This window comes from Lissotriton helveticus, chromosome 12 (assembly GCF_964261635.1).
Source record: "Lissotriton helveticus chromosome 12, aLisHel1.1, whole genome shotgun sequence".
Lineage (NCBI taxonomy): Eukaryota > Metazoa > Chordata > Amphibia > Caudata > Salamandridae > Lissotriton > Lissotriton helveticus.
This window is the reverse complement of record NC_136073.1, coordinates 170063348-170207526: the sequence shown is the minus strand read 5'-3', so window position 1 is coordinate 170207526 and position 144179 is coordinate 170063348. Positions and strand designations below refer to the sequence as shown.

At 46.5% G+C, this 144179-nt stretch overlaps 1 protein-coding gene across 1 annotated transcript; it reads left to right on the top strand.

Annotated features, from left to right (window-relative positions):
• The first annotated feature begins 53601 nt into the window (after window positions 1-53601).
• On the top strand, window positions 53602-128422 carry LOC144797798 (uncharacterized). The gene is made up of 12 exons (XM_078668581.1): window positions 53602-58696; window positions 64838-64966; window positions 65684-65799; window positions 95442-95506; window positions 98929-99062; window positions 101327-101386; window positions 104313-104481; window positions 115321-115488; window positions 123717-123814; window positions 124685-124776; window positions 126049-127455; window positions 127753-128422. Exons 1-11 carry the CDS (start codon window positions 53641-53643, stop codon window positions 126082-126084), a joined length of 6123 nt encoding a protein of 2040 aa, XP_078524707.1. The 5' UTR covers window positions 53602-53640; the 3' UTR covers window positions 126085-127455; window positions 127753-128422.
• The last annotated feature ends 15757 nt before the right edge of the window (window positions 128423-144179 follow it).

Sequence of the window (144179 nt, the reverse complement as noted above, 5' to 3'; positions counted from 1 at the left end):
TAAGTATGTGTTAGTATATGTTTCAAAAATGTAAGGTGTTCTGTGTTTAACTGTATAGATGAGAAAATGGAAGTGTGATTGATTCTTTTCAGGACTGACTAGGTGTGTGAGTAACTCCATGGATGAGTGGCAGAGTGTGAGTGTCTGTATAGGTGTATGAGTGCATATGATAGTGTTGTAAAGATGAGTGATTGTATGTATCAATGATTGTATGAGTGAATGTGTGTGTAGACATAGGAATCAGTGAGTGCGTATGTAGTAACTAGTATTGGTGTGTCAATGGTTTCAAAAATTATACTCTCTATTTAACACTGGGTGTAATAGAGGTTATATTAGAGTGTGAGGAGATGCATTGTATTATCACATGAATGATATCATCAGTGATGTGATCATTGATGTCAAGTGAGATATCATCAGTGATGTCATTTGAGATGTCATCAGTGATGTCATCAGTGATGTCACTGACCATGTCATGAATGATGTAATATGTGACATCATCAGCAGTGGATTGCGGGTGCGCGATATATAGTTAGTGCAACTAACTATATATGGAATTTCAATGGTTTTGTGTGAGTAAAATAAGGTTTTGTAAATGCTAATTCCTAACTATATATGGTCTATAACCTATGTTTTTTTCAGTGAATTTTCAAGGTTTTGTAAATGCTAATTCCTAACTATATATGGTCTATAACCTATGGTTTTTTCAGTGAATTTTCAAGGTTTTGTAAATGCTAATTCCTAACTATATATGGTCTATAACCTATGGTTTTTTCAGTGAATTTCAATGGTTTTTTAATAGCAAATATCATAAGCTGTCGAATGTCAAGTACGTGGTAAGTAAAAACATTTTCGTGTTTATGCACACTGATCTGCTTTGATTGCTGCCCCCCACCCCTCATTTCTATTAGGAGTACTCTCTCTTTGCAGATAGTGAAGGGTAGTTAACGCAGCCCTTTGCCCCCTTTGTAATCCGTCGTGCCTGCTTCTCTCTCCATTTGATTGATTGTTCTCTTTGGTTCATTCTCTATTTACAAACAAGCACAGAGTCGCAATACTCTGTTTAGTCTTTGCAGATAGCGAAAAATCGTGTAAAAAAACAAAAGGAATCGAGCAAAATCAGTAGGCCACTAATGGGATCTCTTTTGACCTCGCTAAAATAGAAACATTAGGAACAACCTGTTGAAAATAGCAATGCGTATGTATATAAGCGGCGTTCATTTGTGTTCACAGTACCCCTTGTTGATTGTTTCAATCGAGCATTGAATTGTTCGAAGTTAATTCTCTTAAGGATCTTCTCTACCTGCAAACGAGGAAGAATAGGAATATTCTATCTCCCTTTGCAGATAGTGAAGGGTAGGTAACGCAAGCCTTTAACACGTCGTACCTATTTCATTCCTCATTGATTGATTGATTGTCCGAACATTGACTGTTTGGGAATTAGTTCTTTTTGGAGGTATTCCCTGTTTGCAAATAAACGTAGGAAAATCTTTGCAAGTAGTGAAAGGGTACGTAATGCGGACCATTCTCCCCCGTTGTAATCTGTCATGCCTATCTACTCCCCACTGATTGATGCACCTTTTTCACCCGGACCATTTACTAGAGATACGTCATCTGGCCCGACCAGAGAGCACCCCTAGTGAAAAGGACATATGCAATAATAACGAAGTGATCACTGTATCCTGTTAACAGAAACTTTACCATGAAACAACCTGGAAAGAAAAAAATAGGAAAACGAAAATCAGTAGGCCACTGATGAACATGAACTTTTATTAAACAACGAACAAAGAAAAGATAACATAACGTAATGATAAAACCTATTAATGTCCTAGAAACAAGAAAACGTTAAAATATGCCAGTGGTGAGAGACCAGAAAAACAGTAAGAGAAACCAAATCACCCCTCGCTGTCCCACCGCCTGCCACGCCAAAAAAATCGATAGACTAGGGAAAATGCAAGTCAGTAGAACATCCACCCCCACTCTGGAAACTTCCAAGGTGGGGCAGGGTTCCGGCTACGCCCAGCCGGGAGCAGCCCATATAAGGCAGGTCCTGCTGCCACGCCTCGGCCAGGAGATCCTAACGTAGGGTGTAGCCGAAGGAGAGGCCGAGGCCAGCGGGACCCGGCCAGGGGATTGCCTTTACAACGCTGAACAGTTGCAGGGGGGGGAATGTCTCCTCGACCCTCCCCTCTCTCTCCCAGTCCGGCCGCGGTGGCCCTTGAGAGTTGCAGGTAGTCCCGCCACATGCTCTTCCGGTCCGACCACCAACGGTCGGGGGGCCGAGGCCGACGGGATCCGGCTGCAGCCGATAAACCAAGAAACCCGTTCATGGGGCCAGAGCCAGGGGCGTCCGGCCGACATCCACCGGAAGCCCGGCCCGAAGACGGACGGGACACTTCTTTCTTTTATAATGGCTGCGACAACACTGGGGGGGGATGTCTTGCACATGCCTCCGACCCCCCCCTCGTCCTCATCGCCTGGTCCGGCCATAACAAATCTCAAGCGAGACGCCGTGGGGTGCACTGGGAGGGAGAGACGGTGCGAACAGGCCTCTCCCGCCTCCCCAGGTGGAGACTTCCCAGCTGCACCCTCAGCGCTCCAGGCGCCCGGAAAACGGTTCTTCCACTGTGGCCATGCTGCAACGTCTCGCCCGGCAGGGTGGAGCCCGTCCGCTCATGTGACCCCGCGATCGCCGGTAGCTGCCGAACTCTCAAAATGGCGGTCGACCTGGCAAGAGCGGGCCCAGCATAAAGAAATGGCCCGGTCACTGGTTGACTCCACCACCGTAGTCCTCCACGACCTTGAAGATTCTAGAGGAGCCGCGGGAGTCTCCGACCCCCGATGGGGAATGACTGCCATGATCGCCCGTGGAGTGACGAAACTGTATCCGCGGGACGTCGGCGCTCCCATGCTGGCGCCAGCCTCACTTTGAATTACTAGCATCCTGCAGACCTCACTTCCGGTGAAAGCACAGTGTGACCCGGTAGGAAAAATTATTGCACCCCCTCCCCTTTTTGACTGATAGTTCAAACCACCGATCCTTTCCTTTGCCCTTTTAACGGAACTTTGGACTGCCTCCCCCTCTTTTACATTTTCTAGAGAAAACAAAACATTAACCACTACATTAGCATAGCAGTTGACACCAGAACTGTTTTCAAATTGAAAACCAACAACATCTTCAACAGAATCCTTTTTGTTTCTGCTGTGACCCTGCTACAGCACAGGCATTGTCCCCAGCAGTAATTCTGCAATGCCGGTAAGAATAGCTGTGGTGCCTACTGGACTCACTCACCCCCGCGGCGCCCCACGCCGTTTTTTGCTGGGCGGCAACTTACTAGACATCACTTTCGTGCCATCTAGATTTCAGCGCGTTCTGCTGCCTTGGAACTATTCGCACAACAGACCGCTACTGACAAGAATATTTCATTATTGGTGCTGTCAATTTCAATAAATCTATTGGATAATTAAAAAGAAATTGCCACGGTCTCTTCGTTGTTTAAATGTTTTTACTGTTTTTGTTTTGTTGTATATATTTATATGTTATTAAAGTTTTATATTCCTACTACTTTGTTGGAGTGCTATATATTTTTAATGTGACACATAATTGTAAAAACTTTGATGTACAAAGAGTCATTCCTGGAATCTTCCGCTTCAGGCTCGGTCCCCTCCCCAATCACAATACAGGCTGGTTTTCAGATAGTAGGAACACGTGTGGTGTGACGGATCTCATCGGGTGTGGGCCTTGATCTACTATAACTCCTTTGAAGAGGGGTGATTCTTTACAGCTGGGGCCATAAACTACATCTGCAGGGCTAGCTGATAGCCTGGACAATCGGACACAGAGAAAGAGGAGTGTCAGAGGGTGCGGTAGTGAATAGGGCGAAAGGGAGGTGTCGGGCGGGCACAGGGTGTGATTCTCAGGGAAGAGCAGCGCAGATGGGGGGAGGTTTATTACCCATGCATAAGACAGAGAGCGGGGGTGACCACTGCCTGGGGGAGATGCTTGCGAGGGTGGGGAGCCATGCTAAGGATCGACAGCGTGCACAGAGTGGGTCTGGTCAAGGCATCTAAAATGGCTGCCGTGCACGACAAAAGTGTGGCATTTGAAAAAAGACAAGATGGCGCAGACAATGTTTTTCAACACTTCCTGATTTCCTTCGAATCGAACGTTAACAGACATTGGGGCATATTACCAAAGTTAAGCGATATTTATCCCTAACGATGCTTAGCAACGATTTTTTTACCGTCAGAAATTATCGCAGATAAACCTTGCTATTATCAAGGTTTATCGGAAATACGATAAAAAACTACCGCAATGCATTAATATCGCTGAAAACTCAGCGATATTCATGCATTACCGAGCTAATGCTCTTAGCCATGTTATCCACCTCCCATTGGATAACATGGCTAAGAACTGCTCAGGGCAGGTGGTAGCTTTTGGAGATATTCGCGCTTATCTCGAATATTTCCAAAAGTTGATAATAGGAGATAGCGATGTTAGCGACTGTTTCCAGTCGCTAACATCTTGGCATGCCCACTTTGCATGTCATTAGTGATAAATATCACTCACATGCAAAGTGGGGCCCAAGATGGTCGCTATCTTCTACTAGCCGTCGCTAACTGGTGTTAGCAACAGCTAGGTAATACACATATAATTTTATCTCCGCGAAGCGGAGCGCTGTTACAGATATATATCTTGTTTCTGAACGTTAATTTCTCAAAATGCACTGAAGCACATATATTGAGACCTAGCAAAGGCACATCGGGCTACCAGTCCCTACAATTTTGCCAAGTTTCGTGCAAATCCATTCAGCTGTTCGATCCTACCGAGAGACAAGATGGCGGCCGCTACGGACTGTTTGGAATGTTTACAGACACCGGAGAGCCAATCAGCTTCGCTTCGCAAAGCTCCGTAACGCGAAAAGTACGCGAAGCGGTGCGCTGTTACAGATATATATCTTTTTTTGAACGTTAATTTCTCAAAATCCACTGGAGCACATATATTGAGATCTAGCAAAGGCACATCGGGCTACCAGTCCCTACAATTTTGCCAAGTTTCGTGCAAATCCATTCAGCTGTTCGATTATTATTATTTTTATTTTTTTTTGCCCCGCGGGGCCCTTTTAAAACCTCCACATCAAACCTAGGGGGTGAGCGACAATGTACTATGCCCCCTTATGGTCATTTGCCCCTTCGCTTTGGCCTCCTCTTGTCTCTCGATCCTACCGAGAGACAAGATGGCGGCCGCTACGGACTGTTTGGAATGTTGACAGACGCCGGAGAACCAATCAGCTTCGCTTCACAAAGCTCCGTTGCGCGAAAAGTACGCGTCCTGGGGCGCTGCCCGGTCCGCTGTTACAGATATATATCTTTTTTTAAACGTTAATTTCTCAAAATCCACTGGAGCACATATATTGAGACCTACAAAAGGCACATCGGGCTACCAGTCCCTACAATATTGCCAAGTTTCGTGCAAATCCATTCAGCCGTTCGGGCTAAAAGTGAGGCCAACCGCCCTATGGAAATTAACATGGGAAAAACGTGTTTTGGGACCCCCCTTTTTTCTCTGCCCCCCCTTGACGAACCCCCCCAAAATTTTCAGGGGCTGCTCAGAATCAAAATGTGCCATTTTCCTGAAAATTTCAGCCAATTCCGTCCACAAACGCCAAAGTTATTAGACATAGAATTTTCAAAAATCCCATAGGGAAAAAATCCTAACTATATATACCTACTGGCGACCGCCAGTAGGTAATATATATGTATATATATATATATACATATACACTAGCAGCCCGTCCCGACGTTGTCCGGGAGCAACAGGCTTCCCCGACCCCCGCCCGCCCCGACATTGTCCAGCAGCCCGGCCCCCGCCAGCCCCGACCCCCGCCTGCCCCGACCCCCGCCTGCCCTGACATGGGTCCCCTCTGCACCGACATGGGTCCCCTTACCTCAGCCGCCGCTCCTCCCGCTGTCCGCTGCTCGCACCGCCGCTGGCCTGTCCGCTGCTCCTCACGTCAGCGCTCCTCCGGCGCGCCATGTCCACCGCTCCCTTACCTCAGCCGCCGCTCCTCCAGCCTGTCCGCTGCTCGCACCGCCGCTGGCCTGTCCGCTGCTCCTCACGTCACCGCTCCCCCCGTGCCATGTCCGTTGCTCCTCGTCGCGCTCCTGGATGCAGCTCCTCCCCGCGCTCCTGACGTGAGCACGCACGTCACGGCCGGCGCTACTTCGGAGGGACTACTTTTTTTTGACTGTAAATTTTTTTAATAACGTTTTTTTTTTTATTTATATAGCCTATAATCATCTACACACCCTGACGACTCCAACGGTGTATCGGGTGTGTGGATTGGCGCTGTGGTTCCCGAGTTTACCCACCTCAAAGGCTGAAAGTTCTTCCTTTATTATAGTAGTGTAGATAAATAACGGTAAAAATTGTGGGTCCGAACAACGTTGTTAGGTGGTATTAGCGTTGTAATGAAATAATGTCCTTTTAAATATCCCTAGTTCTGTTTGTGAGCCTGGGTAAGTGTGGTTATATTTTCCACATAGCAAAGCAGCATCAAGTAGCGTAAAGCGCCGTCAATTACTATAGATCATGGTTATTTTTGTAATGTCAATGAGGCTTATTGAATTCCTCCTGTTTTTGTGTTCCTGTCCGCCCCCGTGTCAACGTGTAATGTACTGCGTCTCTTTTTTGAAGTGTAAGGAGTGTTATTTAAATGTACCTTTTTTTTTTTGAGTGCCAGCCCCAACCATGATTTTTGTGAAATAGGCGTCAATTAGTGTACATCATGGCTGTTTTCTGAATGTAAATGAGGCTTATTGAATTCCTCCTGTTTTTGTTTTCCTGTCCGTCCCCTGTGGTAATGTGTAATGTAGTGTGCCAGTTTGTTGAAGTTTAATGAGTGCTATTTAAATGTGCATGTTTTTTCTTTGAGTGCCTGCCGCCTTGTTGAACCTGTGATGTTTTGTAGATATTTGAAATCTGTCAGCTTTTTGTTGAAAATTACAGCGAGGGGTCAGAGCAGGGCTTTTTGTTTTCCGCTGCCACAACGTTGGACGTGTGGAAAGCGCTATGGGGCAGTTTGTTTTGCAATTACTGTGAGTGCTGCGACCCCAGCTTTTTCCTGCCCCCTGCAACCGCGTTAGACTTGTGTAAAGCGTCATCAATTCTCGTACATCATGCCTCCTTCTGTAAGGTAAATGAGGCTTGTTGAATTTGCCTTTTTATTTTCCCTGGCTGCCCCTGTGCAGGCCCTTGCAACAACGTTAGACGGCCTCGTTGTGGAATGTAAAAGAGGTTTGTGGAATTCGGCGTCTTTATTTTTCCCTGCCCTCTGACAATGTGTTTGTGAAAGTAGTGCTCAGTGCTTTTCCTGCGTTCGTGGCCCCGACAGTGTGATGACCAGGACAGATGACGGTAGGTGGACACTAGGACCCTGTGGGTCACAGGGTGGTGACCAGGTCACCGGACACCACTTCCTGTCGGGGGACAGGAAAGGGCAGAGTACCGCAGGACGAGGACGAGGACGGACGTGCCAAGACAAGACTAATGATAACGCTAAATAAAGAAGTATCGGTGCACATACCCAAGTTGTGTCCGGAGTGATTACTGACCGTCGAACACGACATCTGGCGACGAGGGTGGGATCCGGTCCCTGCGTGCAGGAATACAGAAATAGCGATTTAAAACCAGGAGCCCACCCTGGATCGCGTTGCGGCCAAGAAGAAGAGGGAGGAGTGAAGCGCCGTCCAGCCATCAGCAGCGACGTGGGAGCCCACCCCGACCGCCGCAAAAGACAAGAACAGGAAAGCCGGTAAGCGCTAGCGCGAAGAGCGCGAAGTTTGAAGAGCCGAAGCCAGCGCGAGCTCTCGCGAGAGTCTCGGCGGCCATATTGGGGCCAGGCGTGGGAGCCAATCAAAAAGAAGAATAAGCGCGGCGGCCATCTTGAAGTCAGGCAGCGCCCGGATTGGCCAGGAAGTCTCGCGAGACTCGGCGGCCATCTTAAAGTCAGGCGCGAGGGCCAATAAGGAAGCAGGAAAGTTGGGCGGCCATCTTGAAGTCAGGAAAAGATCGAAAAACGAGGGAAAAGCGCCGATTTAAAAGGAAAAAGGAACGGAAAGCGCAGACAAAGACAAAGTACAGAAAATAAAGAGCAAAGAAAGAAGGAAAATAAAAGAAAGACTGTAAGAAATCCAAAAAAAACAAAAAGTAATAAAAACAAAAAGGAGGGGACAAAAGTGTCACCACACAAAGGAGAAAAATAAAGACGGAATACAGGAGGTATCAAAGGAATACCAAGAAACAAAAGAGTCTAAAAGAACATGCCAGACACAAAATCGCAGAGTGGACTATTCCGCAGACCAGTGCCTTTCGTCGTATCGGAGCCACAAGTGGGCATCCGGTGGGAAAAGTGGATCATTAAATTTGAACGATACCTGAAGGCGACTGACGTTGTAAATGAGAAGAAGTTGGACTTACTGTTAAACTTAGTGGGGGATGAGGTGGAAGACCTCCTCATAACACTACCACCGAGTGAATTAGAAACCTATGACAAACTAAAAAAGTGTCTGACGGCCAAGTTTGACCCGCTAAGAAACGTTGATTTTGAGAGATATTCTTTCCACATAGCGTACCAACAGCCAGAAGAGTCAATGGATGACTTCGCAACGAGGCTGAGAAAGCTAGTAGCATATTGCGAATTTGAAAAGTACAACAACGACCAGGCACTTCGTCTCAAACTGATAGAAGGCTGCCGAGACACGGAATTTCGCACGAGACTACTAAAAGAACCGATCACCTTGGAGAAAATTCTCGACCTTGCGAGGGCAGAAGCAAGAGCGATGACACAAGCGAAGCAGATGGATCGAAAGGGAGAACAAATACATAGAATGACAGACACCGGCAGGAAAGGAAACTGGAAAGGAGGACACAAGGAACAAGCGGCAAAGAAACAAAGTTCCCAATGCTACAGATGCGGCCTGGATTTCCCTCACCGAGGTCCATGCCCAGCATTTGGCCAAACGTGCAGAAAATGCAACAGAAGCAACCACTTTGCCACTATGTGCCAAGGTGGACAATTCAAAAGTGAACGTGGCAGGCCAGGAAAACAAAGAACAACAACAACTAAACATGTAAGGCACATGGACGCGACGGAGAGGAGCTCGTCGGGGGAATCAGAAGAAGAAGAGGAAGAAATAACAAGAAAAGTAGAACGACTATATCTCATGACCACGGATGAAGGGCATGAAGAAGAACATATCAGGCTAATAGACAGGAAGTCGATAAAGAAGATAGACTGGGTGACAATCGAAGTAGGGTCACATCAAACAAAATTTGTACTGGACAGCGGAGCCACGTGCAACATCATGTGTGCCACTGAATACGACAAGATGAAGAAGAAGCCGCCACTACAACCATCAAGTGTAAGAGTATTTACATGGGGTGCGCAAACTCCTGTAACTAACATGGGAAAGTTCACGGACACCATGACGCACAACGGCAAAACTGTCGTAGAAGAAATACATGTGTTAAGAGGGGACATTCCAGCACCATGTCTACTAAGCAACGTAACAGCAAAGGTAATGGGACTGCTGAAAATGATGTATCAGGTGTCAGAAAAAGAGAGCATACTACAAGAGTTCCCGAAGCTGACGGAAGGCCTAGGAAAGCTCAAAGGAAAACAAATAACATTACACATAAATGAGGCTATCAGGCCAGTTGCACAGCACCACCGAAGGGTACCAATACATCTACAACCTCAAGTAGAGGAAGAAATAAAGGCGTTACTGGCCCAGGACATCATTGAACCTGCAGAAGGACCAACGCCATGGGTGTCCCCCATAGTGGCTGTACCAAAGAAAGACACTACACAGATAAGGATCTGCGTGGACATGAGAATACCGAACACAGCCATCGAGAGAGAAAGGCACCCAGGGCCACATCTGGATGACATGATAAGTTGCCTGACAGGAATGAGAAAATTTTCCAAATTAGACCTGTGCAAGGGATATCATCAGTTGGAGCTAGACGAACAATCCAGATACATAACGACCTTCTCAACGCACCTTGGACTGTTTCGCTACAAAAGGCTGAGCTTTGGAATATCATCAGCAGCAGAAATATTCCAAGAAACGATCAGGCAGATAATAAGACCGATAACGAACAGTCTAAACTACAGTGATGACATCCTGGTCTTTGGGAAATCAGACGGGGAGCATGACACGGCACTGAGGGAAGTATGCTCACGACTAGTAGAGGTGGGCCTGACAGTAAACGAGAAGAAATGAATGCGAGCTGGGGAGAGAAGAACTAGTGTTTTTTGGACACATATTCTCACGGAAAGGAATGAGGCCGGACAAGAGTAGGATAGATACGCTCGAAAAAGCGAGTGAACCTAAAAACGCCGCCGACGTGGGCTCGTTTCTCGGCCTTGCCAGCTACTGCGCGAGGTACATAAAAGACTTCGCGACAGTGAGCACACCCCTGAGAGAACTGACAAAACAGGGGCAGCCATTTGAATGGACAACAGAGTGCACAAAAGCGTTTGAAGAGATAAGAGCCTCAGTGACAGCAGTCGACCACCTAGCATACTTTGACCCGAACCTATGCACAGAACTAACAGTAGACGCCAGCCCGGTAGGCCTGGGTGCAATACTAGCACAACACAAACCTGGAAAAGACTCACCTCGACAAATAGTAGCCTACGGAAGCAAAAGTCTATCGGATGTTGAGAGAGCCTACTCTCAACCAGAAAAAGAGAGCTTGGCGGTGGTATGGGCATGTGAGCACTACCACATGTTCATATATAGAAAACCGTTCACAATAGTGACAGACCACCAAGCGTTAGTGACCATCTATGGCAACCCAAAGGCGAAAATACCACCGAGAATAGAAAGGTGGGGAATAAGGTTGATGGACTATAACTTCCAGATAATCCACAAACCAGGCAAAGATCAAAATCCAGCCGACTACATGTCGCGACACCCGCTCCCGCACCGGAGTAATAGTACCACTATGGCAGAAGAATACCTCAACTTCATATTGAAACAAAACACTCCAGCGTCAATAACAAGTGAAGAACTGGAACAAGAGACAAAAAGAGATCCGACAATGACGACAATAAGAACGATAGTGAGGCTACAGAGGTGGAGACACATTAATAACAACACCATCACAGAAGAAGGAGTTGACAAAGAAGAACTATTGGCGTTCAAAAAGATAGGCGAAGAACTGTCGGAGACGGAGAACGGAGTTCTGATGAGAGGTTCAAGGATTGTAATACCACTCCGACTACGGAAAAGAACAGTTAAGATAGCACACGAGTCGCATAGAGGAATAGTAGCGACAAAGAAGATGCTGAGAGAAAGAGTGTGGTTCCCAGGACTAGACAGCATGGTAGAGGAAGAAGTGTCACAATGTCACACCTGTCAAGTAACAGGACCATCCAGCAAGCCCACCCCGCTGAGGATGTCGGAACTGCCAGTGGCAGTATGGACTGAACTAGCGGCAGACTTCTATGGGCCACTGGAGACTGGAAAATACCTGTTGGTAGTCATTGACGAGTTTTCAAGGTTTCCAATAGTGAGGGAAGTGGCATCGACATCGGCAAACGCAACGTTACCAGTGCTGGACGACATATTTGCTGCCTGGGGCTCACCACAAACACTGAAAACAGACAATGGCCCTCCATTTTCAGGAGAAGAGTTCCGCAGGTTCATGGACTACCTGGGGATCAAACACAGGAAAATAACGCCACTGTGGCCACAAGCCAACGGAATGGCAGAAAGATTCATGGGGACCATCAAAAGGGCCATCCAGCGAGCAAAATTGACACAGATCTCCATTGGACAAGCGCTGTGTCAAGTACTACGAGACTATAGGAACACCCCGCACTGCACCACGGGCAAATGCCCAGCAGAACTGGTGCTAGGAAGAACAAGCAAGACGAGGTTGCCACAGAGAGAAGCCACCGCAGACGCTAACAGACAAGAAATCGCAGAAAGAGATACCAAAGAGAAAAAGAAAATGAAGGAATATGCTGACAAAAAGAGACATGCAGCTGAACACCAACTAAAAGAAGGAGACCTAGTAATAGTGAAGAAAACACAGCAAAGAAAATCAGACAGCCCTTTTTCAAAAGAGCCGCTCGTAGTAACGGGAGTAAAGGGGTCAATGGTGACCGCGGCCTCAGAGGATAGGAAGATAACAAGAAATAGCTCACATTTCAAGGAGCTCAAAATGGAAGAAGAAGAAAGAGCAATAACAACAGCAGAAGTGGAGGAAAGAGAGCAAGGGACAAACGGAGAAGTGCCAACACGCAAAGAAGAAGGACCAGAGCAGAGCGGAGAACAAAGACCAAGAAGAGAGTGCAAAAAGACAAAGAGACTGCTAGAAGAAATGTAGAGAGTCTCTCTCTCTCTCTCTCTCTCTCTCTCTCTCTCTCTCTCTCTCACGGACGTGCCAAGACAAGACTAATGATAACGCTAAATAAAGAAGTATCGGTGCACATACCCAAGTTGTGTCCGGAGTGATTACTGACCGTCGAACACGACAGACAGCAATAATGGTCAGAGTGCGTATTGAAAGCGCTATGTGGCCGAAATACAGGGAGTGCTCTGAGCACGTTTTTTTCCTTCCCCCTGCAACAACGTTAGACGGTTGTAAAGCGCCGTCAATTATCGTCCATCATGCCTCCTTCTGTAATGTAAATGAGGCTTGTTGAATTGACATTTTTTTTTCCCTGGCCGCCCCCGGTGCAGCCCCTTGGAACAACGTTAGACGTGTTTGAAGTGGGTTTGTTAGTGCGTGAGTGCGGGAATGGGCTTTAAAGACCGTACATCATGCCTCGTTGTGGAATGTAAAAGAGGCTTTTTGAAATCGCCGTGTTTATTTTTCCCTGCCCTCTGACAATGTGTTTCTCAAAGTAGTGGTCAGTTGTTTGGCCGCGTTTGTGTCCCTAACAGCAATAATGCTCATAGTGCGTTTAGAATCATGTGCGTGTTGGACCAATGGCTGAAGGTTTTTGTTATTTTTGTTTTCAATGAATGTGGTACTTTAATGTAATGTTGCGTGATTGGTTCTTTCTGTAATGCGTGTCGCGCCATTGGTTGTTTGCTGGAAGGCGCGGCCAACAGTGTTTGCGTTCATGTTGCGTGATTGGATGCTTGTGCAAGGCTTGCCCAACATTGATCGCCCTGTGTTACCGCGCCCCTTTTCCTCCCGAAGCCGCGCCCCTTTGTTTATGTTGGCTCCGAACCCTGATGAATGTATCGTGGAGTCAGTGAGTACTGAGCCCATTGCACAGTCCGAATTTGCCGACATCTTTAGTTGCACAGATGCGAAAAACGCTGTTTATGTCACCACTATGATCCGTAATGCTCCTGAAGTCGACGTGCATAAAACAGTGTTTATGTGTCCACTTAGAGCTTGCTTGCTGAAGTTGCTGGGTTTTGTGTGTGCTTGTGTGTGTTTGCAGAAGCTGGTGTTTTGTGTGTGCTTGAGTGCTTGAAGGGGCTGTGTTTCCTGTAACCGAGTGAATGGGACATGCCCCTCTGCCAATGTTACCGCCCACATTAGTTTGACACGCCTATGAGAACAACGCCCAGAAGAAACTACTTTCTCCGGAATGTTGCTTGCCCTTCGTAATGTATATGTTGTAGAAACGTATAACCTATGTCCATCTCCTGGACCTCCCCTTTCCAACGCTGTATTGGGTGTTGTGATTGATGGTGTAGTTTTGGAGTTTACCCGCCTCAAAGGTTCCCAGTTCTCGCTTTATAATAGTGGTATAGATATATATATATATATATATGTATATATATATATATATATATATATATATATATATATATATATATATATATATATATATATATATATATATATATATATATACCTATATATATATATATATATCACAAAAACAAAAGAATATTGAAGCCTAACTCAATAAAAAATCCTTGTTTAATGAAAGGTGTCAAAAGTTGCAGCATTTCCTGATACATTTTGGCTCTATTAAACATCCGTCATTTGGCTCACTTGTGAATAAGGCTGCATGGTAACATCCGAAACGTGTCAGGAAATGCTGCCACTTTTGAAAATCTTCATTAAACACGGATGTTTCATTTAGTTCGGCTTCAATATTCTTTGGTTAGTTCAATTGAATTTACGGGAGACTCCATACCCGTTTGTGAAGCCACCCTGCAGGGTCAAAGGCCCCCATTATGGAGACTGTTCTTTGGAGATATATATATATATATATATATATATATATATATATATATATATATATATATATATATATATATATATATATATTCGATACTCCGCAGTTCCGCCCCGCTCCAGAATAGCTAGCCAAGGCACACCAGAGAAACACACGGACACGGACCACAGAAGCCTTTTCTTCAATTTATTTCAGTGCGGTATGTCAAAGACGTTTCGGCTCCACGAGCCCTGTTCACCTGATATATATATATATATATATATGTATATATATATATATATATATATATATATATATATATATATATATATATATATATATATTCACTTAAAAAAGAACAAAGGCTGCAGGGATACTATACTAAGGAAGTAACATTAACATTTTTTTGAATTTAACTGAAAAAAACAAAGGTTACTGAGACGTTATAGTTTGCAAATAATTTTTTTTTAAAACCTTTCAAATACACCGACAAAATAAAAGGTGAGAGGGACGTTATAGTTAGGAAATACAATTAATAATAACCTTAGACATTCACTGAAAAAGATGGTAATTCACTGAAAAAACAAAGGTTACAGGGACGTTATAATTATGAGATTTCACTTGTTAAAAGCACTGAAATTCCGGCAGGTATAGTTACCTTAGCTAACTAAAACTTATTCCCCTGCAATGACATCAAATATTACATCACTCGTGACTTGGTTAGTGAATCACTGATGACATCTCAAATGACATCACAGATGTGAGTGTTTCGCAAATGTTTGTTGAATTTAAAGATAGATTCTAAGCTATTACATAAGTTAATAAAGTATACTTAATTAGTACTAATGAGTAATACTATTTCTAACATATGTTATCTGGTGGCTGTGTGTCTGTATGAGTGGGTGTCTCAGTGGTCATATGAGTGTGTGTGTGTGTGTGTGTGTGTGTGTGTGTGTGTGTGTGTGTGTGTGAGTGGCTTTATGGATCTGTTAGTGGGTGTGTTAGTGACTGTGCTGCTTTCTCAGTGGGTGTGTGAGTTGCTCTACGGGTCTGAATGAGTATGTGAGTGGTTTTCTGGGTAAGTATTTTCTAAGGGTTTATACTTGTTAAACATATTTACTAAACTACTACAAAAGTTAAACTAGTATACTAGGTGTACTACTAATGAGTGATACTATTTCTAACATATATTATGTGAATGACAGTGTGATTGTATGTATCCATGTGTGAGTGGGTGTCTGAGTGACCGTATAGGTTTGTGAGTGTGTGTATGGGTGTATAAGTGTGGCTTTGAGTAGCTGTGTGGATGAGTAAGTGTCTGTGGGAGTTGCTGTATGGGTAAGTGAATAGGTGTGTGAGTGCCCGTATGGGTGAGTGAGGGGGTACCTCAATGTGTGACTGAATGACTGGGAGTGTAAGTGGCTATATGGGTGACTGAGTGGCTGTTTGAGTGGGTGTTTGGTTCAGTGAGTTGGTGTGTGAGTGGATGTATTGGAGAGTGAGTGGGTGAGTGAGCAGATGTTTGAGTGGTTGAATGGATGTGTGAATGGGTATGTATGAGTGAGTGAGTGTGTGTGTGAGTGCTTGTATGGATGAGTAAGTGTCTTTCTTCTGAGAGGTTTTCTGGGTAAGCATTTTCTAAGAGTTTATGATTGTTAAACATATTTACTAAGCTACTACAAAAGTTAAATTAGTATACTAGGTGTGCTACTAATGAGTGATGCTACTTCTGACATATATTGTGTGAGTAGCTGTGTGATTGCACATAGCCATGTCTGAATGGGTATCTGAGTAGCTGTGTGGGTGTGTGAGTGGCTGTATGGGTGTATAAGTGGGTGTGTGAGTAGCTGTGTGGGTGAGTACATGGCTGTGTGAGTGGCTGTATGGGTGAGTGAGAGGGTGTGTGAGTGGTTGTGTGGGTGAGTGAGTGCCTGAAATGCTGTATGAGTGAGTGACTGGGTGTGTAAGTGGCTATATGGGTGAGTTAGTGGCTATTGAGTGGGTGTTTGGTTAAGAGAGTTGGGTGTGCGAGTGGATGTATTGGAGAGTGAGTGTTTGTGTAAATGGTTGTATGGGTGAGTAAGCAGATGTGGGAGTGCTTGAATGGATGTGTGAATGGGTAAGTGCTTGTGTGGGTGTGTGAGTGGGTGAATATGTGAGTAGTTGTATGGATGAGTGAGTGGCTGTGTTGAGAGGCTGTATGGGTGAAGGATTGTGTGTGTGAGTGGCTGTATAGGTGAATAGTTGTGTACGTGAGGAGCTGTATGGGTGAGTGACCAGTTGTTTGAGTAGCTGATTGGGTGAGTGATTGTGTGAGTGGCTGTATGAGTGAGTGAGTGGATGTGTGAGTAGCTCTATGGATGAGTGAGTGGTTGTGTGAGTACTTGTATGGGCCTATGAATGTGTATGTGATTGATAGTGTTGGTGTGTCAGTGGGTGTATGTGATATTGTATAGGGGTGTGAGTGAGTGTATAAGTTTGTCTGTGGATGATTTCATCTGTGATGTCATTTGAGATGTCATCAGTGATGGCACTGATCATATCATGAGTGATGGACTATGGGAGGTCATAAGCAGTGTATTGTGGGGACGTACGTTATAGTTAGCTCAAGTAACTGTAACTGCTGACTTTCAATGGTTTTGTATGAGTGAAACCTGAGCCTAACTATAATCAGGGCTACTGGAATTATGCGATTCTGTGGACGTGGTAATGTTCACATTATTCAGATTTTGCAGTGGGAATTGCATTATCACCTTTTTGCGCTTAATGGGCCATTGAGCATTCAAGTGGTTGCCCTCATGATCCCATGCAAGGCATGTTTACTGCCCATCCTCGTAAATCTGCCAGGAGAACCTTATGGTTTCAACCCTTGCCCTGCTGTAAAAAAATAGACAAGCTTTAAATAATTACTCCACCCACAGCTTCTCTGCTCTCTCCTTATAGAAACATGTTGGCAAATGCCACAGAGTAGGTAAAATATGAAAACCTGTCCATGTTATTTGTACAAAGTTACAGAAGGTTAAACTTTGTAATAATAAAAACAAATGTTCCTAAAAGTCATGCACTCTTTTTTCTATTTGGGTTTTCAGGTGTAAAATGTCAGCATGTGTTCACAAACAGTAGACAGCTGAACACAATGTAGTAGCTCTTAGCTAGGGATAAATTAAAGAAATGTCTGCAGTTCAGCCCAGGCCAGAAAAAAACTGATAATGGAAAATCCTTTCGTCTGCATACCTTTATGACAATAGCCATTCTGACCTAAACATGCAGTTCACATAAAACCCCACCCAGTGTATCTTATGGATTGCAGACATGTCAGTATTTTTTTATCCACTAGCAAAAATTAAAACTCATCTTTTTTTTAAAGATAGCAGTAATGTACACTGTAACTTTGTGCAAAGGATAATGAAATCAGACACTTGGTCTGTAGGTTGTTAATGCAATGTTACTGTGAAAATAAAACACCTAGAGACGTACAGATGCTGTTAAACGGTAATTGATAAAAACAAACAATGAAACTTTGACTTTGGTTATTTTCTTGTGCATAAAAAGCATTGAGTGTAGCTGAAAATGTAATTCATTTTCATTTTGCTCCTTCCTGCTAGAGCCTTTCACTGTTCCCTATATACTTATGCTTATGTTTGCAGCTCTTGCCCTCATATGTGTAAACAGTGTAACAAACTCGGCTGATGAAGATCACAGCTTTAGTGTATACAAACCAATTTACTCTGGTTTCCCATGTTAATAACCATAGGGATTTTGAACATGAATACAGCTCGAATTGCTAGACAGAATGACATCAAGTCTACCAGAAAGGTATCTCATGGTCCAGAAGCCACACCATTTTGTTATTTTGGTGTAAATCCATTCAGTAGTTTTTGAGAAACTAAAGGAAAATCAAATCTGTATATTTAGGGACATGGAGCCTCTGAGGAGCCGACAGTCCCCATGCTTATATCTGATTGGCTGTCAACACTTCAACTAGGAAGTGTTGGCAGTCATCTTAGGACACACCTTCAGCCGAGTCCCACACTAAAAAAAAATTAAAAGAAGAAAAGGCGGCAGGGTAGGAATATCCTGACCACCTAGCCCTGGGGTCCCCCTTCGACAATGTCAGTGCAAAAAAAAAAGAAAAAGAAATACAACTGTGGTCTCCCGTGCTTGTTCACAGGTTCCAGGAATCTGTGGTAAAAAGGAGGGGGGTGCACAGGTCCCCCCTCTTATGGCTCTATTGAGCCCTGGAGACCACCATCTCCCAGGGCTTCACTATTGTATTGGAATGAATTACATTTTCAGCTACACTCAATAATTTTTTTGACCCACCTTTTTCTGTGCTCCCCACTTGACTGATTACCCTGAAATTTTCCATGCACAACAGGAATGCCCAGTACACTTTTTTGGAAAGCTTGGGAAGATTTGTCAACCAGTGTCAAAGATATAAGCAAGTAAACAACAGAGCAAGCACAGGACCATATATCCCTCGACTCTGCTTACGGTCAACCAGCAAAACATGATTGACCATATCAAAAGCTGCCTAAAGATCCAGTAGGACAAGGGCTGCGTTCCCTCCCCTGTCCAGAGTTGCCCTCATTTCCTCTGGTGTCACCAATGTGGATTCAGTACTATGGCCTCGCCGGAATCCAAACTGGGTGTCATCAAGGAGACAGTCCTTGTCAATGAAGGAGACAATTTGCTAGTTTTATGCTGTCCAGCATGTCTTTGTCCCTCCGGTGAAGCAAAACTTGTTCACCATTACTCTTGTATTCTTCCACAAACCCTTGCTTTCTGTAATCAGGCCTTTAAATGTTGTACTTATATTGTCACATTTGCTGTGAGTTTAAAGACATTGGTCGAATGTCAGGCTCTGTCTTCCCAGCAAGCTTTGTGTTTACTATTCTTTCTTTGACTTCCAAGTGAGAGGATTTATGTGACAATCTTGCTGGTACTGGGAAAGAAACAGCTGTGGCTCCTTTATTAGAGCGTAGGGGGGCGAAATTATAACACCAGAGGCCTATTTATCCCAGGTGAGGCCTCCTTTGCTTACAGGTTAGGGTGGAGAAAGCACACTGACTGTTTTGAAATTAACTCCCCACTCTTTGCTTAAACATGCAGATACTGTTTCTTTATTTATGAGAGTTTCCTTGTATCAAGGGAGAGAGGATGTGGTGTACCGCCAAGAGCTGCCTACTTTGGAATTGGGAAATCAGGTTTTAGTCTAGGCATCGGCTTAACACCTTGTGAATCTGGGCAATGCACTTAATCCCCACTGCCTAAAAAAACAACAACAACAAATTAAATGTTTCCATGTGTAATGCTACTGGTGCTCATGTACTCCAGTGCCTTCGGGTCCAGTGGGATCTAGATAAAACGGCGAAATATGAGCCCAGAGGGTTAAAAGACGATTGAGGCTAAAAAAGATGGACTTTAATACACCCACTGCAGCTCCTACTGCTACCCTGTCCATCATTCTTCAAGGGGCAGTAATGTCAGAATGAAGGAAAAAAGAGATTACGAAAATAGGAGATTTTTATGATGATAGCGCCCATCTTTACTCCTTTGAAGAGCTACAGAGATCATTTCATTTGCAAATGTCAGATTTCTTTAAATACCTACAAGTATGAGATTTCTTATTTTAAAGAATTTGAGATTTAAATTCCATGATGAAGATTCCGTTGATAGAGGCTCTGAGACAGAGATATAGATTAGGAGCTATATAAGCAGTGTTAAATCAAATGCAAAATGTTGATGTAAAGGTACAGAATGAGATATGGAATCAAAGACAGGGTTATGAGGGTATGTATCTTCAAGAATCTCTGGCACTAGTCGATAAGATCATCTGAAAACCCAGCATTTTAAGACAGCATTGAACTTATACTACACCTCCGCAAGAATGTCTAAATGGGGTTACTGTGATGGAAAGTGTAGGAGATGTGGCACAGAGCAGGTGGACATGGTGCATAAGTTTTATTCATGCTCAAAAGTAATACCTTTAATACAAGGGCTGGGTGAATTTCTGAGTAGTAATATTAAGGCGCCAATAGTGGTCACTTCATTAACACCTTGGCTGCGGCGCAATTCCGTCGAATTGCTAGACATTCCATTTACGGGCGTGGCTCGGATGCCCTCCCCCCCCCCCGGCCTTCGTGCGCACACGCCCACCATGACTCATGATGGCCGGGGGCCGTCATGAACACGGAAGGGGTTAATGATGATGCCGAGGGTGGTAGAGGACGAAAATGAACTTAAAATTCAACAACACTTAATTTTTATGGCGATGGCTATAGTAAGATTATGCATTGCATCAATCTGGCTGAATCCAGTAGGACCAGATTTTGAGATGTGGAGAGCTAGGCTCCTTGTAGTTTATAATGTGAAGATGTCTTTGTACAAGCTCAAGGGACAGAGGAGGTGTTGGCGGGGGGTGGGGGGGGGGGGGTAATGTGGCCGCCGGTACCAGAATGGATGGAGGGATAGATATACTTTCATTTGGGGATAGATTAAAATAATGCAATGTCCGATATGCAGAGATGGAATCCACACTGTATTTGCACTTTATTAATGATTTGTAAGTATTAATTGAATCTCTATTTAGTTAGTAAATGTAATTAATTAATTAAGTATTTATTATGTAATTTGTACTTTAAATGTACTGTACAATTCTGTCTCAACAAATTATGTATTAAATGATTTACAAAATCAAATACAAAAATATATATATTTTGTAATGAGACTATGGGGCCCATCACAACCAGTCAAGCACGTATGAAAGGCCCAGAGACAATCACTGAGTGTTATTGCCTTCAGAGCCAGGACAGGCTGTTGGACATCTGATGTGTGGTGTGATGGGAGGGTGAATGCTTCCAAGTTAATGATTAACGCCGCTTGCGATGCATCTTGGAACTCCCCTGCCAGTTCCCACTACTCATTGAGGACCCCTGTGAATGTACAGTGCCTGACATGGCCAATGGTTAGCCCAGCTCTCCCCGTGTCACCCCCACCAGGTCCAGCCGCCCTCCAAGGGCCCTGGAGGATGTACAGCGCCTGAAAGAATGAATGGTAAACTCATTAGTCTTATCATCTCCCCTTAACCCCTTCTGCAGCCTGGAGCCCTGGGGATGCACTGTTCCTGACAGGGTATCTCATAGGCAATCATATGAATCAGTCAAAATGTGTTGTTTGCACCTCACCACTTTTTAATGTCACTAGCCGCCACTGGAAGAAAAGTTTTTTTCTAGCACACAACAAAATGTATATGTCTGTAAATGAACTGTGCATATATTTCAGAATATATCAGAATTAGGAAAGCACAAATGAAGCACAGTTTTTTTGTAATTCGGAAGGGTGGTTGAAACAAATATATTAATATGATCAAAATAGCTCAGTATATTCGGTGATGCCCTTTCCACACATTATTGTTTGAGTGCTTTATAGTTTTTTCAGTAAAACTGTATGTGCAAATGCAATGGTCATTTCAATTGAAAATGTATTGTCTGTAATGGCACTGCCCTACCACACCATGCATATTCCACACTACTCTACAACACTCCACTCCACTCTATGCTGCTTCACTCTAGGCCAGACTACAACACTCTACGCCACTCCACTCTACTCCTCTCCACTCTATGCCTCTCCATTCCACTCTATGCCACTCCACTCTAGACCACTTCACTCTACGGCTCTCCACTCCAAGCCACTCCACTCTATGTCACGCCACCCTACGCACACGCCACACTACTCTTCACCAATTTTCTCTATTCTACTCTAAGCCATGCCATTCTGTGCCACGCCACTCACTTTTAGCCATGCTGGTGTACAACAAGGCTAAAACACATTGGCAAAACTAATAGCTCTTGCACCGACTAGACCTATTACTTTTGCCAATGCTTGCTTTCATACATGTAACCTTGACCCAGTGGCATTATAGTGAACAAAACCATTTACTAGTCGAAACATGTCGTAAGCTGTTTTCTGGAATAAACATTTTCGAAATCTCTACATCCTGAGAGCATGTCTTCCTTCCTTGGGATTCGTTTAGTTTATGTATTGGCAGCTCTACCAATCCGATGTGGCAACCCCGCAAGGCTATGTTATCGACTCCAGGCTCTACCCCTTACATGCTACAGAATCGACTCCCGATCAACACATATTCTGTATCTGGCAACTGACCTGGAATCGCCCCTGACACCAGGGCACAAGTCCTAAAAAAAGAAGTGGGGGGACGCAGACATCAAGACAGGAAGTGACGTCATGAAAGGTGGCTTGCACCATCAGACTCATTGCCTCCCCTCGCTCACCCCTTAGATGCCATTGCAACAGAGAAGTCAGTGCGTGAGTCTGAATGAGCTCCGATCTCGCCCCAGAGAAGCCAAAGAGTGAATGTGTGGCTCCATTTGCTCCAGTTATCGAGCTCCCGGTAAAATAAGTGGGGGGATGCCGTCCACCCGCGTGGTACCCCGACTCGAGCCCTGCCTGATACTATCCCTTATGTGATCAAGAATCTGTTCCCGATCTGATCCAGGATATAGCCCTGCTCTACACCAGACCTTACCAGCTCAAGTGTCAAGAGGATAATTCTGCTCTGCTCCGGAGTTGACCACTGTTGTGCTCCAGACCCTAGCTCATACCAGATTCAGGATCCGCCTGAACAACTCCAGAATTTGCTCCTCTGCTACCTTGACCTGCCCCTGGTCTGCACCACCGTCTACTTCCGGCACTCTGCAGAATCGACCATTTTTTCTGTTCCACAAAAATTCAAAGATTTTTATTTGATGTAATTACTTTACTATTTGATAGAAATATTATTTGTTACAATGCATTGTTTAACTTTTCTTGTTGTGATTTATATTTATATTTATCTTTGCCTTCCCTAGCCTGCATGTGCTATTAAATATACTCAAAACATGCTCCAGTATCTACCCGGATCTGCTTCACAATGTAACTCTGACGGGCTTCAGAATTTCCTCCTGGTTTGCTCCACAGGGTGTCTCAATCTTCCCCAACATGCACCCCAATCTCCTCGAGTGTCCATTCCTTTCCCGCCTCCAAGGCTCGTGGTTGGAACGACGTCTATTAAAGTGTTAAATTAGCAAAGTATTGTGAAATGTCGTCAGTCGTGTCTCATTCACACTGCAGAACAATGCGTGCGCCTAGAAAATCTCTGCCCGTTCTCGAGGCACAGGAATGCCACCAGAGCCTGTGAGTCTCCGTGCAATCCAAGAGTGGTCCTCGAAGATGGCGGCCCAGTGACGCGTGCGGCTGGAATGCCTCCCGAGCACCCTCTCCCGGGCTATGAGACAGGGGCTTCTGCTGTGTCACTATACCTGAGAATGCAACACTATAACGCGCGGCCACGCCCGCCCTTAAAATAGAAGTACGTCAGCAGAGGGTGCAAACAGGCAGCGTGCCAGTGATGGATGGCGCGGCGCGAAGGAATCAGGTAGTGGCCGCATCTCTTATCAGCAGGTATGTTTGCTGTGGATGTGTTCACTCCCCCCTTCATAAGGCACCCCGCGGGCAGGGCGCGTCAGAGGCGGAGGAGCTGCGCCAGGGACTGCTCCGGGGATGGAGTCGGACCAGCGAGGTGTGGGCCAGCGGAGGATGAAACGCGCCACCTGGGCTCTGGGTGGCATCGCGGTGCTCTGCCTGACGGTGCCCCTGCTGCTTGTCGGTGAGTGCCATATGTGCATAATCGGTGCTTTAAATGGGCAGGAACTCTCCAGTACTAAGTACCCGCACTTCTTTAATTTGAAATGCAGGGTATCTGCACTTCTCAGCGCCGTTAATACACATTTACTGGGAGAGTGCCAGCACTTTTCAGGAGCAAACAGGTGCTCTGAACGGTGAGTACCAGAATATAATTATTTACATTCAAAGCAATGAATACATACATTTCTGGTGGCCTTCAGAGCGGGGATGTTCCCACCGCTTTTGGCGGGGTGTCTGGCAGCTATCAGCCACCAGGGCACCTAGCGGGTGTTATTAGGGGCTTCTCTCGGGGTGAGTCCCGCCTCACGTGGGTCCTTTGCGTGGCCCACACGGGTGAGGTGCCACGGGTGTCATTGGGTGAATCACACGTATGCTCGCATGCTCGTCTGTTTCAATGTAGCTTTTACTGAGTGAGTTCCTATTTCTGTATAGGCGAGTCCTGTGAATGTGGTTTGTGGTGAGTGAGTTGATTATATATTTTATTTATTAAGAGATTGTATAAAGTGCCACGTGCCACCTTAGCCAGTCCAGAGAGCTAGGTGTAAAACATGCACATTGTTGCTTCTGTAAAGTCCTCTGCCGTCCCTTGATATGGCTAGCGCCTCGTTATACTGCTAAATAAAAGCAGGTTAAGGCACTGGATCCAGACGGATGCAAGAACTGGCCCTGGGCGTGGCATTCTTCTGGGCTCCCACATCAACATCTCGCTCAGTTTTCAAGAGATTTTTGAATTGAGGATGATTCAGATGGGACCTTTGGTAAAAACGTTCCTATTTCTTGAACCTGGAACACCCAAAGATCTGCCTTTCTTTGATGTCAATTGTATGCATGTTTTAATGTGTCTCTTATTGGATGAGTTCCCGTGACTCTGCTCCGGTGAGTCCTGTGTATTTGGCTTTTGGTGGGTGAGTTCTACACCTCTCTTGGGGTATTCAAAAGTAGGCTAGCGTTTAATGTGTGTTAGTGAGTGAGTTCGCCTGACTCTGCTCAAGTAAGTCATATGGACATGGTTTTTGGTGGGTGAGTTCTACGCCTCCTGTGGGTGTGTAAAAGGTATGTGTGCATCCTCACGGCTTTTGATGTGCTATTCTACGGATGTCTCCAGGAAGATGTTGGTGGATCAATCCATGTTTGGATGCTTGGCCGCCATTTTACGCCTGCCCCTGTTTGAATAGATGAGCGCTTACCTTTATGTGGAACTTGTTGAGTGAGTCATTATAGCACTTACTATTGAAGTACTGGTGATTCTTAGCGCTTGATCACCCACGGCTTACAGTAAGACTCCTTCAACTAACTGCATCCTCGCTTGTCCTGCTTAGCGCCGAGAAACTCTGTTGGGTAGCTGTGTGCTTTATAAATCTTCTAAATAAATCAAATAAGAGGGTCCAAGTGTCTTGTGGCCACTGAGCCCTCATGGCTCTTTGAGAGTGAACCCGTGTGGCTCTTTTTGGAGGAGCCCCCGTCTGCATGCATGACTCTGAGGGTGACACACCCTGTCTTTATCTGAGTGAATCACATGTCACACTTTGAGTGAATCCCAGTGCTTCTCTTTGTGCGAATCCCAAGTTGACTTGCCCACTTAGTCTCCCTTCACATGACAAGGCACAGGTTAGTCTATTTGGCTTTCTTTGGGTAGGGTGAATGTTTGCATTCACACATGGTCTTCTAGTGGCTTGTTATGGTATGATCAGGGCCACTGGAATTATGAGGCAAGGGAGGATGTAACAGGGTTTACTAAATTAAGTGGCAAGAAAATGCAAATTATACGGCGTAATGGGACATTTTGTGATGGTATCAGTTCATTTTTGCAAAACACAACTGAAAGGTGAACAGTTAACATTTGGAAAATTGCATTTTTCTGCTCTGGAACACGTGTGGCAACATTTTTAGTAACTTTTGAACTATTTGAGCTAGAAACAAATTTGCTTTTTTGTTAAAATCTGCAAATTATGCCGCAGAAGTTGGATTATGTGGTGAAAGTGCCAAAGTCATAATTATGCAAACAAATGCAGGGGCCTCAGAATAACATAATTCCAGTGCCCTGGGTATAGTTCTTAGGGTTCTCTTTCATTGATTCTCATAGCTCACTTATGTGTGTGTGAGTCCCATGTCTCCCTTTTGGTGAGTCACTGTAGCTCTCTTGGTTGAGTCCCAGTTTCGATTGGTCAAGTGCTGCTTTTTAAGTTGCCCTCATCGGGTGAAATCTCCTAGCTTTCTTAGGTTTGGTTCCCATAGCTCAAGTTGGGTGAGAATCTCTGGTTCTCTTTAGTAGAGTGCATATCTCTCTCTGGCTTAGCTGAGTCTCTAAACTCTCTGTGGACACGTTTCTATGGCTGTCTTTGGGCGAGTCTCTGGCTATTGCTTTATTCTGGGAGTCTCTTTGGATTTCACAGGGTGACTACAGCTGTCTCTTTAAAGGTGCCCCTTTCTGGCTTTTGTTCGGTGATGCCCAATGGCACTCATTGAGTGAATCTCCATGACATTTGGTTAGTTCCCATTGCTCACTTTCTTTGGACGAGGTCCATTGGCTTTCTTTGGGATAATTTCCATGACTCTCATTGGGTGAGACCCTATGGCTCTATTTGGGTGTGTTTCCAAGGTTCTCATTGGGTGAGTTCCTGTGGCTCTCATTGGTTAAGTTCCATGGTTCTTATTGGGTGAGTCTCTATGGCTCTCTATGGATGAGTTCCCATGACTCGCTTTGGGTGAGTTCCCCAAGCTCTCTTTGGATAAATTACAATGGCTCTCTTTGGGTGAGTCTCTATGGCTTTCTTTTAGGTGAATTCCCATGGTTCTCATTGGATGAGTCTCTATGCTTTCTTTGGCTGTTTTTCCATGGTTCTCATTAGATGAGTCTTTGTGGCTCTCATTGGGCGATTTCATTGGTTCTCTTTGAATGAACCTTTGAGCTTTTTTGGATGGGTTCATTTAGTTTAGTTTGGGTGAATTCCTGCGGCTCTTTTTGGGTGAGTCTCCATGGCTCTCTTTGAGTGAGTTCCCATGACTCCCTTTGGGTGAGTTGACCTGGCTTTCTTTGGATGAGTTCCCTTGGCTCTCATTGGGTGAGTCTCCATAGCTTTCTTTTTAGGTGAATTCCCATGGTTCTCATTGGATGAGTCTCCTTGTTTTCTTTGGGTGCGTTTCCATGGTTCTCATTGGATGAGTCTCTATGGCCCTCATTGGGTGAAATCCTTGGATCTCTTTGAATGAGCTTTTGAAGCTTTTTTGGATGAGTTCATTCAGTTCAGTTTTGGTGAATCCTTGTGGCTTTTTCAGTCCTTATTCATACTCAGCTCATTGGTGCATGCACTGGTGTATCTGGGCACCTGACGTAATGGCACTTTATGTAAACTGTGAGTCGTACTGACACTAGAACCTATTGCGTTCAGATGCATGAAGGAAAGATAACCTCTCCCAGGATTCAGTGTCTGAAGCCTTACCCTCTCAGATCACCAGAAGCCATTGGTAAACAACCTTTACAACGCAACTTTTACATCGCAGAGCCTTTACAACGCAACCATTACAACGCAAACTATTACAACGCATTGCTCTGGGGGGCGCTCTAAGATAGGGAATAGGTTAATTTACTATCCAATAACCTTCCCTAGTGTCCACGGGGACTGGAGTTGGAATAGTAAATTAAACTATTCACTATCCAGCACCCCAAAGCACTATGCGTTGTAATGGACTGCGTTGTAATACTTGCGTTGTAAAGGCATGCGATGTAAAAGCATGCGTTGTAATGTCATACATCCGAAGCCATTATATTCTGCCTGTGCTATCCCAGAAGTGGGTGGGGGTGCAGTGCCTGGCCCTACCAGTTGCTGTCTGAGCCCATCCATGGCCTTGATGCCTGTGCAAGGCTGACCTGTGCCTTAACAGCAAGGATGCCAGCCATGTCAAGCCAAAATTCAAACAATCAGAGTGACAAGCTGCTCATATCGTTGCTCTGATGTAATGTTTATTTTGTAGGAGTTTTCTCATCAGTTAAGAAATCCTTATCGCGTATGACACGTCACCGCTTAGGACTTTATTTAAAATGGCACGGCATGGGGGACAGAGGCAACAGCGATTCTTCGAGGAAAGCTTCGACCATGCAGAGCAAATAGCGCCACTGACGCTGATTGAGTGCTATACAAAGGATAAAGCTGTTGAAAACCCACACCCTTGGAATTCACATGTTTCGACCTCTTGTCCAACCCTTGGCCTTCAACAGCCCCATGTTTGCGTCTAATGAGCTTGCTGGAGAGAGCGGGGTGAACGGAAGGGGAGGGAGGCAGTGTTCACTTCCATTTCCTACCGCTCCCTTCTTGACCTGGCGAACAGGGGTAGCAAGGGCAGTAACTGAGTTTCCAAATGGAAAGCCAGAGACATCGGTTGCTACCCCCAAAGGACCTTCATTATAAGGGTGATCTAAAGAACGAGCCCTGGAAGAGAGCATTACCCAACAACATGTCACCAAGAGATGGCCTCCCACAGGATATGCAGTGTGAACTATTACCCAAAACTGTCTCTCAGAGAGGCCACCTCCCAAGAATATGCCCTCTGACGTATTACCCTAGAGAGTTTCACCGAGAGAAGCCCTCTCCCCAGAATATAAATGATGACGTTTTACCCCAAAAAGCGTCACCGACAGCTGGCATCTCCCAACGAAATGAACTCTGACGTAGGGTTTCATATGATACAGTGTCTCTCCAAAGGTCCCTGTCATAAGACAGTACCTCTCTCGCCAGAGCATGTACTGCAGTTTCGCCGATGCAGAGAGCCTCCCTTGAGACCTCCGAGCGTGTCTCCTGGGTCTATGTAATGTTTCTCCAGCATATGCCACGTGACAGTGTCCCCACTCACATAATGCCTTCCCGGGCTCAAAGCTTTTCCACAGCCATCATATTTCATGGATTTTGTTTCCCCACGCAGGGCCTCACACAAGTGTTGTTCCTGGTGTAGTCCCCTTCAACACAGGGTTTTACATACGGTGAGATAGAAATTATGCGGCATGGAGTACCACACGTGGCTGCACTGATTAAATTATGCAGCAAGACCAAGTTATGCAGCATAGTGTGGCATGCTTTAACGCAGTTGTCTCACTTAGCTTTTTGGCCACTTAAGCCACATTTAGACTGTATCAGAAAAGGTTCACCTCCTTAGAAGCAGTTTTACACCTGTGATGCAGCATACAACAACTGACACGTGACCAGCTATTTTGCAAAGGGGGTGCCACCGCGCAGTCCTACCCACTGGCCTTATCTTTATAACGTTTGACCCGTGTGAGATATAAAAATGTATTTGCTGAAATCTGCTAAGCATGCAGCAGAATGTGCATAAGGCAATTGTGGTACTTCTAGAATTATGTGGGAATTGCCAAAGAATCGTATAGTTCCAGTTGCCCTGAGTATAGACGTGCCCCACATTCGGTTGCTTCTCTGCAGAAAGTATCATGACATGACAGCCTCCCAAACCGTGCACCACCTAATAGCGGCGCATCTCTTGTAAAAAGTCTTGCACGACAGTCTATGCCTCCTAGTAATAAGGTATTACGGTCCAAAATTTAGAGAATCCGGGCCTTGTATATTGATGGGAGCGACAAGACAGCACTGCGTATATTTAGACATTTACATGTTTACGATTTCATGAACTTTTCAGATTTTGGAGAAAAAAAACTAGCACTGTTCTCTTCTTTGCTGTGTCTTGGTGGGGTTAAAGGCCATGAAAATGACTTAGTATGTGATATTACAAGCAGCTCACTGTAAAGACGCATATAAGGGGTACTAGTTGTCAATTTAACTTTTCACAGTAACTTGCTCCTGGATCGAGTTTTTAATACGATTTCAAATATAGGGGTTTCTGCCCCCACACCCCCTCCACCCCCCAAAAAAAATACTTATGTCAAGCATCTTTCTGATCACGTGCACATGAGTACAAATTAGAGAAATAGCTTATTATCCCCCTATTTGTGTCAACTCTGCGCCCTTTGAAAAGCGATGCTAGACTCACCATGATGTTTCTTTGTAGAGACGTAAAGACAGCCACACTTGGCCTGCTGGATGCAGTCATAAAAGCTGCCAATTTTTTTCCAAACAGCCCCAGGAAATGTTTCCACATTGGATACTGTGATCTCTTAATTGACATCAAAGACATTGTCGGACAGTGCAGAATTTTTAAATCCACCTTTTCATAGGCAGGCTGTACAATCCAGACAGAGGCCACAGATGGAGGACTTACACACACCTGAGAGTGAAAGGCCCCTCATATGACCAGAAAGGGAAGGGTTTGCTGCTGAAGCTGAGAGCCGGTTTGTTGATGCCCTTTAATGACCAGGGCCAATGAAGTGCTTAATTTGTAAAAAAAAAAAATGCCAGGGCTCTTTTCAGGAGGCAGCTGCAGCTTGCACCACACACTGCTCCTGCAATGCTGTCAGTGATAATAACAAAACAACTACCAACCATCACACCCTTACAAGTGTGACGGTTCGGACTATTTCAGGCCCCCAAAGCTATAAGAGTGGCTTGGGCGGCATGTGATAGTAGTTTTGATTAATAATGAACTGTTGTTGAGGTAATCTCTAAATTAGGCAGACAGCGCCACCTTGTGGTTGACTGCCAAGTTCCGGTGTTGAAAATGAAGTGCCGTTGCCGGGCACCGGAAACTTCCGGCTCAAATTCAGCACTTGATGTGTTTGAAGCAGTGTTGATGTTGTTCGCCGACACAAGAACTTTTAGTTTGGCTGCATCTTTGCCCAAATTCCTCATCAGCTTGTGCTTCTCGTGACACTTTTGTGAAAATAATAGATGATCGTGACTGGTCTGTCTCAAAAGAGAGCTCATAGCACCATCCCATAGCGTCTTTGATGGAGGTCCCATGTAAGATGGAACCTGACTGGCCAGATCGGTCGGTTCCCCGCCTGCAATGTGGCATGTCCGTATCCGTGGGATTGGCCTTGAGCATTGCCATTGGGCCTCCTGAAAATTATGTGTGATGCGATTTCATGGCTGGGCTACCACCTGGAACTGACTTGGGGGTCTCCATGGTGGTGACTGTTTACAAGTAAGGAAAGCCTGAAAGAAACAAGACCAGGAAAGACACACAATGCAGATAGTTCGGTCTACAGCTGTGGTGGGTGACAGCACCATTGTGAGCCTGGAGTCCTACATATCAATAGAGCTACTCTACATTCAAGGTGGAAAGTTAGAGGAAAGCGATGTCCCCTCTGGAATTATTATCTACAGCAAATTGTTATTTCTGAAAAGTAAGAAGTCCAACCTAACAGTTAGAAACTGTTAAAGAAAGTAGAAAAATGGGTCAAAAGTGCCTAGGATGATCCAAATAGATATTTATTTATCATAATCAAAAATATATTGAGGTGGCATGGAAAAAACAGGTGACGCAGCAACCAATGTGCACTAGTGTAAAAAAGTTGAAAATACTAATATTGAAATAGGAAACAAAGACTTACAAAAAAAATAACACTTGTGCCTCTAGTTTTCCCCAAATGATCATTAACAATCAGTAGTCAATGGCCTTTCAACTCCTCATATAGAAATTGGAATGGTCTCTGAATGTGAAACCCCCTCTTGAACATCCAGGTTTTGATCTTGTGAGAGATGAGAGGTGAAAGGTGGGAGAAGGTCCATAAAAGATGACACCCAGGGCAGAGAGCTCTCTATGTTCCCCTGCGCAAAAGACCACATGTGTACCCCGGTAGCTGGTTCGTTGGGTGGGTGTGTACCTGATTCAACCTGAGGATAATATATGGGGTGATTATGCTTCTTTTTGTGTTTTCATTGAGCCGGCTGTTGAAAGCTGAACAAGGAACCCAAGGCCAAGACTTTGTGGTGTTCTGTCAGCTTAGATATGCAGCTAAGTTTCCTCATTGGCAGACGATCAAGCTTTGACCTTCTCTGCTTTGGAGCCTGGAATTTAGTGGAAATGTAGGAAGCTTAGGGATCACTGACATACTATAGAATACAAAAATATAGAAGACAAAAATATCGAAGTAAAAATATAGAAAGCAAAAATATCGAATTCCTATCTTCAAACAGGTAAGTACAAAAATATCGAATTAAAATATAGAGAAAAAAATATATAGTTAGTCAAAATATCGATTTTTTAAACGTCTTAAAAGTAATTTAAAATTAATGATATAATAACTATAATTAACTAAAACATATTTAAAAATACTTAAATAACTTTAAAATTATTAAATAATTAATTTAAGTTAAAAAATAAACATACAATATGATTTTTTAACACATATATATATATATATTAACATAATATTAATTAAAAATATACAATATTTTTATTGTAGGATAGCAGGAGGGTAAAAATTACTATTCCCACTCCAGCAACTGCAACAGTAGGGAAAGCGTTGAATAGCGTAGGGTTAAAAATTACTATACCCACTCCAGTGAGTGCGACAGTAGGGAAAGGGTTGGATAGCGTAGGGGTAAAAATTACTATTCCCACACCAGAGAGTGCAACAGTAGGGAAAACGTTGGATAACGGGAGGGTAAAAATTACTATTCCCACTCCAGAGAGTGCAACAGTAGGGTAAGCGTTGGATAGCGTAGGGGTAAAAATTACTATTCCCACACCAGAGAGTGCAACAGTAGGGAAGGCGTTGGATAACGGGAGGGTAAAAATTACTATTCCCACCTCAGAGAGTGCAACAGTAGGGAAAGCGTTGGATAGCGTAGGGGTAAGAATTACTATTCCCACTCCAGAGGGTGCAACAGTAGGGAAAGCGTTGGATAGTGTAGGGGTAAAAATTACTATTTCCACTCTAGTGAGTTTAACAGTAGGGAAAGTAAACAGTTAATATATTAATACAAATAAATGAAATATCAATACCAATAAAAAAATAATTAAAATAAATTACAAATTTAAAATTATGTAATAATGAATCAATTAAAAATACAAATAAATATTAGTTATTAAAATGAATTTCCTATTAATACAAATTAATTACCAATTAACAATTAATTAACAATAAATTAAAAATCAATACCAATAACTAAATAAAAATGATTAATTTACTTACAATTAAATTACTTCGCACCCTATTCCCCAATAAACACACAACCCGCTACGGAAAATAAATTAATAAAACTAACATAATTATAAATTAATAATTACCAATTAAAAATTAATTAATTACAAATTAATAATTAATTAACAATTCATTAAAAATAAATACCAATAAATAAATTAACATATTTATTTAATTACAATTAAATTACTTCCCACCCTATTCCCCTATAAACCCACAACCAGCTACGGAAAATAAAATTAAGATAACATAATTATCAATTAATCAATTAATAAAAATTAATTACCAATTAAAAATCAATTGCCAATTAAAAATTAAGTATTTACAAATTAATAATAATTAACAATTAATTCAAAATAAATACCTATACATAAATTAACACATTTGATATATTACAATTAAATTACTTCCCACCCTATTCCCCTATATACCCACAACCCGCTACAGAATTAAATTACACAAAAATGAAATATCATAAAAAAACTTTACAAAATTCGATATTATTAAAAATTCGATATATCTTAATTACTATAATATATACTCCAATATTTTAACTTTCTATATTTTAAAAATCGATATTAAATTACTTACCTTCAAAACAATATTTTTCACCACTATATTCTGTCCATTCGATATTTTGTCCATTCTATATTTTTACTTTGATATTTGTGCTATTCTATATTTTTGAATCGATATTATGTCTATATACCCTCTGCTCAGAGATACAAGTCGAGTTATATATCAATGTGGTGACCTGTGAGACCACTGGACCCGGGTAGTATATGGTACAATGAAGAATTGGTCACAGTGACAATCATTTTAACTTCGATATAACAAAAGCAGACTTAAACTTGCATAAGAAAAATAATTGAAATATCACCATAGAAGATCAACAAATGAATGTGGTTTAATTTCATCACAATGTTAAGAATTAATCAAACATTTCTGACAATATATGTACGAAATCAGCCATAAATTGGTGCTCAACATAAGGGCGGTGGGGGGAGTGTTTGGGAGGAGTTGAGTGATGACGTGAAGGAGAGGGAAGGTAATGTGTTTAAATTACATCCAGAATTTATTAAATCTGTCCCGCCAAATTTTTGACCTACACATACATTGTAAATCATAACACAGTAGGTACAGATTCAAAATCTCTGTTGCCTATGTTTGACAGAATATACATAAGACAATCTGTTGACGTTTCGACACCTGAAAGCATAAAGGTGATTTCCGCCTTATTGGGGGATCTTCATCAGGACCATGGGGGACTTGTGAAGTGAGAGGGGAAAGTCCAAGCACCAATGGTGAACAGCACAATGTATCCGGCTGTGTAGTAAAATAGAGGGCCCATAGGCTCCTAGATGTTAGAGAAATGAAGGCCACATTCCTCAATTGAAGGTGGTTAGTGTCAAAAAGTAAACGGATGATTAGCAACCTGACTGCAGCTCTGGTGGAAATCCACGGATTTGGTGATATTTCAATTATTTTTCTGATGCAAGTTTAAGTCTGCTTTTGTTATCTCAAAGTGCAATTGATTGCCACTGTGACCAATTCTTGTTTGTACCATAGATACAAGTAGTTTCAGTGAAGACTAACACATTCTGAGAAGCTTGGTAACATTGCTTGCTGTGTGCTATCCCAGGAGTGCAAATGCAACATTTGGCAGGACAAATTAGAGAAGCATGCAACAAGGACATCAGGATGCCAGCATGAATATATCAAAATAGTACAAACTGGACAACAAAGCAGGAGCGATGTTGACATCTCTGTCTCTTTGTTTAGCATTCCCTGATAATGAGACTCCCTGATAAGTATTCTATCACAGTAACCCCTCGTAGAAATTCTCCATGCTGGAATGAGCTCTTATATTGTATCTCCTAATCAAGGTTCCATGTGATAAGTTGTATACTATCGTGTCCTCTGGACAGAGATCAACCTGAGTAGCGCACCCTCGGATGGTGCGTCCCTAATCCAGGGACCGACTGATGAAGAGCCTCCCTGGCATACCCCTGGTCTGATGAAGAGCCCCCCTGGCATACCCCTGGTCTGATGAAGAGCCCCCCTGGCATTGTCCCTGGTCTGATGAAGAGCCCCCTGGCATTGTCCCTGGTCTGATGAAGAGCCCCCCTGGCATGTCCCTGATCTGATGAAGAGCCCCCCCTGGCATATCCCTGGTCTGATGAAGAGCCTCCTTGGCATATCCCTGGTCTGATGAAGAGACTCCTTGGCACATCCCTGGTCTGATGAAGAGCCCCCCCCCCTGGCATGTCCCTGGTCTGATGAAGAGCCCCCCCTGGCATGTCCCTGGTCTGATGAAGAGCCCCCCCCTGGCATATCCCTGGTCTGATGAAGAGCCCCCCTGGCATGTCCCTGGTCTGATGAAGAGCCCCCCTGGCATATCCCTGGTCTGATGAAGAGCCTCCTTGGCACATCCCTGGTCTGATGAAGAGCCTCCTTGGCACATCCCTGGTCTGATGAAGAGCCTCCCTGGCATGTCCCTGGTCTTATGAAGAGCCTCCCTGGCATGTCCCTGGTCTGATGAAGAGCCCCCTGACATATCCCTGGTCTGATGAAGAGCCCCCCTGGCATTGTCCCTGATAGACAGATCCCTGGTCTGTGCTGGTCTGAGCATGCCTTGTGGAATGAGGGGAGTCCATGGAGACAGAAGGCCCAAAAATCACAAAGCACCTTATGACTGTATGAATTTATAAAAAACTGGTTAATGTATAATGTGCAGGGTGGTTTATTTGCATTGTGAAATAGCAGTCTTTCTCAGCAGGACCACTGCAGGTTTACATCAAAAGCCTCCTTACTGTCAGCATGATGGTGCTGGTGACTAAAGCAGCTAGAATGGGGTAATGTCAGGCAGGGAAGGGCCGAGTCTGAGGCAATCCTGGACAACTCCAACCCATGAAGAACTTGTGCAGTAGTGACTCATGTGTACTCTGCAGGTGCGGGGGTTACAGGAATCCGGGTTGGACAAAATAGCGTTTAGTGCCACGGGGTAGGGGGCAGAGCCTTGCATGACCAAACATTACCCGCTCATTCGGGCCCGCTGCTCTTGAAGCGTCAATTGAGCTTCTGAGCCTCGTAGAAGTGCTGAGCACCCTTCGGCCTTGAATCCAAGGTTTGTTTGCTCGAACCTCTACCCGCGAACTCAGATGGTCTGCATTGAACCCTACCTGGCCAAATGACTTCACCATCACGGGCTCAGACTTTCCTACTATAGCTTCTATGGGGTATGGGGAGGTTGCCCCCAAAATGTAATTTTGAGACTGCGTGTGGACTACTCCTCATAAGGCTTGGTGAAAACTCCTACTCAATTGTATAGTCGGAGTGGGGTCTAACTTCTCACATAATGCCACCTTGAGATAGAGCGTAGGCTTCTCCGATATGGCAATTCACCCCACGTTGGATGAGACATAAGAATGGTGTTATCAAGGGAGGCAGCTCGGTTCAGAAGAGCCATGGTCAGCAGGAAGGGACCGGTCCAGAATGGATGTGTTTACAGTATGAGGCTTTCTCCGGAAGTTGCAATTCCATAGGTCGGGCTTAGAACAGAGGTACCTATAGAAACCTGGGGCCTCATTTATGAAAAGTGACGCATTGCTGCGTGAAACCAGCGATGCGTCACTTTTCACTGCGCCCTCCTGGCGACACCAATGATGCGTCATATTTACAGTATGACGCATCATGGTGCAAGGAGTTACAGATACGTCAGTATTTCTGATGTATCTGTATGGCGCAAAAGTGACGCATTGCTGGAGTGTGTCACAAACGTGACGCCAGTCCAGCAATGTGTACTTTCACATGGGCAAGTCTCATGTTGTTAGTGCCTGCGTCAGTCTTACGCCTGCCATGAAGCAGGTGTAAGATTTTGACGCATTAGCGGCCAAGAAATGGCGCAGTGAAATCTTATAGATTTAACTGCGTCACTTCCATGGCCCTTCCTTGTGTCAAAACGCCCCCCTTGCATACATTATACCTGGCGCATGCATATTGTGGCGCAGGGGTTTACAAAGTGGCGCATCTACCTAGATGCGTCACTTTGTAAATATGGCACAACAAGGCACATTTTTTATGCCACTGGTGCGTCACAAAAAGTGACGCACCAGCTGCGTAAAAGTGACGCACAGCCTCATAAATGAGGCCCCTGGTACTTTTGCTTGGATGTCATTTGATTGACAGCTTTTCCCTGGCACTGACATTGTTCACTTCCTGCTAGGCAGTTCTCAAGGAAGAAATTCGATCAAAAATGAACAATCCCTATTTATTCTTTGGGTGAGGGGGTCTTAGATACCACCCTCTCCAACATGCAGGTGACAAAGTGGTCATGAACATCGACACCATGGGCCTTCAACAGGTATTGGCAAGTGTCATACACTTCTTCTATGGTAGGAAACTGAGGCCAACCCTAGCTAAAAGAAAGGCAATCCACTTGGTTAAAAGAAAAGCAGTCCAATTTGTGACAGGGTAAAAAGAAAACAAATAGTGGGGATTAAATGAAACAGAAATAGAAATAGTTCATAAATGCATTCCTGAAGATTCACATTTGTAGGAAACAGCTGCCTCAAATCTCATATTCATAAGACTACCCCCAAAGTAAAGCAAAATATAAGTTGGATGGCGCACCTCTACGAAAATTTGGTGAACAATTGTCTCATAATGTTTAAAAAGTTTGACCAAAAGATTCCCTCCACAGCACTATAAGGCAGCGAGATCCATACAGGCATCATTAATGGCCTCCGAGAAAGTGCAAATGTGTGGTCAATTCGGGCTACATTATGTGATTGATTACCGGAAACTGACAAATTATCTATTGAAGATAGAGCAAGTCTGAGTGAGGCTGGCTGAACTTCACCTTTGATTGGCAAGTCAGGTGAACTTTAGGATAATGCACCCATGGCCCTCACAATTGGGCTGCCTTCCATCCGCATGAAAACCTGCTATGACGTGCTGGGTATCTCGTGACTGAAGAAGAACATGGCCCTCCAGTTATGATTGGGGAGCAATGGCTGCTGGCGCCTGGGCAGCGGACGGGGACTTGGAATTCAAGGACATGCTCAGGGCAGTAGAGTTGGGTGAGGCATTGGCCCACAGGGAAGAATAAGGGTCCCATTGTGAGTAGGGCAATACAGTGGATCGGGGTAGGGGCGGGTCTGTGATCAGGGCTCTGGGCATCAGTCTTTCTGCAGAGCGGGAAAGGTTTCCTGCATTGGCAAAGGTCCCTCTGAAACATTCCTTACAAGTCTCTAGACTTGCATCTCTGCAGACTCCAGAATATCATCTAAACAACTACCCATGCAGTAAAAAAAATTACATTATTGAGCATGCGACTTAGAAGATGGTAAACATTTTCTTAAAACAAATGCTATTGATTTATTGTCAAGAAGTGCTGTAGATCACAAATGCACTGAGCAGGGCTGCCATTCACTGAACTGAGGAAGGATGTCCAAGGAAAAATGTTTCCTTGTCTGGACAGAAGATGAAAGTGACAGTTCAATAAATTGGTGTTACAAAATGCAAATCACGCGGGCGTATAATAAATATCTGAATTATATAAAATGCTCTCTCTATGGCAATGAATTTCAGTGGTTTAGTACAAATTTATTCGAAAAGCCGAGAGCCAAAAGTACTTGCAAATGGTGCTAGTCAGACCGCTGTAAGATCTGCATCTTCAAAACAGTTTAGTGTTGTACAAACCCTGATGTATTTTATGTTGACTTTTACCTATATGACCAATATGCCTTCGGAAAAGCAACACGACAGAGCCGTCGCTCTATGATCCTCTGTTAATGTGTATGGATGAAACAACGTGTGATACAGATAGGCCTGTATAGTTGTTCTTATTTGCGTTTGCTTACTACACTACTGTAATAAGTAAACAAGCATGGGCAAAGCCAAAAGGTCTACATTTCCACTCATTTGGCTTTGGCAGTGCTTCTTTTGTTTTGCTACATTTTCTTCAGGAAGCTCCTCATCGATCTAAAAAACTTTGGTTAAATAAAAAAAAATTCTTGGGGTCTCAAAATATACATTGTCATAGTAGTCTATGGGACTTAAGGGAACTACTATATTTGTGTGGGTGCCCTCCTTGTGACAGGGTAGAATGCCATCACTCACGGTGAACTCAGCCAGTAGGTGAAATGGGCTGCCCCATGCCACATGCTGTATGCTGTAGTGGGTGGAAGAAAAATGACACAGTAACAGAACAATGGGCAAAGAGGGCTGGCTAAAAGCCCTATAAGTAATTACAGTATACAAATAATTGTAGTATTATCAAAAGGATTTGGCTAACATTAGACATAATGACATGGCTACTTAACTCTTATAAGTTATTACAGGTGAAGTGGTAATTAACAAACCTCTGCAAGAAACAGCAGACAGTGTGAAAGGCAGGTCACCAACCAGAATTACAATCCCCATTATACAAAGAAAGGAGAACTAGCTTTCGAGTTTTTTCTATTGAACTATTTGGCACTGGCAATTCAAGGGAGATAGCTGCTATGGAAAGATTTATGTCAGTTTCAGGGGAACAAGATTCTATCTGCAGGTCATCGCACTTCCAATCAATAGCCTCTTTCGAAAATATCATATTGCACTAGAAAAAAATGCATTCTGCTAAGTATTACAGGTTGCATTATGGTGTTTCTTTCACATAACTGTTGCCACATCAATACTGCATGTTTACAACCTTCTTATATGGTTCATAAGAAGGAGCAAGAGAGCAAATAATGTAAAACAGAACTAGAGGAAGGACGATGGTGTGACCATTTATATAATACACCACTGAATTATATAGGGATATTACAAGTCACCCTGAAGTTATGCGACTTTATACAGGGACTCAGGAATATAAAAGAGGAGCGCAGGCCGTGACATAATGCTGGTTTTTAAATCCCAGCCTAGAGGTGCTTCAAGGTATAGTGAGCTATACGAGCACTTACATCTCAATGCCTCTCAACTCAATTATAGCATTCTGTACTTTCATATAAGGTGCTCTTGGTTTAATTCTAGGTAAATTGTTGGCTGAGAGTGATAAGAAGGATATGATGTTTCTATTGAACACTTCTGAACTGAATTTTATGTTTTTATTGTGCTGAATGTTTCAAAATCACATAGATTGATGGGTTGGGAAAGCTTCACAGACCAGAGCATGTGTGTGCTTTAATTCAAATGCATTTAAGAAATAGATTAAAATCCAAAGGTTAGTAATCTGGGTATAATGTAGTCGGAACTGTTAGTCACCACAATACTCACGGTTACTTGTCATCCTCAGATCTACAGAACCCTTGGATGCGGCAGGAGGAGCCAGTGAGGGCCACAGAGCCAGAAGAGAGGACAGCCAAGTACCAAGTCGGGTTGAGCACCACCGGCCTTTGCACCTCCGAGTGTGGAGAGCACAGGAAGGATGGAGGACCACCCATCCACCCAGCAGACCACGGGCATCAACAGTTGCACCAGACAAAGCAACGCAGGCAGCCAGGAGAGCTCCAGGAGCTCCGGGTAGGGGCCAGCTACAACCAACGACTGGAAGAGGAGACGCAGAAGACCAATCAGGAGGTGGAAGAGCGTAAGATCAGGAACCGGAGAGAGGGAAGTAGCACCAGCGAACTGATAGAAACCTCCTCGAGCAGTGACAAGACACAAGGGAGTCTGACTAGAGCTGATAATCTAGACACCACCCTAGTGAGTATGGGCACACAAGAGATTGCAGCAACACCAGAGAGTAGATCTGAGAGTTCAACAACTCCAGTGAGTACCAGAACACAAGAGTCCATAAGTGCACTGGGGAGTATGAGCACCTCTGAAAGTGTGACAAACCTAGGGAGTCATACCACACCAGAGATTGTACCATCATTAGAAAGTCTGAACACAACCGAGAGATTGACAACATCACTGAGAATAACAGCGCAACAGTCAATAGGCACACAAGACAGTCTGAGCACAAATGACAGAATGTCAACTCCAGAGACTTCGAGAACACCAGAGAGCTTGAGCACACCAGAGAGCCTGAGCACACACAAGAGCATATCAACACCAGAGACTTTGAGCACACCAGAGACTCCGAGCACACCAGAGACCCTAAGCACACACGAGCGTATGTCAACTCCAAAGACTCTGAGCACACCAGAGACTGCAAGCACACCAGAGAGCCTGAGCACACACAAGAGCATGTCAATTCCAGAGACCCTGAGCACACCAGAGAGTCTGAGCACACACAAGCGTATATCAACTCCAGAGACTCTGAGCACACCAGAGACCCTGAGCACACACGAGCGTATGTCAACTCCAGAGACTCTGAGCACACCAGAGACTGCAAGCACACCAGAGAGCCTGAGCACACACAAGAGCATGTCAACTCCAGAGACTCCGAGCACACCAGAGAGTCTGAGCACACACAAGCGTATATCAACTCCAGAGACTCTGAGCACACCAGAGACCCTGAGCACACACGAGCGTATGTCAACTCCAGAGACTCTGAGCACACCAGAGACTGCAAGCACACCAGAGAGCCTGAGCACACACAAGAGCATGTCAACTCCAGAGACGCCGAGCACACCAGAGAGTCTGAGCACACACAACAGCATTTCAACTCCAGAGACACCGAGCACACCGGAGAGCCTGAGGACACATGAGAGCATGTCAACTCCAGAGACTCCGAGTACACCAGAGAGCCTGAGCACACATGCAAACATGTCAACTCCAGAGACTCAGAGCACACGGGAGAGCCTGAGCACACACGAGAGCATGTCAACTCCAGAGACCCCGAGCACACCAGGAAGCCTGAGCACACACGAGAGCATGTCAACACAAGAGTCTCTGAGCACACCAGAGAGCCTGAGCACACACAAGAGCATCTCAACTCCAGAGACACCAAGCACACACGAGAGCCTGAGCACACACAAGAGCATGTCAACTCCAGAGACTCCGAGCACACCAGAGAGCCTGAGCACACACAAAAGCATTTCAACTCCAGAGACACAGAGCACACCGGAGAGCCTGAGCACACACGAAAGCATGTCAACACTAGAGTCTCTGAGCACACCAGAGAGCCTGAGCACACACAAGAGCATATCAACACTAGAGACTTCGAGCACACCAGAGAGCCTGAGCACACACAAGAGTATGTCAACACCAGAGATGCCGAGCACACCAGAGAGCCTGAGCACACATGAGAGCATGTCAACGGCAGAGACTCCGAGCACACCACTGAGTCTGAGCACACACGAGAGCGTGTCAACACCAGAGACTCTGAGCACACCAGAGAGCCGGAGTACACATGAGAGCATGTCAACACCAGAGAGTCCGAGCACGCCAGAGAGCGTGAGCACACCTGAGAGCCTGAGCACTCATGAGAGCCTGTCAACACCAGAGACTCTGAGCACACCAGAGAGCCTGAGCACACATGAGAGCATGTCAACTCCAGAGACTTCAAGCACACCAGAGAGGCTGAGCACACCAGAGAGTCTGAGCACACCAGAGATCATGTCAACTCGAGAGACTCCGAGCACACCACAGAGCCTGAGCACACACAAGAGCATGTCAACACCAGAGACTCCGAGCACACCAGAGAGCCTGAGCACACACAAGAGCATGTCAACTGCAGAGACTCTGAGCACACCAGAGATCCTGAGCACACCCGAGAGCATATCAACTCCAGAGACTCTGAGCACACCAGAGAGCCTGAGCACACATGAGAGCATGTCAACTTCAGAGACTCCGAGCACCCCAGAGAGCCTGAGCACACACGAGAGCATATTAACTCCAGAGACCCTGAGCACACCAGAGAGCCTTAGCACACATGAGAGCATGTCAACTTCAGAGACTCCGAGCACCCCAGAGAGCCTGAGCACACACAAGAGCATATCAACGCCAGAGATTCCGAGCACACCACAGAGCCGGAGCACACATGAGAGCATGTCAACACATGAGTCTCAGAGCACACCAGAGAGTCTGAGCACACACAAGAGCATGTCAACTCCAGAGACTCCAAGCACACCAGAGAGCGTGAGCACACAAGAGAGCATGTCAACTCCAGAGACTCCGAGCACACCACTGAGTCTGAGCACACACGAGAGCGTGTCAACACCAGAGACTCTGAGCACACCAGAGAGCCGGAGCACACATGAGAGCATGTCAACACCAGAGAGTCTGAGCACACCAGAGAGCTTGAGCACACCTGAGAGCCTGAGCACTCATGAGAGCATGTCAACACCAGAGACTCTGAGCACACCAGAGAGCCTGAGCACTCATGAGAGAATGTCAACACCAGAGACTCTGAGCACACCAGAGAGCATATCAACTGCAGAGACTCTGAGCACACCAGAGATCCTGAGCACACCCGAGAGCATATCAACTCCAGAGACTCTGAGCACACCAGAGAGCCTGAGCACTCATGAGAGCATGTCAACACCAGAGATTCTGAGCACACCACAGAGTCTGAGCACACATGAGAGCATGTCAACCCCAGAGCATCCAAGCACACCAGAGAGCCTGAGCACACACAAGAGCATGTCAACACCAGAGATTCTGAGCACACCACAGAGTCTGAGCACACACAAGAGCATGTCAACACCAGAGATTCTGAGCACACCACAGAGTCTGAGCACACACAAGAGCATGTCAACACCAGAGACTCTGAGCACACCAGAGAGCCCGAGCACACACCAGAGCATGTCAACTCGAGAGTCTCCGAGCACACCTGAGAGCCTGAGCACACACAAGAGCATGTCAACACCAGAGACTCTGAGCACACCAGAGAGCCTGAGCACACACGAGCACATGTCAACCCGAGAGGCTCCGAGCACACCAGAGAGCCTGAGCACACATAGGAGCATGTCAACACCAGAGACTCCGAGCACACCAGAGAGCCTGAGCACACACAAGAGCATGTCAACTGCAGAGACTACGAGCACACCAGAGAGCCTGAGCACACCCGAGAGCATATCAACTCCAGAGACTCCGAGCACCCCAGAGAGCCTGAGCACACCAGAGAGCCTGAGCACACATGCGATCATGTCAACACCGGAGACTCTGAGCACACCAGAGGGCTTGAGCACACCTGAGAGCCTGAGCACTCATGAGAGCATGTCAACACCAGAGACTCTGAGCACACCAGAGAGCCTGAGCACACATGAGAGCATGTCAACTCCAGAGACTTCAAACACAACAGAGAGTCTGAGCACACCAGAGAGTCTGAGCACACCAGAGAGCCGGAGCACACATGAGAGCATGTCAACACATGAGTCTCAGAGCACACCAGAGAGCCTAAGCACACATGAGAGCATGTCAACTCCAGAGACTCCAAGCACACCAGAGAGCGTGAGAACACAAGAGAGCATGTCAACTCCAGAGACTCCGAGCACACCACTGAGTCTGAGCACACACGAGAGCGTGTCAACACCAGAGAGTCCGAGCACACCAGAGAGCTTGAGCACACCAGAGAGCCGGAGCACACATGAGAGCATGTCAACACCAGAGAGTCCGAGCACACCAGAGAGCTTGAGCACACCTGAGAGCCTGAGCACTCATGAGAGCATGTCAACACCAGAGACTCTGAGCACACCAGAGAGCCTAAGCACACATGAGAGCATGTCAACTCCAGAGACTTCAAACACACCAGAGAGTCTGAGCACACCAGAGAGTCTGAGCACACCAGAGAGCCTGAGCACACATGCGATCATGTCAACACCGGAGACTCTGAGCACACCAGAGGGCTTGAGCACACCTGAGAGCCTGAGCACTCATGAGAGCATGTCAACACCAGAGACTCTGAGCACACCAGAGAGCCTGAGCACACATGAGAGCATGTCAACTCCAGAGACTTCAAACACAACAGAGAGTCTGAGCACACCAGAGAGTCTGAGCACACCAGAGAGCCTGAGCACACATGAGATCATGTCAACACCAGAGAGTCTGAGCACACCAGAGAGCCTGATCACACCTGAGAGCCTAAGCACTCATGAGAGCATGTCAACACCAGAGACTCTGAGCACACCAGAGAGCCTGAGCACACATGAGAGCATGTCAACTCCAGAGACTTCTAGCACACCAGAGAGTCTGAGCACACCAGAGAGTCTGAGCACACCAGAGAGCCTGAGCACACATAAGAGCATGTCAACTCCAGAGATTTCAAGCACCCCAGAGACTTTGAGCACACCAGCGAGCCTGAGCACACATGAGAGCATGTCAACACCAGAGATTCTGAGCACACCACAGAGTCTGAGCACACATGAGAGCATGTCAACCCCAGAGCATCCAAGCACACCAGAGAGCCTGAGCACACACAAGAGCATGTCAACACCAGAGATTCTGAGCACACCACAGAGTCTGAGCACACACAAGAGCATGTCAACACCAGAGACTCTGAGCACACCAGAGAGCCCGAGCACACACCAGAGCATGTCAACTCGAGAGTCTCCGAGCACACCTGAGAGCCTGAGCACACACAAGAGCATGTCAACACCAGAGACTCTGAGCACACCAGAGAGCCTGAGCACACACGAGCACATGTCAACCCGAGAGGCTCCGAGCACACCAGAGAGCCTGAGCACACATAGGAGCATGTCAACTCCAGAGACTCCGAGCACACCACTGAGTCTGAGCACACACGAGAGCGTGTCAACACCAGAGACTCTGAGCACACCAGAGAGCCGGAGCACACATGAGAGCATGTCAACACCAGAGAGTCTGAGCACACCAGAGAGCTTGAGCACACCTGAGAGCCTGAGCACTCATGAGAGCATGTCAACACCAGAGACTCTGAGCACACCAGAGAGCCTGAGCACTCATGAGAGAATGTCAACACCAGAGACTCTGAGCACACCAGAGAGCCTGAGCACACATGAGAGCATGTCAACTCCAGAGACTTCAAGCACACCAGAGAGGCTGAGCACACCAGAGAGTCTGAGCACAACAGAGAGCCTGAGCACGCATGAGATCATGTCAACTCGAGAGACTCCGAGCACACCAGAGAGCCTGAGCACACATAAGAGCATGTCAACACCAGAGACTCCGAGCACACCAGAGAGCATATCAACTGCAGAGACTCTGAGCACACCAGAGATCCTGAGCACACCCGAGAGCATATCAACTCCAGAGACTCTGAGCACACCAGAGAGCCTGAGCACACATGAGAGCATGTCAACGTCAGAGACTCCGAGCACCCCAGAGAGCCTGAGTACACACAAGAGCATATCAACTCCAGAGACTCTGAGCACACCAGAGAGCCTTAGCACACATGAGAGCATGTCAACTTCAGAGACTCCGAGCACCCCAGAGAGCCTGAGCACACACGAGAGCATATCAACGCCAGAGATTCCGAGCACATCACAGAGCCGGAGCACACATGAGAGCATGTCAACACATGAGTCTCAGAGCACACCAGAGAGCCTAAGCACACACAAGAGCATGTCAACTCCAGAGACTCCAAGCACACCAGAGAGCGTGAGAACACAAGAGAGCATGTCAACTCCAGAGACTCCGAGCACACCACTGAGTCTGAGCACACACGAGAGCGTGTCAACACCAGAGAGTCCGAGCACACCAGAGAGCTTGAGCACACCAGAGAGCCGGAGCACACATGAGAGCATGTCAACACCAGAGAGTCCGAGCACACCAGAGAGCTTGAGCACACCTGAGAGCCTGAGCACTCATGAGAGCATGTCAACACCAGAGACTCTGAGCACACCAGAGAGCCTGAGCACACATGAGAGCATGTCAACTCCAGAGACTTCAAACACACCAGAGAGTCTGAGCACACCAGAGAGTCTGAGCACACCAGAGAGCCTGAGCACACATGCGATCATGTCAACACCGGAGACTCTGAGCACACCAGAGGGCTTGAGCACACCTGAGAGCCTGAGCACTCATGAGAGCATGTCAACACCAGAGACTCTGAGCACACCAGAGAGCCTGAGCACACATGAGAGCATGTCAACTCCAGAGACTTCAAACACAACAGAGAGTCTGAGCACACCAGAGAGTCTGAGCACACCAGAGAGCCTGAGCACACATGAGATCATGTCAACACCAGAGACTCTGAGCACACCAGAGAGCCTGATCACACCTGAGAGCCTGAGCACTCATGAGAGCATGTCAACACCAGAGACTCTGAGCACACCAGAGAGCCTGAGCACACATGAGAGCATGTCAACTCCAGAGACTTCTAGCACACCAGAGAGTCTGAGCACACCAGAGAGTCTGAGCACACCAGAGAGCCTGAGCACACATAAGAGCATGTCAACTCCAGAGATTTCAAGCACCCCAGAGACTTTGAGCACACCAGCGAGCCTGAGCACACATGAGAGCATGTCAACACCAGAGATTCTGAGCACACCACAGAGTCTGAGCACACATGATAGCATGTCAACCCCAGAGCATCCAAGCACACCAGAGAGCCTGAGCACACACAAGAGCATGTCAACACCAGAGATTCTGAGCACACCACAGAGTCTGAGCACACACAAGAGCATGTCAACACCAGAGACTCTGAGCACACCAGAGAGCCCGAGCACACACCAGAGCATGTCAACTCGAGAGTCTCCGAGCACACCTGAGAGCCTGAGCACACACAAGAGCATGTCAACACCAGAGACTCTGAGCACACCAGAGAGCCTGAGCACACACGAGCACATGTCAACCCGAGAGGCTCCGAGCACACCAGAGAGCCTGAGCACACATAGGAGCATGTCAACACCAGAGACTCCGAGCACACCAGAGAGCCTGAGCACACACAAGAGCATGTCAACTGCAGAGACTACGAGCACACCAGAGAGCCTGAGCACACCCGAGAGCATATCAACTCCAGAGACTCCGAGCACCCCAGAGAGCCTGAGCACACCAGAGAGCCTGAGCACACATGCGATCATGTCAACACCGGAGACTCTGAGCACACCAGAGGGCTTGAGCACACCTGAGAGCCTGAGCACTCATGAGAGCATGTCAACACCAGAGACTCTGAGCACACCAGAGAGCCTGAGCACACATGAGAGCATGTCAACTCCAGAGACTTCAAACACAACAGAGAGTCTGAGCACACCAGAGAGTCTGAGCACACCAGAGAGCCGGAGCACACATGAGAGCATGTCAACACATGAGTCTCAGAGCACACCAGAGAGCCTAAGCACACATGAGAGCATGTCAACTCCAGAGACTCCAAGCACACCAGAGAGCGTGAGAACACAAGAGAGCATGTCAACTCCAGAGACTCCGAGCACACCACTGAGTCTGAGCACACACGAGAGCGTGTCAACACCAGAGAGTCCGAGCACACCAGAGAGCTTGAGCACACCAGAGAGCCGGAGCACACATGAGAGCATGTCAACACCAGAGAGTCCGAGCACACCAGAGAGCTTGAGCACACCTGAGAGCCTGAGCACTCATGAGAGCATGTCAACACCAGAGACTCTGAGCACACCAGAGAGCCTAAGCACACATGAGAGCATGTCAACTCCAGAGACTTCAAACACACCAGAGAGTCTGAGCACACCAGAGAGTCTGAGCACACCAGAGAGCCTGAGCACACATGCGATCATGTCAACACCGGAGACTCTGAGCACACCAGAGGGCTTGAGCACACCTGAGAGCCTGAGCACTCATGAGAGCATGTCAACACCAGAGACTCTGAGCACACCAGAGAGCCTGAGCACACATGAGAGCATGTCAACTCCAGAGACTTCAAACACAACAGAGAGTCTGAGCACACCAGAGAGTCTGAGCACACCAGAGAGCCTGAGCACACATGAGATCATGTCAACACCAGAGACTCTGAGCACACCAGAGAGCCTGATCACACCTGAGAGCCTGAGCACTCATGAGAGCATGTCAACACCAGAGACTCTGAGCACACCAGAGAGCCTGAGCACACATGAGAGCATGTCAACTCCAGAGACTTCTAGCACACCAGAGAGTCTGAGCACACCAGAGAGTCTGAGCACACCAGAGAGCCTGAGCACACATAAGAGCATGTCAACTCCAGAGATTTCAAGCACCCCAGAGACTTTGAGCACACCAGCGAGCCTGAGCACACATGAGAGCATGTCAACACCAGAGATTCTGAGCACACCACAGAGTCTGAGCACACATGAGAGCATGTCAACCCCAGAGCATCCAAGCACACCAGAGAGCCTGAGCACACACAAGAGCATGTCAACACCAGAGATTCTGAGCACACCACAGAGTCTGAGCACACACAAGAGCATGTCAACACCAGAGACTCTGAGCACACCAGAGAGCCCGAGCACACACCAGAGCATGTCAACTCGAGAGTCTCCGAGCACACCTGAGAGCCTGAGCACACACAAGAGCATGTCAACACCAGAGACTCTGAGCACACCAGAGAGCCTGAGCACACACGAGCACATGTCAACCCGAGAGGCTCCGAGCACACCAGAGAGCCTGAGCACACATAGGAGCATGTCAACACCAGAGACTCCGAGCACACCAGAGAGCCTGAGCACACACAAGAGCATGTCAACTGCAGAGACTACGAGCACACCAGAGAGCCTGAGCACACCCGAGAGCATATCAACTCCAGAGACTCTGAGCACACCAGAGAGCCTGAGCACACATGAGAGCATGTCAACTTCAGAGACTCCGAGCACCCCAGAGAGCCTGAGCACACAAGAGAGCATGTCAACTCCAGAGACTCTGAGCACACCAGAGAGCCGGAGCACACATGAGAGCATGTCAACACATGAGTCTCAGAGCACACCAGAGAGCCTGAGCACACACAAGAGCATGTCAACTCCAGAGACTCCAAGCACACCAGAGAGCGTGAGCACACAAGAGATCATGTCAACTCCAGAGACTCCGAGCACACCACTGAGTCTGAGCACACAAGAGAGCATGTCAACTCCAGAGACTCCAAGCACACCACAGAGTATGAGCACACACAAGAGCATATCAACACTAGAGACCTTGAGCACACCAGAGAGCCTGAGCACACGCAAGAGCATGTCAACTCCTGAGACTCCGAGCACACCAGAGAGCCTGAGCACGCATGAGAGCATGTCAACACCAGAGAATCTGAGCACTCCAGAGAGCCTGAGCACACATGAGAGCATGTCATCTCCAGAGACTCCGAGCACACCAGAGAGCCTGAGCACACACGAGAGCCTGAGTACACATGAGAGCATGTCAACACCAGAGACTCTGAGCACACCAGAGAACCTGATCACACATGAGAATCTGAGCACATACGAGAGCCTGTCAACACCAGAGTCTCCGAGCACACCAGAGAGCCTGAGCACACACGAGAGCATGTCAACACCAGAGACTCCGAGTACACCAGAGAGCCTGAGCACACACAAGAGCATGTCAACTCCAGAGTCTCCCAGCACACCAGAGAGCGTGAGCACACACAAGAGCATGTCAACTCCTGAGACTCTGAGCACACCAGAGAGCCTGAACACACACGAAAGCATGTCAACTCCAGAGACTCCGAGCACACCAGAGAGCCTGAGCACATATGAGAGCATGTCAACTCCAGAGACTCTGAGCACACCAGAGAGCCTGAGCACACGCGAGAGCATGTCTACACCAGAGACTCTGAGCACACCACAGAGTCTGAGCACACACGAGAGCATGTCAACACCAGAGACACCGAGCACAGCAGAGAGCCTGAACACACACAAGAGCCTGTCAACACCAGAGAATCCAAGCACACCAGAGAGCCTGAGCACACACAAAAGCATGTCAACTCCAGAGACTCTGAGCACACCACAGAGTCTGAGCACACACGAGAGCATGTCAACACCAGAGACTCCGAGCACACCACATAGTCTGAGCACACACAGGAGCATGTCAACACCAGAGGCTCTGAGCACACTAGAGAGCCAGAGTACACACAAGAGCATGTCAACTCCAGAGACTCCAAGCACACCAGAAAGCCTGAGCACACATGAGAGCATGTCAACTCCAGAGACTCCGAGCACACCAGAGAGCCTGAGCACACACAAGAGCATGTCAACACCAGAGACTCCGAGCACACCAGAGAGCCTGAGCACACACAAGAGCATGTCAACACCAGAGACTCCGAGCACACCAGAGAGCCTGAGCACACATGAGAGCATGTCAACACCAGAGACTCTGAGCACACCACAGAGTCTTAGCACATACAAGAGCATGTCAACTCCAGAGACTCCGAGCACACTACAGAGCCCGAGCACACATGAGAGGATGTCAACTCCAGAGACTCCGAGCACACCAGAGAGCCTGAGCACACAAGAGAGCATGTCAACTCCAGAGACTCCGAGCACAATAGAGAGCCTGATCACACACGAGATCATGTCAACTCCAGAGACTCCGAGCACACCAGAGGGTCTGAGCACACATGAGAGCATGCCAACTTCAGAAACTCCGAGCACATCAGAGAGCCTGAGCACACACAAGACCATATCAACACCAGAGACTCCGAGCACACTAGAGAGTCTGAGCACACACAAGAGCATGTCAACTCCAGATACTCCGAGCACTCCAGAGAGCCTGAGCACACATGAGAGCATGTCAACTCCAGAGACTCTGGGCACACCAGAGAGCCTGAGCACACACAACAGCATGTCAACTCCAGAGACTCTGAGCACACATGAGAGCATGTCAACCCCAGAGCATCCAAGCACACCAGAGAGCTTGAGCACACACAAGAGCATGTCAACACCAGAGATTCTGAGCACACCACAGAGTCTGAGCACACACGAGAGCATGTCAACTCCAGAGACTCCAAGCACACCAGAGAGCATGAGCACACAAGAGAGCATGTCAACTCCAGAGACTCCGAGCACACCACTGAGTCTGAGCACACACGAGAGCGTGTCAACACCAGACACTCTGAGCACACCAGAGAGCCGGAGCACACATGAGAGCATGTCAACACCAGAGAGTCCGAGCACACCAGAGAGCTTGAGCACACCTGAGAGCCTGAGCACTCATGAGAGCATGTCAACACCAGAGACTCTGAGCACACCAGAGAGCCTGAGCACACATGAGAGCATGTCAACTCCAGAGACTTCAAACACACCAGAGAGTCTGAGCACACCAGAGAGTCTGAGCACACCAGAGAGCCTGAGCACACATGCGATCATGTCAACAGCGGAGACTCTGAGCACACCAGAGAGCTTGAGCACACCTGAGAGCCTGAGCACTCATGAGAGCATGTCAACACCAGAGACTCGGAGCACACCAGAGAGCCTGAGCCCACATGAGAGCATGTCAACTCCAGAGACTTCAAACACACCAGAGAGTCTGAGCACACCAGAGAGTCTGAGCACACCAGAGAGCCTGAGCACACATGAGATCATGTCAACGCCAGAGACTCTGAGCACACCAGAGAGCCTGATCACACCTGAGAGCCTGAGCACTCATGAGAGCATGTCAACACCAGAGACTCTGAGCACACCAGAGAGCCTGAGCACACATGAGAGCATGTCAACTCCAGAGACTTCTAGCACACCAGAGAGTCTGAGCACACCAGAGAGTCTGAGCACACCAGAGAGCCTGAGCACACATAAGAGCATGTCAACTCCAGAGATTTCAAGCACCCTAGAGACTTTGAGCACACAAGCGAGCCTGAGCACACATGAGAGCATGTCAACACCAGAGATTCTGAGCACACCACAGAGTCTGAGCACACATGAGAGCATGTCAACCCCAGAGCATCCAAGCACACCAGAGAGCCTGAGCACACACAAGAGCATGTCAACACCAGAGATTCTGAGCACACCACAGAGTCTGAGCACACACAAGAGCATGTCAACACCAGAGACTCTGAGCACATCAGAGAGCCTGGGCACACACCAGAGCATGTCAACTCGAGAGTCTCCGAGCACACCTGAGAGCCTGAGCACACACAAGAGCATGTCAACTGCAGAGACTACGAGCACACCAGAGAGCCTGAGCACACCCGAGAGCATATCAACTCCAGAGACTCTGAGCACACCAGAGAGCCTGAGCACACATGAGAGCATGTCAACTTCAGAGACTCCGAGCACCCCAGAGAGCCTGAGCACACAAGAGAGCATGTCAACTCCAGAGACTCTGAGAACACCAGAGAGCCGGAGCACACATGAGAGCATGTCAACACATGAGTCTCAGAGCACACCAGAGAGCCTGAGCACACACAAGAGCATGTCAACTCCAGAGACTCCAAGCACACCAGAGAGCGTGAGCACACAAGAGAGCATGTCAACTCCAGAGACTCCGAGCACACCACTGAGTCTGAGCACACAAGAGAGCATGTCAACTCCAGAGACTCCAAGCACACCACAGAGTATGAGCACACACAAGAGCATATCAACACTAGAGACCTTGAGCACACCAGAGAGCCTGAGCACACGCAAGAGCATGTCAACTCCTGAGACTCCGAGCACACCAGAGAGCCTGAGCACGCATGAGAGCATGTCAACACCAGAGAATCTGAGCACTCCAGAGAGCCTGAGCACACATGAGAGCATGTCATCTCCAGAGACTCCGAGCACACCAGAGAGCCTGAGCACACACGAGAGCCTGAGTACACATGAGAGCATGTCAACACCAGAGTCTCCGAGCACACCAGAGAGCCTGAGCACATACGAGAGCATGTCAACACCAGAGACTCCGAGTACACCAGAGAGCCTGAGCACACACAAGAGCATGTCAACTCCAGAGTCTCCCAGCACACCAGAGAGCGTGAGCACACACAAGAGCATGTCAACTCCTGAGACTCTGAGCACACCAGAGAGCCTGAACACACACGAAAGCATGTCAACTCCAGAGACTCCGAGCACACCAGAGAGCCTGAGCACATATGAGAGCATGTCAACTCCAGAGACTCTGAGCACACCAGAGAGCCTGAGCACACGCGAGAGCATGTCTACACCAGAGACTCTGAGCACACCACAGAGTCTGAGCACACACGAGAGCATGTCAACACCAGAGACACCGAGCACACCAGAGAGCCTGAACACACACAAGAGCCTGTCAACACCAGAGAATCCAAGCACACCAGAGAGCCTGAGCACACACAAGAGCATGTCAACTATAGAGACTCTGAGCACACCACAGAGTCTGAGCACACACAAGAGCATGTCAACACCAGAGACTCCGAGCACACCACATAGTCTGAGCACACACAGGAGCATCTCAACACCAGAGGCTCTGAGCACACTAGAGAGCCAGAGTACACACAAGAGCATGTCAACTCCAGAGACTCCAAGCACACCAGAAAGCCTGAGCACACATGAGAGCATGTCAACTCCAGAGACTCCGAGCACACCAGAGAGCCTGAGCACACACAAGAGCATGTCAACACCAGAGACTCCGAGCACACCAGAGAGCCTGATCACACACAAGAGCATGTCAACACCAGAGACTCCAAGCACACCAGAGAGCCTGAGCACACATGAGAGCATGTCAACACAAGAGACTCTGAGCACACCACAGAGTCTTAGCACATACAAGAGCATGTCAACTCCAGAGACTCCGAGCACACTAGAGAGCCCGAGCACACACAAGAGCATGTCAACTCCAGAGACTCCGAGCACACCAGAGAGCCTGAGCACACAAGAGAGCATGTTAACTCCAGAGACTCCGAGCACAATAGAGAGCCTGATCACACACGAGATCATGTCAACTCCAGAGACTCCGAGCACACCAGAGGGTCTGAGCACACATGAGAGCATGCCAACTTCAGAAACTCTGAGCACATCAGAGAGCCTGAGCACACACAAGACCACATCAACACCAGAGACTCCGAGCACAGTAGAGAGTCTGAGCACACACAAGAGCATGTCAACTCCAGATACTCCGAGCACTCCAGAGAGCCTGAGCACACATGAGAGCATGTCAACTCCAGAGACTCCGGGCACACCAGAGAGCCTGAGCACACACAACAGCATGTCAACTCCAGAGACTCTGAGCACACATGAGAGCATGTCAACCCCAGAGCATCCAAGCACACCAGAGAGCCTGAGCACACACAAGAGCATGTCAACACCAGAGATTCTGAGCACACCACAGAGTCTGAGCACACACGAGAGCATGTCAACACCAGAGACTCTGAGCACACCAGAGAGCCTGAGCACACACCAGAGCATGTCAACTCGAGAGTCTCCGAGCACACCTGAGAGCCTGAGCACACACAAGAGCATGTCAACACCAGAGACTCTGAGCACACCAGAGAGCCTGAGCACACACGAGCACATGTCAACCCGAGAGGCTCCGAGCACACCAGAGAGCCTGAGCACACATAAGAGCATGTCAACACCAGAGACTCCGAGCACACCAGAGAGCCTGAGCACACACAAGAGCATGTCAACTGCAGAGACTACGAGCACACCAGAGAGCCTGAGCACACCCGAGAGCATATCAACTCCAGAGACTCTGAGCACACCAGAGAGCCTGAGCACACATGAGAGCATGTCAACTTCAGAGACTCTGAGCACCCCAGAGAGCCTGAGCACACACAAGAGCATATCAATGCCAGAGATTCAGAGCACACCACAGAGCCGGAGCACACATGAGAGCATGTCAACACATGAGTCTCAGAGCACACCAGAGAGCCTGAGCACACACAAGAGCATGTCAACTCCAGAGACTCCAAGCACACCAGAGAGCGTGAGCACACAAGAGAGCATGTCAACTCCAGAGACTCCGAGCACACCACTGAGTCTGAGCACACAAGAGAGCATGTCAACTCCAGAGACTCCAAGCACACCACAGAGTATGAGCACACACAAGAGCATATCAACACTAGAGACCTTGAGCACACCAGAGAGCCTGAGCACACGCAAGAGCATGTCATCTCCTGAGACTCCGAGCACACCAGAGAGCCTGAGCACGCATGAGAGCATGTCAACACCAGAGAATCTGAGCACTCCAGAGAGCCTGAGCACACATGAGAGCATGTCAACTCCAAAGACTCCGAGCACACCAGAGAGCCTGAGCACACACGAGAGCCTGAGTACACATGAGAGCATGTCAACACCAGAGACTCTGAGCACACCAGAGAGCCTGATCACACATGAGAGTCTGAGCACATACGAGAGCATGTCAACACCAGAGTCTCCGAGCACACCAGAGAGCCTGAGCACACACGAGAGCATGTCAACACCAGAGACTCCGAGTACACCAGAGAGCCTGAGCACACACAAGAGCTTGTCAACTCCAGAGTCTCCCAGCACACCAGAGAGCCTGAGCACACACAAGAGCATGTCAACTCCTGAGACTCTGAGCACACCAGAGAGCCTGAACACACACGAAAGCATGTCAACTCCAGAGACTCCGAGCACACCAGAGAGCCTGAGCACATATGAGAGCATGTCAACTCCAGAGACTCTGAGCACACCAGAGAGCCTGAGCACACGCGAGAGCATGTCTACACCAGAGACTCTGAGCACACCACAGAGTCTGAGCACACACGAGAGCTTGTCAACACCAAAGACACCGAGCACACCAGAGAGCCTGAACACACACGAGAGCCTGTCAACACCAGAGAATCCAAGCACACCAGAGAGCCTGAGCACACACAAGAGCAAGTCAACTCCAGAGACTCTGAGCACACCACAGAGTCTGAGCACACACGAGAGCATGTCAACACCAGAGACTCCGAGCACACCACATAGTCTGAGCACACACAGGAGCATGTCAACACCAGAGGCTCTGAGCACACTAGAGAGCCAGAGTACACACAAGAGCATGTCAACTCCAGAGACTCCAAGCACACCAGAAAGCCTGAGCACACATGAGAGCATGTCAACTCCAGAGACTCCGAGCACACCAGAGAGCCTGAGCACACACAAGAGCATGTCAACACCAGAGACTCCGAGCACACCAGAGAGCCTGAGCACACACAAGGGCATGTCAACACCAGAGACTCCGAGCACACCAGAGAGCCTGAGCACACATGAGAGCATGTCAACACCAGAGACTCTGAGCACACCACAGAGTCTTAGCACATACAAGAGCATGTCAACTCCAGAGACTCCGAGCACACTAGAGAGCCCGAGCACACACGAGAGCATGTCAACTCCAGAGACTCCGAGCACACCAGAGAGCCTGAGCACACAAGAGAGCATGTCAACTCCAGAGACTCCGAGCACAATAGAGAGCCTGATCACACACGAGATCATGTCAACTCCAGAGTCTCCGAGCACACCAGAGGGTCTGAGCACACATGAGAGCATGCCAACTTCAGAAACTCCGAGCACATCAGAGAGCCTGAGCACACACAAGACCATATCAACACCAGAGACTCCGAGCACACTAGAGAGTCTGAGCACACACAAGAGCATGTCAACTCCAGATACTCCGAGCACTCCAGAGAGCCTGAGCACACATGAGAGCATGTCAACTCCAGAGACTCCGGGCACACCAGAGAGCCTGAGCACACACAACAGCATGTCAACTCCAGAGACTCTGAGCACACACGAGAGCATGTCAACTCCAGAGACTCCGAGCACACCGGAGAGCCTGAGCACACACAAGAGCATGTCAACACATGAGACTCCGAGCACACAACAGAGCCTGAGCACACACAAGAGCATGTCAACCCCAGAGACTCCGAGCACCCCAGAGAGCCTGAGCACACACCAGAGCATGTCAACTCTAGAGACTCCGAGCACGCCAGAGAGCATGAGCACACACGAGAGCATGTCAACTCGAGAGACTCCAAGCACACCGGAGAGCTTGAGCACACACGAGAGCATGTCAACTCCAGAGACTCCGAGCACACCAGAGAGCCTGAGCACACATGAGAGCATGTCAACTCCAGAGACTCTGAGCACACCAGAGAGCCTGAGTACACACAAGAGCATGTCAACTCCAGAGACTCCGAGCATACCAGAGATCCTGAGCACACATGAGAGCATGTCAACTCCAGAGACTCCAAGCACACCAGAGAGCCTGAGCACACACCAGAGCATGTCAACTCCAGAGACTCCGAGCACACCAGAGAGCCTGAGCACACACCAGAGCATGTCAACTCCAGAGACTCCGAGCACACCAGAGAGCCTAAACACACACAAGAGCATGTCAACTCCAGAGACTCCGAGCACATCAGAGAGCCTGGGAACAACAGAGAAGTTTAGCACACTAATGAGTATGACCACTCCAGAAATTCTGACAACCTTGTCCACACCAGTGAGTTTTACTCCACCAGAGTCAATAATCACACTACTCAGTGGGAGCACCCAGGAAAGCCTGAAACCCCCAGAGAGCAAATCAACACCTGAGACTCTGAGTACACCAAAGAGTTTAAGTACACCAGAGAGTCTAAGAACAACAGGTAGTGTGAGCACATCAGTGATGGTGACCATGCCAGAGAGTCTTACAACCTCAAAGAGCTTGCTCACAGCAACAACTTTAACACCATCTGAGTCAACAAGCACCCCACACAGTCTGAGCACACATGAGAGTTTGAGAACACCAGAGAGTCTAACTAAGTCAGAGATTCCACCATCATATAGCCTGACAACTAGAGAAAGAGAAAGTCGACAGACAGCAGAGAGTCGTGTTACCACAGGGAGTCAAATGTCCATGGCGAGTACGAGCAAAACAGAGAGCTCGATTAGCACCGGCAGCCACATCACCACAGTGAGTAACATCACTGCGGCGAGTCAAAGCACCTCACAGAAAACCAGCTCCACTGAGAGCCACAGTACTTTGAGATCCAGCAGTATCAGTCTTTCAACGGCTCATCATGCAACCTCTGTCACTACTCGTTCAAGCACCTCGCTGTCACCGACCACCACAAGACCCACAAAAGGTAAGTGAGCTCCACGCTCATGTCAATTTTTAGTAATCAGGCCCATTGTGGTTACCGAAAGGGTTAGGGCCTAATTTAGAGTTTGGTAGACAGGTTACTCCATTATAAATGTGACGGATATCCTGGCCATCTTATTACAAGTGCATTACATTCTATGGCATTTGTAATAAGGTGGGCGACATATCCATCAAGTTGTTTTTAGAGTAACCCTCCAGTAAACTCTTAGGGCCTGATTCACTGCACTCCATGCCACTGCACTCTCCTGTGCACTACTGCTTTCATGCCACTATAATCTATTCTGTATCACTGCACTCTACTGTACTCTACTCCACTGCACTCGATGCCACTCTACTCTATGCCACTGCACTCTATGCGACTCTACTGTATAACATTGCACTCTACGTCACTGCACTATAGGGCACACCACTCTACTCCGCACCACTCTATGCCACACCACACTACGCCCCATCATGCTGCTCTTGCCCACTGTACTCTACTCTGCACCACTCTACTCTACTCTTCACCACTCTACTCTGCACCATTGCCCTCTAGATCACTTCACTCTACGCCAGTGCGCTCTATGCCACTCTGCTCTTTCCTGCACGACTATACAGCACTGTACTCTATGCCACTCTGCTCTTCTCTGCACTACTCTACGCTTGTGCACTCCATGCCACTGCACTCTTCTCTGCACCATACACTATTCTAACCTTCTCTGCATCACTGCACTCTACACTACTTTATTCTGCTATACACCACTGCACTCTATGCCACTCTACTCTACCACACTGCACTCTAAATCATTCCATTGTATGCCAATGCACTCGATGCCACTGCACTCTACACCACCCTACTCTACTCTGCACCACTCTACTCTGCACCATTGCACTCTAGGTCACTGCACTCTACTCTGCACCACTCTACGCCACTGTCCTCTACTCTGCAACATTTTACTCTGTGCCACTGCACTCTACCCCACTACACTCCACACTCCTGCATTCTATGTCAAGCTAATCTTCTCTGCAGCACTCTAATGTACTCTGCATCACTCTACTTTATGCCACTGCACCTCTCTACTTTACTCTGTGCAACTGCACTCTATGCCACTCTACTCTGCACCATTGTACTCCATGCCACTGCACTCTATACCACTGCACCCTACATCACTAACCCTATGCCACTACACTCTACTATACAGCACTCTGTGTCACTCTACTCCACTGCACTCTACAGTATTCTACTCTGCTCCACAGTTTTTTATGCCAGTCTACTTTGTGCCACCGCTCTCCCTACTCTGTACCACTATACTCTATCCCACTGCAAACCACTCTCCCTCCTGCACTCTGCACCACTTTACTCTACACCAGTGCCCTATATGCCACTCTACTCTGCACCAGTGCACTCTAAACCACTGCACTCTCTGTCGCTTCACTCTATGCCACTCTATGCTAATCTATGTCACGCTATGCCCTCTACTTTATCAAAAGGAAAAAATGATGGATGGAATGCTGAACAATGCAAACATTCACCCGCAGTCACAAGGATCTGGGTTTAATCCATTGTTCATTTGCTCACCAAGCCACCGTAGTTTGGACCCAGCCATATGCAAATCAGTCTTAACCCTGCCCCTCCTGAGAACAGTCCAGCCCGAGTTTCCAAGCCAAGTCCTCCCTGGACCAGAAACAATCATTCTGGGACTGGTTTAGTGGCATCACCCCATATCAGCCAGGCTAGCTTGAATCCAATTGTACATTGAGCACGGGACCAACGTCAGGGCATACCCTTCCCACTTAGTGCTCACTGTGCCACTGGATTCAAGCTAGCCTGACTCTATGCCACTCCACTCTACTTAACACCACGTCACTTCAAGCCACTCTATTCCACTCCACTCCACTCCATGCCACTCCACTACTCTATTTCATTCCAGGCTGCTGTAGAACAAGGAGAAAAGACATTAGCAAAGCCAATAGCTTTTATGTAGGTAAAACCTATTGGCTTTGCCAATGCTTTTTTAATATGTCCTCAGTCTGTGACCTATTATATTCTATCAAGTGGACTTTCATTCTCCCAACCCAGTTCTATGAAGACTCTGTTCAGATGCTCCTGAACCCTTTCCCCTTTGCAAGCCTAAAATAATGTCCCATTCCTCCATTTGATGGCCCCTAAGGTTGCTACTGTAGTCATATCCTAGAGTTGTTTAGATGTCTCATGTGTGAGCATCTGTCTTCATGATGCCTATGATGTATTTTGTCTTATGGCATGATGTCATATGATGTTTTATGTTTTATGATGTTTTATGTCTTGTGATGTCTTATGGCTTATGATGTGTTAAGATGCTGACCAAATATTTCTTTAGTCACTTCTCTGGTTTGCCTCTAATAACTTTGTCGTTCAGGCTTCTGAAAAGAGGCTCCAGGCCTTATATGGAGTTTAACAGACAGGATACTCCATCACAAATATAACAGTTGCCCGCCGCCATATTATACATGCATTATAGACTATGGCGCTTGTAATATGGCAGACGAGATATCTGCCGCGTTTCGATGGAGCATTATTTCTACCACCCTTTAAGTAACCCTGACAGTGTTCTACCTAGCTGACGAAAGCCCCTACACTCCAGTGACTACAGTACAATACTGTTTACTTGTCTGGTTACTGTGCACTACTACCCGACAGGGGGTGTTGTCTTACAATATTTACTATTGGGCATACCTATGCAAAAGGACTGGCTGGTGATGCGATTAATGGATAATACTGGTATGTAGGCGTGCTTATTGCTCAGTTCTGGTGTGATGGTTACTGCATTATACTGGCTCAAGGGATAGTTACTTCATTACACTAGGCATTATGGCGATGACTGTACAACACTTGGTAATGTAGTGACTCCTACCCACTTCAAGCGGACGGCAGTCCCCCAGATGTACAAGCTCATTGCCTTCCTGTCTCATCTGTGTTGATTGTCAACATTGCTATAATCAGCACACCCCATCAGTTGTTGGCACCCTTTCCCTTGAGTTGGTGGCCCCTTGTATTATATGGTGTTGGTCGCTTTCCTGTCTATTGTTACTGCTCTTGACCCATGCTCAACTTGGCGCACTGCCCCAGCTGCGATTGGTCCCTCTGGCCATTTGTCGCTGGCTACTCTATCCTATGCCATATGTTGTAATGTATCTCCTGACCCCATACCCTATGGACACACTACTCCTTGTGCAGTTGTTTTCCTGTCCCATGGACCACTGGTTGTCCTTCGCCATGTGCTGTTGGTACCCCAGTCTCAGTGATGTTTTATCCAATGAGCAATTTTTTACATGTGCTGTCATGGCGCAACATTGTTTACAAAATGGTAAAAAAAACATCATCTCATCTCTTTCCACCTACCATACAGAGCACCTTCCAAACAGGTACTTACCTCTGAAACAAATATCAAATATGAAAGGAGCACACAGAGCCTGGGGCAAACCAGAGCCATGTGCTTGGGGGTGTGGTCCACGGAGAGTAGTTCCGGTTTCAGAAAATGCCAATCTTTGACCATTGGAGAGACAGTGCATTCCTGAGTATGCTTGACTGTAAGGATGTTTTTTCTGCAATGGTGGCAAGCTCAAGGTAGATTTGGGTGTGACTGTCACTGCCCGTGAGTGCTCACTGCTTGTGAGCAGGCTGACACTGTGATGGCTACAAGCATATCTGAGTGTGCCTGGTCTGTGTGTGCCTGGCTGTGCGAGTGATTGTGAGTGTGCTCAGCTGTGTATGTGCCTGGCTGGGTGAGTGCTTGTGCTCAGCTGTGTATGTGCCTGGCTGGGTGAGTGATTGTGAGTGTGCTCAGCTGTGGATGTGCCTGGCTGTGAGAGTGATTGTGAGTGTGCTCAGCTGTGGATGTGCCTGGCTGTGAGAGTGATTGTGAGTGTGCTCAGCTGTGTATGTGCCTGGCTGGGTGAGTGCTTGTGCTCAGCTGTGTATGTGCCTGGCTGGGTGAGTGATTGTGAGTGTGCTCAGCTGTGGATGTGCGTGGCTGAGCGAGAGATGGTGAGTGTGCTCAGCTGTGGATGTGCCTGGCTATGAGAGTGATTGTGAGTGTGCTCAGCTGTGTATGTGCCTGGCTGGGTGAGTGCTTGTGCTCAGCTGTGCATGTGCCTGGCTGGGTGAGTGATTGTGAGTATGCTCAGCTGTGGATGTGCCTGGTTGGGCGAGAGATGGTGAGTGAGCTCAGCTGTGGATGTGCCTGGCTGTGAGAGTGATTGTGAGTGTGCTCAGCTGTGTATGTGCCTTGCTGGGTGAGTGCTTGTGCTCAGCTGTGTATGTGCCTGGCTGGGTGGTATGCAACGTTTACAACAAAATATTTACAACGCACTACCATTACAACGCAGGTATTACCACGCATACCATTACAACGCATTGCGCTGGGGGGCGCTCTAGGGTAAGTAATAAGTTTAATTTTCTATCCAACACCTTCCCTTGTGTCCACAGGGACTGGAGTTGGAATAGAAAATTATACTTACCACTATCCAGCACCTCTAAGCGCTATGCGTTCTAACGGTATTCGTTGTAAATACTGCGTTGTAAAGGTATGCGTGGTAAAAGTATGCGTTGTAACATCATACATACTGGCTGGGTGAGTGATTGTGAGTGTGCTCAGCTGTGTATGTGCCTGGCTGGGCGAGAGATGGTGAGTGTGCTCAGCTGTGGATGTGCCAGGCTGTGAGAGTGATTGTGAGTGTGCTCAGATGTGTATGTGCCTGGCTGGGTGAGTGCTTGTGCTCAGCTGTGTATGTGCCTGGCTGGGTGAGTGATTGTGAGTGTGCTCAGCTGTGGATGTGCCTGGCTGGGCGAGTGATTGTGAGTGTGCTCAGATAGGGTGTGTCTGGCTGGGCAAGTGATGGCAAGTGTGCTCAGCAGTGTATGTGCCTGGCTTGGTGAGTGATTGTGAATGTGCTAAGCTATGGATGTGCCTGGCTGAGCGAGTGATGGTGAGTGTGGTCAGCTGTGGATGTGCCTGGCTGGGCGAGAGATGGTGAGTGTGGTCAGCTGTGGATGTGCCTGGCTGGGCGAGAGATGGTGAGTGTGGTCACCTGTGGATGGACCTGGGTGGGCGAGCGATTCTGAGTGTGCTCAGCTGGACTGGATGTGCCTGGCTGGGCGAGTGATTCTGAGTGTGATCAGCTGTGGATGTGAGTGGCTGGGCAAGTGATTCTGAGTGTGCTCAGCTGTGGATGTGCCTGGCTGGGCGAGCGATTCTGAGTGTGATCAGCTGTGGATGTGAGTGGCTGGGCAAGTGATTCTGAGTGTGCTCAGCTGTGGATGTGCCTGGCTGGGCGAGCGATTCTGAGTGTGATCAGCTGTGGATGTGCCTGGCTGGGCGAGCGATTCTGAGTGTGATCAGCTGTGGATGTGCCTGGCTGGGCGAGCGATTCTGAGTGTGATCAGCTGTGGATGTGCCTGGCTGGGCGAGTGATTCTGAGTGTGCTCAGCTGTGGATGTGCCTGGCTGGGCGAGTGATTCTGAGTGTGTTCAGCTGTGCATATGGCAGCCCGGGCAAGTGATTCTGAGTGTGCTTAGCAGTGGATGTGCCTGGCTGTGAATGTGTCTCTCCGAGAATGTTACTAGGTGCGGCTGCGCCTTTCTGTGTGCCTACCTGTAAGGGCACTCAGATGCCAATGTGCCTGGTTGTAAATGTGCCACACTTTGAGGTTGCCTGTTTGCGAGATCACATGTTTGTGTACTTCCCTGAGATTGGTATGAATGAGAATGTGCCAGGCTGTGAAGGTTCCTTACTGGGGTGGACATTTCTATTTGTGTGGCTTTGCGAAAGACTCTAAATGTGCCATTTTGTGAATGTAGCAGTCTATGAATGTGCCAGTTTGTGAATGTACCTGTTTATGAATCTGCCAGGCTGTGAATGTACCAGTTTGTAATTGCGCCAAGATTTGAATGTGCCAGGCTGTGATTGTGCCAGCCTGTGAATGTGACAGCCTTTGAATGTGGCATCCTGTGAACGTGCCAAATTGTGAGTGTTCGTTTCACATTGTGTAACCTGCTATGACTTTGCAAGATTGAGTGCCAGTCAGTGAACATGCCAGGCTGGCAGTGCACTTACCTGTGCTTCACATGTGTAATCTAATTCAAGACTGTCTCTTTTGTTGACAGTAAGCACCACTCCGGTGCCAATCGCCTGCCAGAATGGTGGCACCCCAAACACCGACAACACCTACTGCCTGTGCCCGATCAACTTCAATGGTCCGCTGTGCCAGTTTTCTCAGGACACCATCACCATAGGTAGGGCATTATATTCTTTCTGTCTCTTTGACTGAATGCCAGCATTTGTGAGGAAGGTATGAGGATGCTTAGGGGCAGGGCATGAGCGATTGAGGAGGCCTGGTCTGCTGGCATAGTGGACAGATGCGTGTAGGGGCCTGTGTTTCACCTCAAGGTCACATGTTCAAATTCTGGCTGGTCCACTCAGCCTTTCATCCTTCTGAGGTCGATAAAATAAGTACCATTGAGTTGGGTAACAATAAACAAGTGTTATTCAGCACCAAGATGCCCTTCTGTGTGAATGTGCTCTTTACAAATACACATGTTATGCTATGACATGAGTATGTTTTCGAGTGAGTGCATGATGTGAAGGGGTTGCCAGTGCGTGAGTGCAGCAAAGCAAGGCTGACAACCAAAATCAACCCTGGCAAAAATGCACGACCGAGCCCTACCCTTTAGAAGGCTGCAACAAAGGGGCATGATTGCCTCACAGCAGCCAGTTTAACTTAGAAAGCTGCCCCCTAGTCTACCACCTGCCGTGAAAGTCCCGGAGTGTCATCATGGCCTGTCTACCCTAGGGGGCAGGATGTGAGGGTTTACAAAGGCAGGTTAAGAGGGATTGTGCAGGGAAGGGCATGTGGGTGTGTGGCAAAGCAGGGTAAAGATGTGCAGGGGGTTGATGCCATGTGTGGGAGACATCTTTGACCAGGGCACTAATGCTTTCTTCTCTGCTTCCAGACTACATCAATGCGACCGTGGCTGTGAACGTGACAGTGAATGAAACTTTCAACCCCAGCTTATATGACATGCAATCAGTAACTTATATCCATTTTAAAACAAGATTTGTCAACCAGGTAAGGAAGAGCAATAGCCAGGGAGAGATCCTCCTTTCACTGATTGCCTGGCACCTAACACCTGTCTCCTCCTGCTCCACTGTCCTGCCTCCTACACAATAGAGTACAGCGGGTGTGGGATGCCATATTAAACACAACAGGCCTACAACATTTTGCATAAGCTGAGATATTATTAAGTAATATTAATCTTAAATTTCACTTTCAAACAACTTCTCAAATTAGTAAATGTTTTTATTAAAAATAAATCTCACTGAATGTGCAAGAAACTAATGATTAATTTGATTTTGAGGTATTTATTCCAGATAGTCAAACTTTCATACACACTTGTTTAGAAGATTAGTTTGAAGATTACTGTCCAGCAATAAATGGTAGATAGGTTTCTCCAATGAGTTCAAGATAAGGACAAAGACAAGAATAATTTTATCAGCCTCTGTCTCACATATTCCCCAAAAAAGTAGGAAGCTACTACAGGACTGATTATGACTACGGCGGTCCATTGGACCGCCATAGTCGTGGTGGTGCACCCTCTGCCGCACTGGCTGTCTGACTTCCGTATTACGAGTGCGGCAGTGGGCCCGCCCCAAGACCGCCAACTGTGGGGGATTCGGGATCCTGCGGCGGTGGAGCAGCGGTCAGAGGCTCCAATATGCTGGGGTGGCGCTGCAGCACTGACAAGAATATTATGAGTTACCTCACTGCCCTCTTTTTCATGCCGGTGAGCCCGCCATAAAAAGTGTGGTGATGAGGAAACTCACCCTGTTGCCTCTGTGCATAGGGGTGCATGAAGGGGGGGCACGTGTTGTGCCCTCCTGTATTTTTGCACCCCCTGTTCCTGCACAGGAAGAAATGCACAAAAATGTGCATTTCTTCCCGTGCAGGAACATGCTTTGGAAGTCCCACGGCAGTGCCTTTTTAAGGCTCACATGTGCGCCTTAGAAAGGCACCACCGAAGCAGAGACACCCACCCAGTATTAACGCCTAATCCAATGGGTGGCTTGACTATGGGCATGGCAGTCTTCCAGTGGGGTGTTGGCATGGCGGCCCACTGGAAGACAGCCAAACTCATGATCAGGCCCTTAGTACGTTAAAAAAATTTCAATTGTCCAAATCAAAAAAGCAGAGAATTTATATGTAGAGTGGCAAAAGGAAGTCTGGCAGAGGTTTGTGTACATGCCCACTTTCAAGATTTTAAAGAAAAGTTGAAGAAGGTGTATTTATTTAGAACAGTAATTATTATAATTCCTAAGAAATATGTTATTTCTTAACATTACTTTAAAGGCAAACTGGAATATACTGATGTTTAGCCATAACCACTGTGAATTAAATAAATATATTTTAATGAATTGTTAATTTAATACATATTTAATTTGACAAGTTAATGTGCTGTAATATTTCATTGTTGTTAGAAATGGGAATTACTGGCTGGCTGAGGCTTACGCCAAAGCCAGGCAAAAACCACCACTCTAGTCAGGGCAATGAAGTTTCCCTCCAAGATAACCTCTGCTCACCCCCATAGTAGCTTAGCACGAGCAGTCAGGCTTATCTCAGAGGCGATGTGTAAAGCGCTTGCGCACGCACCCAGCAGCAACACCTAAGGCCCACCACAAAGGAAACTCACCTCAAGGGTATATATAAAAAATTAGTCTTTGTATTATACCACAAACGTTAGATAATAAACATATACTTCACAAGGTGCCATGGGCACGGCCAGAATTTACAGGGGATATATGTACAGGACCGGGCCACATGGACCACTGTCAGGAATAATCACTTTTAGAATTAGCACGTAGAACATAATCATACTGTAGTACCAAAACAGCACATATAGCACACAACCTGTACTCACTGGTAACAGGTAAACACCACCTACGTAATCCTAAAACACCTTAGGTAAATATTACGCAGGGCGCCATGACCTCACTAACATCACTCTTCTAGGGCAAACAACCTCCTAGGCATGAAAACACATATTTAGAGGCATGGGCAAAAGCATTGCATCCATCACATTAGGCAGGAAATCACATCTGCGCAAGACACATAGGGCCAAACATGTACCCCCCGCAAGGGCACAACACAAGAACTGTCCCCCAGACCAACTGGCCTCTCTGGGGCTGAAACGCCCTGTGTCCAGACAGTCTGGGCAGGCTGCGGAGGCAGCCAAAAGAGATTGCGCCGAAGAACCAGGCCTAAACGTAGCAGCTGCCCACTAAGTGCTGGGCAGCTGAATTCGCCATGGGCCAAACACATGTGGACACCTCGTGGGCTTGAAAGAAATAATTGGGTCCTCAGGAGCCTCATGGCTCTGAACAACGAATGCCCCCTCTGAGCCTCGTGGGCTCTCAAAACAATGCTGCCACCGTTGGAGTCCCGCTCGGGGGACTCTAAAACAATATGCCCCCAAGAGCCTCTCAGGGCTCTAAACAAATGCCAACAGGGTCCGTGGAGCCTCGCAGGCTCTAAGTGAACAAATGCAGCTACCACTTTAGCAGGAGGGGGGTGGGCACCGGCAATGTGCCCCGACGCCCCCCTCGTACAATGATGGCCCCCGGAGCCCTCATGGGCTAAGTAAAGAATATTGCCCCAGTGATGCTGGAGCCTCATGGGCTCGAAATTATCAAATGCCCTGTGGAGCGTTGGAGTCCCCCCTCTGGGGACTCCGTGATACCAAATGTCCCCACGTTAGAGTCCCCCTCTGGGGACTCAGAAGAGCAGTGGCCTCTTTTGGAAATAGGCCCCTCCACAGTTGGAGCGGCCCGCGGGGTCTGCTTAGGCAGCAACCGGCAACAGAAGCAGGAGGAGCCCTTACTCACCGGGCTGAAGGACTCCTCGGCTGCGGCGTCTCCCTCCTTCGTGTCCAGCTGCACTTGGGCTCGGCTGCACCCCGGGGCTCTCGCTTGCTCTTGGGAGCCCCGGGGGAGGGACGTCGGCTCTTGGGCTTCTTCGTGGGCAGCGCGGGGCTCTTCTTCCACAACGGAGCCCCGCCTTCACCTTCAGCCGCCTCTCCTTTTCTCGCGCTGCGGCTGTGAGGGCGGGACTTCCGGACTCCTCTTCCGGGGCAGGCTGGGGCACTTCCGGGTCATGCTAGGCAGCGGCCTGGCAATGTTTTCGCCAATCCTGGGCTGCAGCAGTGATTTTCCCCGGCAAACGAGGGGTAGGCTGCCTCTTTACTTTAAATATATCGCGGGGGCACTCACTATCCAAATTATGCCACAAACGGCACTCAATGACGGGGCAATAGGCGGCAGGCAAAGCGGGGTGGGCACCCGCGCCGCAAATTACTTCCCAGAAGGGGGATCCTCACGCCGGAGAATCCCTCAAGGCCGGCAGCTCAGGGCTACCGGGAATGCAGCAGTGCTGGTCCCCTTAGGCTGCTCACAGAGCGCCCCCAAGCGCTATAAAGATAAGGAGTGAGGGCAAAGCGCTCCCCAGTGCTAGGATGCCCCAAAGTGTAGCCAAATAGTCCTTCAGGAGGTGGGAGGCAAAGCTGGGCCTGCCAGGGGCCATCTCACAGGGTCCTCCTAGGCAGGGAGGCAATCCCCAGTGGCGGTCCTCATGGCGCCCAGCAGCAGCCCCCCTCAGGAAAAGGATCCAGGAAGTGAACAACTTGTAAGGGGACACAGCCCCTTTTTATACAGTGAAAACCTTTGTCTGGGTGCAGGGTGGGAGAGAAACCAGTCGCAGCTGGTTTTGGAGCACTCTTGATGTGCTCAGCCACCCTTCCTATTCACTACTTAGGCTAGGGTCATCCATCGCACCACAGGGGGCGGAGCCAGCATTGTGTGGGAAAAGGCCAGCCCTATTCAGGTCCCAGGTGCACCCCTCCCTCACATCAGCATGCTAATCTCTCCACTCACCACCGGGGCAGACCCATCCAGACTCCTGGAGTCAGGCTCACCAGCCAGGTCCAGCCAATCACATGCCGGCACACTCGCTGCACACGCACACCCATGTCTAGAAGTGGCACTTCCACACCAGACACATTCACGCCGCACACATCATTGCACAGAATTCAATCTCACGAGTCCGCGCATACCAAACTCGAGCCTGCACTCCCCACACATCAGGAACTAACATGGTCACATACATTCCCCATGCATTCCTATGGGAGGGCAGGCCAACCTCACTACATGCACGCACTTTACCCTGGGACACAGGGAAAAAGTGCGCCAAGCCAGAAATCACGAATGCCAGGTCACCATCAAAAGCAAAAAGTTCAGGGGTGAACCAGCCAAAAAGGCCCGGGTCCAACACAACCCCCTTCCAGCCAAAACGCAGGGTAGACCGATCACCACCGTGATGGGCTTCCCTGCTTTGGGCGATAGAAAACGGACACGGGCTCGCCACTGCCGGGACACCCTCCTGTTCTACGCCACTGTGAACCCCTGGGATTCCTTCTAAAACCACCATCTTGAGCAACGGGGCTACCCCACTGGTACTCCCTAGCTGTCCGCGGCCAGGACCAGGCCCTAGGCCACCCAGGTACCACTGGTCCTTGCCTACTCACAGAGTGGGGGGTAGTAACCCCTGGCACATAGTAGCCATTCTCCACTCTTCCTGTCTGTAAGACAGGGCTAGACTGCCACTGGTTCTCCAGCCTAGGGTCTGCCCCCTCAGGCGGACCAGGAGTCACAGGGAAGGCTCTCCTTCCCCTACCTCTTCTTCTAGTGTTCCTCCTCCTCTGTGAGGCACCCTGAGAACGCCATTCACCCAACCTAGGGTTTAACCCCTCAGGTTGCACCGGGGTCAGAGGTGGGCTCTCCCACCCTCTGCACCCCCTTCCAGAGTTCTGCACCCTCCCAACTGGAGAGGTACCCCTGGAAGAAGAACTGGCCAGGACTCTGGTTACAGACGTGCCACCCTTCAGGTCAGGCCGATCCTGAACCTGGCCTCCCAACCTTCGGTCTAAAACCCTAGGTGGGATAATTGCCTGGCACTCCAGGACTTCTGGGGACTCACCCACCATCCCCCTGAGGCTAACACATGACTCATGTGATGTGTGACTGTCTGTCTGGCGCAGATCTTCCGTCCCCCGTCCACCTGACAGTGCGGGAAGATCCCCCAGAGTAGAAGTGGTGTCACCATGGTCACTACACGAGAACTTAGCCCAACTGGGTAGTCCCTGACCCACTGGTTCTTCCACTGGGGAACACATCCCCCATTCACTCCTCACTTCGAACTTCTGTGCCCTCCCAACTGGAGTGACACTGCCAGACAATAGAACCACTGGAGCTCTATTTACAGATGCTCCAGGTTCTCTAGACACTAGGAGATCCCCCTCAAGGGGTCTAACAGGACAGCCTAGGTCCCCAACCCGGTGTTCCCTCAAGAAACCATCCAGGTTCTGAGACTGGGTTTCGGGCACCTGGGAACACTCAGGGGCATATTATCAAGGGGGTTATCTCTGCTTTTTTGGCTTTAAAAGCCAAGAAAGCGGAGATAAAATTATCTCCCTATTACCTAGCTGTCGCTAACACCAGTTAGCGACAGCTAGTAGGAGATAGCGACCATCTTGGGCCCCACTTTGCATGTCAGAGAAATGTATCACTAATGACATGCAAAGTGGGCGTGCCAAGATGTTAGCGACTGGAAACAGTCGCTAACATCGCTAAGGGTGTTGGTCACGCTGGGGGTTACCACATAACATGATTCACGCAGAAATCGTTTAAAAGCTGCTTCCTGCTATTTTGCACATTTTAAAAAACGTGTTGTGTTTTTAATGTTTATTGAGGAAACTAACTCTTAATTTGTGCAGGACCTTGAGCATTGTCCCTCGAGCGCTCACAGCGCTTACCTCTGCCTTTTGACGCCGTTTTCTCTCGCCCAGCCGATTTAGGGGCTGGGGCGATAGACGGCCGCCATCTTGGAGGAAGGCAGGGCAGCGCTCTAGTCGCTGGCTGCCTCCTACCCTCCTCAGCCGCCTATAAATGTGCACCAATACCAGACGGCGCAGCGGGCTGGCGCAGCGGGCGCGCCGGATGCGCGCCGAAGTCGCGCCAAAGTCCAGCCCGTCTGCGCCCGTCCGTGCCAGTTTCGTGCCTCCTGCCACACCCCCTGCCCAATCAGCAAGACTGGTCTATGCGCCTTCATCGCTAAGAGCACTTCGTCCTTTACAAAGTAGGTGTTGTCACAATTATGACCCCCATACTCACTGTCATGCCCCCTCTCTCTTGATTTGCCCGCACTGTACTTGTAGGATACCGATTTTCAACTCCAAAATCAACTCATCCATGATTGTGTCCTCCCCCGCTGCTACTTTCCACTTAGCACTTATTAATGCTCGGTCCATGTGTAGACATAGGCAGGAAATCGCAGACTTAATAACAGACTTAGACCTGGACGCATTGTTTATCACGGAAACCTGGACGGATGGGGCATCCGACCCAGATTTGGTCATAGCGGTCCCGAATGGGTACACGATACATAGGCAGGACAGAATAGGCCAGCGGGGAGGTGGGCTTGCCATTATCACCAAAGATAATCTGCCGATCAGGACCTCCCCCATACCATCCACTTCATGTGAAGCGATCATGTTTAGTATTAACTTCACCGCCCTTTTCAACTTTAAAGGGGTGCTAATATATCGTCCACCAGGAGCCCGTGCCCCTTTTCTGCTCAGTTTGGGGTCGATACTAGAATCCATAGCACTTGAAGACTCCTTTTCGGTGCTAGGGGATTTTAACTTCCACCTTGAATCAGGCAGTGACGCTGACACTACATGCCTTATGGCCGACATGGAAACGTTGGGATTGCAACAACTGGTTTCTGCCCCTACGCACGAGGCTGGTCATACCTTGGACGGCATATTCACCAATATTAAGACACTACACATCTCAGCTGTTCTCCCCATGCCATGGACGGATCATCATGCCATTTTAAGTAAGCTAGTCATTCCTGCTAGCCCCAAGACTAGACTCCTCGACCATACCACTAAATCGGTGAAGGCTTGGAACGACATAAATAAGGGAGAATTGAAAACACTGCTGGATAGAACACTGCCTTCCCTGTCAGATGACCCCATTCTTGCGACAAATCAGTTCTACTATTGGCTTAATCAGGCCACACACCAGTTAGTTCCCGTAAAAACAATCTCCCGGAATCGAACCTCCCCTGGTGCACCGTGGTTCTCCGAGGAATTAAAAAAGCAGAAACAACTTAATAAACATAGGGAAAGACATTGGCGAAAGCTGTACGACATTGAGAGCAAAATAATATACAAGGAATCACTCGCCCGATATAAACAGATGATTGCAGAGGCGAAAAGAACTTATTACGCCGAACAAATCAAAAAGGCAAAAAACTCAAGCAAAGAATTATTTAACATCACTAAGCTCCTCTCTGGCAGCGTGCAGGATCTCACACCTCCCCCCTCACAATATCTTTGTGATGCCCTATCTAATTTCTTTTTTACCAAAGTAAATGACATGTACCAGGCTTTTTCTCTGAACACTCAAACTGGTCATCAGTCCTACTCCCTTTCCCCGATGGAGAATACGTTGACACGCTTCACTGACCTCTCTATGGATCAGACAAAGACCATTATTTCTAGCATTAAAACCGGCTCAGCACTGGATCCTTGCCCGCTTAAAGTTCTTGCTCCTGTTATGGACACATTGATTCCGGTTATAACCGCGGTCTGCAACGTTATGTTTAGATCCGGGATTTTTCCCGACTCCCTGAAACACACACTGGTAAAACCTTTATTAAAAAAAGCCAGCCTTAATAAAGACGACCTAAAAAACTACAGGCCAATTGCCAGTCTCCCATTTTTGGCCAAAGTCGTAGAAAAAGCCATGAATCAGCAGCTGTCGGACTTTGTAGAGCAATACCAGCTGCTCGATAACACCCAGTTCGGATTACGCAAATGCCATGGCACGGAAACCGCCCTCTTGAAAGCGGCTGATGACATCAGAGCCATACGGGATCAGGGGGGGACAGCAGTTCTGGTCATGCTGGACCTCTCGGCGGCCTTCGACACGGTCGACCACAAGATCTTGGCCGACCGTGTCGGACGGATGGGGGTACATAAAACGGCGCTGGGTCTACTTGTGTCGTTCCTGGCTAATAGAACGCAGGCAGTATCCCTAGGACCATACCAATCCTCCAAGGTGTCGCTTCCGTGCGGGGTTCCGCAAGGCTCATCCCTAAGTCCGACACTGTTTAATATCTACGTGTCGGACCTTGCTATTATCATCAAAGCATTTGGGATGAGCCTAACCTCTTATGCCGATGACACCCAATTGGTATTGGCCATTAAGGGGGATGGTGATGAGGTAGCCTCCCGCTTTACAAGGGGGATGGTGGCCATAGGTGACTGGATGGCCACCAATTGTCTGAAGCTTAATTCAGGAAAGACCGAAGTGGTCATTTTCGGTCACCTTTCTCCTGGATGGTCATCAGTTTGGTGGCCCACATCCTTCGGAACTCCCCCTTGTCCAGCTCATAAAGTCAGGAATCTTGGCGTCACTTTCGATGTGGGTCTTAACTTCATGGCGCATGCCAACAAAATTGCAGCCACGGCTCACATGAAACTTAAAATGATAAGGAAAATTCTACCTTTCCTACCGGATGCAGTCAGGAAAACCTTGATTAGTTCATTGGTGTTATCTGCCTTGGATTATTGTAACGCCCTCTTCTTACATGCCCAAAATAAAGTGACAAACAAGATGCAGTCAATTCAAAATGCAGCAGCCCGGCTGCTTTCGGGACTCCCCAAATTTGCACCTGTTTCCAACACCATCAGGAAACTTCATTGGCTCCCGATACGCAGTCGAATTAAGTTCAAATCGCTGTGTATTGTCTACAAGGCACTTAACAATCAAGGCCCCCACTTTCTCAAACATAATCTTGTACGTTACATACCAACTCGTGCTCTTCGCTCCACCCATCACAATCATCTTGTAGTACCACGTACTAGAACAGTCACTTGGGGTGACAGACGCTTTCTGGTTGCCGCCCCAAAACTTTGGAATTCCCTACCCTCTTACATCAAGACGAGTCCATCCCTGCTAATATTCCGTAAACAACTCAAGACGTGGTTGTTTGACCAATAGTTAGGAAGCTTCCGTTGGTTCTCCTGGATATTGACCTATGCCCTTAGCCAGCGCCGAGACGCCTACGGGTATTCGCCGCGCTTAAAAAATGACAATAAATAAATAAATAAATCTCCTATTACCAACTTTTGAAGATATTCGCGCTAAGCGCGAATATCTCCAAAAGCTAACACCTGCCCTGAGCAGTTCTTAGCCATGTTATCCAATGGGAGGTGGATAACATGGCTAAGAGCATTAGCTCGGTAATGCCTGAATATCGCTGACTTTTCAGCGATATTCATGCATTGCGGCCGATTTTTATCGCATTTGCGATAAACCTTGGTAATACCAAGGTTTATCTGCGATCAAAATCGCCGCAGGTCGGCGATACATTTTTGTCTCTAACCAAGCAATATCGATAATTATCGCTATTGCTTGGTAATATGCCCCTCAGTCCCCAACTCACTCCTACTCCACTGAGACAAGACGTGAGCCCCTACACCCCTCTCGCTACACTGGGACCTAGCTGGGCTACTCTGAGCCTCTTCCACCACCCTGGGCTGGAAGATACCTGAACCACTACTTTCGAGTTCACTCACCAATGACGTGTCAGAAGCTCTGGCACATTCCCAGCGGTCTGCTTCCTTCGCCATGTCCCAAGGACTAACGTAGTCACCCCTCGATAGGTGTTGGCGCAACTCTGGCACAAAACAATTGAGCAGCTGCTCTCTGATAACCAGGTTGAACAGTCCATCAAAATCAGGTTCCCCTTGAACCTCCAACCAATCAATCAGTGCATCATGACAATCATCCACATAATCCTCCCAATCCTGGTGAGGCAGTCTCCTAATGCCCCTGAACTTCAACGGGTACACGTCCTCTTGGGAACAAGGTACTATTCTTTGGAAACGGGGAATGGCACTTCCCGCACCGAACTCTCTATTGCTGCCACCACAGGATCCAACCCTCCCTGGGGAATCCAGAAAACTATAACTGCGGTCAGGGGATAACCTACCCTCTAGGGCTATCTTCTCCCTGGCCAAGGCCCTCTCAGCCTCTGCAATCCTCTCCTGCACACCCAGCTGCGCTATCTCCTTGGCATGCTCTAACCTGAGCTTCTCCAAAGTCAGCTGGTGCTCCCTCTCTTCCCTCCTATCTACCCACTCCTCTGGGGACAGGCACCGGGAAAGGGATGAGGCGCTGCCTCCTACACTGGACCCAGCAAGGGACTCCCTATCTATGGGGTCCTCACTATCTGCTGGTGCCCATTCACTTTCATCTTCATCCTCCTCTTCAGACTCTTCAGGGCTCCCCTCAGACCCACCACCCTCATGGCGTGTGGCCCGGGCCCTATCTTCCTCACTGCGCTCACGTTCCCATTCACCCTTCTGCCACAAGATCAGGTTGTCCCTTAATTTGGACGGGGTGTCTGACTCATTCACTGCTATATCTCTTTCTACACAAAACTCCATCAACTCTCACGTACTGTATCTCAACGGCCCACAGAAGTTAAAAGCGGACTCCATCTTGGCAGGACGCTCAGGGACACGTGCAACACAGGGGGCTTAACTGAGCTGAAGTAAGAGTACACATTTCAAAGTATTCAGCAAGCTCCCTATCGCAGAGAACTCACACTCATTTGTCCAGGGCAACACACCATTCATCCACACACATCCCCCCATGGACCGGTAAGGCAGTTTTTACCACCCCTGATTTCTCAACCTGACCACATGTGACACAGGTACCAAACTCTGGGAGCAGGGCGGGGAACAAATGTACTGGACATTCTTTGAAAATGACACTCTTAGGAAAAGAAATACTAGAACTTTAAAAAACAATAATCCCCAACATGTAATTATCTTAAAAAAATGCAGAGTTTTGTGGTGCAGCCAGTCGCTGCTGCGGCATGGCGCAAACACAAGTCCTATCCTCACCGCTGGCCAACATTGTTAGAAATGGGAATTTCTGGCTGGCTGAGGCTTGCACCAAAGCCAGGCAAAAATCACCACTCTAGTCAGGGCAAGGAAGTTACCCGCCACGATAACCTCTGCTCACCCCCTTGGTAGCTTGGCACGAGCAGTCAGGCTTATCTCAGAGGCAATGTGTAAAGCGTTTGCGCGCGCACCCAGCAACAACACCCAAGGCCCACCACAAAGGAAACTCCACACAAGGGTATATATAAAAAATAGTCTTTGTAATATACCACAAACGTTAAATAATAAACATATACTTCACAAGGTGCCATGGGCAAGGGCAGAATTTACAGGGGATATATGTACAGGACCAGGCCACATGGTCCACTGTCAGGAATAATCACTTTTAGAATTAGCACGTAGAACATAATCATACTGTAGTACCAGAACAGCACATATAGCACACAACCAATACTCACTGGTAACAGGTAAACACCACCTACGTAATCCTAAAACACCTTAGGTAAATATTACGCAGGGCGCCATGACCTCACTAACATCACTCTTCTAGGGCAAACAACCTCCTAGGCATAAAAACACATATTTAGAGGCATGGGCAAAAGCATTGCATCAATCACATTAGGCGGGAAATCACATCTGCGCAAGACACATAGGGCCAAACATGTACCCCCCGCAAGGGCACAACACAAGAACTGTCCCCCAGGCCAACTGGCCTCTCTGGGGCTGAAACGCCCTGTGTCCAGAACAGTCTCGGCAGACTGTGCAGGCAGCCAAAAGAGATTGCGCCGAAGAACCAGGCCTAAACGTAGCAGCTGCCCACTAAGTGCTGGGCAGCTGAATTCGCCATGGGCCAAACACATGTGGGCACCTCGTGGGCTTGAAAGAAATACTTGGGGCCAACAACGAATGCCCCCTCGGAGCCTCGTGGGCTCTCAAAACAATGCTGCCACCGCTGGAGTCCCGCTCGGGGGACTCTAAAACAATATGCCCCCAAGAGCCTCCCAGGGCTCTAAACGAATGCCAACAGAGTCCGTGGAGCCTCGCAGGCTCTAAATAAACAAATGCAGCTACCACTTTAGCAGGAGGGGGGTGGGCACCGGCAATGTGCCCCGACGCCCCCCCTCATACAATAATGGCCCCCGGAGCCCTCATGGGCTAAGTAAAGAATATATCCCCTGTGATGCTGGAGCCTCGTGGGCTCGAAATTATCAAATGCCCCGTGGAGCGTTGGAGTCCCCCCTCTTGGGACTCGTGATACCAAATGTCCCCACGTTAGAGTCCCCCTCTGGGGACTGAGAAGAGCAGTGCCCTCTTTTAGACATAGGCCCCCACACACTTGGAGCGGCCGCGGGGTCCGCTTAGGCAGCAACCGGCAACAGAAGCAGGAGGAGCCCTTACTCACCGGCTGAAGGACTCCTCGGCTGCGGCGTCTCCCTCCTTCGTGTCCCGCTGCACTTGGGGCTCGGCTGCACCCCGGGGCTCTCCTTCGCTCTTGGGAGCCCCGGGGGAGGGACGTCGGCTCTTGGGCTTCTTCGGTGGGCAGCGCGGGGCTCTTCTTCCACAACGGATCCCCGCCTGCACCTTCAGCCGCCTCTCCTTTTCTCGCGCTGCGGCTGCGAGGGCGGGACTTCCGGCCTCCTCTTCCGGGGCAGGCTGGGGCATTCCGGGTCGCGCTAGGCAGCGGCCCCGCAACGTTTTTGCCACTCCTGGGCTGCGGCTGTGATTTTCCCGGGCAAACGAGGGGTAGGCTCCCTCTTTACTTTAAATATACCGCGGGGGCACTCACTATCCAAATTATGCCACAAGCGGCACTCAATGACGGGGCAATCCGCGGCAGGCAAAGCGGGGTGGGCACCTGCGCAGCAAATTACTTCCCAGAAGGGGGATCCCCACGCCGGAGAATCCCTCAAGGCCGGCAGCTCAGGGCAACCGGGAATGCAGCAGCGCTGGTCCCCTTAGGCTGCCCACAGAGCACCCCCAAGCGCTATAAAGATAAGGAGTGAGGGCAAAGCGCTCCCCAGCGCTAGGATGCCCCAAAGTGTAGCCAAAAAGGTGGGGGGCAAGGCTGTGCCTGCCAGGGGCCAGCTCACAGGGTCCTCCTAGGCAGGGAGGCAATCCCCAGTGGCGGTCTTCCTGGCGCCCATCAGCAGGCCCCCTCACGAAAAGGATCCAGGAAGAGAACAACTTGTAAGGGGACACAGCCCCTTTATATACAGTGAAAACCTTTGTCCGGAGGCAGGGTGGGAGAGAAACCAGTCACAGCTGGTTTTGGAGCACTCTTGATGTGCTCAGCCACCCTTCCTATTCACTACTTAGGCTAGAGTCATCAGTCGCACCACAGGGGGCGAAGCCATCATTGTGTGGGGAAAGCCCAGCCCTATTCAGGTCCCAGGTGCACCCCTCCCTCACATCAGCATGCTAATCTCTCCACTCACCACCGGGGCAGACCCATCCAGACTCCTGGAGCCAGGCTCACCAGCCAGCTCCAGTCAATCACATGCCAGCACACTCGCTGCACACGCACACCCATGCCTAGAAGTGGCACTTCCACACCAGACACATTCACGCCGCACACATCATTGCGCAGCATTCAATCTCACGAGTCCGCACATACCAAACTCGAGCCTGCACTCCCCACACATCAGGAACTAACATGGTCACATACATTCCCCATGCATTCCTATGGGAGGGCAGGCCAACCTCACTACATGCACGCACTTTATCCTGGGACACAGAGAAAAAGTGCACCGAGCCAGAAATCACGAATGCCAGGTCACCAACCGAAGCAAAAAGTTCAGAGGTGGACCAGACAAAAAGCCCCGGGTCCAACAATTGTATTAGTTCCTTGTTTATAATAAATATTTTAAATTAATGTACAACTATAGTAAACTTTAATATTTTTCCCTATACGTTTCCATAGGGAGATCTTTGCCACTGTGGCGGAGTCAGTGCCGGACTGGCTACCGGGCGTTTTGGACTGCTGCTGAGCTGAGAGCTGATTTCGTTGATAGGGACCTGCATGTGCTGAACGAAATTCGTTTTTCTTTGTTATTTAAAGCCCTCGCAGGTCTCCATCAAAGAAATCAGCCCCCACCGCAGTGGAATCAGCCACCAGCTCGGCAGCATTCCAAAACGCCCGGTAGTCAGTCCGGCCCTGGGCGGAGCTCTCTAACTGATGTGAAACGTTGCTAGTAGTAACTTTACACTCGTAAATCCAGTCTAGACAGCTCCACTTCGGAACTGAGTAAGTGAACACATGTAACTCTATGGTTTGGTTAAATTTACACCCGGAAATGATGACTATCAAAAATGTGTAGACATACCAAGGTCCAGTGGTAAATCTGGACATCTGTAAATCTACATATGTATATTTAACTTTGTGAATTGGGCCTATAGCTTCAATTCAATGCTACATGCCGGCAGCAAGGCCTATTCACGGAGGTAAATTTGCAAGTGGGTTAATCTACACATGAAAATGCACTCTCAAACTTTACAGTGAATTCACTGCTTTTGGCTTTCCACCATTTCTGGCAGTAAATGTACTAGAAACTATAGACTTAAATCTCACCACCCACTGGCATAGAGGGTCGAGACAAATTTTCAAGTGTAAAGTTACTACAGACAAAAATGACCCAAAACAGTAGTACATGTTCTCCAGCTCATACCTGGAGTAAGTTCAGCCCCACCAATGGCCAGCCACTGGTACTGCAACACTCTGCCATAGAATATAATTGGGACAGGGACATAAAACAAACCGCCATAGTAAATAATGTTAAAAAAGAAATTAATTTACTGTGACTTTTATAATATATATCTATATATATATATATCTATATATCTATATATATATATATATATATATATATATATATATATATAGATATATATATATATATATATATAGATATATATATATATATAGATATATATTATAAAAGTCACAGTAAATTAATTTCTTGTGTATATATTTTTTATATTTATTTTATATATATATATATATATATATATATATATATATATATATATATATATATATATATATATATATATATATATATATATATATATATATATATATATATATGTATATATATATATAAGAATTCACAGTCCTGAGGTGCCAGAAACAGCGTACGGACACAAACCAGGTACAGACCACAGGACGAGGAGTTAAAGGTGAATGATGTGCTTTATTCCATTGATGGGGACGGCAACATGACGCGTTTCGTCCGGGAAACCCGGACTTGATCACATGGCAAAACCCAGAGATTTACGTGGTTAAATACTGGTAATGACGAAACTCCTCCCATAAATCAAATAACATAGAAGAAATATCCTTCAACATCAACTATGGTCAACCAATATACATTTAAAATACAAATTTATGCATAAAATGCAAAATATTAAACATTCAATTAAAAATTTAAATAAATTGTTTGGTAAATGAAGGGCAAGTGCCCAAAGGTTAACCACAGTATAAACTATGCATCATAACTAAGCAATGTAAACTGATATCATGGGGTCATGGCGATAAACCAGTAAGTAGGAGTAGAAACCACATGAAAAAATTAGTGCAAGATTTATAGTGCAAAATACATTATCCCAAAATTTGGGAGAGAGCAATGTATATCCAGGTAAAAACCTGAAGCAAGATGTAAACAATTGTGATAAAGTGCATAGTGCAAAAAAAAGTGCAAAGTACGGCAGTACATTTATCTGTATGGGGGGGATAAAATGATCAGTGACTGGCAGCAAGAAATCGGGCATACCTTAAAAAATCATAGCAACACAGCTAGACTATAAAATAGTGTGTAAATAAATCCATTATAACCAAATCACAGAGTTTTAACAATACATTCAATCTTAAACCATCCTCAACATGAATAAAAAAGATTTTTTTTTTCATTTCAAAAGAATTTTATTGTTATAAAGAAGCAAATGAAGATACAGATTATAAGTAGAAGTGATACAATTGATAACAGCTGAGTAGCAATCAGAAGCTGACAATCAAAAATGAATCATAGCAAATATTTCGAAATATAGAAGCATTCTGCCAAAAACAGAAAGATTAATTAATAATATAAATTAATATCCTAGGCAGAGTCTACCACCAAAAGTATCACTATCAGTTGGTATAATCAGGGGAAGAGAGGACAGGAAAGCAGAAGGAAGAAAGAATGAAACAGAAAAGGGAAAGAGTGGAAAAAGAGATAGAAAATAGATAAGGAGGAGGAAAGAGAAAGAAAGAGAGAAGGATTCCCAACGAACAAACCCGACAAACACGACAAACAAGACGTCATTCATCCAGACAAGTCGAAGGGATATTGGTCAACCAGCCCCTTGGACGACAACTCCATATAGTTATCCAGAGCAGTCCAAACCCCACTCGCAATAGAGGGAGCCAGGTGAGCGTGATCAACCGAGGTATGAGCACTTCGTAAAAAGGAAACCCAAGCCCACCAAGTATGATAAGAAACAGAGGAGAAGGATTTCCATTCCATAAGTATTACTTTCACTGCAATAGTCAACAGTAGATCCAACAGCTGTAATTCCAATGGATCCAAGGGTAGAGGGGTTGGAGCAGCTAATGGACCCAATAAAATGAATGGGAAAGAAAGTGGGAACTTAATATTAAAAATGAGCATTAGGTGTTTGTGAATGAGATCCCAAAAGGGTTGAAGGAGGGAGCACTCAAAAAACATATGCGGAAAGTCACCTGCCAATAAACCGCAGCTCCAACATAGGTTATCATCTTTGAGATTGAGCGAATGTAAGCGAACAGGAGTCCAATGAAGAAGGTTGACAGAGAAAAATTTAGATTGCATGAGTGATGGGGCGATTTTATTGCGAAGAGAAAATTTGCCAATCAACTGCCAAGTGTCTGAAGAAATATGTTCAGTAAGACCATGTTCAAAATGGTGCAACCATTTTGTCTGGGCAACTGTCTGCGTAGGCAGTGAAACAGTGGATAAAAAGTTATAGATTTTAGAGGCTACATGACCCGATTTAGTCCAGATATGAAAGAGAGAAACCGTAGGAGAAGTAGGATGAAGACGCACCTTAGCGAGCGCTACTTTGATTTTAAGAAAGGTATAAAAATCTAAGTTAGTTAAAGAATATTGTTGAGCTAAGGAGGAAAAAGGTAGTGGCTCATTGTTAGCTCCATAAAGATGTTTAACAAGCGAGACCCCCTTAGCAGCCCAATAAGATACCAGAGAGGGATCAATATTGATTTTAATTTTAGAATTCCGCCAAATAGACGACCATCTAGATTTGTGAAGTGGAATCGCCACTTTCTTGTCTATTTTCCTAATCGCTGCAAGAGTATCCAGAATAATAGAGCGGGAAAAAGGGATGGACAAGGTAGACGCCGTACAGAAGGAAGCAGTCGGTAACGGAGAAGCCAACTCCTGTTCGATTAACAACCAGGAAGGAATAGGACTAGGGGGAGACGAAAACCACAGAGCACCTTGAGACGCCAAAAAGGCAGTTTGGTACTTCTCCCAATCAGGAAGATTGCAACCCCCCATGTCATAAGGCTTCCGTAAGAATTTATAGGAAATTCTAGCCCGTTTATCATTCCATAAAAATTTAGAGGTTAGAACATCAATTTCATGAAAGAAGGAATCCGAAAGCTTCACCGGGAGCATAGAGGACACAAAGTTAACAATAGGTGTAATCATCATTTTAAGGGTCTGGAGGCGACCCCACCAGGAGATGTGTTTCGGGGACCAAGTGTCCAAAAGACGACGTACTTTAAGAAGAGTCTGGGATTCATTATAGGTAATTGTAGCATATAAGGTCGAACAAAAATAGATACCCAAATATTTTAATTGTTTAGACTGCCATTTAAAACCAGCAGAACCCATATGCGTAGAAAAACAGTAGGCATTTAAGGGGAACATCTCAGTTTTATCCCTATTTAAGGTGTATCCTGAGACCTTTGAAAAAAGGGAAATCGTATCCGAGATAGCAGGAATAGCCAAGGCAATATCTTCTGAAAAAATGAGGACATCATCCGCGTACGCAGCAGTTTTAATACAATGAGGACCAAAAGAAAAACCTTTGATGTCTGGGTGTAATTCAATCAATCTGAGGAGAGGATCAATGGACAATAAAAACAAAAGTGGAGATAAAGGACAACCTTGTCGAGTGCCTTGGCGAAGATTAAAAAAGGATGACGTAGCTCCATTGACTCTTATGTTAGCTCTAGGTTGAGAGTAGAGAGCCATGACCATATTAATAAAGGAGTCCCCAAGATTATGAGCACACAAGACAGCACGAAGAAAAGGCCAAGAGACCTTGTCGAAGGCCTTTTCTGCATCAAGAGCTAGGGCCGCGGCTGGGAGATGAGAACGTTTAGCTGAACCGAGAATATGGCAAAAAGTACGTATATTATCACGCGCAAGACGGCCTTTTACAAAACCCGTTTGGGAGGGATGTACCAGTTTAGGAATAAAGGATTCTAATCTCTTGGCTAAGATTTTAGCAAAAATTTTTGCCTCCATGTTAAGAAGGGAAATAGGACGAAAGTTTTTTGGATCTGAGTGATCCTTTCCCTCTTTTGGAATTACTACAATGGTAGCATCAGCCGCCGTGCCAGACACAGACCCATTCTTAATGAAAGCGTCAAATACCAATTGAAGCTTGGGAACAATCACAGGAAGAAAAGTCTTATAAAACAGAATAGGGTAACCATCAGGTCCTGGAGCTTTGCCAGAACGAGTGGCTTTAATTGCGGCAGTGATTTCTTCAGGAGTAATTGGACCACTTAAAAATTTACTATCTTCTCCGGATACCGCCTGCACCGGGACAGATTTCAAGAAGTCCTGACACTGCTCAAAAGAGGCCTGATTAGAAGGGGTATATAAATTATTATAGAAAACACGAAAGACTTCAAGAATTTCCTCAGTCTGAAATTTTTTAGAACCAAGGTGATCGTTAATAGAAGAGATTTGAGAAGACTTGAAGGAAGAATCCTGAAATTTTAGTGTAGCCGCAAGAATTTTCCCAGCTCGATTTTTGAACAACAGCCTTTTAGATTTCTGAGCCTGAACTCCAATATGAGCTCTTTTGGTAACTATAGTGTTATATGTGTATTTTAACTGCTTGATGGACTGTAAGCAAGATTTATCCTTAGACTGTCGAAAGGTAGATTCCAGCTTTTTTATTTCAGTTGCGAGATCTGTAAGTTCTTTTTTAAGAGTAGCATTCCTCCTTGACATACATTTAATGACCTGGCCACGGAAAGTACATTTAAACGAATCCCAAAGGACAATTGGGGAAGAAACTGAGCCTTCATTCTCAAGAAAAAAGGTGTCGATTGCACTAGAGAACTCATCAATCTGAGCAGTATCATGCAAAATTTCTGTATTTAATCTCCAGGAGCGAGCTCTTGATTTAGGGCCAAAGGACAACAATGTAAAAGTGACCGCGGCATGATCAGAAATCAGAATAGGGTGAATAAGCGGAGAGGAGGAAGACGAAACAAGAGAGGAGTGAACCAATAAATAATCAATACGAGAAAAGGTAGAATGAGGTGAAGAAAAGAAGGAAAAATCACTACCAGTAGGGTTGTGAAGACGCCACACATCCTGAAGATGATTAATGGAACACATGTTAAGCATTTGCTTATGGGATTTTGGAGGGCGAAATTGAAAAGCGGAATTCCTATCTAGAATGGGATCCATTGGTAAATTAAAATCCCCACCAACCATAATATTCCCAGAATGAGGTGTGTCATTTAGTTTTTTGGTAACCGTCTTCCAAAAGGACGGATCATCCTTGTTAGGGGCATAAATGTTCATAACGTAAAGATCATTATTACCATCAGACAACTTAGTTAATAGCCACCTACCCTCAGTATCATGCTCAGAAGAGATTATGGATAGACCGGAATTTTTGGAAATTAAAGTAATGACTCCATTACGTTTGCCACAAGCGTCGGAACAGACAACATCTGACACCCATTCTTTCTTTAGGAATAGCGCCTCTCTGGTAGAAATCTTTGCTTCCTGAAAAAGGACTAGATCCGAGGAGAGAGATTTGCAATAATCTAAGATTTTTGATCGTTTCACTGGATGATTTAAACCCTTAACATTAAGGGACAACACATTCAAGCCTGGCATAGACAGAAATTGAAAAAAATAACATAATCCATAGATGGTAAACAGAAAACAAGCAGCACAAATACAGGCATGCAGACTTCAAACATTAACGTCGCAGCGGGAGAGTCCGTGAGGGAAATCCGAAAGAAGAAAAAAGACAAGAGAGGAGAAGAAGGAAGAGAGAAGAGAAATAGCAGGGGAGGTCTGAAAAAGACCAAATTCATACCAGGGGGAACGTGGGAAGGCGAGCAAGGGGACCATCATGAGGAATGATTATAATTGATATGAACAACCCCAAAACAGTATATAACGGAATATACGTAATTAGGATATAGGAACAACTGCGACATAAACCAATAACCATAGAATAGTACAAAAACAGTTCCTCCACGAATTTATAAAGAGAATACGCATATATCAAGTTAATTCACAAAGAGCATAGCAAGTAATCAAAAAAACGCAAGATAAGCAGACAATCAATTGTCTTTAAATATAGATAACTTGTCATAATACGTGACACGAAAGTGCAGAAACATATTAGAGATATGAGAAGAGAGAAGAGGGTAAAGAAGAGACTAAAAAGTGTAATAAAAGTAGAATAACTTATTATACAGTATAAGAGAAGTGCACAGAATTGCAATAGCCTAGCATCAATACAAGAAAATAGTAAATATCTGAGAAGCAGAACAAGCAATGAAACAGCAATGTAAGCATATAGTAAACCTAAATATACAATACATATTGAAAGATACTTGTAATCAATGAATTGACATGCAAAAGGTATATAAACCCCGTTATAAGTAACCAGGAAGGAACAATAAAAGATAAGAACGTCCTATATGATATTAGACAAGTAATAGTAAAAACATAAAAATGAGCCACTATCTGAGATCTCATAGACAAGATCATGTAAGACCAGTAAAGCAGTCTAAGCATTAAAACAATAACTAGGTAAGCATATGAATAAATGCAAGGTACAATAATCATAGCATGGTGAGCGCCGCTAAACGCAACTATAGAAAATACATAATACTGAGCCTATGACCAGCGCTTGTATCATAATACGAAACAGAACCAGACAAATTGAAGTCAAAAAGACTAAAGACGTACAAAAAGAATGAGCACACACGACGGAATATCAAGTACAAATCAAGTGAGAAAGTAGACTACTCCAAAAACGATAAAGAAATAAACAATCCAAGGACGGGGATAGAGGCAAGAGGAAATATGAATACACATTGTAGCGACATAACCAAAAATAAATAGGCGCAAAAATGGTTACCGGGAAAAAGATCATACAGAAGCAGACTACTACTACAAAACGTAACAAGGAAACAGATAGGAGATATGTCTAATATATCAATAAGGAAGGAGAGAACGAAGACTAACAACACAAACCATAAGGAGGAAGAAAACCATGTCAAATGACAACATCATGAAGACGGGAAAAAGAACACACCGACTACGAAAATAAAAACATCATCGAAAAAGGTGACTGACAACCACAGTCACAAAAGAAAGCCATATATGCACCATCAACCACGGAGCACGCAGGTCTAAAAGGTAAACTCAATAGACCCGGAAAAAACAGAGAAAAGACAAGGAAGACAAAGAGTCACATCAAGTGCCAGAAGCACCAGGCTGACGCGAAGCCTCCATTTGAAGTTCCATCTGTAGCTCCATCTGATTGTCTAAAAAAGAGGCCAAGTCAGCAGGTTCATCGAAGATTCGAGAGCGACCTTTGAAGGTAATGCGAAATTTGGAAGGGCCAGAGAAGGAGAAAGGGATATTCATTTCAGATAGACGCTTTCGAAGATTAAGAAAACCTTTCCTCCTTATCACAGTGTCTCTTGCAAAGTCTTGAGAAATCGAAATACGGTGTCCTTCCCAAGAAAGAACTTTAATCTTCCGCATATGAGCCAGAATTTGTTCCGTGTGCTGATGACGCAATGGTTTAAAAATGACAGCCCGTGGTTGCGTAGCAGATTTAGAACGGAAAGTGGGGACACGATGTGCCCGTTCCAGCTCAAAGTCTTTTTGAAATGAAATTTGCAGAGTAGAAGGCAACCATTGATATAAGAAGTCAATCATAGACGGAGCACCTTTCTCGGCCTCTTCAGGAAGGCCAAAAATGCGTAGGTTGGATCTACGATTACGGTCCTCCTGCTCAGTTAGATCCCTCCGCAAAGCCGCCATTGAGCGCTCGAATTGTATAAGAGATCTAGACTGCTTCTGCAAATTATCCTCAGCGCCACTGATGCGTGTCTCCGTGGCAGAGACACGAATGGAGAGAGCCTTAAGATCAGTTCTGATGGCTGATACCTCCACCTGCAGTAAGTCTGTATTAGTTTTAGTAGACTGCGCAATGTCATGTACGTCATTGAGACGTGTCAGAATAGCCTCCAGAGTAGAATTAGTATCTTTTTGAGAGGATTCAGGTGTAGGAGAAAGTTGTTTAAGTCTCTTAAGAGAAGCTTTCGACTCCTTTGCATCTTTAGCAGTTGGCGACAAGCCCATATTTGCTGCCATAGAGCCTCCCAAAAAAAAAAAAATAGAAGAGACAAACACTTCAGAGAGCTAAGGAAAACCCAAAGCCCGAGGAGAATGAGTCACTCAGGAGGCAGAGAAGAAAAAAAAAAGAAAAATAGTAAAAATATGCAGGCACACCTCTAGCAGGTAAAGCAGGGAATTAAAGAGCAGTTAATAGCAGTGGAAGGCACTGAAGACGCTCAGAATTACGTAGGGTAAAATGCAACCAGATTATAGTTAAGGCACCACAGCATGAAAAACGATGGCTCTATAAGCTAGTAGGGGTTAATAGTAGTCACCAACCCCTATTTGTGGGCATTTGGTAGAGCTTCGTAGCCATAGTAGCTCCTTTGCTGAGGAGACTCGAAACTGCGTGGAAAGGCGAGGAAAGGCGACCCAAAATGGCGGCCGCCCACAGAAATATCGAGCGTCACCTTAAATCTGGAGCAGAGCAGGCATAATGAGGTTTTGAGCACAGGAAGGACGTTCCGCCGGCACACGGCACCTTCCGTCACCAAAGGCTCCGTTTGCTGTGAGTTCGGGGTCCCTGGAAGCGGAGACGAACCGCAGACGGCCCTCGCTCGTCCCGGAGCTCAAGCGCGAACCGCCATTCCAAAGCGGCGCGCAAGCCACGCCCCCTGAATAAAATAGATTAAAACCATATAAATAGGTATAAAATCTATTTAAAAAGATCATGCATATGATGGGATAAAATATTTACAGAAAGTTGTTAAGATCTTCCCCCATGTTGAGGCCATTAGGAATCTTGCTATTTAACCTCAAAATGTATTGGCTTTCCAACTGTCTTAGTCTTTTCTCTCTATCTCCACCTCTTTTGTGTGGAGGGACTGCATCAATAACAAAATACTGTAAGTCATTAAGGTTGTTATTGTGCACCAACTTGAAATGGCGTGCCACAGGGTAATTGGGGTCTGAATTTACTATGGCACGAAGATGCTGTAAAATGCGGTTGTATACTTGCAACTTTGTGCTGCCAACGTATTGCAACTCGCACGTACATTTTAAAACATAGACCGCATGGTCAGTTTTACAAGTGTACAAATTATTGATTTGGATTACAGCATCCGTCAAGCCCTCAACAAATTCGGTGGTGTTCACACCGAATTTGCACGCCCGGCACGAACTACACTTTCGAAAACCTGTTTTATTTGAGAACCAATTAGGTTTTGTAATGGTCTCAGGACTAGTTCTAACTAGAGCATCCCTCATCGAGGGTGCTCGACGGAAAGTGATGCTGGGCATATCTTCCAACAACGGGCCTAAGATAATATCAGTTTTCAAGATGGGCCAATTAGACTTAATGATTTGCTTAATCTTTTTTTGTTGATTATTGAAAGTAGTGATGAGACGAATGGTAGGTTTCTCAGACGTAACAGCAACCTCCTCTGATGTTACTATAGTGGGTTGCTCTGCCGTTATCACTGTCTGATTAGACAAAGCCCTTTTAAGAGAGTTGGTGAGGGTATTAACATCATAGCCTCTGCGTAAGAATCTCTGATAAGATCCATTAAGACAATTCATGAGGTCAATCTCGTTGTTGCATATGCGTCTAATTCTTAAAAACTCCCCATAAGGGATGCTTTTGATAAGATGATGCGGATGGTTACTCTGAGCATGTAAAATAGAATTTCCTGCTGTGGATTTTCTATACATTCTAGTCATGATCTTATTTTCTCTAATGTAAACCTCCACATCTAGAAAGTTAACACTTACATTGTTGATGTTGGCAGAAAATTCTAGATTTAAAGAATTGTTATTAATGTTACTAACAAATTCTTCGGCTGATGTATTGCAGCCTTGCCAGATTATGAAAACATCATCAATGAAGCGCCACATTTTCACAATGCCTGTTTCATCTTCATCCAAACAGTCGCGGATCCCACCCAGGACGTGCTTCTCCCACCAGCCCACGTGTAAACACGCGTAGCTGGGGGAGAAGCACGCACCCATGGCGACACCGCGCAGCTGCTGGAAGATCTCATTATTAAAAAGGAAAAAGTTGTTTTTAAGGCATAAATCAATCATACTGATAAGCATTTTGCTATGTTCAAAATACCTGATGTCTCTTGTAGACAAAAAATGTTCAATCGCATTTAAACCATCAACATGATTAATAGAGGTATACAGAGATGTAATGTCCATGACTAGAAATAAATAGTTAGGTTTCCACACAACTTCTTTCAATTTCATCAGAAAGTCACCAGTGTCTTTTAGGTAACTAGGTAAGGCCTCCATATAATCGTGTAAAAAGAAGTCAACATATTTTGAGAGGGGTTCCAACAGTCCATTTTGGGCGGAAATAATTGGTCGCCCCGGTATAGGTGTTGTACCTTTATGGATCTTGGGTAGCAGATATAGAGTCGGAGTGATAGGGAAATCCTTTTTAAGGAAATCAAATTCTTTCTTATTAATCAATCCTTCCCTCTTCCAAGATGCCAAGTTAGAATGTACAAGTAATTTTACTTTGTTGAGTTCATTGAATGAGGCCTTCCTATAACAGGCAGGGTCACTTAATTGTCTTTCAGCTTCCTTTAGATACAAAGTACGTGGCCACAAAACAATATCTCCACCTTTGTCAGCTTTATTGACTATAATATCGCCTTTGGGTTTGATTTTTCGCATCACAAGAGAATATTGTTTGTCTCTAAAGCTTCTACATTTTTTATTTTTTGCCACAGTTTTGTTCAATTCCTTTAGGTCTTCCACGACCCTATCGCTAAAAATGTCAATGGCATCCCGGGGCATCAACGGGACAAAAGTGGATTTGGGGCAAAACGGACTATTACCAGCACTGCCACTGCTGATTCCCATAGAACTTAATACATCCTGCGTATTGATAGGGGCATTGTCATCATTAGCAAGAGAATGAGCAATCTTTAAAGCCGTAGTGTCAGCAATAGAAAAGTTTCTATGACTCTGAGACTCATTCAAGATGATTTTGGCTTTTTCACTTTTCTTGTTAGTAGTATGACATTTGAGAAGCTTTAGTTTCCTTATAAACTTAAAAGTGTCAATTCTCGCTTGCACATACTTGAATCCATTGTTAGGGCAAAAGGAAAGACCCAATGAAAGAAGCTGAGTTTCTGCTGCATTGAGGTCAAGTTCAGTTAAATTGATCACAGTATTTTCTTCATCGGAGTTACATGGATGGTAAGTAACACTCATAGAAGTTTTATCTTTTTCTTGTGTGTTTTTTTCTTTTGTATATTTTTCTTTTTCTTTTTCTTTTGTATTTTTTTCATTTGTTTCGAATTTTCCATTATTATCATGTTTACCATCGTTCGTCTCAAATTCAGTAGACAAAGTTGTGTCATCACATGATAATGTGGTGGGTAGCTTCATAATTCTGCTTATGATTTCGTTTGGGCATTCCCCCTTCCTCTTCTCTTTTTCCCGTAATTGTTGGTGTTTCCTCCTCTCTTTACGGGATTTGTTTCGCCTTTTCCTCTTGTTGGCTGTGTCCCTCTCGACCTTAAGGTGTTTCGCCGATCTTCCACCATAAAAACCAATTCCTCAGATGGAGTAAAACTGCTAACCCCAAGTTGCTGTCCGTTTGTTTCTTCATCGGAACCCCCACTGCTATAGATAGAACTCATATCAGTGTCTGATCCTTCAGGGGCTCCCACCTGTTGGTTTTGGGGAGTTTGAGATGTTGTTGCTAACACTGGCACAGATGAAGTTAATGCTTGTCTTTTGGCGGACTCGAATTTCCTTGAGAAAGTGAATATTCTCCCATTCTCGTAGTCAGCCTTGTCTCTAGCAAATTTAAAGGCTTTGCGGGTTTTGATGGTCTCCTCATATTTGTCAAGACGTTTTTTAATATCTTCCCGCCCTTTAATTATCACCTCCTGTTGTTCCATGGCATTTAATTCGAGGTTAAGTTTCTCAATCTGGGACATTAGTTCGACTCTATCGATTTCGGCGTATTTGATTAACATGCATACCATGCCCATGGATGCATCGAGGTTATGTTGTGCCCACTCCTTCAGCATAAGGGGATTGGGGTTTTCAAAGGAAGGTGCAATTAAAACTCTCAAGCCACGAGGAACCCTTTTAGCTTCCTTGTATTTTTCAAGACTCTTTTGTTCCCACCATTTAGTAAGCTCCGTCCGGAGCAGCTTTTCAAGTTTTTTCAGTTTAGACTTAACATCGTCTCCTTCAGTGGTTTTCTCCTTAGATTTCCCCCCAAGGGTAGCGACTGCCGGTAAATTTAAAAAAAGAGCATCTGCTGCTTGCTCCCTATCTCTGAAAATGCCAGCTGCCATCGCCATCTTAGTTACGGAAAGTTTGTAGAAATTAGCACTAGTTCAAAAGTCTTTCCACGTGTAATGTTCACCACGTACTGGAAAAGATGAACAGATATCTCCTTAAATCTCGTAAAACCCACGTGTGTCCCAACGGTAGCAACAACGTCAGACGGCTCACCTTAGAACGCTGCCAGCGAAGAAAAACTTGGGTCCTCCGAACCAAATGATTCCTCACGGAAACCAGCAAACTTCCAGCGAGCCGAGACGCATAGCGAGTCCGTGTTCACTTCCGGGTCGTGGGGGGCTGGCACACGCAATGCTCCTTCCGGGTAGAAATAAATCGCCAAAGGCGAGGGCGGCCAAAACTGCAAACCAGCCACAGTCTGATGAACGAGAGGGTCGGTAGAAGACGAAATCAGCCAATTCGTCAATTGAATAAGAATTCACAGTCCTGAGGTGCCAGAAATATATACATCCAAACACAAAGTTACTCCTTCTGGACCTCTTAGGACCCGTGAAGCGTGGCGCGCATGTCAGCAGAGAAAACCGGCTAATTAATGTTCCAAAATCCAAGCAATCCAGCACGCTCTCAGGAAAGTAGGCACAGAAACTCCAAGGAGGTGTCTAAGGTTCAAATTAGATCGTTTATCTATGTTTTCATATTATATTGTTATATTAACTAGCGATGTGAAACTAGGAAATGTCAGTCCCATTTCTATATTGATGTACACGAAAACTACAAAGATGGGGAGTGCATGTATGATAATCACGTGACCAAGCCACTTCGTTTGGTAAAACGCATTGTGATTAAACATCCTTATCCTTATCTATCTATCTATCTATCTATCTATCTATCTATCTATCTATCTATCTATCTATCTATCTATCTATCTATCTATCTATCTATCTATCTATCTATCTATCTATCTATCTATCTATCTATCTATATATATATACATATACACATGCGGACTGCGCTATGTAGGGAGCACCAAATTGCCAGTCCAGGCTCGCATTCTCCAACACCTGAGAGCCACTGTCAATTCAGATCAATCATATCCAGTGGCAAGACATGTCAGGACAGAACATGGGGGCAATCTTAATGTCTTGTCCTATTTTGTAATTGATAGTGTGCCAGCTAACAGAAGGGGCGGTGATAGAGATAAGTCCCTCAGGCGATTGGAGACAAAATATATTTTAGAGTTAGATACCAAGAGTCCAAAAGGCCTTAACATCTGTGAAGACCTGCATCACTATCTTTGATTACAATACCTCAGACATTTGTTTATCAGACTATGTATGCTTTGCGATGATTTGATAAATGTATATATATGAAATCGTGTACAATACGCTAAGAATTGGTCATTGATATCGAGATCGCTATTTGTTGGTGTTTGGTGAATACGGATTTTAGCATGAATTTATTATGAATTTATGTTTTTATTCTGATTTTACTAAAGCGCCCGATTTTTATTAAGATATGACCTGTAATGTAGTTATATTTTCTTAATACATTCTTTCAAAGAGACTTTCTGATACCAGGTAATAAGTATGCATCAGTCACTTTATCCATATGTACAGGGTTACAAATTGTATATAATCTCTGTAAAGTATTTTGGTCCTTAAATTCTGCTTGTTCTTTCCCGTATTAGATTCCCCGGCTGGGGAATTTATTGTATTTTGCACATAGAAATTTCACACTTTACACTTAGCACTTTACAGGCACTGCAGCACTTTATCTCTGATTTTAACCTGTGATCATGCATACATGTTTAGTTTAAACTACAGTTGACAGGGACTATTGTCTTTCACTGTAGGCATGTTTTTGGTGACCGTTATGCCTATTGCGATTTATTATCATAACACGTGCAGGAATAGGCTTTTTATGCTGATTGCTATGGCACTACAGTTTGATAAATTTCACTCCATACATTTCTTTTAGTGTTCATAGTACATTAGATAATTTGATGTACTCTAACGTATTTGCACTGTTATAATCCATGTTAATATAACATTATTCCGCATATATAATGGACATAACATGCGGGTCTTTGATAGTAATTACTAGTTGGCATTTGTAAAACAGTATTTGAACAGATAAAACAAATTACAAACACTTTGCCATATATGTAAAATTACCATGCTATATGATAGTCTGTCAACCATGTTTATTGGTTTACACATTGTGGTCACATGGTACAGAACAAAGTGCTGTGATTGGTGGTTTGCCGTTTTTTAAATAAGTTTAGTGTGTAATGGCAAACACTTTTTTATTCCGGTGAACAAGGCGACAGGGTCGCCGAAACGCTTCCGGTCTATGGCACTTCTGCTGCACATGAAATAATGATAATAAAATAGAAGACACTGCAATCGCTACCTGAGTCTGTGTCCGTTTTTCTCTGCGAGGGTGCTGCAGTCTGTGGCATTCTTTGGAGCGTTTCTACACATATATATATATATATATATATATATATATATGTATATATATATATATATATACATATATATATATATATATATATATACACACATATATATATATATATTTTTTTTTCCACAAAGTTCCCAAAGCAGGGAAGGAAGAAGCGGCGCAAGACCGCGAAACGCGTTGGCATATGTTAAAGAGTTGGAGCAGGAAGCAAGCTGCATCTAATTGCCGGATGGTGGAGCACTGTAGTGTTCTCTCTCAATGCTTTGGGAACTTTGTGGAAAACTTAATTACACGGTCTCCCTTCCCTTCGCCATGTTCATGAACATACTTTCTTCTCTTCCTAGATGTGGAATGTGTACCACCCTATCCTTGGAGATGCATACGAAACCGTGGAGATCATATCACTGAGGTGAGAGTTGCCTGCTTCTCAGAGATGTGTTTAAACTATTGATTCCGATCCGTAAAAAGATCTTTCTTCAGCCTGTTAATATTTTTCAAATGAAAGTTATAGAGTGCGCTGTGGCCCAGTATGGGCAACTTCGCGCTAAGTGGAAAAATGGCACTGTTGTCCCTATGGTGTAAGGAGGAAGTGACGTCATACTAATCTCTCATCACCAAAACCAACCTACCAAATGGGCAATGCGGATTTCCGGAAGTGTGCGGGGCCGCTGAGAAGTAGTTCGAAGTGACAGGCATTTATTTAGAAAGTTAATCAACGTTAAAGAAAGCCGGGGCCTAGTTGAGGAACGGCACGGTGAACCGAACAGAGGGCCTTGAACTCTGCGAATTGGAAGTTAGGGGAAAGAGGTGAAATGGCCCGAGAGCGGAGAATAACCGAGGAGCTGTGTTTGAATTCTGGACTGTGTCTGGAAATCAAGTAATAAGGGATGCCCACTTAGACGGAGCTGCGAAAATCGAGCTATTACAAAATAAGAGCATGTACCACAATTAGAAAAGCTGATAATGGGAGGGACGGCGTCATTTTGCGAAAGCATGCAGTAAAGAAGATGAAGGTATTTAAGAGAGAGTGTAAGTAACATGAGTCATGCCAGAGAAGTTTAAAAGTAGCATTGAAATACAGGAGGCAAATGGGGGGGGAGGGGGAGGTATAGAGCTACAACTGTACAAGAAGCAGAAGGATGGCACTTCACATACATTTCCTTGAGAGGAGCCAGTTAGTAAGCAGCGGTCTGTGAAGTTTTTATTTATCCAAGAAAAGTCTCATGTAGATCCTGATAGTGAGCCTATATGCAGGTAGTGCTTAGTTTGTGCCAGTGTTTTCCGGTGCTATTTTATAACACCAGAGCACTTATTTAGGAGAGTACACCAAATGGTGAAGCTTGCAACCTATTTTTTTTTTTAGCACAGCACAAGTGTTTAGCAATTCAAGGTATTGCAAAATAATAAAACTCTCACTGTCGGGCCATACCTACAGCTTGGGGTGAACTGCACTGGTCAAAATATCACTCTTGTTTAAGGGAGGTAATGATGGCACTGCCATTCTGCAGGAGTGGCGGCAGTTGTGGGTGATACCGGCCGCAGTGGAATACCTAGGCCCTGGCACTTATAGTTTTTACATTTAAAACACTGTCAGAAGTCTTCCCACATTTCTAAATCTCCACACTCACAACGTTTTTCTCCACAAACTGGGAATACTTCCTTACAAGTGACAATATTTTGTAAACTAGTGCTAGTGGGTCCTGAAGATGGTTCATCCATTGTCTTTCAAGTTGACTTTTACTCCAGAGTTTGAAACTGTTTGAATGTTTTCAATCATTTGCCTCTGGAAAATTCGTACGGGGGATATGACAGTCATCATTGCTAATGTGAAAACCCACATGCAGAAAAGTTTGTCAGCTAAAGGTGAACTAAAGGTGGTAATATCATTATTTGTGAGAATGACAAAATATTTGTAAGACAAAAAAACCTTTCAGCTTCCAACAACCCTATATAAAATGAAGGTCACAGTGTTGAAATCAACAAGTACGCACAAACACACCATGCACATCTCCTGCTCATACATATGGTTATATGGAATCAGTACTGTAAGGGCTCAGATGTGCCCAGCTGCCGCGGTCAGCATTGGGGGGGAATGGGGTGGGGGGTGTTGCGTGACACTGTAGTGAGGACCTAGGGCAGAGTACCTTGATAAGGTCATTGGACTCCTAGGTGGCTTGCAATATCCTTATAATGTAATAAAGGGGGTATTTTATTACTGGAAATATATGATAATATGATCATCTTTCCCACAAACTGCTTAAATCCAGTGCCAGGTGTAGGGCAGTGTGCCCGGTGCAGATGCACCGGTCGCAAAGCTCACGGGGGTGGGGGGCGGTAATCTTACAGGAGAAAAAGCACCTGCTGCATTGTTCTTGTGTGCCCAGTAATTTCCAAACATCAATAAAAATGCCAAGAAAATTCTGGAAGTTAATGTGTCTGCTGATGCGATCTGAGTTTTGCCTAATGGCATGTTTGGCTCGTCATAAGTATTAATGTGCATCGTTCAAAGTCTGTGTGATATGCATATCAGACAAATGCTTTCCATGTAGATAGATCAATGGGTCACTGTTTTTGTCACAGAGATGATTTTTTCTCCTTGCAGTTCATAAGTTACAATCCTTCTAATATAGCACAGTGAGCTTTGAACTGACGTCAAAGGGCTGCATCCAAACTACAATGGATGTGTTTAGAACCTTATATTTTCCCCCAGTCTTTCAGTATATTAAGGTTGATAAAAAGGGCAGATTTGGGGTAGAAATATATTCTTATTAGTAAAGCCAACCCCAACCCCTGTGTTACATTTTAAATCCTGAGTTTTGGATTCTTCAGAACAAGCGGCGAGGATGTCGTCTCACGGCTAGAGCTGCCGATCTTAGAGCTGGGAAACCAGGTTCGAGCCTTGGCGTTCGGCTCAACATCCTGTGATTCTGGGCCAATCCCTTAATCTCCCCATGCCTACCAACAATGAATGTGTCCTTGTGTAACGTAACTGGTGCTCATGTAAAGCGCTCCAATACCTTTGTGTCAAGTTTGCGCTATATAACTCTGCAACAAAAAAACACTTAAAATATACTGCCTAGAAGCATGGATGACATGCATACATTTTGTAGTCCTTGTTGGCTTATGGAACATTTCCTACACATTGATTTACACAGTTGCATGATTCATTGACCCCAAAAAGCAGTTCGTACATTTAGCAAAAATATATTAGAATTAGTTTAATGTAAATCCGATTTAACAAATGCAGTGGCCCAGCTTGTGTAGAAACATGCAGCTAGTCTACCTTTATTGTAATGACAGACAGCATGGAATATAGTCAAGGTGTTGCCATAAATATCTCCATCCTGCTGATCACTTGTTCTTCTTAGAAAAACATGTCATCAGATGGAAAATCCTTTTCTGGTTTTTGTGTTTAAACTGCAGCTGTAAGATGCTCTGTGCATTACCTTTCACCCTGGGTGTTGGGTCTGGCAGCAGGCATTGTGACGTGAGAACTCAGACGTAATACCTTTTTACAACTGAGCAGCTACATCATTTCTTTATTACTGCTGACTAGAGGTGTCACAACTCGACTGTAAGAAGGAAATTGCTTCTATTCTCAGTTGACAATAGTGTGAGCAACTACCCTACCAGTGGTTGGGAAGGACTTGATCTTAATAACCCAAGGGTGCTGGCTGGACTACAATTTGATGTCACGCCCAGAACCTACAGTGTGCCTCTGGCATATATTCCTCAGGGTGACGTGTGCCTGTGTTCTGTCATGCATGTGCCTTGAGTCATCAAGTGCACTGCCCTAAGATGATCCCTATCTCTGTTTCTGTTTTCTACCAGCCCTGGCAGCATCATAGTGAACCACAGTGTGATTTTCAAGGTTCCATTCATCGACTACACTCAATCCTACAACGCGGCCATCGACAACATCACAACTACACTCAATAGCACCCTCTGCTCGAGCAACAGCCCAGGTATGTTCAAAGGATGGGAAAGGGACCAACAGGCAAAAACTGTGGGAGAAAAATCAGCAGGCAGAGACTGGGGAAGCAACCAGCAGGCAACGACTAGGGTTAGAGGTCTGCAGGAAGACACCGGGGAGGATATCAGAAGGCAGAGACTATTGGAAGGGGTCAGAAGGCAGAGACCGGGGTAGAGTCCAGCAGGCAGAAACTGGGAGAAGAGTCCAGCAGGCAATGAGTAGGAGAAGAGGCTAGCGGGCAGTGAGTAGGGGAAGAGTCCAGCAGGCTAAGACTGGGGGAAGAGTCTAGCAGGTAGTTAGTAGGGGAGGAGACCAGCACGTAGACAATGGTGGAAGAGGCCAGCACGGGGTGAGTAGGGGAAGAGTCCAGCAGGTAGAGACTGGGGGAAGAGACCAGCAGACAGATACTACGGGAAGAGTGCAGCAGGCAGTGAATGGAGGAAGAGACCAGCAGGCATTGAGTAGGAAAAGAGGCCAGAAGGCAGTGAGTAGGGGAAGAGTCCAGAAGGCACAGTCTGGGGGAAGAGGCCAGCAGACAGAGACTAAGAGAAGAGATCAGCAGGCATTGAGTAGAAGAAGAGGCCAGCAGGCGGTGAGTAGTGGTAAGAGGCGAGCAGGCAGTGAGTAGTGGTAAGAGGCGAGCAGGCAGTGAGTAGGGGAAGAGAATAGCAGGCAAAGACTAGGAGAAGAGACTAGCAGGCAGAGACTGGGGAAAAGGTCAAGCATGCAGTGAGTAGGGGAAGAGTCCAGCAGGCGGTGAGTAGAGGAAGCATCCAGAAGGCAGAAACTGGGGAAAGAGTCCAACGGGCAATGAGTGGGGGAACAGACCAGCAGGCTGTGAGTAGGGGAATAGACCAGCAGGCTGTGAGTAGGGGAATAGACCAGCAGGCTGTGAGTAGGGGAATAGACCAGCAGGCAGAGACTGGGGAAGAGTCCAACAGGCAATGAGTAGGGAAAGAGACCAGCAGGCTGTGAGTAGGGGAATTGACCAGCAGGCAATGAGTAGCAGAAGAGGCTAGCAGGCAGTGAGTAGGGGAAGAGGTCAGCAGGCGGTGAGTTGAGGAAGAGGCCAGCAGGAACAAGACTAAAGGAAAGGAACAGCAGACAGGACCTAACTAAAAAGACCAGCATCCAGAGTCTGGGAGAAAAAAAAGGCAGTAACTGTAGGAAGAGGCCAGCAGGTGGAAACTGGGAGGGATGGGGGAACCAGCAGGCAGAGCCTATGGAAAGAAATCTGAGGCGATCAGTGTTTAGAGACCGAGGAAGAGACAAAGAGGCAGAGACTGTGAGAGAAAAGAAATGAGCAGGTAGCTACTAGGGGAAGTGACCAGCCGGTGGGGACTAGGGGAATAAACTAATAGGTAGAGGCTACAGGAATAAACCAACAAGTAGAGATTAGGGGAAGAAACAAACAATTAGACACTAGGGGAAGAAACCAACAGGTAGAGGCTAGGGGGAGAGATCTGCAGGCAGGCACTGGGCAAGAGGCCAGAGGGCAGAGACTACAGAAAATAATCCAGCAGGCAATATCTGGGCAAAAGCATCAAACAGACAGAAACCAGGAGAAAGAAACCAGTAGGCAGAGACTGGAGTAAGAGACCAACTGCAGGGACTAGGGAATAAGATCTACAGGCAGAGCCTGGGGAAAGAAATCAGCAGGGAGAGATTGGGCATTAAGGCTTAGAAGGTAGAGATAGTGGGTAGAGTATAGTAGGTAAAGACTAGAAGAATATGGCTTCAGCCTAAGCCAGAGGAACAGACTAGGAGGCACACACTGAGAGAAGAAACCAGCAGGCAGTTGCCAAGGAAGACATGAACAGGGTCAGAATTAGGGACGAAACCAACAGGCATTGATTGACTGGGAGAAGAGACTAGCAGGCAGAGATGGAGGAAGGGACGAGTGGAGAGAAACTGAGAGAAGAGACAAGAAGGCAGCCACGAGGAGAACAGACCAAAGAGAAAATACCAACTATCAAAACGATGCAGGTGCAAAGCTGCCACAGACTACCAACAAAGAGACACTGCAGACCTCTAGACAAATTTCCACTTAGGAGATAGCAGCTGCCCTGAGACAAAGTACCTAAGAAGGTACAGCAGTCACCCCAAGATAGACAAACCAACAAGAGGCAGGAGCTTGAGGAGAGAGTTTGCCCAACATTTGAGAGTAACTACTTTGAGAAACACCCTAATAAATGACTGCAGACTTGAGAGAGTAATCATTTGAATTTATGCATATCTCAATTTCATATTTTTCAGAAAAGCTGTGCTTCAGACCGGGGACCTCCAAAGTGCAACAAGTACCACTGGATATTGAGGGTAAGTGTGGGCCAACCCTATATACTCAGGAGCACCCCTGAGAGAGACCCCTACTCCCTCGAACAGATATGGAGCTAGCTGGTGCACAGATTGGAGAGGCCCCTATTCCCCCCTACTGCTGTGGAGCTAGCCATATACCATATCCTGTGTTGCACCCTTAAAATAGGCCCCTGTACTCTCTCTTGGCTATATAGTTAGCCTGATACCATATCCTGGGATGTACCCTTGACATAAATACCTATTCCCTCTCACTACCATGGAGTGTGCCTGACACTGTACCTTAATGCACACCTTTAGAGAAGTTCCTTTTCCCACTCACTGCTCTTGAGTGTGTCTGGCACCATACCTCGCTCCCAGTACAGTGAAGTGTGCCCAGACCCAAAACCCTGAGGGATCCCCTTCACAAGGTCCCTATTTCCTCTCACTGCTCTGGCATTTGCTCAACACAATACTCAGAGGTGGGTCCTTGAGAGCGGTCCTTATTTCCTCTCACTGCCTTGAAATGCGCCTCACATCATAACCTGAGGTAAGTCCTTGACAGAAGCCCATTTTCCTTCTCACTGGATGGAGTGTGCCATATACCATGCCAAAAGGTGCGCCTTGGAGCACTTTCAAAATGTCCACCATCTTGTAATAGCAAAGAATGCAAACTTAAAAAGATACATCTATGGTCATAGTCTGATGACTAAAAGTAAGCAACTATCCCCCAGATTCATCATTGTCCCGTTTTGCGAGTCCTTAATAGCGATTATTAAGGAATCGCTATTAAGGACTTGCAAAACGGGATTCATGTAGAAATCGCAATTTTATTTGCGATTTCTACAGCTTCCTGATTTGCGATTAGCAAATTGCTAATCGCAAATAAGGAATGACTCCCCATTCATTCCTATGGGCCAAAAGGCCCATAGGAATGAATGGGGAGTCATTCCTTATTTGCGATTAGCAATTTGCTAATCGCAAATAAGGATGCGATTTCAAGGGTGCCAGGGGTGTCCAAAGGACACCCTGTAGCACCCCTGAAATGTAAATGTAGACAGATGTTGCGCACACACATGTCCAAAGGACATGTGTGTGTAACATACAACTTAGAAAAATGCACTAAAGTGCATTTTTCTAAGTTTTCGCTATTTACCACGAAGTCAGACTTTGCGGTAAATAGCGGCCAAAAATAGCGATTTCGCAATTTAAAAATGGTTCATGCGTTGCATATAAGGAATCGCAAATTGCGATTCCTTAAATGCAATCGCAATTTGAGAACTCACAATTATTTGCGAATTCTTAAATTGCGAGAGCATGAACCATTGATGAATCCCAAATGCAATTTTTGCGGGCGCAAACGGCCGACTTTTGCGATTCGCACCGTTTGCGCTCGCAAAAATGCTTGATGAATCTACCTGTATGTGTAGAGCTACACATGTAAACTGTGAATGCTGGGAGAAGTGGCGTAATGGCCCGAGCGGCTGACTTTGGAACTGGGGAACGAGGGCCTCTATATGAGCCAGTTTGCATCACTCTTGCCCCACACAACATGGTGCAAGGGTGACACAGACCTGAAGTGAGATGTATGAAGCCAAGCATTGCCCTGAGTGTCTCCATTTTAATCCATGCAGAGTAAATCGCTGTGTTGCCTTACTCTGAGCAAGAGAGGCTTTCCCATGGTTTTTGACACATTCCCGGATTAATCAGAACTGGTAAACCTGGAAATGTGCCAACAAGATACACCTTCCAGGACATGTGTACCGAGGAGAAATATTTGTATTTCTCCTCATTGCTTCCTCTTTTTATGTGTACTGTATTCTGCAGCACACATAGAGAGAGGAAAATGCCTCTGAGTGTTGTGTTTCTGCAGGAATCTGCCCCTTCCTGCACAAAAACAATTCTGCATGCATTGCAGACCCCTTTTCACCATGATTCAAGGATGCCTGCATTGGTGATGGCTGCATTGGCACTAGGCTGCCAAAAGGGTGCCGGAGCAAGGGAAAAGGTATGGTATTGCCTTAAATATGGCACACTCTTGTCCAAGGTTACTTGCTGCATTGCATGACTTTCTAGTAAATAGGCCCCCAGGTTCGAGAACTGGTGTCGGCTCAACACCCTGAGATTCTGATCAAATCACGTTGGGGCATGTTTACAAGCCCCTTTGCATCGCTCTTGCACCACGCAACGTGGTGCAAGAGCGACACAACTTAAAAATGAAATTAATGAGCAACATAAGACCCCCTTGTGTGGCCCTGAGTGGCTTCATAAGTCTAGAGTCATGCAACACAGTGAAAACCAATGTGTTGCATTTCTCTTCACCAGGGAGGCATTTCCATTGGTGGTGTGTGCATTCCCAAATTTACCAGAAGAAGTACACCTGGGAATGCAGCAAAAACCTACGCCGCCCCAGGTGAGGTGTAACGAGGAGAAAAACATTTATATCTCCTTATTTTTTCCTCTTTCTATGTTTGCTGCAATCGGCAAAGCACATAGAAAGAGGAAAACGCCTCAGAGGTTTGTTTTTGTGAAGGAAGGTGGCTCTTCTTGCCCAAAAACAATCCTCCTTACAATGGTGCACCATGGTGCAAGGGTGCCTTCGTTGGCACTAGGCAGTCAAAAGGGCACCAGTGCAGGGGAAAATGCAGGAATGTGTTGTATTCACTTAAACGCAGCACATTACTGCCCTTCCCCTGTCATGCAGCGCAGGAAGGTGACTTACTGCGCAGCACTGTGTGACTTGGCCATAAATATGGCCCTTAATCTCCCCATGCCTAAAAACGTCAAATGACTGTGTCATCGTGTAATGTAACTGGTGCTCATATAAAGCGTTCCAAGGCCTTCGGGTTGAGTTCATGCTATGAAACACTGCAAAAGAACAGAAAAAGCAAACTGCTGCCAGTTCTCAGCAGCACAGAAACTAACAAGGATTTTGTACCTTTCTTTCCAGGATCCTGTGAAACATCTGCCTTTATACCACCCGCATACAGGCCTTACTACGTTGGGATGAATGAGTCCGGCAAATTCATTTGTGTTTCAAACTGCAGCACGAAAAACCCCTACTACATCAATTGCAATAAGGGGCAATGCTCACTTGCCCCCAACGGACCCACCTGCTTGTAAGTAAAAACTTCAGTCCTGAAGGGTGAGGACTCAGTGCTTGAGTAAAGTAGTTCATAAAGAAGGAGAGCATTTTTCTATCATGGGCTGAGGTTTTACCACCGCCTACAACTAGAGAAGCATAGGATATGTCAGAGGAAAAGAACTGTTGTGGTGGTTGCATCCGCTCTCCTATACAAGTAGAAAGCCCATCCAGAAGTAGGCCACCTAAACTGTGGAAATAGTGTAGGGTTGGTGGGATTCTCTTAGTGATCCAACCTGCGTGAGAAGGAAGGGTGGCTTTGTGATAATTAGAACAAGATCCCTATATTCTCTCAGCCACTGGCATAGAGAAGTAAACTCCAACAGGGTCTCTAACTCAGGCTTGGTTAAGATATCGAGATGTTCGATCTGTGATTATGAGATTTATATTTCGGTGGACTGGATATCCACCACCCTTGTGAAGGAGTAACCTGTCTGCCAAGATCTAAATCAAGCCCTCGGTTTTACTTGCTCAGGAGATTCCCAAGAACACTTTGGCCTGTCTGTGCATTTGCTGTGGTATGAGAGCTCAGTTATAAGTCTTTCTATAGTGTGTGAACAGATGACACTTCTGCAGGATTGCAATGCTCGGAGGTGGAAGCTGCACCGAAAAGATCTTCATGAGTAATTTTGAACCAGAGGAAATAACTCGGGGGGAATAAGCTTCTAAAATTACTAGATTTTTAGATTGTGCTGCATATGTTACTCACGTGTCTGCATATGTGATTGAATGTACGCACAGGCACCAGAATCAGCAGAGAGAAGTGGAGAAGTGTGGCTCAATGGTTAGAGCGGCAGACCCTGATGCAGAGGTCTAGCCCGGGACCAGGGTTCAATTCCCCGCCTCGGCGGGTCTTGGGCTCAAAATTCCACGGACCTGATAATTCTCGCCTCGGTGCCTATTCCAATCATGGAGTCCCACTCTGCAACTCTGGGCAATAGCTTGCTTAATCGCCACAACGACCCCCACAATGCTGAGGATGCCTGGCCTCCACCTTGGGGGTGCCCAGGAGTGGACACCTCACAGGGAAAACCAGGATGGGTTCCACAGCGGTATTCGTACAAGCGCCTTGAGACCCTTGTGGTTGAGTAGTGCGCTATACAAGTATCAATTTACAATTTACATTATCTTCTCACGCCACCTTCAGCAACCTCCGTCCTATAAAACAATCCATAGTAAATTAAGACAATAAATCATCAGCCAGTAACTGATCACAGAAAAGGGGGAGGGGTGAATAAAATGTCGAAGAGGAGAGGGAGGAGTATGAAGCCCTGAGGAAAGACATAAGGCTGGGCAGCACGTTTGTGAGCCTGCTGTGTGTAGATGCCCAGTGGACATTTTGAACATGACCTTTTTGCCTGATGGCAGTAGCGTAGCGTGGATGCCATGTGCCCTGGTGCAAGCAAGGGAAATGGCCCTTTTGTCTGCTATTAGGGTAGTAAAATTTAGCGATTATCAAGGTTTAATGGCCCTTCTGGGTTTTGGGCCCCTGTGCAACTGCACCTATTGCACCAAGGGTGGTTATGCCCCTGGTGATTGTTCATCCTAGAATCAAACTTCAAGGCTTTACAACGTGACACATCTCCCTAGAAGCGTCACGTTGTAAATGGGCCGCATTTTTGCGCTGCTGCTGCGTCGTAAAAAGTGAAGCAACTGCGGCGCAAAAACGACGCAAGGGGCTTGTAAATCTGCCCCCGTGACTTAAAAAAAAAACATTTTAATCTAGATTATTGACGCTGAGTGGGAGGCCCAGCCGACCCTAGAGGGAGGGCGGCTACCCTCCCCGTGGGAGGCAGACGAAGGGCACAGCAGCAGCAGGGCGCGGGAGTGTTCCAAAGAAAGGGTCTGCGAATGACAAGGAGAGTTTGGGTTCAAAGGACCCAATCAAAAAAGAGCGGCGTAGTCACAGGCATGGGCCAAAAGGCGACTGGGGAAATCGGTCCCCAGCTTTGTCGCCAGAGGAAATTGATGTGCTGCGTGAAATGAGCATGTTGATGACCAATGCCACCATGACAAGTGGGTACCAACTTATGATGCGAATAAACTGCGGCTGTTCTAGCGCCACAAAGGTTTTGGTGTACATAATTAAAGGCATAGGAGGAACAGCAGGAGGGCCTGTGAGATGCTTGCACATCTGGGGGCAGTTTAGAATATTTTCGAGGTTGATGGAACCTTTGGCCGGGGCAGATGACCTGAGCTCCAGTATCTCATGTCCTCTCACTGGAGCCAGTCTGTGCTAGCACCAAAAACGTTCAAGGCAGGCAATGAATGAATGTTTAACAGATTCACTTCAGTGCTCTTACCGCCTGTCATAGAACGAATGACAGCTGTGCATGTGAGTACCGTTGTTTTACGACAAGAGGCGGCACACTGTTCATCAATCTCTTAGGAATGAACGCTGAGATTGCACAGCAATCACAGGGGAGGTGGGGGGGTGAGGAGGGGAGGGGGTCTCGTTTGCTGGCTTTCAAGACACCCTTCTCTGTGCCCTGAATTATTTTTTCCTGCTACATTTCAACATTTTGAACCTGGAAAGAAGAAGATTTTGAAAACAAAATAGGGGAATTTTTTGTCCCCATTGACTTACATGAAAGCCTAAAAGATTTCAGGCGAAAATAAAAGCCATTTTGGGCTTAAAAAATAATCTCCCGTCTGAATAGGGTCTGCTGGTACGTATGCTTTTTAATACACAATTGTACTGTGCACATCCGAGATAGGCATGACCCAGCCTATGTAGGTACGCCGGGCCCGCGCCTAGCGCCAGTCCCCCTGCCTCTCGTCCCCAAACAATCACCTGGACCAGCAGCCAGCTCGCCACATTAAGACAAGGCGTTTGCACCCCTATTGCCTGCTGCAATCTCCTGGATTTAGAGAAGTCTACCTTTACCTGCGCTCGGTGTAACTATTCCATTCCCGTTATGCGAAAACGGGACCCTCAGATTCAGATAGCTGTTAAACCGCAGCCCCCATCTAAACTAAAAGCAGCCTTAATAAATTGCCGCTCCTTGCCTGCGCACGCTTCTGATATTTGGCTTTTGCTGGATATTCATAAATGGGACATACTATTCCTCACGGAAACTTGGCTTAAAGACTCTTCTAAACCAGACATACACTTGGCCATTCCCCCTGGCTATCGATTGTTAGGAGTCAATCGAGACAACTCCAAATCTGGGGGGGGCCTCGCTGTCATTGCCAAATCCCACCTCATTATGAACATAAAAAAAATACTTAACCTGGGGCTTATTGAAGCCATGTATCTTACGATAATGGACTCTGCCATCACGATCTTTGCCGGCATCCTGGTCTATAATCCCCCTACTGCCACTTCCGCATCTCTCTGCTCCTTGCTACATTCAATCGCGGACTTTTCCCTTAAACATTCTTATTTCACAGTGCTGGGAGATTTCAATCTTCATGTTGACAATCCCGCCTGCGCCCAAGCATCATTTCTGCTTGAAACCTTACAAGGACTAACTCTGCCCCAATTAATTAAGGGTCCTACCCACAAAGCAGGACACACGCTTGATCTTATTTTTATGAATCATCCTGGCATCACCTCTCTTCCTTCCCTACCCCTCACGTGGTCAGACCATTTCCTCCTCCCTTTTGAAATCACTATTCCCTCCCTGCCCCTTCCCTCCTCCATCAACAGAGATATTGGTCGTAAATGGTCTAAAGTTACCTGTGAGGCCATTGCTCCCTGTTTTCATTATCATTTCAATTCATCGGAAGACCTTAACAAGGAAACAGTGAGATATAACTCCGCTCTCACCACTGCATTAGATACCATTTCTCCTCTAGTTCCCATGACTTCCTCTAGATCTCGCCCATCTGCTCCTTGGTTCTCTCCCATGTTGAGAGAGGAAAAGAGCAGGTGCAAACAGTTGGAACGTAAATGGCGCCAGTCTTATGACCCTACTATCAAATTAGCTTATAAAACGGCCTTAAACAAATTTCAAAAACTTAAGCGGTCCACGATGAGAGCTTACTTCTCAAAACGTATTCAACTGGCTGAGAACTCTTCAAAAACTCTCTTCACAATTGTGAAGGATTTCGTGAATCCGCCTGCATTGAAAGCCCAGTGTGCCCCCACTCAAGCTCTCTGTAACGGACTTTCTGATTTTTTCCAGGAAAAAATTATCAAACTATCGTCTTCCTTTGATCCCGCATCTTCTAGTCCCCAGCCAGGAGTTTCAGACACCCAGCATTGCTTATTTAATTCCTTTGATGAGCTGACCTCAGATTCAGCTCTGTCACTTTTAAACCAGGTCAAGTCAGGATCTCCGCTGGACCCAGTTCCTGCCAAAGTGATGGGCAATCTCGCCCCTGTTTTAATCAACCCTCTCCTCTCCATCTGGAACTCTTCCTTGACCCTTGGCCTATTCCCTTCAGTTTGGAAACAAGCTAGGTTGCTCCCTATTTTAAAAAAACCAGATGCGGATCCATCCCAATTTAGCAATTACCGTCCCATTTCCCTTCTGCCTAAACCTGCCAAAATTCTAGAGAAAGTGGTCCAGAAACAATTGGCCCTGTACCTAGAATCCAATCAGCTGCCTCACGATTCACAGTCCGGTTTTAGAACCGGTTACAGCACCGAGACTGCATTGTTAGAGGTATCTGAGACAATTCGGGAATCAGTGGACAGGGGCGAGGAGGCCATGCTGGTCCTCCTCGACTTGTCCGCTGCATTTGATACTGTGTCTCATGATATACTTGTGACCAGGTTGCAGCAGTTGGGGATTGGAGGCACGGCCCTGGCATGGATTAAATCGTTCCTCTCAGGGAGATCCCAAAGAGTATTTTTGCGTCCCTTCGAATCAGAGGACAAACCCCTTGTATGCGGTGTGCCTCAGGGCTCCGCCTTAAGCCCTCTTTTGTTTAACGTGTATTTGGGCCCTCTTGCCAGGGAAATTGAATCATGGGGAGTCAGGATGGTCTCATACGCTGATGACACTCAGCTTGTCTTTTCTTTTAGAGACCATTCTGACTCGCACTTCTCCAACTTTCGTAACTGCCTTGGTAACATCTGCTCTTGGATGGCTTCTAATCATCTGGCCCTAAATACAGACAAAACTGAGGTGCTCTTTTTTAGCCAGAAATCAGCTCCCCCCGCCACCTTGTGGTGGCCTACGGTTCTGAATCCCCCTCCCAATCCAGTACAGGCAGCCCGCAATCTCGGCTTCCTTTTTGACAACACCATGTCCTGTAAAGCTCAGGTCAACAAAGTCACCGCGGCTTGCTTTGGCAAGCTGCGCATGATTAGGAAGATCTTTCCCTACCTCCCTCAGACGTCCCGTAAAACGATTGTCCATGCTCTCATTACGGCACATCTGGATTACGCTAACAGCTTATATGCCGGAGCTCCCCTCTATCTCATTGACCGATTGCAAATCGTTCAGAATGCGGCAGCTAGGCTTATTGGAAACATCCCTACCCGCAATTCGGTTAAAGCATATCGGAACGACCTACACTGGCTCCCTATCGCCCGCCGGGTTCAGTTTAAAATCCTGACCCTTGCCTTTCGGGCCATCCATGGACTTGGCCCAGCATACCTGAGTAAAAGACTCAAACTATCCATGTCAGAAAGACACCTAAGATCCAATAGTCTCCGTCTACTGACTGTTCCTAGATTTAGGCTCTCCCGGAGTGGTGGCAGAACGTTCGGTGTGACGGCGGCTAAATACTGGAATGGCCTCCCTTTGGACCTCAGGTTCACTGAGTCAGAGCAGATCTTCCGACGCAAATTAAAAACCTGGCTGTTTACCCAACTCTGATCAGGTGTGCCTTTGTAGCTTCAGGTTGGATGGTAGGACCCTGGCTGCCTTCTCTTGTGATTAACTTGTTCTCTTAGCGCCGGGACACCCCCGACGGGGGTAGCTGCGCGCTTTATAAGATTCTTAAATAAATAAATAATAGATAGGCATGTGATCTCACCCCTCCTCCGCTTCATCACCATACCTGCGAACTCACATGGCGCTACAATGTGTCACACAATATCGCAGTTGCGGCTCCTCGAGGGAGTGCTGCGGGCGGAGGGGCGGGCTGAGGGAGGGGCAGGGTGGGGGGTAGTAATCTCCAGCATACAGCCAAACCGAGTTAAGTACCTAAATAAATATATAAAACAAATGACATTGCGCGCTGCACCGCCGATTGGTTTGCAGCACGCGCAATGTCATTAGTTTTATTTATTTATTTATGTACTTAACTCAGTTCGGTCGGATGCCGGAGTTTACTACCCCCCACCCTGCCTCTCCCCCACCCCACCACCCCGCAGCACTCCCTCGAGGAGCTGCGACTGCAATATTGGCTCTTTTCACACGTTCACCCAGGGAGCAGTCATTATCACATGGTGGCACACAAAGTGAGTTGGAACCCTCTGCAGAGAGCATTTCCAACTCAACTAAGCACAGCTGACGTCTTGAGGAGGTATACAGGCTTCCCTGGACGTCAGCGACAGCCTTTGAAGTCTTGTATTTTTAGGGGGTTGGACTTGGACATGGGCAGACATCTTCATAAAGCCCCGCCCCCTCCCAATGGTCACACTCCTTCACAAGCAATTTAATTCCTTGGGAGGTAATGGGCTCAAGGTTCTGCCCCTCCCCGGGTCTTACCCCTCCTGGTGACCTCCTCTCTCACAGCGAGTTTTTTTCTTGATGTTGCTGAGTCTGCATTATGAAGCTTATTCTTGCCAGAGCAACGACCAGCAATTTCAGGATGGGGCCAATGGCTTTAAGTGGACAGAGAGTGTGAGACAAAAATACCCTTGCTCATTTCCCATTGCCATTAGTGAAATAAGTTGTCAATTCTGGAATACCAGGAGTGCCCCGTTTAGGGTGGCCAACTTCGGATAACATTTCGCAGGGCACGTTGCAGTTGCATGGAAGCATTGCGCACATGGAGATATTTTGCATGTGGAGAGACATCAGAACACGTTTGTTGGGGACCCCATAAGAAATTCTTGTTAATAAAATTACAATATTTAACCTAGTTTGAAAGATAAATAAATGTAATTAATGTAAAAAAAAATCTAAAAATACAATATTTTTTATTTAAATGTAATAGTTTAGTGAACATTTTTAATAAAATATCTAAAAATATAAAAAAAATCATTAAATGTAACCTAGTGAATTAAACTTTTAAAAAAATTAAGAATACATGCATTATTTATTTTTATTCAAATTTAATTACATTTTCAATATTTCTATATATCACTTTTAATCATTTATAATACATAATACAAAACATATTTTTTTATCTTTAGGTGATACTTTTTATTATTTAATTTTCAGGACAATGATTTTATTTTCATTTGATATACGCATACTAATTACATTTAAATTAAGTTATTAATGTTGTTACTTTATTGTACTTTTAAAAAAAATGTATGTGTAGATTTCAAGGAAATTCATGTACATTTTTGATTCAAAAATATATGTTGAATTTATTTTTATTTATAAAAAGGTTATTAAAATATTTTATCATTAAACATGTATTTTTAAAATGTATATAATTTCGCATACAATCAATTTAATCTATATGTACATTTAAAAAAAGTCAAAATAAATTATTTAAACTCAACATTTTTTTAGATGGGATCCTATTTTAAGTCGCTGCTCTGTTACTTTCCGTGGTAGGATGTTGCAGTAGGGTGGTTGGACATGTGTGGTGTTAATTACTGCTCCTTTTTGGCTGTAGTAACTTACACTCATAAACTCGGTTCCACCCCCGAATTCAGGGATGAGGACATGTAAGTCAAGACTTTTGAGTAACTTTAAACACAGGAATGGTGGATATCCCAAATAAATTAAGCTACTCAAAAGTGTAAGAGTAAACATACACATGTAGATTTAATCATGTGTAGTTTACCTTTGTAACTAGACCCCAGTGTATCTCTGCAAATTGCCCACGACTCATTTCAAAGCTCATAACCTCACCTTTAAAAGTCATACCCTTGCAACCCAAAAATACCTAAAAACCTCTTATTGCTTCTCTATTAATAAAGCCAACCATGTGCATGAATCCTCTACAAGTAAAGATCCCACCTAACTCCTATTAATGTAATCTTCCACTTAAAATTGGAGCAAATGCATGGAATGGTTTTCTTAAGCGCACAAGTTTAATCTCAATAACCATCAATAACCACAGAAAAAACCCTAATCTTGAGTTCTGGAGCAGTGTGCTGCCTGGCATAAAGCACTTCAATGCTTCATTAGTGGTAGTAAAAGCTATAACAATGCAATTACAAGTACAATTACCACTGCAGCACCGCCTGACAGACCAGGTTTTAACTCCTAATCTGGCAGGCCGCAGCACGACAGCTTTGGCAGTCCTACAGCGGGCGGCGCGTTGCATGCGCCAAAGTCGTAATAATTCCCAAATACTAATACTAATATCATAGCAGTCAGGCAGTTGATTGTAGTTCATACGGGCTGCATAGTAAATCCCTTATGGTGCTTGACACTCTTTCACTCACATACGACAATATTTGCTTTGGGTCATGTCCATCACCCAGTACTGTACCGGTCCACAGGAATAAACCACCCACCACCAACCAACTGAACAGGCGTGGAATTGCTGAAGAGATCTGCCACATACCGCTGGCCAATGGAAGACATTATTGTTGTCCCCCATAGAAGGTCCCAACAAACTCCATTCTCTAGCTACTTTGGACCTCTTGCATTGACAATCAGATATGAGATGATATTACCAAAGTCCATTCCAGCAGATCTCTCCATGATATCTTTCTCCAGCATTTGTCTCCACAGGACCATAATCATAAAGGACCTGCAGAGCTGCTCCAAGCTGCCAGCCTACTGAAAACCATAAGCTACGTGCCCCTCCATCTCACACGTCTTTATCCATCATACTGCAAAGTGCTGCGGCCCGTAACACGATAACTGCACCTCATTGGTCCTCAAACATGACATGGAAATGCTTCCCAAAAAAGATCAAAACAAAGACAACACACTTCCAAACGTACACCCTACACAGTGAAGTGTGACACCAAAGTAGGCAAGTAGCTCAGTACCCCACATTGAAATAGTAAGTGCTATATACATGTTGCAATATAAAACAACACCCTCCTTCATTTGTATTTCTTATGTTGTATAAAATAGGATGAAGTAAAACACTCTCAGCCACATTATGCTTGCAGAACCCCTATGCTCTTTAGAATAAAAACCTAACTTTGCAACAAGAGCATTGATGAGGGAAGCTGGGTGACTTTTCTGTAGTGAGAGAATCTTGACAACATTGACCTTTTCCTTGTAGAACTGGGATCAAGAGTTTTTATAATGAATGTGTCACACAGGCTGTGAGACGGATCTATGCAAGGAAGGGGATGTTGTTCCTTCTCTTCAGTATGGTCCAGGCTATGACCAATATATAAGTGATGTTGAAGTGGGAGAACGTTTGGAGTCTTACCATGCTCCAACCAAGCTCTCACAGCATACTATTGCATCTGTTTCAAAATGGAGGCTGACAAGAATAAGCATGGCTAAACATACAGTAGCGTTGGTTGAGCTCATGGCTCAAATCACCTGAGGTGTTGGTAGTGCAGGAGGGAACAAACATATTCGACCCAGAAGACAACCTGTTTTGGATGGTATCAGTCTTCGGTGGTGGATGCCAACAATGACGAAAGCAAGTGCCTTAGCTGGATCCAGATAATCAAAAATGTTTCAGAGACTTCCTCAGCCATAATCCCCTGATCATAAATTTATGATAAACCAGATTCACACCCAATCAACTTAAAAATCTGGTCCAGTTGTATTTCTGTGAGTGAGTCAGGATGAGACCCTGCCTGCCTACTTTTCATCACCCTCCCCATGCCTTTCTGTCCCACATCCCACCCCCCAGATTGTTATGTACTTAGACCACTGTTTATAACTGCAAGCCCTAGCTTGCTCCTTTCTTTTGTTAGGGTAATTTCTGTCTGCGGGAGGTAAGAGGTGTAAATCGTCTCCCTGTGTCTTTGCCTGGTTTAGCGTTCAGGTGGTGGGAGCCAGGGGTCTCTCTTACTTTTTTTCTTCACTCCCATGCTTAAGCTCTGTCGTAAGCTCGCCGCGACACAGGGAGAGCACCCATCTGAACCTCATGCATGACAGAAAATGGTCCCACATCAGCCACTCTACAAACCCACACTCTAACAATGCACCATAAAGAGTGTAGGCTCTCACTCACCCACCCGGAAGTGACTCATGACGCATCAGTGGCATGCAGCACTCTGCATACGCGACAGTAGACTTCATGGGCTATGAACAGCCTAATCATTTTTTTTTTTGCTCTGGGTTTCATCTTGTGAGAGATAGGGCCTATGAAAAGTTCATGTTGTCCCCTTCCTTTCATGATGTTTAGTTTGTGGGAAGCAGGAACTGTAACAAGTCATTGGTGTTCCCCTCTCTTCCTTGGGGTTCAAGGAGCAGGAGGTTTGGCTGTACAGGGCCTTGCTGTGTCTCTATCCCCCTTAGGGAACAAGCAGAGGCTATTAGGGTCTGTGAAGGTTTCCCTAGGCTCTTCAACTTCCTAAGGGTTCTTGAATTGAGTGGTGTTGTGTTACATCATATGGTTGATAGTGTGCTACAGCCCCGAGGCTGCTTCAGATCACACAGCTGCACAGCTGGGATGGAGTTATGTAAAAGAGTGGCCCCTACTAAAATGGCTTACTGGGAATATGGGTGTGACTATCTTCCTGTATTGTTCCAGCGGGCAATTAGCTTCATTTCCTTTTGCAGTGAAACACTAGCTACATGTCCTCTCTTGCTCATGCGCCATCTGCTGGCACTTCCTTGACAGTGCTTCTCTGCTCTATCCACAGTTGCGAACAGTCGAGCTTCTACTGGTACTATGGTGACAGATGCCACTTGACAGTGGCAAGGCTGGGCGTGTACATCGGTGTGCCTCTGGGACTGGCGGGGCTGCTCCTCATCATCCTCCTCCTCGCCCTCTTCGTGTACATATACAAGCACAAGACCTCTCGACACAGGTACGTGTGGCTCCCCTGACACATCTACTTCCAGGGTTGTCATGGACAGAGGGTCACAGAGTGGGTACAACCAGTCTCACCCATAAAACACTGTACGCATGTGAGCAGTACTTTGGTGAGAATGTATTGGGTGCCGTGGGAGCAAATATGGATGTATTACCTTGGATTCTTCTGAGTTTAGGACACGTGACATGTGACAAAAGTACTAGTATCTAGTGCTTAATTTGAGCCAGTGGTCGCCAGTGGGGGCATTTTTGAGGACTGACACTTATTTTTCCTCATCAAACATTTACCACAAGCAAAAGAGGGAAAAACAAATGTAGTGGAAAGACGAGGAAGAGAGAGAGACAGAGAAACACTCTTAGAGGGAGAAATCAGGAACATGGAGGAGTGAGATAAAGAGGAGGTGTTAGACGGGGACCTGGAGGGTCGGCCGAGCACAAGGGGAGAGGCCTCCGGTGAGGGCCGTCTCCAGCGATCGTACAGACGAGTAACTTCCCCCCCACAGATGGACGCCACACGAAGATCAGCTTAACACCTTTTATAGGCAATTCTTTGAGTAAGGTGGTACGATACAAGGAGATCAGGACACGATGATCCTCTCAATTCTAGTCTCTAGTAGGGGAAGGGGGTAGCGGGACAGTCTTGGTACCTACGGGTACTGAGGTGCAACGGTGGTAGCTCACAATCCTCGAGCTCGGCGTTCGGACGGGTCAGACCGCGGCAGCGCCAGCAGGTCCCGAAGAGGTCGTAGGTGGCAACGGGCCGCGGCAGCGCCAGCAGGTCCCAACGAGGATGACGGTTACAACGGGCCGCGGCAGCGCCAGCAGGTCCCACGAGGATGAAGGTTGCAGAAGGCCGCGGCAGCGCCAGCAGGCAGGACAATAGTTCACAAGGCAGGGCCGCGGCAGCGCCAGCAGGCAGGACGATAGTTCACAAGGCAGGGCTGCGGCAGCGCCAGCAGTCCGTCAAGGATGAGTTCTTCTCGGTGTCTCTCGACTCCAGGATACAACTCCCTTCCTGCTCTGGGGCTGCCTCAGTTATAGGTCTGGCGCCCTTTGATGTCCGGACCCTCGCACTGGGAGGTCGGGAGGTCCGGGATGAGGGAGTCCAGACACCCAGCAGGGGGGTGGAGCCAGCACCCGGGGAGGCTGGGGGCGATCGGCCCCTGGCGGGGGAAGAGCCATCGACACTTCTTTCTCCCATTAACCTGCCAAGTGGTCCGTTCACCTCCTGGGTGGATGGTGGTGCCGGGATGTCGGGGCCCGGCCAGGCCCAGGGTTGGGGTCGAGCCGAGGCCACGCGGCCGCGTGGTGCAGTGTCCAAGATGGCGGCTGGGCCGGGCAATGGGGTTGACGGGGGCCTGGGCCCGTGGCACAGAGATGCCCGGGGGCAGGCGTCCCGGAGGGGGACGGGTTGCGGGTTGCTTCTGCGGGTAGCCCCCAGAGAGCCGATGTCTGGGCCCTGTCATGCGGGGAGGGAGCGAGCCCTTCGTGGGGCCTGTCCAACATGCGTCCCCCCCAGCTGAAGGCGGGGAGAGTCACCCATCCTCTTGGGGACTCTCCTCGTCGAGGCGGAAAAAGCGGGACAGGCCATCCGCGTTGGCGTGGTCTTGGCCAGGGCGATGCTCCACAGTGAAGTCCATCCCCTGCAGGGAGATGGACCATCGCAATAGTTTGGGGTTCTCTCCCCGCATTTGCATTAGCCATTGCAGGGGCCGATGATCTGTTTGTACCCGGAAGTGGGTTCCGAAGAGGTAAGGCCGGAGCTTCTTGAGGGCCCACACTACTGCGAAGGCCTCTCGCTCAATGGTACTCCAGCGCTGTTCTCGGGGCAGGAGGCGTCTGCTGAGGAAGGCCACTGGTTGGTCGACTCCCTCGGGGTTCAGTTGGGAGAGGACGGCCCCTATGCCATGGTCTGAGGCATCAGTCTGGACGATGAACTCACGGCTGTAGTCGGGGGCCTGGAGCACAGGGGCGGTGCTCATGGCGGCTTTCAGCCTCTCGAAGGCCGCTTGACAGTCGGGGGTCCAGTTGACGGTCTTTGGGTTGGTCTTGGATGTGAGTTCCGTGAGGGGCCGAACAATGCTGCCATAGTCCCTCACGAACCGCCGATAGTATCCGGTGAGCCCCAGGAAGGCTCGGACCTTGGTTTGAGTTACGGGGGGCCGCCAGGACTGGATGGCAGCGATCTTGAGCTGGAGGGGGGCCACCAGACCGCTCCCCACTTGTTGTCCGAGGTAGGTCACGGACCCCTGGCCTATTTGGCACTTGCTGGCCTTGATTGTGAGGCCGGCCTGTTGGAGGGCCTGCAGGACCCCTCGGAGGTGGCGGAGGTGGTCAGACCAGTGGCGGCTATACACCGCGATGTCGTCCAGGTATGCGGCGCTGAACTCTTCGAGGCCCGCCAATACCTGGTTCACAAGTCGTTGAAACGTGGCTGGAGCGTTTTTCATGCCGAAGGGCATCACTCTGAAATGGTAGTGTCCATCCGGGGTGGAAAAAGCGGATCGTTCTTGTGCCCTGGGGGTGAGGCCGATCTGCCAGTAGCCCGCCGTCAGGTCGAAGATGCTGAGGTAGCGGGCCGCCCCCATGCGGTCAACTAGTTCGTCGGCTCGGGGGATGGGGTGAGCGTCGGTTCGGGTGACAGCATTCAGACCCCGATAGTCGACGCAGAACCGGAGCTCGGGTGTGGTGCCCGGGGCCGCAGCTTTGGGGACCAGTACAACCGGGCTGGCCCAGGGGCTGTCCGAGGGTTCGATGACTCCGAGGGCGAGCATCTTGGAGACTTCTTCTTGGATGCAGGTGCGTACCCGATCTGGTACTCGGTACGGCCGGTGTTGGATAGGAGGACTGTCGCCAGTGTCCACGTCGTGCAGGCACCAGGGGGTGACCCCGGGTGTGAGGGAGAATAGGCGTGCAAATTGCAGCAGGAGGGCCCGACAGTCTTGGCGCTGCTCCGGGGTCAGGGCCTCGGAGAGTTGGACCCCGTCCACTGAACCATCTTTTTCCCCGGTCCCCAGCAGGTCAGGGAGGGGCTCGGAGTCCTCTTCAGCTCCACTGTCTGTGGCCATCAGCAGGCTGAGCTCCGAGCGCACGAAGTGGGGTTTGAGTCTGTTGGCGTGGAGGACCCGGATGGGGTTCCGGGGGGATTCCATGTCGATGAGGTAGGTGACGGGGCTCTTACGCTCGATCACCTTGAAGGGCCCCATCCACCTGTCCTGTAAGGCACAGGGTTCGATGGGGGACATCACCCACACCTGCTGGCCAGGCTCGAATTCGATGGAGGAGGCATGTTGATCGTACCACTTCTTCATGTCCTCCTGACTGGCCTCAAGATTGGCTTTGGCGAGCTCTCTGAATCGCCGGGTGTGATTGCGGAGGGTCAGGAGGTACTTGTAGACGTCTGGAGGGGTGTTCAAGGGGGCCATTTCCCACTCCTCCTTAACTAGGCTGAGAGGCCCGCGAACAGGGTGTCCGTACAGGAGTTCAAAGGGGCTGAAGCCGAGGGACTTCTGGGGGACTTCTCGGTAGGCGAAGAGGAGGCACGGTAGTAGCACGTCCCACTGGCGGCATAGGGGTTCTTCCAGCCCCATGATCATCCCCTTGAGAGTGCGGTTGAATCGCTCGACCAGTCCGTTTCCTTGCGGGTGATAGGGGGTTGTGAATCGGTAGGTGACTCCGCACTGTTGCCATAGGGATTTCATATATTTTGAAATAAAGTTCGTGCCCCTGTCACTGACGACCTCCCTGGGGAAGCCCACTCGAGAGAAGATCCCCATTAAGGCTCGCCCTACCACGGGGGCTGTTACAGTTCGAAGGGGAACCGCCTCAGGATAGCGGGTGGCGTGGTCCACCAGGACCAGGATGAAGCGATGCCCTTGTGCTGTTCGGGGGTCCAGGGGCCCCACAATGTCTATTCCCACCCTTTCAAACGGGGTGGTCACAACGGGGAATGGTTGCAGGGGTGCCTTGAGTTTGCGGCCGCTCTTCCCGCTGGCCTGGCAGGTCGGGCAGGACCGGCAGTGGTTGGAGACGTCATTTCTCATTCTCGGCCAGTAAAAGTGAGTCACCAGGCGGGGGTATGTTTTGTCTTGCCCCAAGTGTCCAGCCAGGGGGACATCATGGGCCAGGTTCAAAAGGAAGTCTCTGAAGCGGAGGGGCACCACCAGCACTCGACTGGTCCCCAGCTCCGCTACTCTTTGTTCGCTGTACAGTAGGTCATTGTCCCAATAGATCCAGTGGGCCCCTGCGGTGTCTCCTGCGCTCTGGGCGAGCGCTTGCTGTCGAAGTCCCTCGAGGGAGGGACATGTCTTTTGCTCTTGCCGGAATTGTTCTTGGGTGGGCCCCCCTTCCTGACGCCACTGAGCCAGGTCCGGAAGGTCTTGGGGCTGAGCGGGCTCTTCTTGGGATTGTTCCGGGTTGTCGGTAGGGATGGAGTCTCCCTCCGGAGCGATCGGGGGAGGAGGTGCTGGCCATGCGGGTTCTTCAGATCTAGGGATGGTGTCGGCGGCCATGGACCGGGTTGTTACGCACGCCCAGCCCGGGAGGCCTAACATCCCCAGGTGCTCTCTTCTTTCAACGGCTGCCCACGGGGAACTCTCGAGATCGTTCCCCAGGAGGCAGTCCACGGGGGCATCGTCGCGGACAGTCACTTTTAGCATCCCGGACACTCCTCCCCATTCGAAGGGGACGCAGGCCATCCGACACAGGCTCTCCGAATTGTCGGCCGATCGGACGGGGCAAAGAACATTTGGCAGGATTTGTTCTGGGGTCACCAGGTGACAACGGACGGCCGTCACACTGGCCCCTGTGTCACGCAGGGCTTCGGCCTTACGCCCATTTATGTTCACCCACTGGCTGTACTTCCTGGTGTTGGATGGTAGGGGAGCCCGCGGGATCAGGTCTCTCCCCCCTAGGCAGGCCAGGGTCATGGCGGCAGGTTCCCACTCGGGCTGCTCCTGCTCGTACTCTTCAGGTCCTTCGGAGACTTGCTCTTCTCCTAGGGCGGCGGCAGCCACCTGGCGGGGCCCGGGGGTCTGGTTCTTTGGGCAGGTCGGGTCACTGGCATAGTGGCCGACTCGCTGGCATCGATGACACGTAATGTTGGCTCGGAACCCCGGGCGCATCGGGGGGTTGCCCCGGCCGGCCGAGGGCAGGGTGTAGTTTGCGGGAGCGGCTGGGACGGCGTCTCTCCCCCGGCCCGGGCCTCCTCCTCCTCCTCGGGGACGATGATGACCTTGGTTGGTTCTGTTCTGCTCGTTGGGCCCACTTCGGGCCACTCGGGTGCTCTCCCATCGGTCAGCCTCGGCGGCGAGCTGCCGGGGGTCAGTCAATTTACTGTCGAGGAGGTGCTGCCTGAGCTCGACGAAGCAGTTGTTGGAGAGGTGCTCCCACACAATGAGGTTGAAGAGCTGTTCGTAGGTTGTTACGTTGCTACCCTTGATCCATCCCTCGAAGGCTCGGCTGAAATAGTTCATATATTCTATCCAGGTGGTACCCGGGATGCGGGTGCAGTTGCGGAACCTCTGGCGGTACATCATGGACGTCAGCCCATATCGACTGAGGAGGGCGGCCTTCATGTGGTCATAGGACGTCATTTGATGGTCCGGAAGCTGCAGCAGGGCATCCCGGCCTTCATTGACGAATCTCCCCCATAGACCGGCTCCCCAGTCACTTCGAGCGATCCGGTGGGCAGTCATGGCGATCTCGTAGGCCTTGAAACACTGCTGTATGTCGTCGTTCCGAAAATATTCCCGGACCACATCTTTGGGGATGTGGACCTTCTGTTCGGTAGTACCTGGGGGGCGCGGTTGTTCGGGCACCCCTAGGTCTTTGTTCTGTTTGCGCATCTCTATCTCCGCTAGCTTGCACTCGTGTTCGTATGCCAGTCTTTTTTCTTCGAGTTCTCTCTGTCTCTGCTTCTCCTCTCGCTCTTCTTGGAGCCGTAAGTGTTCTAAGTTCATTTTTTGTTCTGCCAGTTTCAATTCTCCGTCTAATTTGAGCCGTGCCAGCTCTAACTCGTGAAGTCTATTTTTCTCTCGTTCTCGGATCTCTTCCCGGGAGAGATCCGTTCTCCTTTCTTCTGTCAGAGTGGTGTTTGGTTCCGGGGCTTCGGCGGTATTCGTCTCTGCCCAGGATTCTAGGGCGTGTTTGAAGTCCTCTTTCGTGCTCAGACCGGTGGTAGCAATGCCTAGTTCTATGCAAAATTGTTTTAGCTCTCGGTGGTTGTACTCTTCCAGTTTTTCCATCTGGAATTTCTCTGCAGATCCGCTCTCTCTGGTCGTCATTGTGGATTAGTCGTAGGGTGAGTTACTCTCTGTACGGTTACGCGTTGGTTCGGATCGCGCCGCTGGCCACCAATGTTAGACGGGAACCTGGAGGGTCGGCCGAGCACAAGGGGAGAGGCCTCCGGTGAGGGCCGTCTCCAGCGATCGTACAGACGAGTAACTTCCCCCCCACAGATGGACGCCACACGAAGATCAGCTTAACACCTTTTATAGGCAATTCTTTGAGTAAGGTGGTACGATACAAGGAGATCAGGACACGATGATCCTCTCAATTCTAGTCTCTAGTAGGGGAAGGGGTAGCGGGACAGTCTTGGTACCTACGGGTACTGAGGTGCAACGGTGGTAGCTCACAATCCTCGAGCTCGGCGTTCGGACGGGTCAGACCGCGGCAGCGCCAGCAGGTCCCGAAGAGGTCGTAGGTGGCAACGGGCCGCGGCAGCGCCAGCAGGTCCCAACGAGGATGACGGTTACAACGGGCCGCGGCAGCGCCAGCAGGTCCCACGAGGATGAAGGTTGCAGAAGGCCGCGGCAGCGCCAGCAGGCAGGACAATAGTTCACAAGGCAGGGCCGCGGCAGCGCCAGCAGGCAGGACGATAGTTCACAAGGCAGGGCTGCGGCAGCGCCAGCAGTCCGTCAAGGATGAGTTCTTCTCGGTGTCTCTCGACTCCAGGATACAACTCCCTTCCTGCTCTGGGGCTGCCTCAGTTATAGGTCTGGCGCCCTTTGATGTCCGGACCCTCGCACTGGGAGGTCGGGAGGTCCGGGATGAGGGAGTCCAGACACCCAGCAGGGGGGTGGAGCCAGCACCCGGGGAGGCTGGGGGCGATCGGCCCCTGGCGGGGGAAGAGCCATCGACACTTCTTTCTCCCATTAACCTGCCAAGTGGTCCGTTCACCTCCTGGGTGGATGGTGGTGCCGGGATGTCGGGGCCCGGCCAGGCCCAGGGTTGGGGTCGAGCCGAGGCCACGCGGCCGCGTGGTGCAGTGTCCAAGATGGCGGCTGGGCCGGGCAATGGGGTTGACGGGGGCCTGGGCCCGTGGCACAGAGATGTCCGGGGGCAGGCGTCCCGGAGGGGGACGGGTTGCGGGTTGCTTCTGCGGGTAGCCCCCGGAGAGCCGATGTCTGGGCCCTGTCATGCGGGGAGGGAGCGAGCCCTTCGTGGGGCCTGTCCAACAGGAGGGGAGAGTCTGGTAGTGGATTAAAGAGGCCGAGGTGGATTCAAGACTATGAAGACTTGGTATTCAGGGTACTGAGATTTAGTTGCACCACAGTGGCATAACACAAAATGATGTGGCCCCACTGCAGAATGTGATGAGGGTGTCAGTGCTTAATTTGTAATAAATATGTGCCAGAGCCCTGGTCAGGTGGCCACTGCAGCTTTAACCACCCATTGACCCTGCTAACGATGCCAATAACAATACCTGTGCAACTATTAACCATAACACTGCTTCAGTGTGATATTTCAAACTATTCCAGGCCCCCAAAGCTATAAGAATGGCTTGGGTGGAGGAATTCATCGTTTCTAATGTATATTGAATTAATAATCAGATGTTGTTTTGCTCATCTTTAAATTACACAGACAGCACCACCATCTGGCAGACTGTCATAAGTGCGGGTGTTCACAACTAAGTCCCAGTGTCGAGCACCCGCAACCACTGACTCAAATTAAACTACAGAGGGTGCCCTGAGTCTCCCATAGCTCACGGATATTCATTAGCCTGGAGCTGAAAGGGAGCCCCCTGCCGGGGGTCCTTTGAAGGGTTGGGGCCCATCTGCACTGAAGGGGGTTCCAGGGGCCTGTTGCACCAGCTGTGTGGGGATGAGCAAAGCTTCCTGCACCAGCACTCATTATTTTACAACTCAAGTTCTGCTCGTATTTCTAAAAATGGACCTCACACTGGAATCCTGCTACATGTGACATTGCTGTTTTTCTTTGCAGCCTTGCAGACCCTGAGGAGAAATGGTACGAGGATGGATGGGAGTCTCAGTCCCCCCAGGGTATCGTGGTGAGAAAAACTCCATCTGCGAACTGGGCAGGTAAAAGTCTGTCTTCACTTTTGTTTTCCAATATCTTGGGCACACAGGTAGCTCAGGTGTAGCTCCCTTCCCCTTAGCAACAATGCGGCTTTGAGGACATATGTAGCAATCTGGCACCATGCTGTAGCCTTTTGTGGTGGTGTCGTAAGATGTTTTCTAAAATGGCCTTCATGTAGTGCTGGCTCTTCTCGCAGTAGTGTGGAAGGTTACTGGAGCACCCCTTCATTTTACACGTGGTTAACGGCAGGCCTTCCTGGCCCTCATGCGTGCATTTTGGTTGCTTTCCTTAGCATCCCCGGAGTGGGTAACCCATGCATGCAGATTTGATGTGGGCACCATCCTCTACCCAGAGTGCCAGCAAGGCAGAAGGATGGCAAGGTGAAAGCAGGGCACACACTGTTGTGGGGCCCTCTACACCTAAGCAAAGCCAATGTCTGTCTGTTTAGAAAACATACCACATGGGGCTGCATGCATCTATACTCAAATACATTTTGTTGTACTAAAGGTGGAACATTTATTCCATGTAGTTGTTCTGAAAGGTAAAGAAGTATTGATTTTCTATGCCCAACTCCACATACATGTACTTTGACAACATGTACCTCTTCAAGGTGCAGATATGTATACTTCTTCAATATACACTTACATTTCAATATTTTGCCCAATATGTTGTCCATGATGTTAGTGTACATCGATATTCCATAGTAAACCCATTAGCATGATGTCCCTCAGAAGGTTTTTATGCGACTGCCTGAATCCCCACGGTAGATTGGAAGAGCCACTTCGGCCCTTACAGGCGGTCAACAAATCCCAACACTGCGGGACCTTCTGCATTGCTAATTGTCCACTTCTGATTTTTCTCTTGTCTCTCAGAGTCTGAGGGTGGCTCCTCCTCAACTTCTTCCAGCACTCAGCCATTTAGGCCATTCAGGCCATCCTTGGATACAGTGGACACCTCTGCACAGGTGAGAGGATAGAATATAAGTAAGACTGGCAAAATTCCAGCTGTGAGTAGTTTGGGTGATTTGCTTCCTGGACTTTTCTGGGTTCTGGGATCCCCCCACAGATTTTGCATCATTTAGGTTTAGGTGGGTATACATTTTTACTGTGCTCCCTTTGTTAAGTAAATGATAAAGGGCAAACAATGGAATGCAGAGGAAATCTAACTCTTGTGAACACAACCCCTGATATACTGGGGTCACTATCATCCCCCACAAGCCCAACATATGGTCCCTTCTGCCCTAGGATTCCTAATTAACATGAGACTCCTGTCCAGACACCTCCACTTCATGGACACTAGCAGTAGCTACTGTTCAGGTTCCCCATTCATGTTTTCCTCCCATCATAACATCCAAAGGAAACTCAAACATGAGCTAATTTTCTTGAGTAGATTCAATGATAATCCTGTTCTAGGCTCAAATGGATCATAACATCCAATGAGAGGCTACCTCTCATTTCCCTCTGTCATTACAACCAATGAAAATCCTACCCTACACTCTCTCCTTCAAAACATCAAAGGACACTACTAGCCCAAGTTTTTCACCTTTGTTACCCCATCCAATGGTACACCTATTGCAGGCTTCTTCCTTCATAACATCCAGTACAAATCTCATACCAGGATGCTCTTTTTCATCAGATGTAATGAACATCCTCTCCCATACTTTTCATCTCCATGACACCCAATGTTCTCCATCTTCATAATGTTTAATAAGATTGTTGTCCAGTGTCCACGCCTTTGTATCGTTTAATGCATAAATAGTTTTCTCATTACATTCAATGAGAATGTCCTATCCAGGCTTATCACATTCACTACAGCAATTGAATACGTACCTCAGGTTCTTCGCCTTCATGGTTCAATATTCCCCCTTGTACTCACAGCGTGTGACTCAGTTTCTTCTCATAGATCCAGTGAGAGGCACTTCTCTAACATCTAATCAAGGTCCTTTCACCCAAATCTGTATCTCAAGAATGTCTACATTGTATGCCATGTTTGTTTGCAATTATCTAGAGGTTCTCAGCAAGGTTTTTTAGTATTTCAAATATGAAAATGCAACAAATAAATTCAAACCACTGCCAATATTACATAGTCACAAAGATGCTCTCACACCCCTTAGCAGATGGTGCTAAGCCGGATGCAGCTTTCACATCCTACCCGGATGCGTTTCTGCGATAGCTACTTATGATATGATCCACATTTAAGAAACCACGTTTTAATACCATCTTCTTTCCATTAACAGCTTAGGATTGGAAGGCCTCAGTTGACAAGACTCTGAACCCTAGAGAACAAACCAGCACCCAGCTTGTGAAAATGACAAAACACAGGGGTGCAGACTCGCGGCTGGCGGGGGTCAGCCGGATGGGAAGTGTGCAAAGCGTGTGAGATGAAGCTCATGGGTGCCCGCTGCGGTATCTTCAGCCTCTCAAGCGTCGACCCTGGAAATGATGGTAGAAGTTAGGGTGCGGATGGCATCAGCTCAGAGAACAAGCACTTGGACTTTACCTACTAAGGAAGACCGCAGAGAAGGGCGAGGTGGAGCAGAGCATGTTCTACTGATGCCACTCGCATGGACCTGAAGAAAGGAGGAGAAGTCAGGACTTGTGTGGATTTTTCTTCTCCTGAGATGGCAGGGGGCATGCACAGGGGGCATTTTTCAGATCTGGGATATTTTTGAGAATTGTAATGTTTTAAAAAAAAAAAAAAAAACAGTGTTCCTTTAGGGGGAAATCACACCTCAGAGCTCTGATCGAGATGCCCTCCTTATCCAACTATTGATGAGGAATGAAGGGCCATAGCTCACAAGTTTCACAGGTTGAGGCGAGCTGAGCCAGACCCAAGGATCTGGTTTGGCCATTGGATCCTATGTCCTACCCGAGACATTGAATTATCTTTTAAATCATACAACAGGTGACAGAGTATGGTAAAATATGTCAACTGATCTTTTTTTCACATTTCTAGGGGTATAATTTTAACACAATACAGTTTGTTACTCTAACAAGTGCAACGTTTTAAAATGTATAGTTCCTAAATATAAACTTGGAAAGTTTTAAGAATGAATGAACCACAGTGCTCAATATCACAAATGCCAGGTTTAGATCCAGGGTACCAGTTAGAAAGAATATTTAACTTGTTCCACTGGTACTCAAAGGAGAGTTCTCTTTATCTGTCTGCAGATAGAATGTTCTTATCCATTCAGTACATGCAAAGGAGGATGGGGTGATGAGCTGACTCTTTCTTTGTGCATAGAGACATCTTCTCTTCCTCTCTGTACAGAGTGGCAGGGTGTTTTTAATTCTTTAGGTGCTGAAGTCAGTGGCCTTGCTCTTTCTGTTACTGCGTTTGGTTTTTCTGTGCACTCTGAGAAATGTTTCCCTGACCAAAGCAGGGTCTTCTCTGAACATTCCTTCTATCTACGTTAAAGTTGGTGTGACCACCTCGCTCCAGGTCCTTACGAACACTCCCTCCAGTCCTGAACGTTTCACCTTCAAGTTTCAGGTGTGCTGGCTTAATGAGTCCAATGGAGGCAAAACAAGACTGCAACTCCCAGAATGCATTAGGCTCTCACAGAAAAGTGCAGAACTGGAAAAAGTGTTCTTAATAACTTAGAGGGAGTCAGTTACCCTAATGTAATGGATAAAAAACGGATGTATGACATTACAACGCATGCTTTTACATCGCATGCTTTTACAACGCGGTTTTTACATCGCATACCATTACAACGCATAGCGCTTTGGGGTGCTGGATAGTGAATAGTTTAATTTACTATTCCAACTCCAGTCCCCGTGGACACTAGGGAAGGTGTTGGACAGTAAATTAAACTTATTTCCTATCCTAGAGCGCCCCCAGCGCAATGCGTTGTAACGGTTTGCGTTGTAAAAGTTGCGTCGTAAAGGCACTGCGTGGTAAAAGTTGCGTTGTAAAGGATGTTTCCCATAAAAAACAGGTGAAACAGCCGCACATGATAACCAGGCACTGTCCTTGCTGCACTCGAACATGACTGAACTTTCCCTTCTTTCTGAATCATGCAGGGTGTAACCAAAGCCATTTTTTACTGACCCTATTTATTTTGTTATTTATTTATTTGTTGTATTTTCCACATTGTGAGAGTTCGTCCCACTGCCACTTCGAATCTCTTGCCTGTACATAAGCCTGTATATATGTGGTAGATCTCTCCAGTGGGAGATATTGTGGCTTAGGGTACTAATTTCAAAAGAGGTTGAAATGCTTCCCGGTTAAACAGGGGTCAATCCGTTATTCAGGGTGATATCAGCTATCGGTGAAGGTTGTTGTGGGTGGAGCTAGAGATGCATTGTGGGAAGCACCCCCACAATGCACACACACAGCCTCGGTCCTCAAGGATTGGCTGCTCCTTGAAGAGGCGAGTCTTTGCACTTCCGGTGCAGAGTGTGACCCTGCAATTAGTGAACTAGACTCACACTGAGACACTTGCACTTTATTTTCTTGCATGCATTGGTTAGTTGAACTGACCTTGTTCTTGTACTGTATGTTTTCTATGTGAAAGCAGATACTGCGTTTGTATATTTGAATCCAATGTATTTAAAGCCTTTTAAATTATTTGCCCTTTTTATAATTAAAGAACTTCATTTTTTTAATGATTGCTTTGAAATGTGTTTTTTATGCTTGGACTCAATCCCTGTTGTAGTGAGTGGTAATTTGGTAAATGCCATTGGGTCAGGCTGCAGCAATTTACCAGTATCACTTGCTCAGCTTACTTCTTGGGTTCTGAGCTAGAGACAGGCACTCTGAGACAGACCCTGAGATGCATGCCATGGCTGAGATGGAAGGTAGGGAGGTGAGTTTAAGAGTGCATGTGTGTGGTTGTAAAGCAGTTCCATCTCTACAGGACAACACTTTACCCCTCTTCAACAAGCACTTACAAATGCTATAGCTGTGGCCTTACTTATAGGCCTGTTAGAAGAGGACTGATCCATAGTCCATGCTCCCCATCCCAAAAGAACTACTGATACCTCGGGTATCAGTAATATATTGTTGTAAGGTAAATTCCAAAGATGGCCAGAGGTAGCCAGGAGGTATATTTCAAGTAGAAGGTTTATTGGTTAGTTCAGTAGAAGTATGTTACAGGTTTCATAGAGCTCCCACCAGGAGCAGCATGGTTGCTGCTCATCCCACTCTCTCCAACTGTCACTTGGTCCACACAAGCAGGCACACCAACATTCCACTCTCTCTCTCATCAGGCATTCTAACATTCCACACAGTCATCACATTCATTCTAGCTGAGCAGCTAAGGAGGGGTTTCACTTGTAGAAATCAAGGTATAACATATATATATAACATTTATTTCGGGTACAGCCCATAAAACACAAGGCTAAAACAACAAAGACACTCATAGATACATTAATAAATTGTGAAAAATACAGTGCATCCTGGTTTTAGTTACCACACTATAAAAACATGCTAAAAATAAATCTAGAGACATTGTAATATATATTGAAAATTTTTGGCCAAGTATGTCAATCAGTTAAGGAGCAATTTAGTAAATACTATAACGTGCTATAAAGTGCTTAAGATGAGATTCCAACTGCTAACCTTGATAACCGAACTGCTTACTAGCTGCTGCTAGGCCTTATATCGAACAATTTCGATCAGTCTCTATAATAAGAGCATGTCCTCTGATACAACTAACATTCAAGAAAATGTTCATGTGATTTCATAAGGGAACATGTACAGATAGCAATCTAAATAGAGTCATATAAATATATATAAACACATTTCATGGTTGTTTGTTTAATCAATGGATAAAAGATAAAGAATAAAACCAACGGAAGCACTAAATATCCTACTTGGGCTTACTCTGTCAATTTAACTATCATGTTTCGCGATTGGCTAGAGCCTTCTTCCTTTGATTCCAGGCACTATACAAATACCGGGAGACCGCAAAGGCTAAACGTTCTCTGGTATCACTCTTAAAGAGTCTTGCGGCTTCCCAGTGGTGTCTAACTCCCATGAGTTTACATACAGCTAACAACCATTTTTCCTGCACATTCCTATATAAGGGGCCAAAAACATTAAATGGGTCTCCGATTCCAGTACGTTGGGACAATTTGGGCAAGAATCGGAGTGAGGGGATGCATTGGCCCATTCTGAAGTGTGAGTTCTCAGAGGTATTAGCCCATATCTAAATTGCACTTATTGGCATTTGGACTGCAATGGATAAATTCTGTCCATGTATGGGTCGAACCGTGGTGCTCACTTGTGGTTCAAAAACCTGCCTGTTAAACTGGTGTCCTAATGAGCTTCCCACGTGTGCAACAGGACTGCCTCCCAATATAACTGTTTCACTCGTACTGCATCTCCTTTGGCAATTAATTCAGGGAGGTCCATAGCTCACTCATGCCTATTCCATACAATGTTTCTTTGATGTTCTTCAACCATGGGGTACTCTGGTCTCTACCAAGAACTAGCAGATCTTTTACACAGTTTCTGTATGTTGCCAGTTCGTGAGTGGACCACAATCTGACCCAATATAACAATGGTATCAGTAATTCTGGCACAGATTTGGGGGGTGTGAACACCACATTACTTCTTAATGGTGAATAAGATGTGGGAATCAATGGGGTATATTATCAAGGGGCTTTTTTGGCTTTAAAAGCCAAGAAAGTGGAGATAAAATTATCTCCCTATTACCAAGCTGTCACTAACACCAGTTAGCGACAGCTAATAGGAGATAGTGACCATCTTGGGCCCCGCTTTGCATATCAGTGATATTTATCACTAATGACATGCAAAGTGGGCGTGCCAAGATGTTAGAGACTGAAAACAGTCGCTAACATCGCTATCTCCTATTACCAACTTTTGGAGATATTCGCGCTAAGCGCGAATATCTCCAAAAGCTAACACCTGCCCTGAGCAGTTCTTAGCCATGTTATCCAATGGGAGGTGGATAACATGGCTAAGAGCATTTGCTCGATGATGCATGAATATCGCTGACTTTTCAGCGATATTCATGCATTGCGGCCGTTTTTTATCGCATTTGCGATAAACCTTGCTAATAGCAAGGTTTATCTGCGATAAAAATCGCCGATTTGCGGCGATAATTTTTGTCTCTAAATAAGTTAGAGACAAAAATTATCTCTATTGGTTGGTAATATGCCCCAGTGTTTCCAAGATGTATGTCAAACCCAAGTACTACACCAGGGAAACAAATCTGAAAATAGCACTTGATTCACATGGTAAAAATAGATCACGAGTACTCAATCTGCTATTTTAAGTAGTGAGTTGTTTACCACTTTGTGAAAAAATAATGAATCGGAAACGACTCAAGAATTTCGCAGAGTTAAAAAATAAGAAAGAGGGTATGTGAGGCATGGAGATAGAAAGAAAAATATAACTAAATGACAGATATGGGCTGGGCCAAAAACGGGGGCTGGCCACCTGCAGTGGGTTAGATGCGCACTCTGGCATATGTTTTGTTGTATAGCATAGCTGGACAATTACAGTGGTTTCGCATATATATATATAAGTAATCATAACGTCACATTTTAAATGACAAAAAACACTGAAATTCACCAGTTACAGTTTTCTGAGCACACTATAACTTGTGATCCGACCCACCATGCCCAGCTTATGACCTCACATATCACATCACTCATGACATGTTCAGTGACATAATTGTTGTCGTCACTGATAGCATGCTGACTTTTTGACTCATGTCTTGTTGATTACCCGCAAGAGGCCGGCTATCTGTGAAGTCTTTGCTACAGGGTGAAGGGTGTACATTGTATGTACTTTCTCTCTAAGGGGCCTTTGGTGTCTGGAGGGAGTAGTCTGCATGAAAAGTTGTGTGTAGTAGGGAAGACTGTACACACCATGGAGTTGCGCACCCATGCCTACTTGATTAACCGCATGCGCGCTAGCGGTTTTCCCGTTGCGCGCTGCGATTTTAAAAAACCCGCGTTACGTGACGAGCTCAGCTCGTCATCAGCGTAGGGCAGGTTACGCCCATGACGAGCTGAGCTCGTCATCAGCCCCGAAGGGGTTAACCACAAAAGATTGGCTGTCTGCAAAGAGTTCAGTATGAGGTGAAGGCTGTGCATCGTAGGACCTTCATCCCCAAAGGATCCTTGTGTGTGCGGAGATAGTAGGCTCTCCACGTAGCGGTTCTTCACAAGGCACAACCAATACATAAGAGGTACTTCCCCATCCATGTGTAGCTGATTGCCCTCAAGAGGTCAGCTTTCTGAGAAGGATTCAGGACAGGAGTGGGTTCTCCTTGGAAAAATGTTCACAGGGAAAAGATTGCGTACAGCACTGGCTTGCCGACTTGAGTCTGATTGGTTGTCCATATGAGAGTGGCTATCCACAAAGTGTTTGGTACAGGGCGAATGCTCCCCATAGGAGGTCCTTTGTTCACCAAAGGGAGCTTATGATGAAGACACTAAACTTAAATACAAAAGCGCATTGCACAAATTACAGTGGGCACTGCAGAATCGCCCAAGCCTCCTTTTTTCCCTAACGAAACCATCTCAGCTCAAAACAGCCCAAAATGCTTTTTAGAGTAGCGCAAAAACTCTCTGACCCCAATAATTCTGCTCCCTCTCCTGTCTCAGTGTCAGTGCGCAGAAGTGGCGCTCTTCTTTGTTAAAAAGATAGAGAACATACAACTTTCGCTAAAAGTGGGCGGGCATGTCATGTCAAGCCTTGTACTAATTTGACGCCCTTGATCATGGAGGCCCCATCAACCCAGCTCTAACGTCCACTCCTGTTAATCAGAAACTTAACACATGGGCCTTACTGGACCTGTCGCTATTCAGACTATTGGTGCAATGCATAAGATCGGGCTCCCCCACGGATCCTATTCCCACAGTGAAACTCCATACTCTGGACCCTGGCATTTTGATGCTGCTGGTGGGCCTTCTCAATTCCTCCTTACAGGCAGGGTTTATTCCTCAACCTTGGAAACATGTCACGGTCTTACTACTCCTGAAGAAACCCAACCTAGATCCTTTGAATTGGTTCAACTACAGACCGATCTCCATGCTTGACATCATGGCCAAGTTCATGGAAATGCATCTTAATAGGCAACTCTCTGCTTTTGTGGAGACCCATAACTTGCTTCTCCCCTCTCAGTCGGGGTTCAGAGCGGGTCACAGTATTGAATCAATCCTTCTAGGAGTCACAAAATAGGATGCATGATGGTACAACGAGATAAAAATGATCGCGGTACATCACAACGCATCTTTTACAACGCAAGACGTTACCACGACGTGCGTTGTAGGGTGCTGGACTTAGGAATAGTAAGATTTACTATTCCAACTCCAGCCTACATACTGTAGGGAAGGTGTTGGAATAGTAAATCTACTATTCCTTAGTCTAGAGCGCCTTCCAGCGCAAGTCGTACCCAAGTTTGACCGCGTTGTGCCGTCTGCTCACCCACAAAATATCTTAGGCGGCTCCTGAATAACGGCAAGGTGGCAGCGCTCATTTTACTGGACCTCAGCACTGCTTTTCATACTGTGTCACATGCTAAGTTGTTGGACAGACTGGTCAGCCTAGGCATACAAGGAACAGCCTTATCCTGGATGGCATCTTTCCTGAGTGACTGAACTTTCCAGGCCTCCTCAGCTAACGCCTTCTCCACAAGACATGCCCTTACATCAAGGGTTCCTCAAGACGCAGCCTTGACTCTGAACCTATTTAATATCTACATCTGGCTGACCTGGTCAAAAGCTTCGGCCTGACCTTAATTTCCTATGTGGATGGCACACAAATCATCTTTTATTTGTCTTCCGCTCAGGACCATAACTCTGAGGCCCTGAATTCCTGTCTGGCTAGGGTTGCATCATGGATGAACATGAATTCTCTGAACCTTAATGTGGAAAAGACTGAGGTACTGGTGCTGGGAAAGAACCTGTCCCTATGGGGCCCACGGCACTGGCCTCAAAACCTGGGCGCTCTTCCCACGATGGCCCAAAAGGTGAAGAACCTTGCCTTCCTGATGGACAAAAAGCTGTCCATGAAACCACAGGTTACGAATGTGACTGTTCCCTGTTTTGCCGTCCTGAAATGGCTGTGGAAATTCCTTTGGATTCTTCCAACTTCAACCCAAAGACAGTCATTCAGGCACTCATCCTATCTAGATTGGACTATGGCAATGTCCTCTATTTGGGAGCCGGTAAAGCCTCTATAGAAAGGCTGCAAGTAGTCCAAACCTTGGGAGCCAGGTTGCTCTACAGACTCCCAAAACATGCTTCCGCCTCCTCTATTCTGTGGGAGTTGCACTGGCTTAATGTGGAGAAATAGATCCAATTCAAAGCCCGGTACTTTTTATCTGGTGCTGTGCAATTAAGGAAACGTTTATCGTCTTTATGACATTTTAACCCCTCCCACGCTGGTGACGGAACCGCTCCGTCATGCCCCTCGGGTGGGCTGTGCTGGTGACGGAACGGTTCTATTGAGCGGGCGGGGCCATGACGGAACTGCTCCGTCACAAGCACAGCGCACCCGAGGGGCGTGACGGAGCGGTTCCGTCACCAGCGTCGGAGCGCAGCGCGGCCCCTCCCGCCCCTTAGCGCTGCGGCAGAATTGCCGCCGCAGCGAAAGGGTTAAACTAAGTGGTTGTATTTTTATGGTTTGTTTACATAAACCGAATAAAGAAAGGAAGGAAGAAAGAAAGGCTCTCCAATTACATCTTCATCAGAGTAGAAGAACACTCTCCAGCTGCCAGGCACTGACCCCCCCTGTCCCCCCCCAGCAGATGCCACCAGTGTGCTACTTTGTAGCAGAGTATCTCCCCCTGTGCTACATTGTATGTACCCATTGTAAATGTATCTCCATGGCAACTACACCATATTGAATAACTTCAGAAATGTATTAAACAAACAGAAGTCTTTGGGCTCTTTAGGGCCTAGTGAATCTGAGGAAAGGCCATACCTGGCATACAGGCTCAAAGAAACATTCATTTGAGGAGCTGTGGTTTGATATGAATGAGTGAATGATTGAATGAATAGATTTGCATTGCAATCTAATACAGGTGTCGGCCATCTCTGGGTGATTTTTTGCCTAGCACCTATGTGCTTTATTTTGCCTGCCCTTTGCCATCCTCTCAATCAAATAGCTAATTCTTTCACCTGGAAACGCTTCTTCCCGGAAAGTGTTTTCCAAAGTTCCTGGCCTTTTGATTGAGTTTTCTTTGCAGAGTGTACCTAGTATCCTTCAATGCCAGATATCCGGGTGCTTTATAAAACTGTTTGGGGTCGTAACTTGGAAACCATAAAAGCGAGATAATCAGGTCTTATTCTTAAAAAATATTTGGAAGTCTTCATTCACTGGTTTTCGACCCAGCTTGGGTGACATTTTCTTAATTTTTGCAACTCAGAAACGTTTTCAGCATGAGAGGCACATGTTTATAGAGGTACTTCTGAAAAATGTATGTGAGCTCTATTTTCAGGTGTAAAAATATAGACAAGTATATATTCCTATGACCAAATTTACAGCGTTGCCACGAATGCACTTGTTTCCTTTGTCACTATGGGGGATACTTTGTCAACTTTCATTATGGGGGAAACGTTTTCATCATGCAAAGCTCCCCTCTGCTACAACCCTGCAAGTTTTCGTAGAATCTTCCTTACTTGTCCCATCCTATCAAGTCTCCAACTGTTTCCAGGGTTGGTAGGGGTTTGAGATTAGTTTGTAATTGCAATAAACCTGCACTTTCATGCCATTCCAACCCTGTAAGACACACTCCCAGATCAAGACAAAAAGTTCCTCTTACAAAATTCTTTTCTGAGTAAATTACGTTTTTAGAGTAACAAAATTAGTGCATGCTCTGTCAAAAACCTATTTGCTTATGTTACGCACAGAGATAGTTTTGACACTAAGACACATAGGGGCATATTATCAAGGGGCCACGATAAAATTATCGCCACTTTAGCACCCGTTTTCGGTTGAAAAGCGGCGATAATTTTATCGCATTATCCTCAAGGACACGCTAGCGCATGATTCCATGCCTCAGAGCCCGTTTTCTAAACTCCCAGCATCGCAACGCTAATGATATGCAAAGGAGGCATGCCTGACAAAACTACACGGGAGAATATCGCTAACCAGGCTTGGCGATATTTACAACAATGCCCCGGCCGCCGTAGCTATACACAAAATCGTTCTAACTGCCCATTAATGCTGGATTTTACCATCTGCTAAAATCCAGACTTAGGCATACTTTGCATGGGAGGTGGATTGTTGGGTTACGACCACAGGGTCGTATCAGCAAGGTTTTCGCCGTTTTTAAGTGAACATCGCTGGATTTCCAGCGATGTTCGCCCTTTTTCCTGCCATCGCTGGAATTCTTATCCCCAATGCGATGAGCGTTGTTAATACAGCAAAACACACAAGATGATGGACGGAATGTTGCACAATGGCAAAACATTCACCCCCAGTCACAGAACTGGGTTTGTTAATACAGCGCTAGGTTGGCGATAAGTTCCAGCGATAGGCGGCGATAAAACAAAACGAGCTAAGCGCAGTCAGCAATAATTATCCCTGCCTCTTGTTAATATGCCCCAAACTTTTCTTTACTATGTTACATTTTTAGCATTCCGGTTAGGGGTGGGCGATAAATTCCACTCCGCCATCAGAGTTTATGGAGTTTTGCCCACTCCGCATTACTCTTGTAACTCAGAGTTCTGGCAAAAGTCCTCCAATCAACCCATGGCAGAGTTTTTGCTTGCATGTGGCTCACCAATGGTAAGTTGGTGAACGCAAATTGGTGGCCGCTAGCAAGATTTTCTCAACGCGTGCTGTCACTGGAGGTCATTGGCGGTCACAGGTGGTCACGACCTTTCACAGTGGAAAAGCTGCCGCACAAGTGGAAAATCTACTTGAGTGGCAGCAAAGAAGTATTGCCCCCTGGTGTACTGCGTGGGGCAGGTCGGGATGGTTTTACAGCACAGAACAAGCTCCCAGATCTAAAAATCAGCACAAGTAGTGCAGCATGCAAATTTCACGCACTTGCAGAACTCTGCAAATCTCACAGAGTTTTTATGTAACTCTGGGGAATTCTGCAGAGTGAAAATCCGTAAATTCTGCCCATCCCTAGTTCTGGTAAACTAGACGTAAATTAAACAAGTACTGTTTAAAACACTTCCTCTGCTTGGATATTCGCCTTTATTTACTAGGATAACCGCTGCGCAATATATGTTGTCTTAACCTTCACACCTCCATTCATGCGTAAGTCTTCGCCTCTTGACTATGGGTCCCAGAAGATGGTACTAATGGAGCATTGGTTTACTAATATTCTTATTATCTAGAACCCTGGGCTAGTAGCGAGAGCCTGATGTATGACCTTTGACACTAGGGGGCTCATTACGATTTCGGTCGGAGTTGCCTCCTACAGACATCACCGCGGTCTCGGGACCGACCGACCTCTGGTCGGTGATCCCCACACTGCAATCTAAGCTCCAATTTCTCTATGAGAGATGGTGCAGTGGTCAGAAATCAGCTGAGTACAAGTTCCATAGAGAAATTGTGAGTTTCTGTTAATCCCTGCACCGCGTGGCAGTTACCTCATGGTGCGTGCCAGAGCGTGCAGGGATTAACAGTGGGGTGCCATAGGTGCCCCTCAGATCACCAACCGGAGGTGGTTGAGGCATGGGTGCCCTGCTAGGGGCCCCCAAAGTCACTTTCCAACAGGCTTTTCATGTCGGAAACCGATATAATCCCTACGGAGGAAACGCCGTCCAAAGGGGATTATGTGCAACTTCTGAATGGGCGATGGGCTCCTTAAACCCGTCAGATGCCAGTTGGTCCGACCGGCCAGTTTAAACTCCGACTGCCTACATTGTAATTAGGTGTCGGACTTTAAACCTACGATGTCTGTCGGTGAGCCTCCAAAGAGCGGCCTGAGGCTCATCGACCAACATCATAATAAGGCCCTAGGCGTCACCTACAACCACCAGGAGTTAGACAAAAAGTCATGCAGCACGTGTTGGTGGCTCTACTCTCACAGAGTTATTTTAAGTGCTCTATCAATTTGTTAAATACAAGGGGGCATATTTATGATAACTGGCGCATCCCCAGGGATGCGCCAGTTATTTTGCGCCGCTGCTCCGTCACCCATGGTGCGCCGCATTTACAATGCGGCGCACCATGGGGCAAAAACGGCACAGATGCGTGACGCATCTGTGCCGTAAAGGTGGCGCATTGCTGGAGTTGCGTCGCAAGCGCTATGCAGCTCCAGCAAGGCTCGGGGGTGCCCTATCTGTCCAATGCTGCGTCAAGACCTATGCCTGCTTCAAGCAGGCGCAGGGTTTTGACGCAGCATTGGCCTGAAAGTGACTGAGTGAAATCTTATAGATTCCACTCAGCCACTTTTGCGAGGCGCAACTGCCCCGGAACGCCCACCCTGCGCCGGAACGCCCGCAAGTGGCGCAGGGCTTTACAACGTGACGCATCTGCCTAGATGCGTCACGTTGTAAATGGGTCGTAGTGATGCGCCACGTTTACGCCGCAGTTGCGTGACGCAAACGTGGCGAATTACCAACATAAATCTGCCCCACTATGTTTCAGGAGAAATAGCTATTATTGAACTAAAGGGCCAGATTATACTATCAGGTGCCCTGTCCGAATCTGTGCCATGGTGCCTCATTATTTATTTATTTATTTATGTATGCATATTTATAAAGCGCAGACATTACCCAAAGCTGCTAGAGTGTTTCAGAAGAGAAATAGTTAATTACATGAAAATGATGGAAGAAAAAATACTACTAAAAATACTACCAAATAGTTACAAAGGTCGAGATTTACAAAATGGTGTATCATTACACAAAACAAAATGTACAAGCGGTATATACTGTATTGAAAAAGTTGTAAGAACCTGATGCGGTAGTGTATATCTCTGCGTCAAGAAAAATGCAAGTACTGAGTGGACCCTATGTAGTTCAATACGAAAGAGTGTTCTGTCCCTACTGATACAATGGCCATTCCACTGCAGGCGGCAGACCGCCCAGACTGGGACCTCCCACAGGCGGAAGCAGCGTGTGATTTCTATCATGCTCAGAAGTTTCTGGGGGTCTGTGAGACTTCCATATTTCCTCCCAAAAGGATCGCTCTGAGGCAACCTATTGGCAGCCATTTCCTAGCTGGCAGCTAGGGCGCTTCACACAAGCTTGTTTGCTCTTGAGTCCACATTGATACTGCGGTTCTCTCAATCAGCAACAGAACCCCATGAGGGAATGCTCTGTTAATATTTATGTATTTTATATAGCGCACAGCTACCCCAACGGGGTGTCCCGGCGCTCAAGCTCACACTACTAGATCTTGTATCAGGACATTTAGCAGAAGAGATAAGTTTTCAGAGCTTTGCGGAATGATGATTCCTCCTCGATCATACGGAGGGAAATATTCCACTGATAGGAAGCACACACCTGAAAAGTTTTGCCCCCAGAGCGGGCTTTCTTGAATCTGGGGATGGACAGCAAACGTTTTGAGTTTGATCCAGCGGGCTATAGAAAATATATCATAAACTACGCTACCCAATTTCATAACCTATAAACAAAATTCTAAACTATACATGGACCCATTTATGAACCTGATATATTTTTGGGCCTACTGAATCAGGTGGTCAAATAAATCTATATACACATTATTTACAAACTATAAACATTTTATACATTTGCAGAAAGAATATTGTTATTAGAATAAAACCCAATCATTTAAATGACCACTATAGGCGACGTGATCTAGCTAAAGGTAACCTATACTTCTAAATAACCAAGACCAGCTTGTTTGTCAAAAGTAAGATTTTATTTTCTAAATTATGGTATATAAGTTGTAAGTTTTATAAATGAATTTTATTAGCAATAAAGCAAGCATGATGGTAAGAAATATGAGAAAAATACAATTTAAGCAATGGAATCAATTTTAAAGAAATTATATAAAGTTTAGCATTTCTAAAACCTATTTCCCTAACTGAGCTAAATAGACAGAAATTAAAGTAAAGTTCTTTGAGGATTCTTACGTGCTCCACGCAAAGTCCAGCAGCACATCACCCTCATCGGAAAGTCAGAAAGCAGCAGCCAGCCCAACCCTAAGGGCATGACTTTTTATACCTTTCTACGCTAACTAAACTAGCAAAGGAAAGTTTTCAGAAATACTCGACGTCCCATTGGCTGAGAGTGACAAGTGACATGTCACCCGATTCTTAAAAAGTTCCACAAAATCATGTCTTACAAAGACCATTGTCTCTTCCACGTGAAGCCAGAGGCTTCCTGCGATTGCAACTTTGTTTTAAGTCATCCTCGCAGCTTCCATAGTCTTTCAGTGCAACTTCCGCGGATGCCAAGTTAAGGACTGACAAAAAGTTCTCTTTCGACCTTGGCCATGTCCGACAGAATGATGTCAGCTCATCAGTTTTTGCTTTGTGAATGCAGCTTCAATAAACGTTTTAATTCAGAATGGGCGTCTCGTGACTTTCTGCAGAAATATGGATTAGCTCTTTTTGTGCGGCTCAAATAGTTAGGCCTCAAAAGCAGGCAACTTATGATTTCTAGTATAAAACAAACACAAGAAAAGTATTAATGTAAGAAATAAAGTATATTCTGTATCCACCCCATGGTTTACTAAATAATTAACCCACCCGATTAATGAAAATGTTACCTAGCCATTGCAAACAAATAAAGCAGCGTTTATATTTACCAGTCTCCGTTTTTCTATGAGACCCATATGCACCTAGAATAGTAGAAATGACATCACACAGACGAGGAAAAGCAAAACAAGCACATGCTTATTTTAAATATGCAGCAGTTAGTAATGACAAAAACGAAAACAATAAATTATTTCATTATTTTGCACGAACAAAAAGATGCAACATTTATGCACGTTTATGAGCACACATGTTAGTCCCCCCACGTGTAAAGTTTAATCTAGGTTGTATTAGCACAACATATCACAAATCATTAATAATTTTATTCATGTTATGGAAATGTGACTTTGCGAGTTTAAACAAAATTTTGTTTTCTATCTCGCTCCATCAACTCCCTCATCTGGTGATTAACAAATCACCACACCAGCACTCAAAATTTTGGTAAAATTAAATTTATAAGAAATCGATTCAAATTCATTGTATTAGTAAACCTAAAAGTCTGTTTCAGCATAATCCTTGCAATTAACATGACGCTCTCTATGTAACTCCTGCAACTCAATCTCCCTTTCCTCTTCTTTTCTGAGTTTATAAATTCTCTTCTTTTCTCTTAAATGCTTCTTTCTTTTATGCAACAAACAACCTACTTTAGTCAAAATAAAAATGAATATAATTATAATCAAAGGTGCCAGAATCTTGCCAAGAATTGAACTTCCGATATTATGAAACCAGTTTTTAATTGCTTGAAACCTATTTGAAAGTTTCCCAGTAAAATCTTCTTCTTCTAAAGGAATTATTTCAGAATGCATTTGTGTAATATTCTTAATATACATTTCAATATTTTTACTTTCATCCGGTATATATGTACAGCAATGTTGGACATGTAAAATGCCACAGACTCCTCCCTCCTTTGCTAGGAGTATGTCTAAAGCAAGACGGTCTTGAATTACCATGGATCTAATTGCAATAACTTCAACATTCACTAATTGAAATCCATCAGCAGTGTCAGTTGATAATCTATCAACTATAGTGGACAATTTTCTGATTCTCCCTGCATTTAGGGTTATACCAACAAAAGGTATTACAGCTTGGAAAATATCTCCCAGAACTTCAGTAAAAGTTTCTCTTTTAGCTCTATTTACATAATTATGAATTTTAAATAATCCTTCTGAATCTCTGTCAACATGAAACACTTTAGGAAAAACAATTCCCACATAACAAGTTCCATACCAATGGTCTGGAAGGTTGTAGTAGGCTTTGTCACCACAAACAAAATAAATTCCAGGAAAGATAGGATCTTTTCCACCTTTAAATCCCCAACCTCCCATAATCTGATAAGTATCTTCACAGTTGCTTGCACCTACAAAATAATTATCGAAAAGTGTGTTATCTCTTCTAATGCAAAGCTTTCCACTAACAGGTTTGTCTATGTGAATTGCAATATTTTCAAGCATTTTACCATTTAGTTTCTCATCCTCTTTTTGCCAGAATGATGACTTAGTCTGCTTGACTAATTCATTTCTCTTATAAATTGCTCTTCTCTCCTCAACCATATTCAGAAATTTCTTCCCTTCAGCACTTAATTTACATGTTAGATTATTCTTGTAAGCATACTCATAAGTGAGTTCGTTAGTAACAAGGAAATATTCTCTTAATTGTTTAGCTTTCTTATGCTTATTTAAAGCATTATCAATCTTGACATTAGCAAAAATCTCATCATAATTTGAATAGTAATATTCTAAACGACCAGTTTGATAAAATAAACTAGTTAATACACTACATGTAACAGCATAAGTGAGAGGAAGCATATTATATGTTACTCCCTCAGAAACAGAAGCGGGTAACTTAACGCACACATAACAATCCTTTGCATCCATTACCTTTACATATTCACTCAAAAGCTTTGTGAATGTATTGCTTGAAAAATCACCTATTGATTTATCTTGATGAATGTTAGGCTGATGATCAATTACTTTTGCAGATGCACTATGTTTAGTTTGGCTAACCAGAGCTTTGCTTGTTATGTTAACTTTGTGTAATTCTCTATTCATTTCTAAAGGTATAATCACAGCTAGTACCAACCAGAGCAGAACTAAAATAAGCAGACACACCAGAGTCATCTTACAGCATCTTTTAAAAACAGAGCATTTTGAAGTGCTCTCCTTAATGTAAGGCATTTTTAGGTTAGTTTTAGCCTCAAAAATAAAAATAAATTTTAAAATTTATATACACCCCCCTTTTAAAATATATTTTTCTTTTATAACCCTAAACAAGATTTCTTCGACCTTATGTCATACATAAGTTTTTCTTCTACTAGACAGTTTTTCTTCGACCTTGTGTTAACTAACAGGATTTCTTCAGCCTTATGCCAATTTAATAATTTTGTACTTCAATCATTGTCACTAATTTCTTGGATTTCGTTTTCTTCTTCACTACTATCATATATGTCTATAACAGGTGGAATTACTAAGTAAGTCCACTCAGGAGACTTGTATTTCTGGTTTGGTCTAATTATTCTCTTCCCTTTTCTTGATATCACTTCTATTTTCCTTCCAACTCCAACCTCTTTTCCAGGACTCTTTTGACTACTGATTTCTTCAACTTGTTCTATTGGCTTTTTAATCAATCTGACTCTCAATCTTCCACCAGGCCAGTAGTCTGCTTTTCTCACGTACTTTTTCTTTGGTTCAGAATTATTCGATTCAGATTTCCAAGTCCTTTTCTTTCTGCTTTCACTTCCACCTTCCACGTCACTTTCCTCAGTTTCGTAGTCTGAAATTTCAATTGACTCAGGAACTTCTCTATTCGGCAATTTCACTCCTTCAGGAACTTCACTTTGTCTTCCATCACTGGTACTCGGTAATTCGTTCTCTTCCTCTTCCTCAATTACCTCTAGCTTCCCAGATTTCGGATTTTTGTTCCTTACTTCAGAGCTTGTTCTCTGCCTTTCGATACTCTCCTGGTCTGAAACTTCCTTTGGTTCAGCTTCTCTGTCTTCAATATAGACAACCGAATCCTCAGTTATCTTTCCTTTTAACAGATTCTCTTCACCTTCAGAATCTATTTCAATTATTTCTAAGTCTTTTCTTGTCAGATTTCCATTCACTGGCACAGTTTCCAGATGTCGACTTTCTTGTCGATCTTCAGAATCTAGAATTACTTCACCTTCTGTTCTGTCTTCTGCTTCAGAATCAGAGTCATCTGTGGTATCACTTTCAACATCAGAATTCTCAGGAGTTGGTATTGGAATAGTATGACTTGGATGAATCCAACGCTTCAATCCTCTGCACTTTACAGCATTAGTAGTGATCAAGATTACCTGCCTAGGTTTCTGCCATCTAGGAGATAGACAATTCCTCCTCCGATGTACTTTCGTTCTGACCCAGTCTCCAGGTCTCAAATCATGTGTCAAAACTTTGTCATTTGATTGTGCTTCAGTTCCCACCTGATTAGACACAGAAGTTACCATATCAGATAACCTTTTACAGTAATCCAAAATTGCACTGTCATTTATGCTCAACAGTTTACCTACAGGTACAAAAGCTTGCCTCATAACTCTTCCCATCAAAATTTCATGAGGACTCAAACCTGTCTTTTTATCTGGTGTACTTCTTATTGACATCAAAACAAGTGGAAGAGCATCAGTCCACTTAACTCCTGTCTCTAGACACATTTTTCCAATTCTGTTTTTGATAGTTCCATTTATTTGTTCAACTACACCTGATGCCTCTGGTCTGTATGCACAGTGTATTTTCTGC

What these genes read in the sequence shown, in the direction of transcription:
- LOC144797798 (XM_078668581.1), top strand. Translation starts at nt 53,641, where the DNA reads ATGTCAACTCCTGAGACTCTGAGCACACCAGAGAGCCTGAACACACAC. An exon ending in GTGGAGATCATATCACTGAG is followed by an intron (nt 95,507 to 98,928) that starts GTGAGAGTTGCC and finishes GTTTTCTACCAG; the next exon opens with CCCTGGCAGCATCATAGTGA. An exon ending in CAGTGGACACCTCTGCACAG is followed by an intron (nt 124,777 to 126,048) that starts GTGAGAGGATAG and finishes TTCCATTAACAG; the next exon opens with CTTAGGATTGGAAGGCCTCA.